The following is a 119,495-nucleotide window of genomic DNA, read 5'->3' on the forward strand; positions in this document are numbered from 1 at the left end:
CGTAGAAGAGTTTCTTCTTGATAATTCTAAACTACAGGTTATCAGAAACCTTACGAGCTCCCGTATTTACAGCAAACGCAGCAGGGGCCTATGGAAACCAGGAAAGAAAATCGAGATCACAGTAAAGAATTAGGCGGCGAAAGAAGCAGGTATCTTTCAGTTAGGAATACGTCCTCTTGGAAGTACAGTCACAGAACTTACGCCATTGTGTAAACATCTACAACTGTAAATCTAGTTTGCTGTGCGAGGGAGAATTGTTTGAAACAGGGTTGTGGCGGCTGTTCCAGAGAGTGAGGACCCGATGCTCGATGGCCTCCAACCACTTTGGAGGAGGCGGGTGTGCGACGCATTCGGTGAGTGAACTTCGTTTGATTATCTAACGTCTGTCTCGTGTAGGTCATCACGAAATACCCGCCCTATTTTGTCTTTGTGCTACAAGTACCCATGGGGCGAAAGTCTCTACACCATGTACACTATGTGATCAAAAGTATCCGGGCACCTGGCTGAAAATGACTTACAAGTACGTGGCACCCTCCATCAGTAATGCTGGAATTCAGTAGGGTGTTGGCCCACCCTTAGCCGTGATGACAGCTTCCACTCTCGCAGGCACACGTTCAATCAGGTGCTGGAAGGTTTCTTGGGGAATGGCAGCCCATTCTTCACGGAGTGCTGTACTGAGGAGAGGTATCGATGTCATTTGGAAAGACCTGACACGAAGTCGGCGTTCCAAAACATCCCAAAGGTGTTCTGTAGGATTCAGGTCAGGACTCTACGCAGGCCAGTCCATTACAGGGACGTTATTGTCCTGTAACCACTCCGCCACATGGCGTGCATTATGAACAGATGTTCGATTGCGTTGAAAGCTACAGTCACCATCCCCAAATTTCTCTTGAACAGTGGGAAGCAAGAAGGTGCTTAAAACATCAATGTAGGCCTGTGCTCTGATAGTGCCACGCGTAATAACAAGGCGTGTAAGCCCCCTCCGTGAAAAACACGACACACCACAACACCACTGCCTCCGAATTTTACTGTTGGCACTAAACACGCTGGCAGATGTCATTCACCGGGCATTCTCCATACCCACACCCTGCCATCAGATCGCCACATTGTGTACCGACACTCCACACAAAGTTTTTCCACTGTTTCATCCATCAGTGTTGACACTCCTTACACCAAGCGAGGCTTTGTTTAGTATTTACCGGCATGAAGTGTGGCTTACAAGCAGCTGGTCGACCATGAAATCCAAGTTTTCTCACCTCCCACCTAACTGCCATAGCGCTTGCAGTGGATCCTGATGGAGTTTGGAATTCCTGTGTGATGGTCTGAATAGATGGCTGCCTATTACACATTATGACACTGTTCGACTGTCGGCAGTGTCTGTCAGTCAACAGATGAGGTCGGCCTGTACGCTTTTATGCTGTACGTGTGCCTTCGCATTTCCACTTCACTATCACATCGGAAACAGTGGACCTAGGGATGTTTAGGAGTGTGGTGATCTCGCATACAGACGTACGACACAAAAGACACCCAATCACCTGACCACGTTCAAAGTCAGTGAGTTCCACGGAGCACCCCTTTCTGGTCTCTCACGATGTCTAATGACTACTGAGGTCGCTGACATGGAGTACCTGGAAGTAGGTGGCAGCACAATGCACCTAATATGAAAAACGTATGTTTTGGGTATGTCCGTATATTTTTGATGACATAGCGTATATGCGTGCATTCCAAGTCCCAAAATTGCTGAATTCGTGCACAAACATCATATACTTGTTTTCTCCTCGACTAACGCAACGCAGAAGTCTGAGTGCCAGAATTCACGCAGATTTTGGGCAGTCTGTCAGGATCATTTAATACGAGTAACGTCAGCATCACCAACTATGATCGTCGTTCTACTGAGAAAGGGAAAATTTATGACTGGGACTAGTGAACCTTAAACGACAGCATTTCAGACGAAAGTGAGACGTATTTATCAATTTAATCCACTAATATTATTCAGTAATAATATTGCAACAGAGTTTCTGTGTTTATCACACCCACATCAAATAATGTCATAGACCATCTTTTTCTTTTCTGTGCAGCAACTGCGCTTTACTTAATATCTGCGTAATCAATGAATACGTGATCGAAATTACACGGTTACGATATCAAAAACTTCAACTCACTAAATACACTGACGGAAAAATATCGCACTACATCTCAAAAATGGTTGTTGTTGTGGTCTTCAGTCCAGAGACTGGTTTGATGCAGCTCTCTATGCTACTCTATCCTGTGCAAGCTTCTTCATCTCCCAGCTGCAACCTACATCCTTCTGAATCTGTTTAGTGTATTCATCTCTTGCTCTCGCTCTACGATTTTTACCCTCCACGCTGCCCTCCAATACTAAATTGGTGATCCCTTGATGCCTCAGAATATGTCCTACCAACTGATCCCTTCTTCTAATCAAGTTGTGCCACAAACTCCTCTTCTCCACAATTCTATTCAATACCTCGTCATTAGTTATGTGATATACCCACCTAATCTTCAGCATTCTTCTGTAGCACCACATCTCGAAAGCTTCTATTCTCTTCTCGTCCAAACTATTTATCGTCCACGTTTCACTTCCATACCTGGCTACACTCCATACAAATACTTCCAGAAACGACTTCCTGATACTTAAATCTATACTCGATGTTAACAAATTTCTCTTCTTCAGAAACGCTTTCCTTGCCATTGCCAGTCTACATTTTATTTCCTCTCTACTTCGACCATCATCAGTTATTTTGCTCCCCAAATACCAAAACTTCTTTACTACTTTAAGTGTCTCATTTCCTAATCTAATACCCTCAGCATCACCCGACTTAATTCAACTACATTCCATTATCCTCGTTTTGCTTTAGTTGATGTTCATCTTATATCCTCCTTTCAAGACACTGTCCATTCTGTTCAACTGCTCTTCCAGGTCCTTTGCTGTCTCTGACATAATTACAATGTCATTGGCGAACCTCAAAGTTTTATTTCTTGTCCATGGATTTTAATTCCTACTCCAAATTTTTCTTTTGTTTCCTTTACTGCTTGCTCAATACACTAAATAAAATCGGGGACAGGCTTCAACCCTGTCTCACTCCCTTCCCGACGACTGCTTCCCTTTCATTTCCCTCAACTCTTATAACTGCCATCTGGATGCTGTACTGATAGTTCGGTAATTTTCACATCTGTCAACACCTGCTTTCTTTGGGACTGGAATTATTACATTCTTCTTGAAGGCTGAGGGTATTTCGCCTGTCTCATACATCTGAAAAATGATGTATGTTCCAATTTCTTGCCAGTCGCATGGGAGTGGCGATAGCTGCGCCACTACGAGACAGCAAATCAGGTTTGCTCTAAATACGCGCTGTAACGGTCGTGAGCCTTAGTTACCTTTGAGACTGGACACGACTAGTTGATGTTAGTCGAGAGTGCCTTTAAGGCGAGAACGACGCCGTTACCAACTGGTGACGGCTATCCAGGAGACCCTCCATACTCTTGTCCATTGCTGCCACTGTGTGGTCTCTGTGTGGACCCCGGGTCCTGTCGGCATCCCGGGAAACGGACGTGTCGGCGCGCCCGCCAAACGGTCTGTCGGTGCACCGGCCTCGGAGGTCGGCCTTTCGGAGAGTGACCTCGGGTCAGTTTTGCGGCAGAGGGTACTTCGCAGCTGGGGTGAAGAATGGCGCGCCCTTCCTTCACCCAACAAACTTCCGGCCACCGAGGAGGCTACCGGTGCGTGGTGCTTCTCCTCGCGGGTCTCTAGTGAGGTCTCTGCTGTCCTCTGCCGGCTGTGCATGGGCCACACCAGGAGGACGCACAGCTATTTACTGAGCCGCGAGGATCCGCCTTTATGTCTCTGCGGGTCAGCTTCGGCGGTGGTCCACATCTTGTCGGACTGCCCGCTTTTAACTCCGCTCGGGCTGACGTGTGCTCTGCCGGGTGCGCTTCCTGCACTTTTATCGGACGATGTTGCAATGGCAGATTTAGTTTTGAGTTTTATTCGTGCAGGGTTTTTTTATCGCTCGATCTAAGCGTTTGCCCCTTTTTCTGTGTGGAGTCTGGCCTTTGGCCTACGGTTTTAGACTGGGTTTTTTTAGTGCGTTACTTGGTGGTTGGCTTTTTCTTTCCGTCCAATGTTACACTCGGTGTGGTTTTACACTACTGGCTATTAGAATTGCTACACCAAGAAGAAATGCAGATGATAAACGGCTATTCATTGGACAAATATATTATAGTACAACTGACAGGTGATTACATTTTCACGCAATTTGGTTGCATAGATCCTGTGAAACCAGTACCCAGAACAACCACCTCCGGCCGTAATAAGCGGCCCTGGTATGCCTGGGCATTGAGTCAAACAGTGTTTGGATGGCGTGTACAGGTACAGCTGCCCATGCAGCTTCAACACGATACCACAGTTCATCGAGAGTAGTGACTGGAATATTGTGACGAACCAGTTGCTCGGCCACCATTGACCAGATGTTTTCAGTTGGTGAGAGATCTGGAGAATGTGCTGGCCAGGGCAGCAGTCGAACATTTTCTGTATCCAGAAAGGCCTGTACAGGACCTCCAACATGCGGTCGTGCATTATCCTGCTGAAAAGTAGGATTTCGCAGGGGTCGAATGAAGGGTAGAGCCACCGCTCGTGTCTGAAATGTAACGTTCACTGTTCAAAGTGCCGTCAATGCGAAAAAGAGGTGACTGAGACGTGTAACCAATGGCACCCCATACCATTACGCCAGGTGATACGCCAGTATGGCGATGACGAATACACGCTTCCAATGTGCGTTCACCGCGATGTCGCCAAACACGATGTGACCATGCTGTAAACAGAACCTGGATTCATCCGAAAAAATGACGTTTTGCCATTCGTGCACCCAAGTTCGTCGTCGAGAACACCGGCACTGTGATGCAGCGTCAAGGGTAACCGCAGCCACGGTCTCCGAGCTGATAGTCCGGGCTGCTGCAAACGTCGTCGAAGTGTTCGTGCAGATGGTTGTTGTCTTGCAAACGTCCCCATCTGTTGACTTAGGGATCGAGGCGTGGCTGCACGATCCGTTACAGCCATGCGGATAAGATGCCTGTCATCTCGACTGCTAGTGATACGAGGCCGTTGGGATCCTGCACGGCGTTCCCTATTACCATCCTGAACCCACCGATTCCATATTGTGCCAACAGTCATTGGATCTCGACCAACGCGAGCAGCAATGTCGCGATACGATAAAGTGCAATCTCGATAGGCTGCAATCCGACCTTTATCAAAGTCCTCCTTACATGAGGCACAACAACGTTTCACCAGGCAACGCCGGTCAACTGCTGTTTGTTTATGAGAAATCGGTTGGAAACTTTCCTCATGTCAGCTCGTTGTAGGTGTCGCCACCGGCACCAACCTTGTGTGAATGCTCTGAAAAGCTAATCATTTGCATATCACAGCATCTTCTTCCTGTCGGTTAAATTTCGCGTCTGTAGCACGTCATCTTCGTGGTGTAGCAATTTTAATGGCCAGTAGTGTAATTCCTTTTTTCTGGTCTCTGTGTCTTTCTTGTCCTGTGTCGTCTCTTTTCATCTCCATTGTTTGTTCTTATTCTTTGTGGGTGTTTCAAGTTCAGCTTGGTAAGCCGTACGTAAGTAACCAGTATCTGGCATGTGCCTATCATTCCACCTGAAGGAACGCTCGCCATTATCTTAATACTACTCCGATGAAGAGAAGGAATAAAATCCTTTGGTAAGTTTCCATTCCAGTGGCTCAGTGTTAAAAATACGATGGTTACTGGAATTCCACCAAAATTCCAAAAGAATTGGCAATCTATTTATGTGTTAATTGTAAACCTTTTCTCATTCGAAGAAGCATTACCGTTTGTGAGTAACGGCCACATTTCTCTTGGTGACTGGTTTAATTGTACGTCCTTTGTCACAGTGTAATTTGCCAAACTCATCTCACAGCAGTTATTGCGACAGAATTCCAAAACGGAGTGCCTCATTAATCAAGTAATTGGCAATCACAGAGCAACAATAGCTTACGAAAACCTCATAGTGTCGGTTTGCAGTAACATACAAGAAGAAATTTCATGTTTATTTTCATACTAGGAAGCTCTTGTGTCGCTAGCTGTCAATAACTCTTAAAAAATTACAGTCACTGGAGTGAAATAAATAGAAAGGGAAGTATAAGTACTGATATATCGGCATAGATAAGAAAGTTCCGCGTGCTTAAGAGTTGGCAAAACACTCTCCTCCTTGTGTGCTGTCATTCGCCAAACTTTCGTTTCGATGTCGAGAGCTGTTTAGGAAATATGAGAGATGTTGCGAGTATTTCATTCTCGCGGGCGTGAGATCGGAAGTGAGCGCTCTACATGGGATTCATTGTCTCGAGATCGGAGGCATATAGGGACCCCCTACCAAGTGGAAAGAAAAATTCAGCATGTTAGCTAAATTTCATACGCAGCAACATATGGTATAATACGTACCAAACGCAAAATCACAGCGACCCCTAATTTTCGTTGCAAACTTTTTGAGTTTTGCGTAGTGTCTTACTAAAATTGTGTAAATCTCAATAAGAATGGTCATTAGCGAGATGATGGGCACTTCGCCACGAAGCTGATACATAACGATACAAGTAAGGCAAAAATCAAATATTTTCAGTGAATAGTTTCTGTAAAATCGTTTGAGGAAGATAACAGGTTGGCCCGCATCTCGTGGTCGTGCGGTAGCGTTCTCGCTTCCCACGCCCGGATTCCCGGGTTCGATTCCCGGCGGGGTCAAGGATTTTCTCTGCCTCGTGATGGCTGGGTGTTGTGTGATGTCCTTAGGTTAGTTAGGTTTAAGTAGTTCTAAGTTCTAGGGGACTGATGACCGTAGATGTTAAGTCGCATAGAGCTCAGAGCCATTTGAACCATTTTTAGATAACAGGTTGCGCGCGCTTCGGTTCTGTCAGCGCAGAGCGTCGCCAGCCGGCGCGTGCGAGGTGTGGCGTACGCGTCGCAGTACGCTCTGGACAGCCGCGCCACTCGTGCGTGTCGCGCTGTAGTGTCGTGTCGTGTCACGTGACACGCGCTGTACGCGTCTCACTTTGCCTAACGCTGCCACTCACGGCGCATTTATTGCTGCGCCGTCACGTATGCGACTTAAGTAGTCGACTCCCATGGGCCATGCATTGCTCTACTTACTGTAACAATACATTCTGTGCAACCGCTGTCTACGTGTCTGAGGAGACTGTGCAACCCTGATTCGTGCCCAAGTAATGATGAATTAACGTAGAGTACAAAAACAAAAAGATACAGGAAACAGGGTGACAGCCTTCAAAAATTCCTCAACTTTGGAATCGGACGTGAATGTGTGTGTTTATAAGCCACATCTGATTGTAACTACTGTGTTCAAAATGTATAAAGGAACATGGCTGAAAGGGTTCCTGTACTCATAACTGCTGTGGCTGTTCTTATAGCGTTCTGCTCACGTTTTCCAACAATACGTTTTTGTTTCTTTCTTTATTTCTTTCTTGGTACTGTCACTACTCTCCAACACAATACTTTGAGTCGTTTTACGTTTCACAACGCTTCTTCAGAAATAGCAACGGTTCAACTACGGAAAGAGAAACGTAAAGATATAGTGCATTAAGTATTCGGTAGACGGCATGCTAGTATGATCACCATTGAAAGGGCGCTGTTCCAGGAGTAAAGCCCTTTCATAAATGATGCCGCTGTAACGAGTCGCAGTAACACATTTGAGGTATCGACAATAAAGCTCTTCTCATACAAAAAAAAAAAAATTCTATGTGTGTAGGATCCGTTACCGCTCTTAACTCATTTTGTCAAAATTTGGACTAAGGCCCTTTAAAAAACGATTGTTCAATCAACTGTACCCTCTTAGAGTAAACAAGACAAATGAAGACGTGACGCAGTTGTCAACAATACACGGCTCTTGTCATCGGCCCACGCCGTATCCCAGCAACGGTTTGAGTCGAGTCTAAAGGCGAGCAAGGCGGCTGTTGCTGTCCCCGTTGCCAGCAGTCTCTCAAGAAACAGAGAAATGCGGCAACAGCGCGGAGCAGCGGCAGCGGTCTGTACCGAGTCACCGACCAGCGTCTGATGTCTGCCAAAGCACGGCCACCGAAATGACTGCACCTTCCTGCGCATGCGTAACATTAATTCTACACTCGTGCATGTTTCATAAATATGGAGATCTTAGACACAGCACTTATATTAAGAATAATATAATTTTACAAATCAGTCGAGCGGATTATTCGTACGAATCTATCTAAGGCAGTCTCTGTAGGAGAAAGATTAATTTTATATATCTTTTAATTACAGGAAGATCGGGCGTCTGCAGATTATAAATATTCCTACAAAGCTACCATGCCAAGTGCTTTCTTCGTTCGATCTTTTGGATAATGTTCGACAACGTTAGCACACCGCCATGGTTTCTTGAAACACGCGTCCTCCATGGACCTATCGTAAGGCATAATTTATTTTTACAAGATTTTCCACCAGCCTAGATACGAATTTCGGGCATTAAGTACTACTTTGGTTTAATTCTAGTGTCCTATCCCACCCGTCAACTTTGACTAGCGACGTCGTGACATCAGCGGTCTACGATGCGAAAGATGAAAGTGTCCCTTCATTAAATGTTATCTGCGGTTGTCTCAGTGCCTGACGTAAGCAATTTCCGAGAGTATGGTTAGGCAGCACCGCAACCTAAGCGCGCACCTTAAACTGATGCCAGTGAATGAAGCAGCAATCGTATTTTTCATACTTGGTTCTCATAAAATATTTAGCTATTTATTTCCCAATAAGATATGATTTCCGAATGCGAGGTCGGGCAGGAATCAAAAGAACAGCATAATTGGTGCGAATGGAACGGTTAGCTCGCATATTTATAATCTTGATTCCCACGAATATTTGGCTGTATTTTTCCGCAAACTGCACGATTTGTGAGGGTGAGGGTAGGCAGGAGACTATAAGAGGACAGATAGGCCTATGCAGGTAAATTGTAGTTCTCTACTGCACGGTGCGTTATTTTTGCTGACATTTCATTAAGTATCTACTGTTATTACATTTTAGGATTTTTTTTTTTTTTGGTTTTTGTCTTTGTACTTGAGTCGTCTAGATCAAGTTTAGTTATGGATTCCAGAATTTCTTATTTGTCGGAGTACTACAGAATGCGACAGTAACAACAGAAATACAGTGACACAGAACAGCACCAACCAATTGCAAAAACGCTGAAAATAATGAAACTTGGACTCGATATGTTGAACTGAAATATCTAACTCAATTCTCGTGCCCGGTTCGAACATTTGTCAGTTTTTGTGAAATTTCCTTACCTCTGCAGTGCTTCTTTTTGGAATTCTGTGTTTATTTCTCCTTATTTCCTGCTTATGACCTCTTTAAGTTTTCTTTTTTTATAATTGAATTTGATCAACTATAGATAGCTTAGAACCTAAGACAATGGTAGTTGTTTTCCTTCTTCCCAGAATCTCTTTATGCATTGGCTGACGGCCTGGCTCTGTTCATTTGACATCAGCCTCCTAGGTTGTGTTTTGTTGTCGGACAAGAAATTTTGCACTACTGACCTGTAGCCTGAAATTTTCCCTGTCTTGTCTGGTGTCTTCTGTGACGTCCGGTTTTGTCATATCCTTTCTTGGCTGTTCCAGCCACCTCGTGATGTTTTTTAATTTGGAAATACGAGATTAAAATTTTTATCCAATAGCCAGTAGTCATTCGTACAACGACCGTAAAACGTTCATCTCCTCTTTCTTATTGAGTCTACGATTGTTCCTATATTTCCCTTTAGCTCTTCATTTATCCTCTTCGTCAAGCTATTTATTAGTTTAGTTCTTTTGTGGCCCTGAAGTCTTTCTGCATTTCCAGTTCTTCTCCTTCACCTCTTGTACTCGGTGTTAGGCATTTAGATCTGCATGGTGCATCCGGTGTAGTTACTGTTGCGTGGTGTTAAATTTTTGCCTGGAATGATACTGATTTTTTATTAGATCGGTTTTGGGTGAGTTTGTTTGCTAATTCAATTTTCTTCGATCTTTCTTTGCTTGTAGTGCTATCTAACCCATTTGATTGTATCCATTCTCTTCGATACTTAAACTTATCAACTCTTTGGACGTTTCCATCTTGTGTTTGTATATATTTTTCTCTATTGTGTTTATGTTCAATGCATTCTGTTTTCGTTTTCGGTATTTGCAGTCAGGTTGGAGATGCAATTTTGTACAGTGTTCCTATCATTATCTTTGCATCTGTTTTATCCTTAGAAACCATAGCAATGACATTCCACGTCAGTTCTTGCCCTTTCTACTGGATGGACTCGGTCGATGTTTTTCTCTTGTAGTTCTTCATTCCTCTCTCTCGTGACATTGTCTGAGATCATACTGAAGAGGATCTGTGAGACGCCGTCGCCCTGCCGAACTCCTGTGCTACTTCTGAAGGCTTCAGAAATTTCCTTAGAAATTTAACTTATGAAGTTGTGTCTGTAAGTGTCTGTTTGACTGACTGTCTGCTGATTTTGTCAGCACCTGCTTCTTCCAGTGTTAAGGGTACTCTGTCTATTTACAGAACTGTAAGTTTTTTTGAAATCAGTGAATGTAACGACTGTGTTGAGGTTCTTCGTTGTTCTGATCCTGATAATTGTTTTCAAGTTAAGAATTTGCACCGGGGAAAAACTATTTTTCCTCAACCCCGCTTGGTACTCGCCAGTTGTGCGTTCTGCTTGGTCTTCTGTCTTACTCAGTAGGGAGCTCGGTAGATGTGGGTGCCGCGCGGGATTAGCCGAGCGGTCTCAGGCGCTACAGTCATGGACTGTGCGGCTGGTCGCGGCGGAGGTTCGAGTCCTCCCTCGGGCACGGGTGTGTGTGTTTGTCCTTAGGATAATTTAGGTTAAGTAGTGTGCAAGCTTCGGGACTGATGACCTTAGCAGTTAAGTCCCATAAGATTTCACACACATTTGAACAACATATGTGTGTGCCTGTCCTGTCTCCCTTCTTACGTAGCGGATGGATTGTGGCTTGCTTCCAGTGGTCCGGTACTCCTCCTTTCTCCCAGCAGTATTTCGTAACCTCGTAAAAGGTTTCAGCTGCCCGCTCCCTCCTAGTTTTCACATCTCAGCCAATACCCCGTCTTCTCCTGGCGCCCTGTTGTTTTTCGGCTGGCCACTGTATTGTTGAGTGTAATGCAGTTATATGGCTCTCAAGGCGGGATTTCCTTTTGAGGCTGTCTGAAAGATTGTCTTTGTGTTGGTTCATCGCAGTTTAGAAGGTTGTTGAAGCATTTTGCTAGTAATACAGAGTTGTGTTTGTTGTTGGTAGTCAGTTTGCCTTTTGAATCTTTGAAGTACAACTGCTTGTACCCTGTTATTTCTGCTTTGAAAACTTTTTAGAATTCCCTTGCGTTGTTCTGTCTGAAGTCTGTATCTATCCGTTTCCCATATGTTACTAATTATGTCATTTTGCCATTGTTGTGTTTGATTTTAAATTGTCCCTGCCAGAAACACCCACTTTCCCATAACGAGTACCAAAACATATACTGAGATCAGTGAACACAGGATTGTCGTAGCGAAACTGAGTGTTGAAACTCCCTGACGAAAGATTCGTAACCCAAAGACTGGAAACTTGTACAGGTCACACCAAGACTTAAGAAACGCAATAGGAGTGATCCATCAGTTTACAGGGCCGTATTACCAACGTCTATTTGCAGCAGGATTTTGGAACATATATTGTGTTCGAACATTATGAATTATCTCGAAGAGAAGGGTCTATTAACACACAGTCGACACAACTAGCTTTTATTCACACGAAGTATTGAATGGTATTGACAAGTGTTTTCCGATTGATTTCGTCTTTGTAGAGTTCCAGAAGACATCTGACACTGTACCTCACAAGCGGCTTGTAGTCAAATTGCGTGGTTATGGAATATCGTCACAGGCTGGCCAGTGACTTGATTCGTGATTTCCTGTCACAGAGGCCACAGTTCGTAGTAATTGGCAATTGATCCTAAATAATGAAAAGTGTGAGGTCATCCACATGAGTGCTAAAGACGATAAATCTGTCAAATCTAAAGGCCGGAAATTGAACTAAATACCTAGGAATCACCGTTAGGAACAACATAAATTGGAAAGAACGCATAGGAAATATTGTGGGGGAGGAGAACCAAAGACTGCATTTTATTGGCTGAAGATGCAACAGATCTACTAGAGAGACTGCCTACACTACGGTTGTCCGTCCTCTTCTAGAATACTGCTGTGCAGTGTGGGATCATTACCAGTTAGAATTAACGGACTTCATGGAGGATGTTCAGGGAAAAGCAGCACATTTTGTACTATCGAGAAATAGGGGAGAGAGTGTCACTGACATGATACAGAATTTGGGGTAGCCATATTTAAAACAAAGGCATGTTTCGTTGCGGCAGAACCTCACCACGAAATTTCGATTACTAACTTTCTCCTCCGAATGCAAAAGCATTTCTTTTTTCGCCGACATCCACAGGGAGAAACGATCATCATCATAAAATAAGGAAATCAGGTCTCGCTCGGAAAGATACATCTGTTCGTTTCTTCCGCATTCTGTTTCAGACTGGAATAATAGAGGATTATTGTGAAAAATGGTTCGATGAACGCTTTGCCAAGCACGCAAGTGTGATTTGCAAACTGTCCATGTAGATGTAAATTATGAGTTTACTACGAGTGATATTGTAGTGGACTTTAAAGGACATGCATGGTCCTTTTACTTGCACGCGTGAACTGTGATAATTTGTTTCATGCATGTATGTTTTTTTATGTTGTTACTTTCTTTTTTGTTACCTCAATTTATTTGCAATATAGCTTATAGCTATGTAATTAATCGCATGAGCTGCAGTCGAATTTTATTGTTTGTATGTATATTATCTGTCTTTTATGTGATACATTCTTTGGTTTAGGATTGAACCTCATTGCCTTTAGATGTCGCCTCTAAGTAGCATCTGTGAGTCAGATATGACGTCGATCAAAGCCATAGAGTAGAAAAATCTCTGGTGTGAGCATTGCGTGATGTGCATGTTGTCAACACTAAGCTGAAACTGTCGCATGATCTCGGGATGCCGTCAAGTCTCGTCGTGTGTAAACATCCCACAATACATTTCAAATGGCGGCATTCAGACAAGTCGTCAACAGACCGTCACGTCACGTCACGTCACGGCAGGTCACGGTTTCCAGGGAATGAAGTGTCGACGGTATCATCATCTGCTATCAGCGTAAGTTAACTCGTTGTATAGTAGTGGATATTGTGCTTTTGCATCTTCTTACTGTTCATTTTCTTATTGTGCTTTGATTTCGTGGCAAATTGTAAATGTTCGATGCCGACTTGGAGGTTTTTTGCACTGGATGTTCTCACACAAGCAATGTGAGATATCTGAAAACGAAAAATAATCTATGTTTGGCAATAACAGAAGAGACGCCCACTCACCCATAACATAGAAATGTCGATGTTTTGAGGTGTTGCTTCACGCCTCAGCACTTCAGCAAACAAGACTGATCAAGAACACAAGTTATGAGGTTTGCTTTGGCCATTAATAACCTTAGTTCCTCAATTGAAATACTATACTCTGACACGGACTAAGCGAATTGACGTTACATGACGTGACAGACAGAGTGAATACACGCTGACGTGGCGGTGCTGAGACGTGATGTCTGCTCATTTTGCTCGTCAAAGCTGAGAGAACAATTTATTCCAGGTATCAAATGCAAGTTGTTATGGTGTCTGCAAAACGCCTGTCCCTAATACACAGCACATACGATTAGAATCTATCTGAACTAACAATTTGGCGACATTCAAAATTTATAGGACGTTTTACGCACAAACCTATGCCAACCCAAGGATACACAACCACTGTGGCAATGTGTGTCGACAACAGAAAATAAATTCTGTGCGTGTGAATCCTCACTCTATGGTCAAAGCGGAGGGTGGAATCGGGCACTAGAATATGTTCACTGTTTTTTTTCTGTTTATCATTAAATGAGGCGTCCTTATCATCCTTGTGCCAATGTAATTCGCATCCTTAACACCAGTGCAGTACTCCCACGTTACCTTGGCTTCTCATCTCCCTAGAACTGAATTATAGACACTGCGCGAATTTGAGCTGCCGGTATGTTGATTCATGTCGCTGTCAACTTTGGCATTCAGGCCATAGGCACATAGATCTGCCACATATCGCTTACAACGCAAACTATTTTTATGGCAACTTTCGCAATTTTCTGTACCATGGTATGTATGAAACATGGACATTTTTCTCATTTAAACCAGTAAAGACGTGGGTATTTCTTTCGGCATGATGTCATATTTTTGTGCTACAAACATACTTTTTACACCTTGTGCTCACAGATAACACTCCCCTTCCACAGATGTATTTATAAATGTATTCACAGATAACATAGTTCTTCCAAAGATGTTTGATTTTATGTGCCTATGATCTTCCTGTGGACTTGGATTGTCCAACATAGATATGTTATTCATCTTTGGCCATGTCAACCAGTATCTTCCATAGTATAATTTCAGATCAGATTCATTACACATGTAACTACTGTACTGATGTTCATTCTGTGGCTCGACTGTTTAATGACTGGAAACCATATTTGCTACCTGTCTGTCGTTGACTTAGGCCATTAAGCACTTTCTTGATGCTGGAACATCCATTTTAGATCTTGAGGATGCCTTCACATACACTGTGTGGTCAAAAGTATCGGGACACCTGGCGGAAAATGACTTACAAGTTCGTGGCGCCCCCCATCAGCAATGCTGGAATGCAATGTGGTGTTCGATTTGTTATCATCCACAACTCCAAATGGATTACACGCTTTCTCTTTAAAGTACTTTAATCACCACATGGGGTCGCAGTAACCTTGAAAATTAAATTTCAAATGGTCTTGGGAAATCGTAAATTAAAAAAAAAAACAGGAGAAAAGTTGTGCATAATTCGGGCTAAGCTTGGCAGCACTTACTCAGTCGTATTCCACGCTAAACTCCAGCCGTGACAGAGATCTCGTTCAGACGCCGACTTCAGTTCTCCAGGCTGGAGTGAGGGCGGCACTGTTGCAGGGACGTCGCTGATGAGGAAAACGGGAGAGGAAAAGGGGTTCATCTCGGAATCCCAAAGTGGGAGGAGGGAAGATTAAAGAGAAAGGAAACAGAAATGAACACGGAAACACTATCTAATACAACGTTTCTGGCGATTGACAATCCAGTGTTGGACCCCATTAATTGGAAAGGACCTAAATAACTCTTTGGCCCGACCCGATTCTGCCGAAAACCCGCAGAAATTGACAGGTATGAGGTATTAACGTCGTAGAAAAACAGTACATTGCCTCCTGTGGGGTAAACGTTCGTCACAAGTAGTATTGCTGTGTTTGGGACAGAATTGTACATTTCGATTTGCAGCTTCAGATTGAATAATGTAACAGTTTCTGAAACAGCCTGCTGGACGCCCAGTACTTGCCGCCGTCCAGAGCGAAAACTTTCTGAGTCGAATTACCTCTCAAAGTGTGCGTCATCATGGTTTCGTGCAACTTACAGAATCGCGACCTTCGGTCATATGAATAAAACGGAGAATGTACTTTATACTCGAAATTGTGGAGAACATTCCCAGGTTCGCACGAATAAAGCGAGTCGGAGAATATGCTTCAGCCGAGAAATTTCTCAGCTTGAGTAAATGAGTGGGGGGAGTCGGTAAAAGCAAACATCATCCTCCGATTTCGTATGAATAAAACTGGAGGACCGAATCACGAACCGAGAACATTCTCCGTTTCTTGAAGTGTGCTCTGTAGCATAACATCGAGCTGAGTAAGTTCTGTTGACGTTAGCTTTTACAGACTTTTTGGTAGTAAAGGCAAAGTTTATATTGCCTGTAAGGCAAGACGGTATAGGTACCCGAAGAAATACAGAAGAGAGAAACCGTAGAAACTTCTACGAGCCTTACAATAAAAACAGTATTTGCATGGCAAATTTCCTTCCAAAAAATCATGAAAGAAGAGATGAGCGACCTTTCAAAAGAAGTGAAAATTAAAATGTTTTTGTTGCTATTTAGTAGACTCAAGTTTTCACACTGATGTACGAGAAGACTTTGGTATACACACAACACATGTGCCGCTGACGTTTCCGGATATTCATGTCTTCTCACACCGTAAATCTTACACTTCGTTAATTTCGAAATATAGACGAATCAGAAAAATTAACAGCTGGTTGATTACAAAGCTAGCGATCGGTTTCTCGTAACGAACCCCACGGGCGATCGCTTGCGTCCTTGACACGCGAGCACGCCATTCTGTGTCGTATTTGAACAAAATTATCTCTTCTTAGAAAACCCGGCCATAGTTCCGGTTTGGAGTCGATGAAAAATGATGTAATTTTAAGATTTCATTCACATAATGTGTTCCCCTAACTTCAGTAACAGAAAAGGTTCGTACGAGTCGTATACTCAATACGATCGCAGAAAATGCGTTTTTCAAATTGTCTTTAATCGTCTTAACTATTTGTTGCCGCACATAAAAGTGAAATCTAAACGTAGTGCAACTCTTTGCAGAACACACTGACGCCAGTTCCATCTTTGTACACTGAACGGTTAGCCTGTTTGAGCGAGCAGCATGAAGTCTGGCGTTACGCGTGCGTTCTGTGCGTGACACGGCAGACGACACAGACATGTAACCTTCTCAGGGAGGTGGGGAGGCAGTGGGAAGGAAACTCTCTCGCCACAGAATACGCTTGCGATTTTTCATTCATGAGAAACTGAAAACTTTCTGAGAGAATATTGTTTTGCTCTGATAATCTTCTCCGGAGAAAGATGTCTTTTTATGTATACGACTCCTTATCCTCTCGATTTCTCCCCATGAACGCGAAATCGAAGGGCGTACCCACGACGTAAACTAGAGCAATTGTGGCGGGAGGGGGCAGTCATGCTATTCGCAAAGATCTGGGAGTAGGCAAACCAGGCATCATTTCTCGATAGAGAAAACAGAAAACTGGTGACAAACTGCTTTCAATAAACATTTTAAGTATAAGAATGCATTCACGTAACAATACAATAAAGTACATTCTTGGATCGGAATCAGATTTTTCTGATACGTCCTGTTTTAAAGTCTCGCCGTATTCTTTCAAATGGTTCAAATGGCTCTGCTCACTATGGGACTTAACATCTGAGGTCATCAGTCCCCTAGAACTTAGAGCTACTGAAACCTAACTAACCTAAGGACATCACACACATCCATGCCCGAGGCAGGATTCGAACCTGCGACCGTAGCGGTCCCGCAGTTCCAGACTGAAGCGGCTAGAACCGCACGGCCACAGCGGCCGGCCGTATTCTTTCACGCAGTTTCGGTGTTCGCTCAGCAGGAACAACGCAGCCAGTCTCCCTCCTCTGTCTCGATTCGGTTCTGAACCAATTCTTTGCTGTTCGTAGAGTATTGAAGGATCGTTCCATAGCCACCGTTCCCGTGGAATAGTACTTAAAATATTTTGTGCATCTATAATGCTAGAGAAAAGATTCTTGCCCTAGTGAAACAGAGCAGCGACCTATAAACCACTTAATTTAGAGTCAGAGACACACTTTCTCCTCGATCAGTTGTACTGCGCGTGCAGCTGAATGGCAATGGCCTTAAAACCGTGAAGCTTTTAAAACAACTCTGTGTTTTTATGGAAGTTCAGTGCGCTACTTTTGCACATATTCACGGGATGTAGCTTGTTCAGAGCAAGCGCTGGAACACTTTCAGGGGAAAGTGAATACTTAACGGAGACGGGAGTGATTCGATATACGGTAATACGACCGAACGTCATCAGCACTTCGTCTCAATTTATGTCAAACATTTTCTTTCGAATTTTTACTTACGAGCCAAAAGTCAAAATTTAATTTCTACCTCCGGTCCCCCTGCAGGACACACTCATCGTGTCTCGTTCACTTAGGTCTGCACTCAGATGCTCCAGAACCCATGCCGTGTGTTCACCCACCGACTTGCATTGCAGGACATCCACAACGGGTACCACAACTCTAGAGACCTCGCTACTACTGTTCTGCGAAGAGAAGATAAACTACACCTACGTTGTCTTTAACATGTGGACAACTGAAAACCACTTTCTGTTACTTGGTAAGTAATTATATCTGATTAACTTTTTACAAATTAATTTCCGTCATCTCACACACTCATTACAGATTCATACACGTCATGTAGTAATACGCTTATTCTCCTGTTGTTCATCAGCAGCATGACGAGTACCGCCTGCCTGCCACCATTAACTCTGCAGTCGACTGCCTTTCATCTGCAAACAGAACATGCCCTGCTCGAAAGATGCCTTTGAGATGTAGGGATGTGTCTTTCTTTCTTTAATTTGATAAAAATGATATCTACAAATTCCTATACGAAATGTAGTACATCTACCCAGATGGGTTACTGCTGCTACGATGGCAGCTTATCAACATTTAAGTGAGTCTGAACGCGGTGTTATAGTCGGCGCACCAGCGATGGGACACAGCAACTCCGAGGTAGCGATGAAGTGGGGATTTTCCAGGACGACCATTTCAGTGGTGTACCTACAATATCAGGATACAGGAAAACATCAAATCTCCGACGTCGCTGCGGTCTAAAAAACATCCTGCAAGAGCAGGAGCATCAACGACTGAAGAGAATCGTTCGACGTGACAGAAGCGCAACCCTTCCGCAAATTTCTGCAGATTGCAGTGCTGGGCCATCGACAAGTGTCGGCATGCCAACCACTCATCGAAAAATCATCGAAAAGGGGTTTCGGATGCGAAGGCCCACTCGTCTACCCTTGATGACTGCACGACACAAAGCTTTACGACCGTCAACACCATCACTGGACTGTTGATGATTGGAAACACGTTGCCTGGTCGGACGAATCTCCTTCCACATTGTACCGAGTGGATGGACGCATACGGGTGTGGATAAAACCTCATGAATCTGTGGACCATGCATTTCAGCAGGGGACTGTTCAAGCTGGTGGAGGCGCTGTAATGGTGTAGCTGGAGTGATACGGGACCCGTGACACGTCTAGATACGATCCTGACAGGTGACAAGTACGTAACCATACTGTCTGATCACCTGCGTCCATTCACGTCCGTTGTGCACAACAACAGACTTGGGCAATTCCAGCAGGACGATGCGACATTCCGCATGTCCAGAGATGCTACAGAGTGGCTCCAGGAACACTCTTCTGATTTTAAACACTTCCGCCGGCTGTCAAACTTGCAGCATACTGTTCAGAGGAGATCTCCAGCCCCTCGTACTCTTACGGATTTACGGACAGCCCTGCAGGATTCATGGTGTCAGTTCCCTCCAGCACTACTTCAGATATTAGGCAAGTCCATACCACGCCGTGTTGCGGCACTTCTGCATAAAATATGTCGAGTTGAACAGCAGACTATAGGTGTGTGTCTTTAGGTTTACATCTACTCCTTTTCCTGAAACTGCTCCTCTATCTTTAGTCTTTTCTAGTGGGACTGTAGGGCAAGAATTATTGGGACTGCGTTTATTACATGCGGCATAAGTAGTCAATGTAACTCGAAATCCATAGTCAATTACCGCGGTGAAATTATGTGAGTCAATTGATGTCTTTATAATTCCATGATACACCTCTTGTGGCTGTTTTTTCCCTGCAATAACGTGTCTCTTATGTCTTCCAACGTGATAATATGTTCTGTTACTGTGTTCATGTGGTAAAAGTGTGCAAATTGATTAAATCCGGAAGTTTAGTATTAATCTGTTTAATAAAAACAAAGTAGTCGCCGTGTGTTAATGCTCTGGAAAAAATGCTGTTCGTGAAATGCTCCCCGTCCGTTGACGATTTTCGTAGCAAACAAATCCTGGAACGGAAATATCTCACCTCGTAATGTAATTGTTTTGTAAGTACTGGCGCCTAGTCGCTCATAAATTATTTTGCAGAAAGCTTCGTCCATTTTGTGCTCAGGTGAACGCCAAGTCGAGTTACAAATGTTGTTTACATTGGTGCTCAGGTGTACTCAATACGTTACATTTCGTTTGAAAGAATTGTGCACAAGTTAAGAAAATGGTCCACTCTAGTATTGTGCTATAAAGTCATCAATTGAGGCAAAAAAAGTACATTCATGAGTTTATTTTTTATCGTTATTCTGCACAAAATCTCGTGAGACTGGCTGTGATTACATCGTCTTTTAGTCGCAGCAAGTGTGTATCGAAGCAACGTCTTTTCGTGGTTTTCACACACGCAGCTGTTGGCCTGAGAGTACCCAGCACGCTATGCAGCACATGTTGAAGGGTCTTCCAGCACTCGTGACGTTGTGACGCCTCACCAGGTGAAAGCGTCGTACCGTGATTGTGTGGGGGGCGGCTGAGAGCAGACTTAGCGCACAGTCAGTACGTGTCAGTGGCAAACCCAGTGGCAACTCAGAGCCAGACCGCTCACAAAAGGTACCTCCATGTCACTTTTAACAAAATGTCTGTGAAGTCACGTAAAATCACGATAATCGATGCGGCATGTCGTGGTGTGGAAAACGTTAATAATGCCTCCAACTTTCTCACAGTCCAGAGAATAACTATAGTCGAGTCCATGAATGTGCTGCTTTCACAAAGTACGTATATTCTGTTACAATACAGTGAAAGAAAGTAAAGCTAAGACTTTATCTAAAACTACGTATGGTAGATTCTCGGATTAAATGACAAAGACTAACAAACATGTCTCACGAATATCGACATTACAATTTACACAGATGTGTCGGTAGTAACACGTCAAACTGAAAAATCATAATCGAAATTTGTTTTACTGTGCTAGAAAAGAAACATTAAAATACAGTAATCATTACATGTATAATGCATTATCAAAATATCAATAGGTAAACATTGTGTTGTTATGCAAGAGTACAATAGTGATTTCTGCAGAGTGTGTGTTTTTATGTACTCGAGTAAATGCGCATAAGTATACAGGCTAAAGGAAAGGAATGGAATGCGAACAATATTTTGCATTTCTCTGCTGTCTGTCAGTCACAAAAAAAAAGATAAAGCAAACGAAAATGTGTCCACAAAACCTTAACCTATGCACGTGCCAGTTACTTATAATTACCCCAAATGCAAAATTTAAGTGTTATCAAGAAGAGTACTTAATATCTATGAACAACTAAAGTCAACGTGCAGAATGAAAATAATTAAGAAATGATCTCTTTCCGATGAAGTCGATTAAATGTGGGCGAAAAAGAATGATAAAAGATATTATTCTGTGAATGAGAAGAAAATCGATTAGTGGAAGCAAAGTCACAAATTTCATCAAAGCAAGTAAATCGTAATAGGCGTCTTCAAACCTTCAGGTTGTTATTCCCAAAGAAAAAAAGGCATATGTTTGAGAGAAAGTGTTTATCTTTAAGTAAATTCATAGTTTTGTCTTACCGCTTTGTAACACCTTATCGCAAACCATTAGAAGTTCCAGAATGAGAGTTTCACTCTTCAGCGGTGTGTGCGCCGATATCAAACTTCCTGGCAGAGTAAAACTGTGTACCTGACTGAGACTCCAACTCGGGACCTTTGCTTTTCGCGTGCAAGTGCTCTACCAACTGAGCTACCCAAGCACGACTCACGCCCCGTCCTCACAGCTTCATTTCTGCCAGTGCCTCGTCTCCTACCTTCCAAACTTCACAAAAGCTCTCCTGCCAAAGGCAAAGGTCCCGAGTTCGAGTCTCGGTCAGGTACACAGTTTTTATCTACTGGGGAGTTTCATTAGAAATTCTATTCATCAGAGAAACACACCAAAACACAATCAACAAAACATGCTCCAAAGGTTAAATCATCACGTAATACCTAACACTCCCAAACATCAGTGTGCCACACTTTGTATTATAAATCATAAACGTCTGCATAATAATAATGAAAAGTTCGCTATCCTCACTTCCTGTTGTCTCGCCATATCTTTGTTGTAAAAATCCGTAAGTCATTGCTGCATATGCTCCATCTATAATTAATCCTTAAGTCTTCACGTACGACACAGAGTAAAATTCTTACAGTCAATGAAGAAACCCTGGTTATAGCTCAGGATTAGAGTATCCCAGTGGAAGACGAAGAAATTAAATATCTTCTCCGATAGTTGACAGTACGTGTCGAACCTGTGCAAATATTCATACTCTACCTGTTTTATCCGTACTATCTGGAATCCGTTATTGCTTACTTCTGTACCTTAACCTGTAAGAGAAAATGTATTAGCTGGGGCGGAATTCTATGTTATTGTTTCACACGTTGCTTTTATCTTTTGTGATGCGTTTGTCTTTGGCGAAGGAGTCGTTACTGTCTTCTTTTACGTAACTTTTGCTTTTATAAGGGTTCAAATGGCTCTGAGCACTATGGGACTCAACATCTTAGGTCATAAGTCCCCTAGAACTTAGAACTACTTAAACCTAACTAACCTAAGGACATCACACACACCCATGCCCGAGGCAGGATTCGAACCTGCGACCGTAGCAGCTTTTATAATGGTGTATTGTAAAGATCGGGGTCAGTTATGTTAGAACACGGAATGGTATATACTCTGTAACAATCATGACACAGTGAAAATAAACATCCGAAATGGCTTGTGCTGTATGAGATAAAAATGTTATTGTCATGTACACATACATATCAATGAAAGAAAATTTGTAGAAAAAAATTGAACTACTACGTACAAACGGTTGGCGTTATAAGGAAACAAAGTGTAGTATATCGGTATGGTTTTGTCTTCATGAGGAGTACAAAATCAAACAATTGCACAGTGAACGGTTTTGTATTGGTGATGTGATGAAGACCTGTCGAAGCTTTCGTTCTGAGTGTTTCAAGATGTCCTACCATCCGAAGTGGGTTTCGTCGATTCCGAAATGGTCCGTTATAAGGCAATGCAAATTTCTGACACCTGTTCTTTGCTTTACTAAGACAATGGGCGTGTTTGAACTAAAACTTTTTGTCCAACTTCGAATTTTCTAATGTGACTTAGCTTCTGATGTAGGGTTTTCCTCTTCTCAGATGACTATTTTGTATTAACTGTTGCAGTGTCTGTCAGTTTACGATGACGTAGACGCTGTGACTTGGGGAAAGAAACAAGTTCTTTTACTTTGTCTGGCTGATTTTTATCCTTCAAAATTAAATGTAGCGAGAGCGAAGTTCTATAAGTAGGTACAGAATTAATGGTGATCTGAAAAATCTGTCCAATGGAGTGTGTTGTTTGGTTCGTCTGTTGCTGCTTCACAACTGTCTCCCTTGGCTGTGACTGTCTGCGAAACGTCGAAATTTAATTCTTCGTCTGCATTGACTGTGGCAAAATACGTGTCAGTTCAAATGATGTGTACTATCTGAAATTGGTTATTTTTTGTGTATGAAAAAAGCTCTAAACTGTTAATTTCCTATTCGTGTATTGAAATGCTCTGCTGAAAGTGTAATGCATCTTCATAGTCCGAAATGGCATCATGTTCTGTTAAAAAACCCATACGCAGCTTAGCGTCAGTTTTTAAAAGTTGGACGATCCAAAATTCTGCATAAATTGTGTGGCTGTGAACAGCAAATTTTAAGTGTGTGTGAGTGGTTTTTACATCTATTGTTTTTCCTGACACTGCTCCTCTAACTTTAGTCCTTTGTAATGGGATTGTAGAGCAAGAATTATTCGCATTGTGTTTATTGCCCGCTGCATCACTAATCGATGTAACTGGAGATCCGTATTCGGTCAGTGCGGTGAAATTATGTAAGTCAGTTGGTGTGCTTCTAATCGCATGATGCACATTCTTTTGTGGCTGTCCTTTTTCCTGCAATAACGTGACTCTTATGTCTTCCGACGTGATGATATGTTGTCTTACTGTACTGATACCGTAAAAAGTGTAAAATGATTAAATCCTGAACTTTACTATTAATCTCTTTAATAAAAGCAAAGTGGTCCCCGTGTGTTAATGGTCTGCAAGTAATGCTGTTCGTGACGTGTTCCCTGTCCGTTGATAATTTTCGTAGCAAACAGATCCTGAAATTGAAACATCTCACCTCGTAATGTAATTGCTTGGAAACGCAGTGCTTGGCTGCTCTCTGCGCTCCAGTCGCAAATTTCTGACTCCAGTTGCTGAGGGCCCAGTGCAATGCTCCAGACAGCGAGCAAACTGTTTTACACACACCACTGAGTGAGACACTGCTTTGAATGAAAGTGGCTTGGACCGAGGATGTGGTGAAATATGCCTTTAGCAAAATGTTTTTACATTATCTGATATATTATTACCCGTATGCAGTTCATATTACAACATTAATATTGTCCAAGGAAGACACCGATACCAAAATCTTACTCTCACAAACGTCAGTGAAATAATTGACAGACATGAAAAAACCCTCACAGTGAAAATTAAACAATCTTTAATCAAAAATCTCAATTTCCTTGATATGGCTGTCTAATTCAACAATGAAACTAATATAACTAGCGCGACTGCAGTGCCACTAAATAAAAAAATGTTACCTTCATTCCTCTTCATACTCTTTTCTGAGATCCTTACACCTCATTTCATTCTGAACCGTTAATCGTATCTCTCTCCTCTGTTTCACAGCATTCAAACACAAAGCACTTTACTTAAACGCAGGCGCTCTTAACTTCACGCCTGCACTGCCCAGAGCCCCCTGCTCGGCGTCTCAACTCACAACTACCCCCCTGACGCTGGAACTCCAGCGCCCCTCTCTCTCCCCGGCAGCGACGACAAACACGTGGACACCCTCCAGCGACGCAGCTGCTCCTCCCTTCTTCCGCTTGGTAGGTAAACAGACCTGGTTAGACACTGTTCATATGGGACCCTGCTGCCTCAAATGCTGTCTCCTGTTCCTTACCAGCAGGTTAATGAGCGCCACGTCGCTGCCGCCATTTATTCTGATATCGACTGCATTTTTTATTTATTTTTTGCCATGGAAAGATGCCCTGCCCTGCTCGACAGGAGGCTTTTAAAAGAAGAGAAATTAGTACTTCCTTCTAGCACTGGGTAAGTAATTACATGTGGTTAACATTTTTTAATATTAGTCTCTGCAACGTCAAAGGCTATTATCTACAGCTTCCTATTTGGAATGTGGTAACAGGGGCGTATTCTCCTATTCTTTATCAGCATTTAACGGACGCCTTTCAGTCTACTCTGCCGATGACTGCATTTTATCTGCAAATGGAAGATGCCCTACTCGAACACTCTTTTTGAGAAGTAGGGATCATGAGTACTTCTTACTTCCATTTTATAACAAATAACATCTGGTTAACGTTTTAAACATTACATTCTGCTGCCTCAAATGTTTTCTACAGAGTCCCACATGAATTGTAGTAATGGCACTGTTCTTTTCCAGCATGTCATGAACGTCTTTCGGCTGCCACCATTTCCTCTGTCAACAACTGTTTTATTTGCGAAGTGGAGATGCCCTGCCCAAAAGCACGCTATGAAACGTACAGAAATCAGTACCTCCTTCTTTCATTTGGTAAGTGATTACATCTGCTTTAGACTTTCAATATAACGTTCCACATATTGAAAATGTTACAATAATTGTGACGATAATGGAAAAGAAAAACTTTGTTGTTTTGTGTCGCGTCACCAAGACCTCAGTGAGTGTCCGTGCAGTTTCTCTGCCTCAGTCTGCCATCAACTGCAGGACGCGGCAGGCGCCTCTTGCTGACACACCGTGGTGACGTCACAACACCACCGCCCACACACGCTGGCCCCGTCATCGAGTGAGCCTGGCCTTGTTGCCTCTCACCGGAACAACAAGTCAACACCTTGAAGTCTGGGACTCAGTATGACACACTAGCACGCCAGACTGGAGTTTTCTGTCGTTTTCGAAAAAAATCACAGTCCACGAACGGTTACAGATAAGTCGTTGCACTTTTCCGTTTCACCCCTGAACATCAAACTTTAAAACGAAGTAACACATTATAGTTACCAACTCCACTTAAATTTACACTGTTATCGCAAGTTTGTAGCTGAAACAAAGAAAATAAAGCTTTTACAGTAGGGTTTATTATAGGTAGAATGAATATTGCACTTGTTTATGTTTTATGAAAACAAACTGAAACGCATTTATTAAAAAATATCGCAATACACAACTAAATTACAATTTTTTATAAATAATTTGTATACGTAAATGGCTTTCGTGTTGTAATGGTTCTTTATTTAACTGACCATTACGGCACTCCAATTCCAGTTGTCGATACCAGTAATGTCGTACTATTTTTCTGCCAAGTAACAGACATATTTTTGTGGCAATATTCACATTTTGTTTTATTAATGTATAGCTACTCCGATGTATCGATATATGACAGTGATATGGTTCTTGTGTGTATTCTTTTCTGTGAGACTGCCATAATCTTTGACTTAATTGTAACCATTTTGGCGCGAATGCGCACAGAGCAGTCTTTCTTTCACTTTGGCAGAAGTTGTTATTTCGGTTTATAAAAAAACAGTCAAGTCTTGTATTTCGTTAAAGTGGAAATGAAGTATACGAAGATTGATACAAAACTGTTTTCTTGATTTGACAATTAAGAAGACGTATATGTGAATTTACAAGAAGTTTAATAAAAATGTGGATCGTGCACACCAAGTCAAAAATTACTTCTACCATAACATTGTTCTGATCTGGGATTGTTTGATCATTAAGAATTTCCGCAAAAATGCATTTGTTAGGTCTTCAAATATTGCTAAAATACAGATCTGGACCTTCTAGAAGTCAAAGTGGAATCACCCTAGAATCAACAAGATGAGCAATAACGACTTGGACGAAATCTGCGTGGGAATCCATTCACGGTAAGTGCCAAATTAATGACCCTTTTTACAGTGACCTCATTATTTCCATTCTGACGATACCATCCACAGTCAATAACTTTGATGTTGCCCGATAAAGCGAACATATGGTGCGTGGGAAACATTATTAATCTGATTTCTAACCTACTTTGCAAGTGCTGGTATTGTTAAGAGTGTGAAACGATTCAAAGCATTGAGCCTTGCACAGCGCAACATCACACACTGAACAACAGTGTATTTATTCTTCCCTTTTCCACTCTCCTGTTTCTTTTTTAACTTTGTCACCACACGCTTTACACCATCTCCACGGCCTCGCTTTGCTCTGAGTTGGAGGAATTTTTCTTATGAAATGTCGCCCAATAAGGTTGTCGCCTGCAGTCGAACGCTTCGCCGCTACTTGATCCTTTCCAGCCATCGTGGCTAGTGTTTCTCCAGTTAACACACATGAGTTTATCTGGAGGACATGGTTGCCTGTGTAGCATTTTATACATAACTGTTTACTATTCCGCAAATGAAAATTCTGTAGATAAGTAAGTCATATGTAGGATTTGCCAACATGTCTTGTATTATTTACAGTCTGTTATGTCATGTGAACGAATTATCTTATTGTTTTGAATTATGTAGTGCCAATTACTAATTATTCTTAGAAGTATCAAATAATTCAAAATGAAATTCACGCTTTACTTCAATCCTGTAGGCGACATTTGTAAATAATTTCCGAACACCGGATTTTGCAAGATTCAGCCGCCACTCGCGTTACGGAAGAAACGTTTGCGGTTAACCCACGATTTGTACCGAGCAATGAAATGTATATTCACCCATGTTATGTGGAGGAGGTTACAATTTAATTTCCAGTATCCTCTGCGAATTATTTTGGGACTGTGTAGACATTTTGCAGTAACAATTACAGGGTAGTGGTCGGAGAAGCTGACAGGGGCTGCGTCGTAACCCTGCACAGTTACTCACAGCCCGCTGTGGTGTGGAGTCTGTCAGGCCTCGAAGCCGACACTGGCGAGGCGTGCGTGCAGTGAGTGCGTGTGGCGGCCCGCAGCTCAGCTGCGGCTCCCGTGTCCAGACCTGCAGTCAGATTTTGCAGGGCGCCACAGGAGGGTGTCGCGCCTTCTGAGTCTGTCTCCCTTAAAATACAATTAAAATGTCCTGCGCTGACGAAGTCGCATTTTGCCTGTCTCAGAAAATACGGGACTCGATCGCTGAAAAACCTTTCCCTTGGAGCTCTCTTGTCTGATGTGGAGGGAGTGCAGAGGTTTAGAGAGGTGACCACATTCGCAACGCCTTTGACAATGCGTCCTCCCGGCTCTTTTTCTACATCCTCTAGTTACTGTGTTCGTGAAGAGTTACTCACTGAAAAAGACGCAAAATCTGCATTACGAAACTCTGCACTTGGCCGCTGACCACCCGAGCGAGAAGCAGAAGGCGTACTTCTGCGCATGCGCGGGAGTATCGAATCCGTCTGCTGGTTCTGTGATGCTGGCACCGTTTAAGCCTCCAGACGGCTGTCGCGCTGGACCTGTACCGTACGTTTTTGACAGTTCCGTCACTCTCTTAACAGTAACTGGTTCCAGAACGGAGGAGCGTTCCCTTCGCACAGCTAGGCCAACTGTAAGGTACAGTGATTGTCACAATGTATCTGTGACAATATATCATTTTAGATGTTTTAAACAGGTAAACGAAGTCTAAACATGAAGATGAACAATATTCAGGGCCAACATTTTAATCAGAGTCATTTGTTTTGCCGACAAATGACATATACAAATTACACTGAAATCGGCCAGCTCTCTCGCAGGCGAATTGTTCGATGTACTGACTAGCCTTTAATTCGCATCGTGTAGTGTGTGCTTCGCATACACACATTTACCAAAAGACATGGGACATTCTGATTAAAAAATAGTCCGATCGTACATGTGTAACGTCAGTCCTGGATGGCGCGTAAATATTTAAGCGGAATATCTCAGCGACAGAACATGCAATTGGACGTCTGCTGGGATAAAATTAGACGTTTTCAGGTGTAAACCCACCCCTTAAAAGAACTGCCGTTGCGCTGTTTATTTCTGCATCGATAGTAATGACAGCTTGAGAGCCAGCTGATGTCCCTACAGCTGCCGTTGAGACTTGCTGCAAAAATAATACATCACACGTGACATCTTGTATTAAATCATCTAGCGCACTAATTGTAACAGACGTTGTTATCGAAATAATGTTTAGTGTTAGTACATGCGCGGGCAGTCTGACGACGGGAATTCTGAAGCGCGAATGACGCCACCTGTTGCTGTTTTCCACGTGAATAACAGTGTTGTAAGCGTTTTCGCCCAAGAGACAAGACCGAATGTTTACACAGGCTTTCGTTACGTAGAGAGTAATGCAATATCTTACAGATATGGTGCTCTTTCCAGAAACAACTGTTTCTTTGGCGTCATTTTCATCGATGAAATTCGGATCTCGGAAATTTCTTTGTTGTCTCGTGATCTGGCGTGCGCAGACGCGTACTTAAACGAAAACAAGTGCCGTAAACTCGTCGCTGCGAAACCGGGCTTGAAACGCATTTGCTCGGTACACGCCTGTCTGAAGCGCATTTCACAATTCTCTTCAATTCCTTCCACTGACACCCGCGCTGTTGGTGCTGCAGAGGAAAGGAAAGCTGAAGCCTGTTTCTCGTCGCTCTTGCTAAGCACAATAATATTCCCAACTTATTTTCTATTTCTCTTTACGGTCGTATTCAGTGACACTGTAACGCTCTTGTCATAACTGATTCCCCGTTCTACCCTAACAGATTCGAAAAGTTCGGCTCTATTTGTCACTTGCAAGCCTAAGATGCTGTCTTCACGACGCGTTTCTCAGATTAATGGCCCGAGGTGGTTTTCGAGTAAAGCACTTGGATCAGTTTGTTATGGTTCTCTGGCCCTGCCACCAGCCCCGGCTACCCGAGTCTCCCACTGCAGAGGTGGCAGGTTAAAGGTTCCATCTGAAACTATGAATAACCAGGAAGTGCACGCCAGATGTTCTCCGGGTTTCTTACTTTCCATTCAGAGCTCTCAATAGACGAGTAGTTCAAAGATATTTCTAGCATCGCGACTGCAACAGGAAAAGGCCGGAACAGCTGTGGTACTCAAACTATCCTCCGCCACACACCAGAATGTATCTGAGAAATTATCATTTCAGGCTTTCCGAATCGGTCAATTATTTCAGAAAGGCGTTATCTTGTGAATTTTGGAGCAGTTTTGACACAAAGCGGGATGCGTTACATTTTATCTTCATTTGCACAATAGACACGACAGCAGATCTGGTGCAGTTATTGTTTACAAGTCTGAAGATAAAGATTTACAATATTCAGGACCAATATTTTAAATTGACTTATCTGTTTTGCAGATAAATGGTATGCATAAATTACATTGAAAACGACCTCCTCTCTCGCAGGCGAATTGTTTGATGTACCGGCTAGCGTGGATTTCGCATCGTGTAGCATGTGCTTCGCATACTTCCGTACGAAATTTAATTTTTACAATTTTCTGTCGCACCGGACTGAGATTTACGTATTTCGTTATCAAAATAAATTTTAGCCATTTCTCAGATATCAACCACACACTTAGAGGCACTAGTTTAAATAAATGCGAACGTTTCAAAATATATGACGTCCGTTTCGACAGCGGATGTCTGCCGTGAGTGCTATTGTGTTTGACGATGCGAAGAACACAGATGGAGTTCTGGGCTGTTTTCCGTCTGCTGACGCGTGCCCTACCGTTCCAAAGTTCCGTAATAGCAGAGTGCAGCAGGTGAATGGCGTTAGGCGCGATCCGAATTTTGGGGAGTCACCGTTTTTTTAGGACGCTCTAGCGCGGTCACCACTCGTTGTCAGAAAATCACTGCTGCTTGCTGCATGTTGTATGTTGTAGAAGAGTTTGTCCAATTTAATTTTGTGTTGGGTTGTCAACTTTGAGAAACACGTAGTCTTTGTGAAATAAATGAAAATCTGAGAAAAGACTGAAAATTTTGAGGCTTTCGTTGTTAAGCCTACATACTACAGGGCAGGAAGCACGACATTTGGATTTAGGAGCCCAAAACATATGATTGTGGAATCGCTGAGGAAAGATCTGCCGCAGTTTGTTACCAGTTGGTATTTTTGGTCATTCCACGTAGTGTCGCTCTGGATAGTTACTGCTAGATATTTTACGGTAGGTGACTTACTGTTTCGAGCAATTTGTGATCAGCAGTGTAGTTGTGCAGTAGTGGATTTCTTTTCCTGTGTATGCAGAGTGTATTACATTTATTTATGTTGAGGATCAACTGGCAGAGCCTGAAGTATTCATCAATGCCGTGGAGGTCACTCACCAAGTCAATACTTTCTTCTGCCGTCGCTGCTTCCTCGTAGATAATGTTAAGGACCTTCCGTCTGTAACGCCGCCACATGAGGGCCACAGAAGCTCTTGTTCAGAATGCAGTCTGCCACTTTGGTCACACATGCACGCATGGGGATGCCGAGTCTAATTGTATCACAGCAGACGGGGGAATGAATGTTCGAAGTGTGGTCTGCTTCGAAAGCGTGTACAGAGACGCAAAAGTGTACTTTGGGAAACTGCCGAATAATTCCAGTGATGGCTGCATGTCTCACGCGATTGAGTATAATTCCTTGAGAGATGGTAGTTTGTTCTGTAAGAGCAGCAAGGGAGGTGTTTGGGAGTCTAATGATTTTAGGTGGTTCTTCAATTCTCTTTATTTGAAGGTGAGCTGGCAAGACAGCTGCAGATGGTGTGAGCGTGATGTGGTGTGAGCACTGCTACCAATGTGACATTACAGTTAAACACGAAAAGTACTTGTGCAGTGCACGCACATAAGTGAATTCAGTGTGAGGTCGCAAGTGAAGATACATTCTAACTGAACAGCTTATATGGCAGTAATATGAGAATGGTGCAGTTCGCAGTGATGTGATGCAGCACCATAGACACTGCTAGCAAATGGTTTGCAGTAATTAGGTAATGTAGGAGACTGGTGCAAAGAACTAACATTAACGCACAACAACCGGTATTCTCGCATTTGTGTCTTGGAAGAGATTGGGTGTTTACATTTCGAAATACAGGCGGTTGTGAGAGACGTCGGCTGTATTCTTGTAAGCTGTTTCAATACTGTATATGGGACGGGAAACACAAGACAGAGAGGGAGAGAGAAGTGGAGTTTATAAATGATGGAGTATTTTGCAATTGTTGCTGAGCTTTTGCAGAAATTGCTTGTGAAATGTTTCACATAGTGAATTCTCAAAAGGAAGGTTTGTCACGTTGGTTTACAGATATCTCCTGTTGTTGCAGTAGTTGTGGTGTTACAGCAGAAATTGTGTGGACTGCTAAAGGTAGAAATGAATAGAGAAAGCGGTCTTTTTTTTTCAATTTTTTATTTTAATATGATGTAGACTGAAGTACATGATGTCATTTCCTCTAGTGGCACGTATTAATGCTCTGTTAGCATCTCGACGAGCTGCTGCCGGTTGCACAGCGTGGCGAGGTGCAGGGGGGTCCTCCCACTATTACTCGTCACCCCCCTGTCGGCTCCGGCCTGCAGCAACGCAGCCGCCGCTTCTGCGTGGCCATAGTATGCTGCCAAGTGCAGCGGCGTCTGCCCCCCCCCCCCCCCCCGAGTCCTGGCGCTGGGGTCGGACGCCGCAGAGAGCAGCAGCCGCACCACAGCCGCGTCGCCCCTCCGTGCAGCCCAGTGCAGGGCGGTCCACCCGACCCCGTCCCTCTCCCGCACGTCCGCCCCAGCCGCCAGCAACGCCCGCACCTCCTCCACCGCCCCCTCCACAGCCGCCTCTATCAGCCTCCTGCCTCGCTCCTCCTCAGAAAGGCTCGTGCACAAAACATCGACACACACACTCTCTACTATCGAGACACACACACCAAATGAAAGAAACTGTAACAGCCACAAAACTGCAAACAATTCTGAATACACTTCTTCCGAGCGACAAGTCACAAATCTAGAAATCTCGCTTCTGCGATACGGGTTAGCCAGCGTATTACAGACAGATCCACAGCACTAGCCCATAATCAAAAACTTCAGCCATCTCCCATTAAAAATAGGTGCACTCGATCTCCGAACAAATTCATTTGGGTTCATTCCCTCATAGTTCACTCCACAGATCCGCCTCCTTTCACCTCGGCATGCAGTTGCTACCCAATCTTCATCTACATTCAAACACACCCCAAAACTACCTTCTCTGGGTACCAATTCCTTCAGTCACTTAGGAAAAAAACAATAGAAACTAAACGCATCTGTAAGCACTGAAATACTACTTCCTCACCAGACAGTTAAGTGATTCAGACCAGTAACATGGAAATTTCCTGACGTACTGACAAAAAATATAAAAGTCACTGCTTCGTACAAGTCGGTCGACTTATTTCAAATACAACAAGGGCACCAGGTCGGCTCTCCCTGACACACACACACACACACACACACACACACACACACACACACACACACACACACACACTACCTGCTGCATAATAATCGTCCCATGTGCTCATATAATCATGCATGCAACAAGAGATACATCCACTGCAACATTCATTTCCATCTACTTACCCACTTTGCAACCCACCATATGGTGTGTGGCAGAGGGTATCCTGCACAACTACTGTACTCAGTCATGTTAACTTTGTGCAACTTTTTTCATTTTCTGAAAATTCTGCACACAAAATAAGTTACACACCACTACAGAAAGCGTAAAACTTTACATTTATACTTAAAAAGGTCTTAGTAAACTCAAAATGTACACCAACTACACTGCTTTCGAGTAAAATTTCTGTTTCAGTAGTAGTAGTACAAAGTTACACTGTCACTAACCGTAACAAAAGTGTACAATTTTTCTTATATCTGATGCTGTGCATAAATTTAGATCATGCCAGAAAGGAATCAGGTGTTTGTAAGAAATAGAAACACACAGTGTTAATTGATTATTGCATGTTCACTTACAAATATCAAATTATTGTATAGATCTGGCATTGCTGAACTTTAACCAATGTCGCTGGAACCTCTCCCCACAGCTGATGCAAGTTAAAGGCTAATCCCAAGCGAGAGAGCCAGTAAGAAGCTCCAAAGACAAGTGAAATACTAACTAGAAACTACAGAGGTAATAAAACTGCTGCATTTAGTACAAAACAATCAATGTGGGTGGAGCAGCAACACTATGAAACAATAGTAGTAACTGGTACACATAAAAAGTTCTCAACTGACTGCAGTCATCTGCTTTTTCCGTTCCGCTCCCTAGTAGAGCGAGGGAGAAACGACTGCCTGTATGACTCTGTACGAGCAACAGTGCCTCTCACGCTATCTTCACACGCCTTGTCTCAAGTGTACATTGCCAGAACTAGAACTGTTCTGCAGTCAGCCTCGAAAGACGGTTCTCTAAATTTTCTCAACAGAGTTCCTCGAAAAGAACGTCGCCTCCCCTCCAGTGATTCCGATTTCAGTTCCTGAAGCTTCCGCACAATACCTCTGAGTCACTCGAAACTGCCGGTAGCAAATCTAGCAGCTCATCTCTCAGTCCTTTAGCTGTCGTCCTTTAATTCTACCTGTTGCCGATACAAAACACTCGAGCAGTACTCGAGAATAGGTCGTACCAGCGGCCTACGTGCAGCCTCATCTACAGGCCAACCACACTTTCCTAAAATTCTCCCAGCAAACTAAAGTCGACGTCCCGCCTTCCCTACCACAGGCCTCTCAACCTCGTTGCATTTCACTCAGACATTTAAACGACGCCTCTGTGTCTAGCGGAACACCTCTACTGCTGTACCTCAACACTACGTGTCTGTTTTTCCTACTCACCTGCATCAACTTACGTTTCTCCACATTTACAGCTGGCTGCCATTCGTCACACGAACTAGAAATTTTGTCCAACTCGCCTTGTGTCGTCCTACACTCAATGACGACATCTTACTGTACACTAGGGGACAATCAGCAAACAGCTGCAGATACCTGTCCACCAGATCATTTATGTATACAGACAGTAACAGCGGCCCCACCACCCTTTTCTGGAGAACTCCTGCCTCTGGCGAACACTCGCCACTGAGGACAACATACTGGGTTCTGTCACGTAAGAGCTGAGGTCCACTCACATACATGGGAACCTATTCCATACGTTTCTATCCCTTTCAACAGTCGACAGTAATCCACCGTGTGAAAAACTCTGTAGACATGTAGGTGATGGATAAGCACACCACATCACAGGAAAATCTGCACAATGCAAAGAATTCCGATCTTTGGGGTAAAAATGGCTCAGTCACCTCTATTGCAATCACGGATTGTATTAAAGAGACGCAACACAAAGAACTGGGGGTAATGCTGCCCGTCTCAAAGAAAAGGATTGTAGTTTACATAAAAGTCAGCCTTGCCGCTATTGGACGCATCAAAAGGCGACCGAAGTTAAACCACGCGGTTTGCCAGAACCACCAAGAAAGTGCACTACGAAATTTGGAGTATAAATCCATCATTGCAAGCAGCTTCTCAAAATCGGTAATTCGATCAACCATAGGGACTTTTGTATGGCTAAAAAGAGTGCTGACATTACACAAATTAGTTGTTGCCGTAAAAACAAAAAAAATTATTTTCCTTTTAAGAAAGCTGTTTAGCGTAAGACACTGCGATTTACTTGCAACAGACCTCTAAGCAAAGGAAAGGTCTCTCTAGAGAGAAGTCATTACTGACTGGCGATGCAAATACTTGAGACAAGTCAGGAAATTAACACAACTCTTTTATGTCGACGGAACTTGGATGGTGAACCAACGACATCCCTCTTAGAAGACGATGACAGGGTCATGACATTGGCACCAAAATGGACAATATGATAGTGCAAGCAACAGCGGTGAATGTTGAATCCAATACTTGGTTTATTTATTAGTCTACACCAATACCGTCTTCACCAAAATATTTCCTATTACATATTATACATTTATTCCAGTGGTTCTTCCAATGCTTAGAACTATTCTGGAACAATCCTTACAGTAGTGTTTAGTTCTCTCAGATGTGCAATTTGAATCTCATCTCTTATGTAAAAGACATCTCTTTAAGGTTTGACTTTATTTTTGGGAACAAAATGTCACGTGGGGCGAAGCACATCACTACAGTATTGTTTCTAGCCAAACGTGCCCAAGCACACAATGAACTGTGAGCAGGTGCGTTATCGCAGTGCAGAAACGGTGAACTGTTGCTGCCACAAAACCGGACACCTTTCCACGTTGCTTCAAACCATCGGGGTTGAGCTGGTGAGAAGATCTGCCCACTGGCCGTTTCATCTTGGGACGAGGAGTCTTGGTGCACTGTACTGTCAAAACCAAAGATTACTGTCAGAAACGTAACATTCACATTTCAGTGGTCTTGGCCATCTGTCACCGAGACGATTGAGTGTTGGTTTACGCATCGTTTGGTTTAACTCTCAGTTCGTCTTCTATTATGACCTTCTCATCATCCTCATCTTCTTCGAAACTTTTATACCAGCCGTCAACACCTATTTCACTCTTGGTATACTCACCAAAAGTAGTATATAATATTTCTAAAAGCACAATGCATTTTAATCTGTTCTCATAGCAAATTTTAATACTAATGCAGTAATCCGTTTTTACAGTAAACAAATAATCGCCGATACTCTTAAAATACCAGTAACCTTTCTAACACCTGACAAAACACTAAATAACCGATACGCAGAACGTTGTACACACAACGACAAAAAGGAAGTAGGAATCTGAGTAATAAAACGCGTGAAATGACGAGTTTCCCGTATGACAAGAATGGTTGAGTTTCAATCCACCGAATCAAGGGGAACTTTTACCTCTTAGAGGAAACACAATGGAACAGCAAGTCTTCAGTTGTCCGGTATAATTACACCACATTTCGTTTATAATCGCTTTGGAATATATCCATCCATTTGGGAGGGAATTTTAGATGAAAATGCCCTCAGATGAACAGCCATTCGGTTCTGACGTATATTTGTAATAGATGTAGCAACCCTGGCTTTTGATTTCTGTTCCTGTGTTGATGTAATTTACTCCACAGTGTTGTGTTCCGAAAGAGGGCTATCGTCTGCTGTCTCGCAGTGGTGCCAACTCTTTCACCTAAAAATGAACGCCGCCCGGATGGGCCTGCACAGTGCGTCGCCACCGATTTAAGGCGCGCGCCGCGGAAACGCCGGCACGGCATTTCGGAACCGAGGCGTATAGGAAAAGCAGGCAGGCCATTCCGGCCCCCAGCGAGTAAAAAAACTCGCAGACGCCCTCGCGTGCCTTGACGTCACGGAGAGGAGGCTGCAGCACCGTGCATACAGTTTTGAGACAGCCATAAGCAAGGCTCGCTGTAAGTGTGCCGTGGCCACATTGCATCAATAGTGCTCGAACGACGACGGACGTTACGTATCACGTTTTTCCCAAGGATGAGCACTTGCGACGTGAACGGATGGTTCGATGCAAATGCAAGGACAAAGTGAATGTGAAACCTGCACGTGTGTGGTCAGCTCATTACCGGCCAGAAGATTATGAACGGGATTTGAGAAATGAGCTTCTAGGGTTACCTTCATGCAAGAAGTTATCACCAGCAGCAATCCCCTGCATAAACATTCCGAACTGGCGTGGACAAGAAAGGGTAAGACGTCTGCACATACATAACACTTACATTAATTGAAACTGAAAAATTACCACAATACAAACGAATTCACATAAATGCAACGCTTTTTGACGCATTACTATATTGCTTTACAGGAGTGAATGACTCGCTATATTGTACAGGAAATAAATAATGTTGCTCAAGTGTATTTGCTTTTCCTCCTGGATATAATAGCTACATTTGTCTAAGAAATAGCCATTTTTTTTTAAGTATTCTCGATATGTTAACTATTTTAAAGCTAGTATATAGTTCAAATGACAAAATCAGCATATTTCGCGTAATTTGTTTACATTTACTTGTGTAACAATAGCTGATGCTGACCAGTTGACTTTGCAGCGTAGTGGTGTGGATTCTGACTCCCATGTTCGAGGTTATGGGTTCGTATACCTGTATTTCCTCTTACACTGTATTTTTACATTTTATCAAACTAGGCTATTGTAGCCGCTTATGCCACTGATATTTAATCGCTTTTGTCAATTGATCTGATTTTTAGTGAAAAATTAATGCAGTTGCATAGTACTTGGTCAAAAATTTTAGGAATAGTAGGCCTACTCGGTAAATAATTTTAGGAATAATAAAATTAAAATCAAATTCATTTCTTAGGCATCTGGAAGTCGTGGACAACGCTGTGGAGCAAGAAGTTTGCAAAAGCGAGGTTTGACGGCTTTAGAAACTGTGTCACCGAAAAAAAAAAAAAAAAAAGAACAGAAAAAAAAGTCGACCGAACCACATGTACAGATTGCGTTCATGAACCCACTGGAGTAGTGAATAAGGATTTGGAAATTAAGGAACTGAGGGCCGAGATTGAACTTAACGAACGATCTGACGTGTTCTTTAGCTGAAGCGGGCAGAAGAGTCATCTGATACGAAAGAAAAAGTCAAATTCCACAAAAGTGTAAATAGTGTATTGTCAAATTGTTTTACACCGGCGCAAATAAGATGCCTATTAAACAAAAATAAAAGAGTAAAGTGGAATTCAGAGGACATGGCCCATGCATGAACTTTAAGAGCACTGTCACCTAAAGCATACACTTATTTGCGAAAGCAAAATAATTCCTTTGCCGTGCAGGGCAACCCTTCACAAATGGACGAAGGAATTTGAAAGCAGACCGAGTATTCTTGAAGATATCCTGTGTTTATTGAAAGCCAAGTCACACACTTTTACTACTCGAGAGAGAGAGAGACAAGCTGTTCTGACTTTTCACGGAATCAATGTTGATGGCCAGATATATTACGATTCATCTGAAGACGTAGTAGTCTGACAACATTCCAATGTGCAAGTTTGCACGATACGTGGGTTGTGTAAGCAGTGGAAACCACCAGTTTACTATGATTTCGACACTGTGATGACCAGTAATTTGCTTCAGAGCATCATTAAGGCAGTTGAGGAATCAGGAATCGGTGTTGTTGCTGTGACGTGTGACATGGGCGGAAAAAATATAAAAGTTTGGAAGGAACTGTGTCGATACACAGAGAACTTATTTCACAAATCAAGCAGACGACACCATGAATGTATGGGACACCACATTACTGAAGCGCACTTAAACGTAACTCGACAAGCAAGGCAGAATGTACAGATGGCAGCGCGACTATTTTCACGACAAACAGCTCAGGCTTTGAAGTATGTCCTTGATAAAGACGTTGAAAGCAATTTTATTGAACTCGTTAACGACGTCTTTGATGTTTTGAACTCTAGAGTTCCAAAATATGAATGCTGATCCCTCCGTAGTGGGTTTGGAATCTATCTCTCAATTGGAGAAAATACTTTGAACAGATTCTTAGGTATCTGTCCAGCAATGCGCGTTGGTGACAAAGAATGTTGCCTTTCCAAAAAGGTTTTATAGCTTCAATAAAATCTCCCTTTGGTCTTTTTGGAAGTCTTAAAAGTATGAATGTTAGCTATATATTAACTTGTAGGCTGAATCAAGATTGTCTGGGAAGCTTTTTTTCTAGGGTACAAGGATTAGGTATACTTCATAACAATCCTACACCTTTTGAAGGAACAGGATACGTATCCTTATACTGACGGGTAATGCAAGTGATATCTCTCTCTCTCTCTCTGGGAACACGCCAGTTACTAAAGAATTAAACACGGAGTCTTCCCAGTGTGGCGTCGACTCGGATCCTGCATCCCTAAGTTTCATTACCAGTGAGCTCTGTGTGTATGTTGCTGACGAAGCGCCACTATGAGAAATCCCAGAAACTGTGGATGTGGAAGAAAATTTAGTGACATCTAGTAACAATGGGGGACGACTCTGTAACCTCAAATGTTCTTCCAGATGCGGTAAAATACATTGCAGGCTATATTGCATTTAAGTGCCACAACACTGATAAATCACTAGGCTTTCGAGGAGCAAAAAGTGAAGGAGATCATGCTGCGGACTGGATATCAATTACATCTCGTGGTGGTCTTTACACTCCAACGCCAGCATGGGAAAACAACAGTGTTGCTGTTTGAAGAAGAATTTGCTGCTTTTCACGGAAATGGACTGTGTAAACAAAAAAATGTCGTAAAGTCTCTGGTCTATTACAAAACAAAAGTTTCCTGAGGTTCATGAAGCAGTTATTACTCCTTACATAAAAACGAGAATATTTGTAAGGATTAGGCATCTCAATCAAGAAGCAAAGTTGGAAGCAATGAAGAAATGTGCCGCAAGGACGAAGCAGTTATGGATTGCATCGTTGTCTGATAAACGGCAGTAGAAACAGACTACATTCATATCTGCTTCTTCATCAAACGAGCGAGTTATTTGAGTTATTTTTCAACTTATCATTTATTTACTGTTAATGTGTACAAAACCTGTCGTGCCCCTTGTTTTCACTTGTACAGATGCGTATGGAACGAAAGCAAAAGTAAAATGAACGAGTAACATGGCACCGAGTCTGTGATGCGGCGCATTTGCCGTGTACGCATACGGCTGCTCCAAGCCAGGGTCCTCGTCGTGACGTCACGGCGCTCCACCCAATAGCAAGCGTTTTCGCCTGAGTGCCCCCCCCCCCCCCTGTTTCGGAACACCGCGTAGAAGCACCTCGTGACGTGGCCGGGTAGGCAGGACGGGCACACTCTAGCTCGCTCGCTCACGAGGTTTCAGACACACGGTACTCCGCTGTAAACAAAACACGGCCAGGCTAGGCTACGCCACTGTACCAGACCCCTCCACTGTTTACTTGTCTGCACTGCAGAACTACCAAGCAACTGTGTCGTCTATATGCAGGTCATTTCTGGTACAATTTACGTTGCATGCAGACGTGTACACTAATGAGGCAAAGTTAGACTACTACTTTTATATGGCGAATGTCAAATTCTGAAGAAACTGGAATGTCTGTCCTTTCCGTCGTCGTCCATCGCGCCGGACCCTTGGACACATTATTAGGTCAGCAGTGCGAAGAGGCAGCTTCGACGTCACACAGAGGACAGGGCGAAGGCTGCAACCGACAGGGCACTGGAGGAAGCTGCTCTGGCTGCGACGCCTGTGAGTTGGCACAGTGGCACCAGACGTACAGCCGAGGAATGAGGGCTCAGCAGACGAGTGTCACTCCCACCTCGCATTTACATTGATGCCACCCTTACCATCTGACACTCCACAGGGAACTCCTGAGAACGTGGTTTCGAACGTGACTTAAAATATTGTCTTTCTGCGCTGCAGTGCATGGCAGACGATTCTGAAAATCATCAGAAGTACCAGGCTCTTATTATAAATGTATCAATTGGCACGATACGAAATTGCATTGTGGGACCTCACTTTATCCACGGGGTGATTAAATGGAAATACATCTGCACATATTGTAACTAACATCCAGCCTGTCCTTCTAGAGGTAGTTCCGTGGACAAGCGACAGTGTATGTGGATCGAACACGGCCGCTGCCCAGACCCTCCCCTGCTCCAAAGTGACCAATGAATGGAAAGTTTCCCCAGCCGTTGTATGGGATGGAATGCTGCAGTACAAAGGCCAGCCAGGTACCCTGATCTGACTCAAATGGATTTCTTTCTACGGGGAGCATTGAAAGATAGAGTCTGACATCAACCCCAGGTGTGACAGATGATGCGCGCCAGACCACACAACGACGTATCATCCAATGTAGCTTGTCCAGTTCATCTCTCTCTCTCTCTCTCTCTCTCTCTCTCTCTCAAACAGCTATTCCAAATGTGTCTAGCAGTCGATGGTGTGGAATTTGACCGTATTGTTCATTAAAATGTGAAACCACACTTCACCAAGGAAAGTATTTAGTTTGTGGATGACAAGGCATCAGTTGTTTTGAATAAATGTTTAGCTTATTTAAAATCTATTCCGTCTACATACAATTTCGAGCAGTTTCTAATTTCTAACTGACAGCAGGTCTTTTGCGCTGTAGAACCACCCTGGTGCTTCCAGGTAGAGACAGGCTGAGCTGACAGAAGGTCATGGGATAGCGATACAGATACAGATGGCAGCAGTATCGCGTATGCAAGGTATAAAAGGGCAGCGTGTTGGCGCCCCTGTCACCTGTACTGAGGTGACTCCTGGCAAAGGGTTTCAGACGTCTTGATGGCCGCACAACGGGAATTAACAGACTTCGATTGCGGGATTATAGAACTTGTTTATGACTGTTCAGATTTTTAAAATGTAGTTTCCGATGTATCGAAATTTAATAAAATGCCGTTGTGGCCTTTTGTAAGTGCTCTGCAAACAAAGTGCAGTCTTTGTTTCACCTTCGCTACAATATTATCTGTGTGGTCATTCCAATTTAAGTTGCTCGTAATTTTAATTCCTAGGTATTTAGTCGAATTGACAGCCATTAGATTTGTGCGATTCATCGTATGCCCAAAATGTATCGGATTTCTTTTAGTACCCGTGTGGATGACGTTGCACTTTTCTTTGCTTAGTGCCAATTGCCACTTGTCGCACCACACAGAAGTCTCTCTAGTTCATTTTGTAATTGGAATTGATCATCCGATGATTTTAGTAGACTGTAAATTACAGTGTCATCTGCAAACAATCGAAGAGGGCTGCTCAGATTATCTCATAGATCATTTATTTAAATCAGGAACAGTAGAGGGCCTTTGACACTACCTGGCGGAACGCCTGACATCACTTCAGTTCTACTCAATGTTTTGCCGTCTATCTGAGCTGTGACCTCTGTGAGAGGAAATCACGAATCCATTCACACAACTGAGGCGATACTTCACACGCACCCAATTTGATTAATGCAGGGTGTCTACACACAGAAGGAAAAAAATTCCCGGATTTTTCCCAGATCTTCTGATTAAAAATACACACTCCTCCGGGTGAAAAAGACTTTCTCCCAGGTGAAAATACACTTTTTCTGTGTTAAGTGAGAGTATACTTTCCCTCGGAACTGTAAAATTTATCAATCATTTGAATGGTTATGGTTTTATACAGCACATTAGAATTTCCTGGTACTTCAGAAAAGGGAACACAGGGCGAAAAAAAACACGTTTCACAAAACACTGCATGTTACGTTCCGAAGCATTGAAATGAACATTGTTATGTGCTTTTGTAAGCAGTCACAGCTAATGTCACGTGATCTCGCCAGCTGATGACAGCGGGTATTCAGAACATAGGACACGTGATATAGTCAGCGAATAGCAACATCACTCAATTAGGGCAAAAACACAAACTGGACAAGTTAATGGTTTAAACTAATTACATAGTGTTGGTACAGGAAAAGCAAAGCTTTCAAATATAATATTTGTCACGAAGATTAATAAGCTACAAGAGAAGCTAAGCTTTCACATATAATGTCGATCTTTCTTGCGCGTTTGCACTTTAAGATACATCACACAATGTGCCAGTAAAATGTTTAACACCGACATAAATCTCTGATGTTCTGGGTTCGAAATTTTTCTAAATGGCTTGTCATCAAAGAGTTGGTCTTTAAATTAGAGCCAAACGCTCTGCGATTTAAGAAATTCGTCCTAAATTTTTGCACATAGTTCATCGTAGAGGGGGACCGAGAGATGAATACAGTAAGCAGTTCAGAAGGATGTAGGCTGCAGTAGGTACTGGGAGATGAAGGAGCTTGCACAGGATAGAGTAGCATGGAGAGCTGTATCAAACCAGTCTCAGGACTGAAGACCACAAGAACAACAGTTCATCTTGCGTAAAAGGAAATTTACTTTGAAGGTAATGCTTTTCAAACCACAATTCGTAATATTTCCCCTCAATCTGTCAGAATAGATTTGTTCCAGCAGCTGCCAGAGAGCTTCAGGTAAGAGGCGTCCCCGCGCTTGCGCAGCTATGACGACGTAGGAAGCCCGTATGTTCTTATGAGTAAAACATTAAAACATCTTACATTGTGTCATAAAAGGAACAAGGGATCAGAGGATACTACAAGAGACCCGGAATTTCTTGAACCATACTGAAATGAATAATTTGTGTTGAAGTGCACATGCGTATGTCCAGATTCCCAACGAAGTAGGCTTCGATCTGATATTAAGCTTTTCAGTGTGCTTTTCGGGGTGTAAATTTTCTTGGAGTACCAGCAATGTATTGTCACATGTTTGGTTCTTTATTATGGCGTAATGCCATACGTGCTAAAAAATGAAAACTTGCACTTGAAATGGAGCGAACAGTTTAATCTAGCCGATAGTGTGGAATTAAACACATCGTTTCAAACAAACTGGCTGACTCAGTGGAAAAGATAAATAAAAGCCGAATTTCATTAGCAAAGTGACAAAAATAACTTTGTTGTTATGCAAGGCGATTAATGCTTGACAGTCAGAAAGGTGGATATTATATTAAAATCTGGAATTAGTAACATATTTTAGCCTTCCGTAATTATGTGAATGTATTTTAATTCACTTGGTAGTTCCCAACGACAGAAATCATTTTTTTCCATTCGCGTGAGAACAGTAAACGAAGAGGAAACAGCAAAATCACTAAATGTAAACACACATCACGTGGAGCTCTCCCCCCCCCCCCCAAACCACTGTAAGCTCTGCGCATCAGCCCCAGATCTATGATATTTCGTACCAGGGCAATACTGGACGGTTAGATGGTGGCGCCACCCTAGCCGCTTTGTGAAACAAGGTTATTTTTCCTTAAGAATACGAATCCCCCCCGCCACCGAAATTGCCGCCCGGTTCAGATACTCCGGTTTGCTGCGTGCAGAACCAACAGCGACATTTCTGTTTCCAGAAGTGGGAGAAGGTACTACTCAGACGCGACTCAACTGTGCATGCACGTGATTCCGCTCGTAACTGCTTAAATGAATCTGATGTAAACAGTTGTGACTTAACGCTCATCGGAGGTAATTTGTTGTTAGGAAGCATTGCATTGTCTTCCTACAGCCTTTCACACATTTTGCTGTTGGCAGACGCTTGTATGAGCACTGTGTTTTATTATATATATATATATATATATATATATATATATAACGCATTTCCTTTGCCATTTAAGTTTCATTCTCTCGTTCATATTTTGTAGATGCAGTATTATTCTGCAGTAGCGGGATACAGTAATACCCTTTATTAGAGTATCGGTTAACAGTAAAAATGACAAAACATTAACTGAAAACAAAAGCAATGAAAAACTCCCAGATTTCTAAAAAATTCCCAGGTTTTTCCCAGTTTTCTTCCGGATGAAAAAATTCCCGAGTCTTTCCCAGATGTCCCGAGGCGTATACACCCTGTAACAGTCTCTTTTGATACCATTCCTCACAAGCCTTCTGGAAATTTAGGAATATGGAATCGGTCTGAGACCCCTTGTCGACAGCACTCATTATTTCATGGGAATAAAGAGCTAGCTGTGTTGCACAAGAACAATAGTTCCTGAATCTGTGTTGGTTATGTATCAGTAAGTCATTTTCTTGAAGATGACTCATAATGTTAGAGTACAGTATATTCTCCAAAATCCTATTGCAAATTGATGTCAGTAATATGCGTCTGTAATTCAATAGGTTACTCCTATTTCCTTTCTTGGGTATTGGTGTGACCTGTGCTACTTTCCATTCTTTAGGAACAGACCTTTTGTCAAGTGAACGGTTGTATATGATTGCTAAGAAAGGCACTATTGTGTCTGCATACTCTGAAAGGAACCTGATTCGTATTCCATCTGGACCAGAAGACTTGCCTTTCTTAAGTGATTTGAGTTGCTTCACAACACCTAAAATATGTACTTTTATGTCACTCATACTAACAGCTGTTCTGGTTTCGAATTCTTGAATAGTTACTTTGTCTTTTTTCGTGAAGGAATTAAGGAAAACTGTATTTAGTAACTCCGCTGCAGTGGCACCACCATCGGGAACATTTCCATTGCTATCACACAGTGACGGTGTTGACTGTTTTCTGCCACTGGTGTACTTTACATACGACCAGCATGTCTTTGGGCTTTCTACCACATTTTGAGACAATGTTTCATTGTGGAAACTATTAAAAGGGAATAAGTCGAGTCCATTCAAAAGACTCCTGCCACATTATCCACATTAAATTACTTGTTTGGCTCCCACGTTTCCCTTTGTATAGGGGAGAAAATTTCTGTATTATACAATAGCTTATTGCATTCTGCTCTGGTTAATTTCAAAAGGCATGTCGAAGAGTCTCACTGCTGTTGGTCCCAGGTGTGTGTGTGTGTGTGTGTGTGTGTGTGTGTGTGTGTGTGTGTGTGTGTTACTGAAGCATAAATTGTTCCATACTTTATTTTGAAATCCACCAGCTATTGAGTCATCTTGCAAACATGTCAGTTCACTTTGAGATGGCAGTATATTTTCAGTAGGACCAACTATCTTTGCCCACGTCGGTTGCCCTTTTCTAAAAATAATAGTTAACTATACCATGGAATTATGCAAAACTTCTCCTCAGTGAATCAAATCCACTACTCATCACACCTGGTGACCTCCATCGAATACAGGAGTTTGTTTGCGAGTGACGAGCCATACAGTGCTGTACGCATCTCCACTCAGCCACACCCACTGCATTTCTCCCTTCTCGAGAGCAGATACCTCAACCATTAGACCAGCTGGGTGCGTTTGCTGGCGTAGATGGAATTACCATTGTGGATGATGTTTTTTACCCATGATTTGCTAACACTACCACCAGAGATTCTGATGTACATCCTCTGAAGTAGGGTAACATCCACCGATTCAATTTCCCTCTTGCTACTCTTCCCAAAAGTGGATAAACTCTAGTGCAAGTGTCGATGAGGTGTGCTCAGGCAGCCTACTGCTCAAGGAGACTGCCTGCAATAAGCAGCTAATCTGGGTTCCTGTTACAGTGTGGCACAGATTTCCAATAGTCACTACAGATGTAACTGACCAGGGAACCATTTAAGGAAAATTCGAATTACATTTTAAGACATGTCCAAAACAAGCTGTATCCTCATTACTGTACTAAATATTAACTTTGTCATTCTTACTTGTATTTCTGTTTACCTTTCTTTCGCCATTTCTTCCCGAGTGTCTTCAATAACTTATATCTACAACCATTCACATAGGTTTTGTTGAGTGGAATTGTGTGAAAAATCCCGTTTCCACACCCATTTACTTCAGAATCAATTTGTAAGACACACAGTCATCACTAAAAACAAAATCTAGATTCAACACATCAATATATAAAGAATCTTTGGAAATGGGTATGATTTGTATGGGACACTTCCTACGTAACTACAGTTGAGTGACTCTGAACGTAATTCTCACGGCAAATACAGAGAACGAGAAATCTTCTGTGCTCAATCTTCAAAATATCATAGCCAAAAAAGTGAGAAAGGAGTAATGTTTAATGGCAACTGTAACCTCTATCCAAAAACTGAAGGAATCTGTATTTTATTTTATTTACTATATCGGCTGGTTAATACCAAAATAAGCAGTACTGTTAGGGTAAGACTTGGGCACGTGTGGCAACACAACTCACCGGAAGCGAGAGACGGCTGCGTCATCAGGTGGAGGGGTGTGTCGGGCAGACGTGGGAGGCGCAGCTGCAGCAGGAGTCCGGCTGTGGCCGCTGTGGGGTTGACGGTCAGAGTTGGGGGAGGACCCGCCCCCTGTGGCGGTCGGCGAGCTGCACAGAGAAACACTGTGTGGGTGGGCGTGTTCACACAGGGGCTCACTGCAGGCGGTACAGCTGAGGGACTGTCCACCGGGGCAACAGAACACACAGTGCCAACAACACCAGCCCGTCACTTAACGTGACTGTGCCCCCAATTAACTGGTCTTTTTCTGCACTACTTCTGCTATATTCCCCACTGGCGTAGCTTAAGATGCAAAACAACAAATTGTTCAAAATGAAGCACAAACCAAATCCCAAACATAAGGACCAACAATTTTGCTGCCCTGACAGAACAACTATCAGACAGAATTTAGAAGCAGTTAAAGTCAACTGGCTGCTACTTTTGGTTGTGCGGTAATTTGAAAATTGATGTATGCATGCTGAATTATATCACTGGAGGGATGTATGGATGCTGAATTATATCACTGGAAGCAGAGAGAGAGAGAGGCAGAGAGAGAGAGAGAGGCAGAGAGAGAGAGAGAGGCAGAGAGAGAGAGAGAGAGAGAGAGGCAGAGAGAGAGAGAGAGAGAGAGGCAGAGAGAGAGAGAGAGAGAGAGGCAGAGAGAGAGAGAGAGAGAGAGGCAGAGAGAGAGAGGCAGAGAGAGAGAGAGAGGCAGAGAGAGAGAGAGAGGCAGAGAGAGAGAGAGAGGCAGAGAGAGAGAGAGAGGCAGAGAGAGAGAGAGAGGCAGAGAGAGAGAGAGAGGCAGAGAGAGAGAGAGAGGCAGAGAGAGAGAGAGAGAGAGGCAGAGAGAGAGAGAGAGGCAGAGAGAGAGAGAGAGGCAGAGAGAGAGAGAGAGGCAGAGAGAGAGAGAGAGGCAGAGAGAGGCAGAGAGAGAGAGAGGCAGAGAGAGAGAGAGGCAGAGAGAGAGAGAGAGAGAGAGAGAGAGAGAGAGGCAGAGAGAGATGCAGAGAGAGAGAGAGAGAGGCAGAGAGAGAGAGAGGCAGAGAGAGAGAGAGGCAGAGAGAGATGCAGAGAGAGATGCAGAGAGAGAGAGAGAGAGAGAGAGAGAGAGAGAGAGAGGCAGAGAGAGAGGCAGAGAGAGAGAGAGAGAGAGAGAGAGAGAGAGAGAGACAGGCAGAGAGAGAGAGAGAGAGAGAGAGAGAGAGAGAGGCAGAGAGAGAGAGAGAGAGAGGCAGAGAGAGAGGCAGAGATCCAGCGATAGAGAAAAACTGGTAAGTTGGGGTATCAACTTACTGTTGAAACTATATGGTCATGGATATGCAAGGACTGTTTGATGTGAAGCCCAAGGGAAAGAAGAAGATGGACAAGAATTACAAGAGCTATGCTATAAAAGTTATGAAGAGTATATTCAAAATTTGCATTTGAGTAAAGCAAATAGAACTACACTCCTGGAAATTGAAATAAGAACACCGTGAATTCATTGGCCCAGGAAGGGGAAACTTTATTGACACATTCCTGGGGTCAGATACATCACATGATCACACTGACAGAACCACAGGCACATAGACACAGGCAACAGAGCATGCACAATGTCGGCACTAGTACAGTGTATATCCACCTTTCGCAGCAATTCAGGCTGCTATTCTCCCATGGAGACGATCGTAGAGATGCTGGATGTAGTCCTGTGGAACGGCTTGCCATGCCATTTCCACCTGGCGCCTCAGTTGGACCAGCGTTCGTGCTGGACGTGCAGACCGCGTGAGACGACGCTTCATCCAGTCCCAAACATGCTCAATGGGGGACAGATCCGGAGATCTTGCTGGCCAGGGTAGTTGACTTACACCTTCTAGAGCACGTTGGGTGGCACGGGATACATGCGGACGTGCATTGTCCTGTTGGAACAGCAAGTTCCCTTGCTGGTCTAGGAATGGTAAAACGATGGATTCGATGACGGTTTGGATGTACCGTGCACTATTCAGTGTCCCCTTGACGATCACCAGTGGTGTACGGCCAGTGTAGGAGATCGCTCCCCACACCATGATGCCGGGTGTTGGCCCTGTATGCCTCCGTCGTATACAGTCCTGATTGTGGCGCTCACCTGCACGGCGCCAAACACGCATACGACCATCATTGGCACCAAGGCAGAAGCGACTCTCATCGCTGAAGACGACACGTCTCCATTCGTCCCTCCATTCACGCCTGTCGCAACACCACTGGAGGCGGGCTGCACGATGTTGGGGCGTGAGCGGAAGACGGCCTAACGGTGTGCGGGACCGTAGCCCAGCTTCATGGAGACGGTTGCGAATGGTCCTCGCCGATATCCCAGGAGCAACAGTGTCCCTAATTTGCTGGGAAGTGGCAGTGTGGTCCCCTACGGCACTGCGTAGGATCCTACGGTCTTGGCGTGCATCCGTGCGTCGCTGCGGTCCGGTCCCAGGTCGACGGGCACGTGCACCTTCCGCCGACCACTGGCGACAACATCGATGTACTGTGGAGACCTCACGCCCCACGTGTTGAGCAATTCGGCGGTACGTCCACCCGGCCTCCCGCATGCCCACTATACGCCCTCGCTCAAAGTCCGTCAACTGCACATACGGTTCACGTCCACGCTGTCGTGGCATGCTACCAGTGTTAAAGACTGCGATGGAGCTCCGTATGGCACGGCAAACTGGCTGACACTGACGGCGGCGGTGCACAAATGCTGCGCAGCTAGCGCCATTCGACGGCCAACATTGCGGTTCCTGGTGTGTCCGCTGTGCCGTGCGTGTGATCATTGCTTGTACAGCCCTCTCGCAGTGTCCGGAGCAAGTATGGTGGGTCTGACACACCGGTGTCAATGTGTTCTTATTTCCATTTCCAGGAGTGTATATATATGCATGTAATGTCTCCACAATTCGATTCATTGAAAAGACAGCAGTGGTGATGTGTTTCTTAAACAACGGTTTTCGTGTTGAGCAGTTTGCAGTAGAGTCCACCATTAAAAGAAAAAATGGATTACGCAGTGTATGCAATTTTATCTGATGGACAATGTTTACAACTTGTGAAGTAACCTGTAGTTTATTGAATATGGATTTTTTTTAATTGAAAAGGAAACAATAGAGACTTGTATGGAGCATATGTATCCGAGAGACAGAGGCAACAAATGATAGCTGGATGAAAACGTCACATCAATACTGACATTGTGAAAGATATGTCGTACACCTGTAGGTGGACAGCGAATATAATCTGCTGTATCCCAGTAGCAGGAAACCTGATAGGATTCCCTGGACGACCTCTGGTAACACCCCAGGGAACTTCAAACAAGAAAGGGGGGGGGGGCAGAGATTTCCTGTCTGTTTAGTGAAAGGGAATGCACGGAAAATATTCAGGGTGATAGCTGAACAGAGACTAGAAGGAAATGTGATTGTAAGACACAGCATTGAGTGTGACAATGATATTGTGCTGCCTGGAGCATTCTCTTCTTGTTTGCCCCCAGTGTGCATGAGTAGCCCCAGTGCTCATAGCTCCTGCTTTACTGGACATCTCATCTCAGGGAGTCATACCCTACTCTTTGGGGCCAGTCACTTAGGGGTAGCGTCCTTTTTAGTGATCAGGAAAGTCTTCAGTCCCAGGTTTGAACCTCACCATCACTTTAATTTTGAATACGAATAATCAGCATTGGTGTCTGAAGACTTCCAGCATCAGGTGTCACCCTCTTTCAGCCAACAGCCTTTCCGAAGAGGGCGGAGGGGCCGACAGAGGTCCAGGGCACTCTCTTTCCCTTGAGGACGGAAACTGCTCCTAAATGAGGAAGAATTGGCAATGATCAACAACGTGAGGATACAGAAGGCAATGTAAACCACTGCATAAAGATACAGAACGTGCATCAACATGACATGTGGCATGTGATTCAATAAGAGCCATAACGGTCTCTGCATTAGCAAAAGACTAGTCCCCCATTCAAACCTCCAGGCGAGGAGGCCCAAGAGGGAGGTGACCACGAGAAAAAGGTTGAGTAACCAACGAAAGGATAACATTCTATGATTCGGCAGCTGGAAAGTGAGGAGTTCGAATGTGGTTGGGAAGCCAGAAAATAAGAAACGGATTTCTGGTCACATGAGAATAGGGTAGTAGCAACAGCAGTAGGATTCAGTATCAATAGAAAGGCAGGACAGAAAGTGAGTATAGATATGTTCTCTTGAGAATCAAAAGCAAACCAACAACACGCATAGTTCAGGTATACATGATGACGTCGCAAGTTGAAGGTGAAAGAGAAAAAGTGAGGATATTGAACAGGTAATTCAGTACTATGTAATAGTCATGGAGGGACTGAAACGCGATCGTAGGGGAAGGAGTAGAAGAAAGGGTTACACGAGAATATGTACTTGATAATAGGAATAGGAGAGAAGAAAGGCTAGTTAAGCTCTACAGTAAATTTATCCTAGTAATAGCTGGTATAGTATATTCAAGAATCACTAGACGAAGGGGTATACTTGGAAAATGACCGAAATATGGGAGGTTTAAAGTCACACTATATTATTGTCAGGCAAACATTTTGAAATCAGATACTGGACTGTAAAGCATACCCAGGAGTAGATATAGAGTCATAACAATTTAGCAGTGATGAAGAGTAGGCTGAATTTTATGAGACTCGTCAGGAGCAATCGATGTACAAAGCAGTGGAATACAGTAGTACTAAGGAAAGAAGAGATGAGATTTATGTTCTCTGAGGCTACAGATACTGCAATAATAAGCAGCTCAATAGGTAGTTCAGTTGAAGAGGAATGGATATCTTTAACAACGACAGTAACAGAAGCTGGAAAGAAAAACGTAGGTACAAAGAAGCTAACTGCGAAGAAACAATGGAAAACATAAGAAATCCTTCAGTTGATCAATCAAAGAAAGAAAGAAGTTCAAAAATATTCAGGAAAATTCAGTAATAGAGAAATATGTCACTTAAGGATGAAATGAATAGGAAGTGCACAGAAGCTAAGTTGAATTGGCTGCACGAAAAATGTGAAAAAATCAAAGAAGAAATTTTTCTTGGGACGACTGACACAGCATATAGAAAAGTCAAAGCAATGTTCCACGCAATTAGAGGCAAGCGTGGTAACATTAAGAGCACAATGGGAATTCGAGTGTTAAATACAGAGGCGAGATCGGATAGTTGGAAAGAGTACACTGAAGGCCTCTCTGATTGGAACAACTTGTCCGATGGCGTGACAGAAGAACAAGCAGGAGTCAGTATGGAAAATATTGGTGATTAGAATCAGATTTTAAAAGCGCTTTGGAAAATTTAAAATCAAAGAAGGCATAAGGTATAGACAACATTCAATCAGAAGTTCTAAAATCACTGGGGGAGGTGGCAAAAGGTCTATTCTCACTGATGTATAGAATGTATGAGTCTGGCAATATACAATCTGACAGAGAGAAATATAATCACGATTTGGGAGACTGCAAGAGCAGAGAAGCGTGAGAATTATCGCACAATCAGCTTAACAGCTGAAGCATCCACGTTTCTGACAAGGATAATACACAGGAGAATGGAAAAGAAAATTGAAGTTCCGTGACGTTCATAGGATTTGTGGTCCTGGAGAAAGTGTTCGGCAATATCAAGTGGTGCAAGATGTTAGAAATTCTGACAAAAATACATGTAAGCTATAGGAAAAGACGAGTAATTTGCAATATGTACAAGAGGCAAGAAGGTAAAATAAGAGTGGAAGACCAAGAATGAAGTATTCGGATTAAAAAGGGTGTCAGACAGGGATGTAATCCTTCGCCCCTACTGTTCAATCTATACATCGAAGAAGCGATGACGGAAATAATGGAAAGATTGTAGAGTCGAATTAAAATTCGGGGTGAAATGACATAAGATTTGCTGATGACTGGTTCCCTCAGTGACAGTGAAGAACAATTAAAGGGTTTGCTGAATGGAATGAACAGTCTAATTAGTACAGAATATGGAATCAGAGTAAATCAGAGATAGGCGAAATTGATAAGAAGCAGAAGAAGTGAAACCAGCGAGAGACTTAGCATCGTGACCGACGATCAGTAAGTAGGTGACATTAAGGTGTTATGCTATGTAGGCAGCGGACAAAGCAAGGGCGGACAAAGCAAGGGCGGACAAAGCAAGGGCGGACAAAGCAAGGGCGGACAAAGCAAGGGCGGACAAAGCAAGGGCGGACAAAGCAAGGGCGGACAAAGCAAGGGCGGACAAAGCAAGGGCGGACAAAGCAAGGGCGGACAAAGCAAGGGCGGACAAAGCAAGGGCGGACAAAGCAAGGGCGGACAAAGCAAGGGCGGACAAAGCAAGGGCGGACAAAGCAAGGGCGGACAAAGCAAGGGCGGACAAAGCAAGGGCGAACAAAGCAAGGGCGAACAAAGCAAGGGCGAACAAAGCAAGGGCGACGTCAAATTCACACTAGCACTGCCAAAAAGGGAATCATGCTTACCTGGCTTCTGCTGGTGGCTCACCGAGCATACTGCAGACTTCAATGACTTCTTGCGGGTACTCAAGCACAGCGTCCGCAAAGCCCCGCGTGGCCATCACCTGCAGGTGGTCCTTTATGAAGGAGACGGCAGCCCTCGTGGCGTCCGGGCACGAGTGCCTCACTGCCCTGACGGCCGTCGCCGCTGCGGTCTCCACGGCCAACTGCGCGATCAGCTGCCGCTCGCAGGCAGCCTTCAGGGCCGACAAGCCGTACTTGTCGGCTGCTGAGAGCAGCTGGGGGGCCGTGTCGGGCAGCTGGGGGGCCTGCAGGGTATACGCGTAGGCCACCAGGAGCCTGAGCACCGGGCCCTCCACGTCGTCGATGCTCACCTGGCCGCAGCTGGCCTCCAGCATGTCGTGCGCGAACATCGCTGCGAACACGGGGCTCGCGGCTGCCAACACGGCCCTGTGAGCCGCCACCCTCGTCTCGCCCGCCACCAGCGTCACCAGGGCGCCTTCACCCCCGTCTAGCAGGGCGGCCAGGGCCTCGGTTGTGGTGTTCTGAACCTCCGTAACTGCCGACATGGTGGGTGGTCCTGAAACACAGTGCCACTGAGCAGCCCTCACACTGCACCCTCAACACTTGTACGAGGCGCATGCAGACCTGTATGAAATGAAACAACAGCTGGTGAGTGTTGTCCACCCTAAACCAATTGCAACGTCACCAGTTTCCTTAAAATGACAAGGGTCCGTACTGCTTCGTGATCACCTAAGGTTTGTAACTACCAGTGTAGTGCTATGATAGACTGCTTTCACCTTCTACAAATGTTATCGTTCTCAGTCAAAAGATGGTTTATTTATGTCTCAGCAAAAAAATTGGGAAAGCAACAAACTTCTTTCAGCCCTAAAGTTACACGACATATTTAAATCCAAGCTCATGGCACCTCTGAGAAAAATTTTCTTCCTCCTTATCTCAGGTTCCTCAGATCCGTGACACCTCATCAGAAGCAATGCACATGTAATGCAGAAATCAGTTTCGTCGGTGAATTTCTCAGGGTAGGCACAATTAAACTTGACCTGCCATGGTGGCCAAGCGGTTCTAGTCGCTTCAATCCGGAACCGCGCGCCTGATACGGTCGAAGGTTAGAATCCAGCCTCGGGCATCGATGTGTGTGATGTCCTTAGGTTAGTTAGGTTTAAGTATTTCTAGGTTCTATTGGACTGATGACCTCCAATGTTAAGTCCCATAGTGCTCAGAGCCATTTGAACCGTTTTGAACCACTGTAACAGTCTAAATTCATTGGTATGTTTAAATCTCCTTTTAACAGATTGATATCTGCGTCTTATTTCTGAAGAAAAAGATGCTGCGTCCACCTCCGTGGTAAAGAATGCTGCATAATACAATCATAAATCCTGTCGCCATTTTATCCGATTGTTGCGAGCTATGGTGTACCAAGGTATTTCCAGGTTGAGCAGTTTAGAAATGAAACTCGTTGCTTCCATTTCCAGAACGTGTGTTGTGGAACTTTCGCACAAATATATATTTGTATCTCGTTTTGGCGTGGACGTGTTTGTATAGCATCTTTGCCCCACAGAACGTTCGGACTTATTAGATGACAGATACGTCATGGCTAAACCAAAGTAAGCTCTATCACAGCTCCGACATCACTCTTGACTCTCCTGGTCGTATGAGGGGGCAAACGACGGAGTCAGTGAAATAGTTCCACACCCTACAGTGTAAACTGGTTTCCGAAATTCAGACAAGGGAGTTTCACGAGCACGGCGTCCACTTTTTTCGAAACGTGCCGACTTAGCATCTCCATTACCCCAGCGTAAGAGGTCTGCCGGATTGTTACGGTGCTAGCAGAGCGCCTAAGAATTCGTCCCAAGGCTTCTGTCACGCCAGCTCGACGTGGATGGAGACGCCGAGGCAGTGCTGTACAGAGCGTAGCGCCGGAGGTCAGCGCAGGGTCGCAGGCCAACACGTGCACTGCAGGCTTCTGGAAGCCACCCGACCAACCCGAGTCTTCCTTCCCCATCCCTCATTAGTTAGTTGGACACTTGTTTCCGTTTTATATAGCTTTGTCGTTTTTTATGCACTCAATGTTACAGGCTCAAAACTCTTGACACAGGCGTTGTAATCGCATAATGAACGAGTTTTTACTGTTGTTTACAGGTATTGTTACCGTATTTTCCTACATCCAAGTGCTGCAGCATGTCAATAAACGAAGTGGTAAAAGCTGTAAAGCCGTTTACATTTCCATACAGTCTTCGAGCATCGACATGTTCCTCGTCTAAGAAACAGACCTTCAGCATATTTTGGAGACACAATCTTCGTGCGTGTCGGCGCCATGTAACCGACAGAGAAACGTGTGTGAAATTCAAGTAGTGGACTGGATATGCAGGGCGCGGCGGTGAGACACTCTGGACTCACATTCGGGAGGACAGTGGTTCGACCACACACCGTGCAGTGGTCTGCAGCAGGTCTTCAGACAGAGGGCGAATGCGTGGATGTGGCTGCTTGTCATTTGTGTCTTCTGCACCGGTTTTCTGTTTGCTGTCCACCCACACAGGTTTTTCTTCATAGAGTCTCTCAATAGGAGTGCCGTGATGGTGCCCTAGAAGAGGCATGACCTTTAAGGTCTTCATTACCGAATGTTCCACAAATTGCAACAGGTATTTAGCTGTCTGTGTGTCGTTTCCCAGGAAATCCGTGAGGAAGTGGTCTCATTTCGTCCATCATTAAAGTTGTTTACAAGCTTTCCAATGAGTACGACGTGCAAAAAAAATGGTTCAAATGGCTATGAGCACTATGGGACTCAACTTCTGAGGTCATTAGTCCCCTAGAACTTAGAACTACTTAAACCTAACTGCTTAAAAACTGCTCGTGTCTCAAAGTCAGATGCCTTATGAGTGAAGAGCTGTCAAATGAGTAATCACTTGAGTGGAAAATGCTAGTCAAGAGGTATCTATAACATTTATCTAATCACCCACCAAATGTCTGAAGTATGGCAAGCTTGAGTGTTCTACATGTGAGAAACAGATTTCCTCTGGAAAAATTAACAGCAGCTACTGCATCTTACAAACATTTTCTTTTGCCAACTTGCAGCATGCTGCAGTACCTTAGGGCAACAACTACTATTCAGCAGTAGCATAAAAAACCAGTCCAAGTTGCAAATTTTTACTTTAAGGAAACAAAAGAAAAATTCGGAGTAGGCATTGAAATCCATGGAGAAAAAGTAAAAACATTAAGGTTTGTCGATGACATTGTAATTCTGTCAGAGACAGCAAAGGACTTCGAAGAGCAGTTGAACGGAATGCACAGTGTCTTGAAAGGAGGGTATAAGATGAACATCAACAAAAGCGAAACAAGGATAATGGAATGGAGTTTTGCTATTTGGGGAGCAAAATAACTGATGATGTTCGAAGTATAGAGGATATAAAATGTAGACTAGCAATGGCAAGGAAAGCGTTTCTGAAGAGAAATATGTTAACATCGAGTATAGATTTAAGTGTCAGGAAGTCGTTTCCGAAAGTATTTGTATGGAGTGTGGCCATGTATGGAAGTGAAAGATGGACGATAAATAATTTAGACAAGAAGAGAATAGAAGCTTTCGAAATGTGGTGCTACAGAAGAATGCTGAAGATTAGATGGGTATATCACATAACTAATGAGGTGTTGAATCTAATTCGGGAGAAGAGGAGTTTGTGGCACAACTTGACTAGAAGGAGCGATCGGTTGGTAGGACATGTTGTGAAGAATCATAGGATCACCGGTTTAGTACTGGAGGGCAGCGTGGAGGGTAAAAATCGTAGAGGGAGACCAAGAGATGAATACACTAAGCAGATTCAGAAGGATGTAGGCTGCAGTAGGTACTGCGAAATAATGAAGCTTGCACAAGATCGGGTAGCATGGAGAGCTGCATCAAACCAGTCTCAGGACTGAAGACTACTACTACAACAACAACAACAACAACAACAGCAGCCCGAGTTATTCCACATTATGGATTAAAATGGGCCACCCTGTATATAGGAATAAACGGAGGGAGTGACTTAAGCAATAACTAGACCAGATGAGTCCTCTGTTCCACTCGCGGATAGCACGAGGGAAAAACGACTGGAATGCCGGACATTTGCCACGCTTGCCCATCGGCCAGGTAGCGATCCCTCAGGTTAGGGACGCCCTTCCTCGTACTACTTCTGTCCGCTTTCAAACCGCCGTCTCCCCATCTTACTCAATACAACCAGTATTTAAGGGACCTCCTTCGACATCTTGGCGGAATACAGAGCTTCTTTTCCGAAATCGACATATTTATATCTTTTGGGAAACGAAAGCAATTCCGGCGATTATGTCAGTATGTAATTAGTTCTGCCTAGTATAAATATAGATCCTCTGTCTGTACGGTAGCTTCCTTTTCACGCTTACTGATCGCGGTAGAAACAGTCCATCGCCATGGGAGCAACAAGAAAGGAACGCTGTAAAGAGAATGCGAATGTACGCTAATCATTTCTTTTCGATCGCTGCATTTGTGCCTACTTTAATTACTACAGCTGGATGCCCAAAAGACAATAAGGAAAGAAGAAATGGATATGTGAATGTTTGAAAAGAAGAACGACATACTACATATTAATTTACTCTCTAAAATCCGATATCCCTTTCGGCGAAATATTAGTTAATGAAGTGTAGTGGGACAATGTTCAAAACATGACAAAGTACGTTCATAAGCAGAAATAAGAACGTCTGTGATTGACACGTCATCTAAAGTTGACGTACAATTTTAAAATGTTAGAAATAAGGAAATTTAGTAATACAGAATGGTATGCTTGTAACGTATGTTGTTGTCCTACATTGTTTAGCTCTGGTATTTACAGGGTCAAAGAGAAAGCATCCTAGGTTTTGGAGGGAGAAGCAGTAATTTTAATGATCTCCACTACAACATAAACAAGAAGCACAACTTAAGGAAAAATAATGTAATGTGCGTTCCAGCTCACAAGCGACATTGAAGCAGATAGTTCCTGTGACTTAGTATGGACAGAGGTTATATTCGGCAACCGGAATAAATTAATAACTGACTCATTTCACCGTCCCCCGGTCTCAGATGAAACAGTTGTTGAACATTTCAAAGACTCAAATAGGTACCCTACTCCTACAATTATAGTTCGCAGTGACTTCAATCTACTTTCCGTATGTTGACAAAAATATATTTTCAGACCCTTCTGTAGAAAGAAATCAACTTCCATAATTGTTCTAAATGCTTTTTATAAAATTATTTTGAACAATAAGTTCGCGCCTCAAATTGTAAATGGTTACGAAAACACACTTGACCTCTTAGCCACAAATAATCCTGAGCATCACGACGGATACAGGGATTAGTGAACACACAGTCGTAGCGAGGCTCAATTCCGTAACAAAGAAATTCAGCAAAACTAAACGAGAAATATATATATTTATAAAATCAACTAAAAATTCCGTTGACGTCTTTCTAAGAGACAGTCTCCAATCCTTCCAAACTATGTAAGTGAAAAACATATGTGGCTTGAGTTCAAAGAAATAGTATGAACAGCATTCAAGAGATTCATAAGAAATTAATAACAGAGGAGGGAACTGATCCCCCCAGGGTACACACAACACGAAAAAGCTGCTGCAGGAGCACCGAAAAGACACGTATAATTCAGACGAGCGCAAAATGTCCAAGACTGGCGAAGTTTTACTGTGGCTCGAAATTTGGCGCGGATTTCAATGCGAGATGCATTTAATAGTTTCCTCAACGAAACTGTCTAGAAATGTGGCGAAAAATCCGAAGAGATTCTGGTCCTAAAGAAAAAAATGGTTCAAATGGCTCTGAGCACTATGGGACTTAACATCTGAGGTTATCAGTCCCCTAACTAGCCTAAGGACATCACACACATCCATTCCCGAGGCAGGACTCGAACCTGCGACCGTAGCGGTCGCGCGGTTCCAGAGTGAAGAGCCTAGAACCGCTCGGCCACACCGGCTGGCTTAAGAAAACCAGCGGAAGGGTCAGTAAGTGCCTTTACTGCGGGTCGGCGGCGGATGAGGAGGGGGAGGGGGAGACAAGGGACCCAACCCTGTGCAACACGTAAAATCGCGGCAAATGGCCGGCGTGGCAAATGTCCGCACACCAAACGACTGTCTGAACGCCTCAGTGCGAGCTCTAATTTCCCGTACCTTCGAGTCGTGATCATTGCTCGGTTTGAAAGTTGGTGGTAATAATATATGCTCTACATCCTCGGCGAACATCTGATTTTGGGATTTAGTGAGCAGCCCCTTCCGTTTAGCGCGTCGTCATATCTGCAAGTGTGTTGCACTTCAAACTTTCTATAGGATTTGTAACGCTCTCGGGATGGCTAAACGTACCAGTCACGAATCTTGCCACTCTTCTTTGGACCTTCTCTGTCTCTTCAGTAAGACCCAACTGGTAAGGCTCCCATACAGACCAAAAATACTAGACTGGACTAACTAAAGTATTGTAAGCGATTTCCTTTGTGAAGGACTGCATCGCTTTAGGAGTCTACCAATAAACCGCAATCTAGAGTTCGCCTTACCTGTTACTTGTGTAATCTGATGCATTTGAGATCATTTCGAGTAGTCACACCCAGGTGCTTGACGGATGTTACAGCATCCAAAGATTGGTCATTTATCTTGCACTGTTATATTAATGGGGATTTTCGCTTTGTTATACGCAGTAAGTTACACTTACTGATATTGAGAGATAACTGCCGTTGATTACACCGCACGTTTATTTACTGTAAATCTTCATTGATTTGTTCACAACTTTCGTGTGATACCACTTTCCTGTACACTACAGAATCACCGGCAAACAGTCGAATGCCGCTGTCAATACAATCAGCCAGATCGTAATTCAGTTGAGTCATCTCTTGGTCTCCCTCTACGATTTTTACCCTCCACGCTGCCCTCCAATGCTAAATTTGTGATCCCTTACTGTAACAGAAAACTAGTATTTCTGAACACTTTCATTTCTAAAATCAGTAGCACTTATTACAGTAGCACCGTTTTGTAAAAGGTTGACTTCTACACGCCTGTGTTCAGTACGAGCTGTTCCCCTGGATTTCTGACTGACTTTGTATCGCGGCAGTAATCATGTTCTGATACCTGAGCCAGGATCGGTGCTTCTGGCTCCGTTCTCGCCCGACTGCACTCCGATGATCGGTCCGCGGCTGCAGTCCAGAAACAACTGGCCGAGCGACCGCCGCTTCGATCGCGCGGACTGTGTGGCCTGGAGAAACTTGTTTGCTCTTATTTAATAGAATTTTCATGTTCTTCACCAACTGAAACACCATCTTAGCTTTTCACGAGAATTAAGGCCATGTAAGCATGGTCTTTTCACAATGTATTTCTGACCAAAAAGCTATTCTGGAAGCTGGAGTGCCGAGTTTTTCTAAATCACACCTTTTGCGTTGTGTAGATATTTCCACACCAATTTTCATCCTCTAACAAATATTTCTTTACATCTAACAGGGGAGCAAAATAGCAGTTTTCATAAATTTAGCTTTACAACTTTTTAATGTACCGAAATATTTGCTAAAAGATTTTCATGCGCTATTGGACTCTTCGGGGCTGCATTTTCAGCAACACTGAAACACGTATTTTATTACTTTCTGACAGAGAAACTAGATTCCACTTTTCGCATTTCTACCCTCAACACTGCCTTAATAGCGACATTTTTCGAAACATTCTTCATCCTCGTTTCACCCCCTTTAGGGTTGAAATTTCGGGCAATACCTTCCTAGACGACGCGTACAGTGTAAGGTCCGCACCTCCTGCAGATTCCGAGTTGCTCCCCTGATCTGACCTGACGCCGTCTAGCAGGGAGGAGGCCAGGACAGCCCCACACAGCACGCGACACAGCGCGCCCTACAGCGACTCGTGTTCACGGTCTCTGCAGCAGTGTCCGCAGTCTGTGGTTACCGTCCCAGGTTCGATTCCCGACAGAGTCGCTAATTTCCTTCTCTCGGGGTCTGGGTGTTTGCGCCGCACCCATAACTTTAGCTCATCTCCACCGCCGAGCAGATCGGCCGAGTCTCGTGAAACGGGACGGCTTTCTCCTACCGGCCGAGCAAGCCCGGGTGCAAATCCCCCTGCCAACACCGAAACGCCGCCACCTCAGTCCGTTTCCATGGCTCCGCAGCTCAGTCGGTAGAAACTAAACCCTTGTAGGACCACTCTAATGTGTGTGTGTGTGTGTGTGTGTGTGTGTGTGTGTCCGCGCCAATCGACAATCAACTTTTACTGTATCTAAACCGGAACGAAAAATTTATACAATTACTGCTGTCAAATTATGCCAACATGTACACTTCTGTATGATTTATACAAGCTGAAGGAAACGTTCTTCTGCCTGAAAACTTCCTGTGGCGTACACATTTTACGCCCCAGTGTTTTCCGTATCAGCGTGAAACATCTTTCAAACGATATGAACCACACAAAATGCACCGCCATGAATGTACCTGTATACCCTCATGTGCATAACCATAATACGTTACAGTGCTCTTTTCCAACAGGTCTCGAGTATCAACCAAATCTAAACATAAGCACCACAAAATTAATATCGTGATGGAGCATGCAGTAAAACTAAGTAACCACATACAGATCCAAACCTGAGACGACTTTGCGGAATGTGGTGGTGGGTACTTTGTTCACCCAAGCCGTTCTTCGCTGCGACGTGACGTCAGTCTCGCTGCTCTCTCCCCCCCCCCTTTCCACCAGCCTCGCCGCGTGACGTCACACGCTGACCCTGGACTGGCGACCCGCAGTTGTCTGCACTGCGCGGACGCCCGCTTCCTGCCCACAAACCGCTGTTCCGCAGAGCCAGCGCGTCTCCTCGAAGCTTCCAGGCTTGCAGCGAAATGACGACGACGACGAGAAAAATCGAGAAACTGCGGCCAATAAAGATGCCTTACCGAGGATCACCCTACCCACGCGCCATTCGCGAGCGTAACAGGAGTGAAAAGATAATATCAAGAGAAATCTTGTCGAGATCAGTATTTTAGTTGGCACTAATGCCCGCTGTGGTACTATCCGAAACCGACAGGGTCCCCTCTCCGTTGGTAATTACTGCAGTATTACATCGGCTGCATTCTAGGGCAGGACCAGAAATACGAGGGTATTTTACTCAGTCAGCACGTACTCCAAACTATGTTACCTATTTCATCGTCAACACTGTCATAGTTCGACTTCTTAACGTACAACAACATCTGTTTCGTAAAAAACCATTTCTGAGGGAACCCGTAATTCTCTCTCGTTTCTGTTCTGCCACTTAATAGCAACTTCAATCTATCCTACCTACATGACCTGTATAAAGGTCAAAGCTGCATGTCGCTGCATTGTGGTATCACCGAAACAACGAGAAAACTCGTTCGTTCTGAGATTAAACTGATCACATAGAATAGTCGCCCAGAACAAGGTTGCAACCCTCATTTTTACAGAAGTTGGGTTTTGCATGGAAAAAGGTTGCTAACAGTAATTGGCGCAAGGTAGTGATACTGGAACTGTCTACCAACTCTTTTGTTGGCGTCAGATTGCCAAGTTTGCGTTGCACAGAACGAGCGTGTATCAATACACAAGATGGCGGACACAACAAGTACCGGTACACTTATTACAGTCAGTGCTCAAAAACCGGTCACCTCTATACAACATGACTGTAGAGGTCTGGTCTCTTGAGTATGGAACTGTAGCGTGTCTGCCGATTCATGTGCTTTGCATCGTCCGCCATGTTGTAGTTTGGCAAACATATTTCCATCGGTCCGTACGTGATAAAGGACTGCAGACCCATTTCTTGTTTTGAACTTTATGTCAACATGTGATTTAATAGCCTGATGTGGAAGCCGACTCCGGAAATATTTTCTTTTCGTGTTCTACTGACATTTCCTAGCAGTCATGTTGCAGTTTGGCAAGAAACGAAATACGAGCACCTACGGCTGGCACGACCTGACAGCTGAAGTTCAACATGGAGGAAGAGGCAAACAGTGTAAACAACGTGTGAGTGGGTGGCGTTACGTGAAGCGTAAACGACTCACGGCTGCTGGAAAACAATACACTACTGGCCATTAAAATTGCTACACAAAGAAGAAATGCAGATGATAAACGGGTATTGATTGGACAAATATATTATACTAGAACTGACATGTGCTTATGTTTTCACGCAATTTGAGTGCATAGATCCTGAGGAATCAGTACCCAGAACAACCGCCTGTGGCCGTAATAAGGGCCTTGATACGCCTGGGCATTGAGTCAAACAGAGCTTGGATGGTGTGTACAGGTACAGCTGCCCATGCAGCTTCAATACCACAGTTCATCGAGGGTAGGTATTGTAACAGGCCAGTTGCTCGGCCACCAATGACCAGACGTTTTCAACTGGTGACAGATCTGGATAATGTGCTGGCCAGGGCAGCAGTGAACATTTTCTGTATCCAGAAAGGCCTGTACAGAACCTAGTAAGGGGTCCGTAGGCCCTTACTATGAATTTGCACTCGGCACAGGTCGATAGGGCGAACAATCGATTGTGTCGTGTTGCGAGAGCGAGTGTGGAGTTGAGCGAGTCCCATGTTGCGGGTAGAGAGGTGTGGAGGCCAGTTGTTGTAATGCAAGGCTTTAACGACAAAGGGAGTTGCCATCGCCGTGGTTTAACCCCTTTGTACTAGAATAATATCGGGAAGGTGAAGTATTATTACGAAAGTGATTAGTGACATTTCATTATTACAGCATTGAGAAGGACGAACTGGAAAGTAACAACTTCCGTAGCAGCCAATTCCGATTGCCAGCCCCATTAGGTACACGGTCACATTAATAATAATTATTGGGCTGCTATTCGATCAGATCAGGTCGGGTCGGGTCGAAATAAACGGAGGTGTTACAACCTGGAACATGGGGTCGTGCAGTATCCTGCTGAAATGTAGGGTTTCACATGGATCGAATGAAGGGAAGAGCCACGGGTCATAACACATCTGAAATGTAACGTCCACTGTACAAAGTGCCGGCAGTGCGAACAAGAGGTGACCGAGACGTGTAACAAATGCCACCCCAAACCATCACGCCGGGTGATACGACAGTACGGCGATGACCAATACACGCTTCCAATGTGCGTTCACCGCGATGTCGCCAAACATGGATGCGACCATCGTGATGCTGTAAACAGAACCTGGATTCATCCGAAAAAATGACGTTTTGCCATTCGTCCATCCAGGTTCGTCCTCGAGGCGCTCCTGTCTGTAAAGGGTAACCGCAGCCATGGTCTTCGAGCTGATAGTTCGTGCTGCTGCAAACGTCGTCGAACTGTTCGTGCAGATGGTTGTTGTCTTGCAAACGTCCCCATCTGTTGACTCAGGGATCGAGACGTGGCTGCACGACCCGTTACAGCCGTGCGGATAAGATGCCTGTCATCTCGACTGCTAGTGATACGAGGCCGTTGAGATCGAGCACGGCGTTCCGTATTGCCCTCCTGAACCCACCGATTCCATATTCTGATAAAAGTCATTGGATCTCGACGAAAGCGAGCAGCAATGTTGCGATACGATAAACCGCAATCGTGATAAACTACAATCCGACCTTTATCAACGTCGGAAACGTGATGGTACGCATTTCTCCTCCTTACACGAGGCATCACAACAACGTTTCAGCAGGCAACGCCGGTCAACTGCTGTTTGTGTATGAGATATCGGTTGGAAACTTTCCTCATGTCAGCACGTTGTAGGTGTCGCCACCGGCGCCAACCTTGTGTGAATGCTCTGGAAAGCTTATCACTTGCATATTACAGCATCTTCTTTTTGTCTATTAAATTTCGCGTCTGTAGCACGTCATCTTCGTGGTGTAGCAATTTTAATGGCCCGTAGTGTATAGAAGTATCAAAGAAGGGGTGTTAATAGTGGCAAAATCACCAGATGAGGTATGTAGAGCAAGATTGTTTTTCAAGTACTTGTTTTTTAATCTACATGTGACCCTTACAAGTGCTTGTTAGTCAAATAACGAGGTCAGTACACTTGTTTCATTGTAACTTTGTCTTTCGCAGTATAAACCTGTGTGCAACAGAATGTTTCCTTCTTCCTGAAAAAGGAAATTAGTTTTGTCTGTTACAACCTTGTTCTGGGCGGCTATTTAATTGTAATACCAGTCTCTACTTTGCCGCTCTTTATACTGAATTCAAGGTATTACTACCGGCAACAACTGCAAAATAAAGCTTACTCACTTCACAGAACAGTACGTATGTCACTGGATACGCAATGTTCTGTGGCTGCAGGTCCGAGCGCATTTAGACGAGCCTCGAAATAAAACACGACGCTGTCTTCAGCTTTAGGAATGACTTCGACAGCTCAGGGACATTACACAGCTGAGTGTACCTGGCGTGAACATGACAGCGACTACATTCTTAGACCCAAATCCTACGCATCAGATCGCATGCATTACGACAATTCCAAGCGTAGGAACTAGGAAAAACAAATAAAAGGTAATTGTCATCGTCAAACAGGAAAGCGGGACTATGACATAGGACATATTTCTTTTAACGATAGCTTACTCATGACCATTTAAGCTTCTGCAATCTCTCTCTCTCTCTCTCTCTCTCTCTCTCTCACACACACACACACACACACACACACACACACACACAGCATTAATAAACTAATTATACAACAGTTTACACAAATGAAGTAGTGGTCGGTATTATTTCGAAAGTACGAGTATCGTCAAAGTCTGTGGTGATTTGATGTATTTAACTTGTTGAACTGTATTGCCAATGAAGGCAGCTCTAATTACATGGCGATGTCTTTCGAACGACGTGATCCCTCCTCTCTTCCTCTCACAAAGCACACGCGGCCACCTGCCGTATTCCTGTCGCGCGCATTATTCTCAGCTCACTGAGCAATGTGTTGTGTCACCTATCAACTGTTTACTTTTCTCATTAACAACCGTTGCCAAATGTGGGAGAAAGTGTCACGGATATGATACGCGAGTTGGGATGGGAATAAGTAAACGAGCTGCCCTTCTTTGGACACTCTCGATGTCCTAAATCAGTCGCACCTGGTCAGCGTCCATCACCGCACAGCAAACACTCGCAGCGAGGCAGGGGACAAGCGTAGCTCAGGCAGTCCCTTTAGCAGACCTGTTGCACCTAACTGTTCTGCGAATAAACACAGTCTTCGGTTCGGCTTCGCCACAACATTTTCTTTGTGTTCTTTCCAATTTAAGTTGTTCGTAATGGTAATTTCAGTCGGTTCTCTATTTGGCCTCACACTTTTCATTACCTAGGAGCAGTTGCCACTTTTCACTAACAAGTTATCGTCTCCAAATCATTCTGCACTTGGTTTCAATGTTCTGCTGACCTTACCAGACGGTAAATGACAGCACCGTTTGTATACTATCTAAAATGGTTGCTCGGATTGTCTCCTAAAACATTTACGTAGATCAGTAACAGCAGAGGGCCTTGAACACTTGCTCGGAGCAAGATGGAGGTTCCTTCTGTATTACTGTATGACTTTCTGTCAATACGAACTGCGACCTTTCTGAGAGGAAACCACGAATCCAGTCGCACAAGTGAGAAGCTATCGCTTGACCGCGGTCAAGAGCCTTCTCGACATTTATAAATATGGAATCAATTTGAGATCCTCTGCCGAGAACGCTCATTACCTCGTGTGAATAAAGAGCTAGTTGTGCTTAACAACTAAATCATGGAGTAGCATTGCACATCCAAATCACGATTTTGGTGCTCCGTGTTCTACAATCAATGTTTCAGTAACCTGTCAGTGTTTTCAAATGTTATAATGCTTTAGAAATGGATTAAAAGACGATCATTCCAGACATTTAAATTTTGTTTGCGGAGAGACTTTTTGATGAAGGCCAATGGTGGGTTCGTCAGTGCACCTCAGACCAAAACGGATCAGCAACTATCCTTTCAGTCAGAAGAAAAAGTCTCAAACTTTTGCAGCTTTTAGTTCGGATTGCTGGTAACAGAATGACAACTTGAAGCATGAACTGATCTGAAATTACTCTTTGCCAAGTATTCCTTATTTTGTGAAACGATGAGATCTTCAGAAGAACAATACGAGAAGTCATAAAATTTGAATACAATTCTGATGGGGCGATTATCTTTTTCTTGAGTGAGATGGTTGAAAAAGGTTGAAAGTTACGGATTAAATACCACGTTTCATTTTCCATTGAAAGCACAGTGAATCCGTAGTCGAGGTCACTGTTGCCTTCCATCTAGCAGTGTGGTCTCCGAAAACAAAGCTCCGAAGTGGTTCGCATCTCCACAGAAAAACCGATCGCGCAGATTTGGTATTTTGCACAGAAACGAATATTCATTTAAATGGCGGTTAACGCAAGTACTGATCAGCTTGCAAAAGCACTTAACAATGGATTTTTGAAAATCTGAAACTGGTCACGGGTTTGTGTAATTAAACTGTGTGTGTCTTAACTGCGGTTGGCTCCTATATTTAAGTCATAATGTTTATAATTCTGCTACAGCCCCGTTTCTCTTAATGTTTATTTTCGAAAATCTAGCGATTAAAATAGGGTCTCATTGCGCTGTGGCTGTCTCAAATGAACTTGAAATATTAGCAGAAGGCCACTCCATCACTGACTACACAAAGTAGAAGCCATACTGGATGTTACCGAGAACTCGCGCCACAGGTATGTATGCACGATGATCTTCAGAGCCATTTTGTTTCTGTTTAGACCACTCGGCCAATGGGCTTGCGAAAATTTGAAAGGGCGCGAGACACAGGAACGTAACAGTGAGACGCAGTAAAAAAAAAAACAGACAAAAAAAAACGGTGGACGGCAGAGAGCGCGGTCTGCGCCCGTCCGGAGGAGAGTGGTGGCTGCCGCTGTCTGCCGCGCTCACGTGTCGGCTGGCCGGCCTGCCCCCACACCAGGGGCAAGCGGCGCCCAGCACTGAACCTGCCGATTCCAACTGTGCGTCACCAAAACGGACATAGGACACTCTTCGAAAGCTAACATGCGCGAAATACGTGCCACACAAAAATTGTTACTGTAGCATTCCATTTCTTTGGCTCCGCCGAGTGACAACCATACTGTAACCTGACAACCTGTACCAGAACTCTGGCCAAGCAACGGATCACTTTTCCACCACAACTCACTTTACAGAAAATAATACAGCAGCCACGCGTTCTGCTGTATCCGTGAGTGTGTGTGACGTCACGCAGCACACCATCACGCCACGGGTCAATGTCGACGGCCGCCATCAGCAGCTGCGAGCTGCTCCAGTTTAGGCAGCCGCCTGTACTGGAAATACGGGTACTTGCAGAGCCTTGATGCTTCGAGAAAAGTGAAACACACGACGGAAGTCTGAGAAAACTGCAGATTTTTTTAACTCATTAACTACTGAATGGCGTATCACCAAATGGACCACCAAGGCGACAACGAAATTTTCGCGAACCGTTTCTTTTTTCTTCATCTGAGACACTCAAGTACCGGGTGCTCATAAGTAAAATGCAGCTACTGACCCAAGTCCACTGTGGTCTGTGAGTATGCTAAGGCAGCGAAACACTGTAGACATGCTAATGCGTTAACGCGAAACCAGTTGGCGCCGGAGGAAATCAATTCCAATACCAGGTGCGAATCTGTCGCTGTGCAACACCTCGCGGGAGTCTCCGGTGCTCACACTGAACAAGTTCTGCAAGTGGCGGTTAGCAATATCGACATTCTGCCTTTCTCACTTGTCTGTCCCTTCCTGTCCACATTCCGTTCCCAATGCATTAGATATGGGAACATTTCTTTCCAGTGTAAATCGGTTCCGCAAGGGCGCATTAGCATACCAAGTTTCGCCGCCATACAGCAGTCACAGCCCACGATGGAGCTCTGCGAGTGGCTCAACTTGAGACTACAAGCAGCCAGTGGTACAGCGAATGACGGACATTTGCCACGCTGGACATATGCAACACTTGACTAGCTTGACGAGCGATCTCTCAGGTTAGGGACGCCCTTCCTCGTACTACTTCTGTCCGCTTTCGAACCGCTGTCTCCACATCTTACTCAATACAACCAGTACATAAGGGACCTCCTTCATCGACATCTTGGGGAAATACAGAGCTTCTCCGAAATCGAAACATTTATAACTTTTGGGAAACGAAAGCAATACCGACGATTAAGTGAGATAGTGAGATAGAAACAGTCCATCGCCAAGGGAACAACAAGAACGGAAAGATGTAAAAGAGTGCGAATGTACGCTAATTATTTCTTTTTGATAGCTGCATTTGTGCCTGCTTTAATTACTGAAACTGCATGCGCAAAAGACTATAAGGAAAGAAGAAATGGGTATGTGAACGTTTGAAAAGAAGAACGACATACCCCATATTAATTTACTCTCTAAAATCCGATCTCTCTTGCGGCGAAACATTAGTTAATAAAATGTAGCGGGACAATGTTCAAAACATGACTGAAAATACGCTACTAAATAGAGATAAGAACTTCTATGACTGACATGTCATCTAAAGTCTACGTACATTTTTAAAATGTTAGAGATAAGGAACTGTGGTAATACAGAATGCTATGCTTGTAACGTACGTTGTTCTACATTCTTTAGCTCTGGTATTTACAGTCAGAGACAAAACATCCTAGGTTTTGGAGGGAAAAACCGTAATTGTAATGATCTGCACTACAACAGAAACAAGAAGCACAGCGTAAGGAAAAATAATGTAATGCCTGTTCCAACTGACAAGCGACATTGAAGCAGGTAGTTCCTGTGACAGTGTGGGCAGCGGTTACATTCGACTACCTGAATAAAGTAATAACTGGCTCCTTTTGCCGACCCCCGGTCTCATATGGAACAGTTGCTGGACAGTTCAAAGACAACTTGAGCCTCATCACAAATAGGTACGCTACTCATACAATTATAGTTGGTAGCGACTTCAATCTACCTTCCATATGTCGTCAAAAGTTCATTTTCAGACCCTATACAAAACAACTTCTGTAATTGTTCTAAATAGTCTCTTTAAATTATTTTGAACAATTAGTTCACGAGACCATTCACATTGCAAATGGTTACGAAAACACACTTGACCTCTTAGCCACAAATAATCCTGAGCATCACGACGGATACGGGGATTAGTGAACACACAGTCGTAGCGAGGCTCAATTCCGTAACAAAGAAATTCACCAAAACTAAACGCGAAATATATCTATTTATAGAAGCTGCTAAAAATTCGGTTGACTTCTTTCTAAGAGACAATCCCCAATCCTTCCAAACTATGTAAGTGAAGACCATATGAGGCTTAAAGTTCAAAGAAATGTTATCAACAGCACTCTAGAAATTCGTACCAAATAAATTAATAAGAGACGGAACTGATACCCCATGGTACACATAACGACAGAAAGCTGCCGCCGGAGCACCGAAAAAGGCAAGAACGCAAAATCTCCGAGATTGGCGAAGATTTACTGAGGCCTGAAATTTGGTGCGAATTTCAATGCGAGATACATTTAATAGTTTCCACAACGAAAGTCTCTCAATAGTTTCCACAACGAAAGTCTCTCAATAGTTTCCACAACGAAAGTCTCTCAATAGTTTCCACAACGAAAGTCTCTCAATAGTTTCCACAACGAAAGTCTCTCAATAGTTTCCACAACGAAAGTCTCTCAATAGTTTCCACAACGAAAGTCTCTCAATAGTTTCCACAACGAAAGTCTCTCAATAGTTTCCACAGCGAAAGTCTCTCAATAGTTTCCACAGCGAAAGTCTCTCAATAGTTTCCACAACGAAAGTCTCTCTAGAAATGTGGCGGAAAATCCAAAGAGATTCTGGTCCTATTTTTAGTAAATCAGCGGAAAGGCTCAGTAAGTAGCTTTACTACGCGGCGGGTGAGGAGGAGGAGGGGGAGGGGGAGACAAGGGACCCAACCCTTCGGAGCAGCTAAAATCGTGGCGAATGTCCGCACACCGGTACAGCACGGTTACTCCTGCACGCAGGCTACCCTCAGCCACGTGTCAGGGCGACAGCTCGCCACCGTCTCCACGTTGAGTCTCGTTTACTGCCAGCCCAAGTATCCTGTGAGACACCGCAGTGTGAAATTTTATGCAGCTATCACACATTTTACTGGTGGACAGAACACCTAATGAACTGAAAGCACCCGGAAACACTGTGCACATTCCCAAGTCACGAGTGACCTCACTCCCTTATTATTGGATATCTGTGTGCGAGCTAAAGAGCTGATTCCACACAATCGCGATTAAGTGGAGGCCTCCTCAGGAAACTGTTTTGGCTGCCGCTACTGTTCATCCGTGAATGCCACAGTTTTCTACAATTCAGAAAATCTTATCTCGCTACACACGATACGTTTTGAACAGCTCTTTAATACGGCGTGCATCAATTGCGTTGTATATTTTGTGATAGGCGAGTATAAATACGAAAACCACCACACATAGTTCCACGTCACGAAAGTGAAGGGCATTTACAGCACCGATTCCGGGTTACTTATTATACATAAAATTCGTGCAACTTTTATCAAATCATCCTGTCCGTCACGTGTGACGACAGTCACTTTTCCGTGACGTCACGCGTTCTTTGCTGGCAGTGGATGAGGGGAGCACACTCAACAGTCGTCGTGTTGAGTTTGCCAAGAAAATTGTCAATTTTATGGTTTTGGTATTCAAATTTGCGTTTTACGACGATGTGCAGTCTGACATGGCATTTTTGAACTCTTCAAGACGGGTCGTCTTCAGTACTTTGTCATGCCGAAGTGTCTGTAAATGCGACATCAGTGGCCACCGACGATTCCGAAACTGTGACTTACCATCAATAACGGGTAAGGCTTCTGTAACAGTATCTGGCTAAACGAAATAATGTTTACTGTAGGTTTCTGTCAAACATAAGTAGCAAATGCCCCCACAAATGTTATAATTTTGACGTGATTCAGCCTCTGACGGAAACTAACAACAAATCTACCTCGACTCTCGCAATTGTTGCACTGGAAATGGCACAAATTAAATCTAGATTCTGCCGCCGTTACAGGCTGCACGTAGAAATCTACACTGCACTTTAATCGTGTCATTTCAACGTCAAATAAAGAAGCTGGTAAGTGACGGCGTCAGAATCACCGACATTCACTCCTCCCTCACATAATATACGACTGAAGCGCAGGCCGCACAGAACACGGCGCGCCTCACAGGTCGCTGACGCGTTCCTTTGTCGACACACCGGGCTCTCTCATCAGACAAATAGTAACACGAGAACAGCCCAACAAAGCGATGCAGCGTTGTAGAGTGCTAAAAAAAAATTTCATCAACAAATCACAAACGAAGAGACGTGACAGGGCGATAAAAAATACAAAATGTTTATTTCGTGAAGCACAAACATTACGATAAATTCTCAAGAATTCGCCAACTACTACGCAAATGGTCGCCCGTGTGTAATGAGCGTGTTGGGGAAAGCTACAGATTGCTCGTCGACCATAACCTTAACTCCAGAACATTGTGAAAATACTGAAATGAACGCGACTGCTGCGTCTCATCGCCACAAGCGTGTCGGCGTCACGCCACGAGTTGTGATTCGCGAACGGATTTCAGGATCCGCTACGCCCGCGCACGAGACAGCTTCCTACGTCTGATTACTTTGCAGACGAGTTTACGTGTGTAACATCTGACGTTAAGCATGTAAGCGAGATAAAGTTTAGAAACGGTTTGAAATTGTTCTTAACGTGTGTTCGAAAGCAAGTGCTCATTCTGAAATACTGGGTAAACACAGTCTGCTTAATTTGCGCTCCTTTTTAAAGAAAAGCCCGTTTATCGCGCGTCTAAATTTTTGACACGTCATGTCTGCTGATGTGTGGGCCGTACGACGACGTAATTGTTGCAGATACCCTACGGGGTGTGGTGATACTGTCTGCAAACTGCGTCGCGAATAGGTAGGTACCGATAAACTACAACGATACGTCTGATGTCTAAGTTGACTCCATGAACAGCGACAACGTGGCCGGGGAGGGGGGGGGGGGGCAGGGGGGGGAGGTAGCGGAAAAATCTCTCCAGTTCCCGTAGTCTTCCGTGCAGTTTCTTGGAAGTCGGTAACTGCCCTCATTCTGAAATACTGGCTGAATAACGCCCGCGTATTTCAGCGCCCTTAGTCACGTTACCTCGCGACGCGCAATGTTTCCAACTGCGGTACTTCTCTTACTGTGTGACAACCGCAATTTAAGATTATACCTCTGAATGAGTACATCTTGACAACATTTTAGATGTCTGAATTCGGCCACATTACGCGAAACATTAAAAAATAAATTTCTCCCACGCCTGCAAGCCGCTACACGCCTTGTCGCACTAAAACTCGCTTACTGCAAAGTTCTGCGTTTGATGGTTTTCGTAAACTTGCGTCCTACGAACATAATCAAGAACGCGAGGTTTTCATTTTAAATGCCTGTTCTACGTGAATTCCGTGGAAATCTACACTGGCACATCGAAACACTAGCCGACTGAATGTGGCGTTATTTTCCATTCGTTCCACGTTATTCTCGCTCAAGTTTTCATAGACTGGAGCAAGGCCACAAGTAACGACCAATAAATCACTGAACACTCAAGACGGTAATTTAACACACTGTTAGCCACCCCCTTTGTTCGTAGCGGTCGTAATTTTTCAAAGTAAGACAAAGTATTAGACAAGAGCAGTAAGTGAGTTACGCGACAAAAACCACACAAAAGCGTGCAGAACATCCGCCGCTCCCATAAATTCCTGCCTTACCTTTCTGAGCCCCCCCCCATGAACCATGGACCTTGCCGTTGGTGGGGAGGCTTGCGTGCCTCAGCGATACAGATAGCCGTACCGTAGGTGCAACCACAACGGAGGGGTATCTATTGAGAGGCCAGATAAACGTGTGGTTCCTGAAGAGGGGCAGCAGCCTTTTCAGTAGTTGCAAGGGCAACAGTCTGGATGATTGACTGATCTGGCCTTGTAACAATAACCAAAACGGCCTTGCTGTGCTGGTACTGCGAACGGCTGAAAGCAAGGGGAAACTACAGCCGTAATTTTTCCCGAGGGCATGCAGCTTTACTGTATGATTACATGATGATGGCGTCCTCTTGGGTAAAATATTCCGGAGGTAAAATAGTCCCCCATTCGGATCTCCGGGCGGGGACTACTCAAGAGGATGTCGTTATCAGGAAAAAGAAAACTGGCGTTCTACGGATCGGAGCGTGGAATGTCAGATCCCTTAATCGGGCAGGTAGGTTAGAAAATTTAAAAAGGGAAATGGATAGGTTGAAGTTAGATATAGTGGGAATTAGTGAAGTTCGGTGGCAGGAGGAACAAGACTTCTGGTCAGGTGACTACAGGGTTATAAACACAAAATCAAATAGGGGTAATGCAGGAGTAGGTTTAATAATGAATAGGAAAATAGGAATGCGGGTAAGCTACTACAAACAGCATAGTGAACGCATTATTGTGGCCAAGATAGATACGAAGCCCACGCCTACTACAGTAGTACAAGTTTATATACCAACTAGCTCTGCAGATGACGAAGAAATTGAAGAAATGTATGATGAAATAAAAGAAATTATTCAGATTGTGAAGGGAGACGAAAATTTAATAGTCATGGGTGACTGGAATTCGAGTGTAGGAAATGGGAGAGAAGGAAACATAGTAGGTGAATATGGATTGGGGGACAGAAATGAAAGAGGAAGCCGCCTGGTCGAATTTTGCACAGAGCACAACATAATCATAACTAACACTTGGTTTAAGAATCATGAAAGAAGGTTGTATACATGCAAGAACCCTGGAGATACTAAAAGGTATCAGATAGATTATATAATGGTAAGACAGAGATTTAGGAACCAGGTTTTAAATTGTAAGACATTTCCAGGGGCAGATGTGGACTCTGACCACAATCTATTGGTTATGACCTGTAGATTAAAACTGAAGAAACTGCAAAAAGGTGGGAATTTAAGGAGATGGGACCTGGATAAACTAAAAGAACCAGAGGTTGTACAGAGATTCAGGGAGAGCATAAGGGAGCAATTGACAGGGATGGGGGAAATAAATACAGTAGAAGAAGAATGGGTAGCTTTGAGGGATGAAGTAGTGAAGGCAGCAGAGGATCAAGTAGGTAAAAAGACGAGGGCTAGTAGAAATCCTTGGGTAACAGAAGAAATATTGAATTTACTTGATGAAAGGAGAAAATATAAAAATGCAGTAAGTGAAACAGGCGAAAAGGAATACAAACGTCTCAAAAATGAGATCGACAGGAAGTGCAAAATGGCTAAGCAGGGATGGCTAGAGGACAAATGTAAGGATGTAGAGGCCTATCTCACTAGGGGTAAGATAGATACCGCCTATAGGAAAATTAAAGAGACCTTTGGAGATAAGAGAACGACTTGTATGAATATCAAGAGCTCAGATGGAAACCCAGTTCTAAGCAAAGAAGGGAAAGCAGAAAGGTGGAAGGAGTATATAGATGGTCTATACAAGGGCGATGTACTTGTGGACAATATTATGGAAATGGAAGAGGATGTAGATGAAGATGAAATGGGAGATATGATACTGCGTGAAGAGTTTGACAGAGCACTGAAAGACCTGAGTCGAAACAAGGCCCCCGGAGTAGACAATATTCCATTGGAACTACTGACGGTCGTGGGGGAGACAGTCCTGACAAAACTCTACCATCTGGTGAGCAAGATGTATGAAACAGGCGAAATACCCTCAGACTTCAAGAAGAATATAATAATTCCAATCCCAAAGAAAGCAGGTGTTGACAGATGTGAAAATTACCGAACTATCAGTTTAATAAGTCACAGCTGCAAAATACTAACACGAATTCTTTACAGACGAATGGAAAAACTAGTAGAAGCCAACCTCGGGGAAGATCAGTTTGGATTCCGTAGAAACACTGGAACACGTGAGGCAATACTGACCTTACGACTTATCTTAGAAGAAAGATTAAGGAAAGGCAAACCTACGTTTCTAGCATTTGTAGACTTAGAGAAAGCTTTTGACAATGTTGACTGGAATACTCTCTTTCAAATTCTAAAGGTGGCAGGGGTAAAATACAGGGAGCGAAAGGCTATTTACAATTTGTACAGAAACCAGATGGCAGTTATAAGAGTCGAGGGACATGAAAGGGAAGCAGTGGTTGGGAAGGGAGTAAGACAGGGTTGTAGCCTCTCCCCGATGTTGTTCAATCTGTATATTGAGCAAGCAGTAAAGGAAACAAAAGAAAAATTCGGAGTAGGTATTAAAATTCATGGAGAAGAAATAAAAACTTTGAGGTTTGCCGATGACATTGTAATTCTGTCAGAGACAGCAAAGGACTTGGAAGAGCAGTTGAATGGAATGGACAGCGTCTTGAAAGGAGGATATAAGATGAACATCAACAAAAGCAAAACAAGGATAATGGAATGTAGTCTAATTAAGTCGGGTGATGCTGAGGGAATTAGATTAGGAAATGAGGCACTTAAAGTAGTAAAGGAGTTTTGCTATTTGGGGAGCAAAATAACTGATGATGGTCGAAGTAGAGAGGATATAAAATGTAGGCTGGCAATGGCAAGGAAAGCGTTTCTGAAGAAGAGAAATTTGTTAACATCCAGTATAGATTTAAGTGTCAGGAAGTCATTTCTGAAAGTATTCGTATGGAGTGTAGCCATGTATGGAAGTGAAACATGGACGATAAATAGTTTGGACAAGAAGAGAATAGAAGCTTTCGAAATGTGGTGCTACAGAAGAATGCTGAAGATTAGATGGGTAGATCACATAACTAATGAGGAAGTATTGAATAGGATTGGGGAGAAGAGAAGTTTGTGGCACAACTTGACCAGAAGAAGGGATCGGTTGGTAGGACATGTTCTGAGGCATCAAGGGATCACCAATTTAGTATTGGAGGGCAGCGTGGAGGGTAAAAATCGTAGAGGGAGACCAAGAGATGAATACGCTAAGCAGATTCAGAAGGATGTAGGTTGCAGTAGGTACTGGGAGATGAAAAAGCTTGCACAGGATAGAGTAGCATGGAGAGCTGCATCAAACCAGTCTCAGGACTGAAGACCACAACAACAACAACCTTTCTGAGGTATTCCCGCGCTGACACAAGATACACGAGCTCTGTCTGGGCAGGCAGGACAACGTGGCACGCTGCTTCCCTCCAGGCTGCTGCGTCACAACTGGACCGCACAGACAGCCGGCTGCCCCCCCCCCCCCCTCAGCGCTGACGTCACGGGGCGGCGTTGCCAGCTCGCGCGGCAGGCGAGGGAACGGCTGCAGCAGGGCGTCTACGTCCGTGTCGGCATTGCCGGACCGCCTGCGTCCCATCCACGCCACAGTCAGTTATCTCGAACCGCGCTATACAGCTGGCAACAGACACACCCTTCGCCTGGCGCCCCAAAAAACCGGATTTCGTCAACCGATTTCCCAGTACCGCTTTTGGTCAACGCAAAGATGGAACAAAGACGCTGCATTTTGGTCACGGGATGAGGAGAGGTGTGAACACAACATCTTCCGTCATCGTGCTGAGTGCCAGTGACTTACGCGCGAGCTTCGCGATTTGTGTCGATCATTTGCTACTCCAGAAACGACGGACGAGTGTGACAAGTTTTCGTTAAAGAACGTTACAGGGATATCAATGCTGAGATCATCGGTGCCTGGGCTCACGTACTACTTTAACTTAAAATAAGTTACACTGAGGACGACACACAATTACCCTCAACGTGTGGACCAACTGAAATCATTCTGTGATTTCGTTGATACTGGGTACGGCAAAGTTCTAGGTAGTATTAAAACTAGATGGTTGTCATTGTTGCCAGGAGTTACAAAAGTTATTGATACGTATGAACCTTTGAAATCTTGTTTTCTATCTCAGAATAGGTGTCCCACGTTGCTGAAACAAATTTTCGAGAACCCACAGTCACTTCTTTGGCTTCATTTCACACAATGCCCATTGAAAATGTTTTTAAATTCAATCCAAAAGTTGGAAATAACCACGGTTTCCGCTTGCTTCAAGAAATAATCAATACCATTTCAAGTAACTTGGGAAAGGAAGGTACTTAGTCAAAATACGAGCCTTTTACGAATTCTAAGGCACTTTTCTGACTTGTTTGGAAAAGTAGAGTTCTCCACTTCAACCACTGAAATAATTTCATTGGATAACACAAAAAATACTGTTTCTTGGGCTTAACTTTTAAATTTTCTGATAATTCTTAAGACAGTAGACTGATGTGCAACGTTTCAGACGAGATAGGATGCGTGAACAACATTGTATCCCAGAAACTTGAGGAATTGGAAAAAGCTAATTTGGAAACATAAGAAACTGTGTGATATATTCCATACACTTAAAAGTACATGTACTTCATGTAAAAATATAGACTCACTTGTGAGTTTTGCTCCTGCTGTACCAGACATAAATAATGTTGTGGAAAGATTATTTTCAACTGTGAGCTCCCTTTGGAGTGTGGAATGTGTGGTGCTAGATCCACTTCCTTCCCCACAGGTGTTTTGTGTCTCATATTAGAGGCCAAAACCGAACATAAAATTCTTTGTCAAGTACAGAGTAGAGGTGCTCTTATTCGGTAATTGTACTGTCTAATTATTGGGTTTATAGTGAATTCTTGCAACGGGCCTTTGTCCTCAGAAGTTGACTGTCGAAGGTAGTTGCTCTCTGTCACAGTGTACTTAAAAACAGAATAAGCAAGCATTCTTCAAAACTATATAATCTATGGATATGGTCAGTGTCTGTATCAAGTAAATCCTACCCCATATTTGGCAGATTGGGTTCCGCATTTGGGGGCTGCATTCAGTTCTTATCCTCCCGTAATAGCGATCAATCAATAAAATTGTAATATGTTGTCTTGTGTATCCAGTACGAGGATATTTCATTCCTTAGCTCATACAACAGCCTGACAGGTGGTGGTTTTCTCGGCTATTTTTCCAGTACTTGAACGAATTTCAGCCACAAACTAAGTTTGTGTGTCTGGTGCGTGCTCAATGAAACGAAAATAACCTCTGTTTGCCTGGTGGCTGTTGGTATTTGAAGTCAGGAACAGGTTTCATTCGGAACACCGACTTTGCCATTAAATCTGAATTTTGCGGAGAACAGGTAGCCTTCATAATGGCGAGACCCTTTTGCACAGGATTTCGGTCACCCCAGGGATCTCATGTTGATGCTGTGACATTGTTAGGGTGTACTAACACGTAAATTTTATTTTCTACAGATCTCTCACAATTTCTTCATTGTGGGTGATTTATGAAACAGTGTCGTCTTTGATGTCTGTTTTGAATTTTGTGTGAAGTGTGTTTATGGTACTTTGGGAGCTTTTCGTCGTAATCCTTTTCATTGGGGAGTTTTTTTTAAATGTAATTAATGCTCGTGTGACGATTTTGAGCTGGGAATTGCGTGTGAAGCTCATTTTCATTCTATTAGGTTTCTTGTGATGAATCCCTTGTTTAGCCAGTGTGATGAACTTAGTAAAAATTTAGCATGTTATTTAAGTGAATGTTTCAGATAGTGTTTTTTCTGTATAAGATTTTCATTTGCGTTATTCGAAAGTGTAGTCGCTCCAAAAGCAGTACGAGGAGAAAAGAAAAAAGGTGGTGAGTAGACGAAATGCCTAGAAAATAGACTTCGAAGGTACAGAGACGTGTGGGAGATGGATTCTCCCCACTTTTAGCGACGAAAATGTGCAAAATGAAACAGTAGGTTCCTCCGATGCGAGGCAAATGAGTGAGCCAGACTTCAGTGGTGCAGCGGAGATGTTTAGATTTAGGACGTGCACAGCCTGTTCCACTCACAGCTAGCAGTGTTTGGGGTCGAGTGCACAACTTACTAAGCGTGAGTGCGGGCGAGGCTGAAGCAACGATAAGTGAACAGAGGGCAGCAGTGCATGTAGCTCTGAGCAGAACATGAGTGGCCAATTTGGCCACGCTGATAAAAAGAATAAGCACATAGCGAAGAGTTAAAGGCAGACTGCAGAATTGCTGGCGTCAAAGGAGGAGCTAAACTGAGATTTAGTTGCCGAATATGGCACCTTAACGACTACAGTAGAATCACTGAGCTCAGAAATTGATGATGATACGGAAGAAACGTTCAGAACTTAGCAATCAAAATCAAGGACGATATCGCTGTAGAAGTTACTGCGAAATTTGAAGTGGTGTGTGTGTGTGTGTGTGTGTGTGTGTGTGAATCGTAAGAGACGAAACTACTAAGGTCATCGGTCTCTAGACTTACACACTACTTCAACTAATGTAAACTAACTTATGCTAACAACATCACACACGCATGCCCGTGGGAGGACTCGAACCTCCGGCGGGAGGGGCCGCGCAATCCGTGACACGGCGCCTCAAACCTCGCGGCACTTTGAGAGGTAGGAAACCGATTAAGTGGGATAGAAGGAGAACAGAAAAGAGTGAGCGGGAAAGGCTGGTTGCCAGGAGGCTAGCACAGGAGCATGGGGGATGTGACTGACTGTGATCATAGGGAATTCTTTAATCTACTAAAACAAATGCCCATGTTCACTGGCAACATACAGGGTGGCGCAAGAAATGTGTTACCATTTTGTTTTTGAAATATGAACTTTACTGTCAATACGATCTGACAGGAACATATACTACAATGAAGAGCCGCCCATGGAGATTTGTTCTAACTCAGCGCATACTCAAAATGGCCACCATTTCGTTTCCGACCTTCCTTCAAACGAATACTGAAGTTAGTGATTACCCTACGGCACATGTCGTCCGTAATTTCACTGCAAGCTTGTTGAATAAGTCTTCTGAGCTCCATTAAATCTTGTGGACGTTTCGGGGAAATTTTTTCCTTTAGGAACCCCCAAAGAAGAAAGTCACATGGATTGAGGTCTGGACTATTGGAGTTTTTACACGAGCATTTCGACATGCGGACCATTTCACTCAGGTTTCCAGCTCGCTTCAATCACGGACAAAATTGGCTCCCCAATGGCGGACATATTGACCATGTGCTCAGAACAAATCTCCATGGACGGTTCCTCATTGTAGTATATGTTCTTTTCAGACTGTATTGACACAGTTTATATTCAAAAACAAAATGGTAAAACAATTCGTGCGCCACCCTGTATGTAAGCGAAGTACGGATATTATCGAGACACTTGGGAGCGAACAAACAGCAGGAAATTTGGAACTGGAAAGTACAGGTAAGGAAACGCTCGATGGTGCAGATACAGTACATGCACAGAAGCCTTAGGAAATCATAACAAATACCTACAGGCAGTCCACTTAAACTGGAATCTAACATTTTATAGGAATCCACAGTATTTGCGAACTGAAATGAGAAACATTAGGTAATTTTGAAAGAGAAAATGGGAGCTCAACTTGGAATCGACCGAAGTACAAGTAGGAACCACTGTGGATGAATAGGCTGACTCGAGAAAGTGCAGAAGAAATTGAGAGCAGAATTCCTGCGTCTGTGATGAAACGAAAATTAAGATGCACTGCGATGAAAAAAGAAAAGAAAATGAGAACGAGAATTGCCCAAAACTACGGAAGACTCTGTGATAATACGATGCTAAACAGCATCTTCTACATTTGCATCTGCATCTACATCTATATGCTCTGCAAAAGACCGTGGCAGAGAGTACGTCCCACAGTACCAGTTATGAGGGTTTCTTCCTGTTCCATTCACGTATGGAGCGCGGGAAGAATGAATGCCTTTGTAAGCTTAGTACTTATTGTAATCTTATCCTCGCTATCCCTATCTGAGCGGTACGTAGAGGGTTGTAAGTATATTCCTAGCATCACCATCTAAAGGCGGTTCTTGAAACTTTGTTAATAGACTTTCTCGGGATAGTTTGAGTCTGTCTTTAAAGAGTCTGGAAGTTCAGTTCCTCGCGTACTTCTGTTACACTCCCACGGGTCAAACAAATCCATGACAATTCGTGCTGCCCTTCTCTGTATACGTTCAGTATCCCTTGTTAGTCTTATTTGGTGCGGGTCCCACATACTTGAGCAACATTCTAGAACCGGTGGTACGAGTTGTTTGTAAGCAAAGTCCTTTGTAGGCTGACTTATCTCCCCGAGTATTATTCCAGTAAACGGAAGTCTGTCACCAGCTTTACCCACAACTAAGCGTATGTCGTCATTCCATTTCATACCATACCATTTTTTTCGTTTTGTGGAGGCACAGTCTTACATTTATGAACATTTAAATCAAGTTGCCGTTTTTCCACCGCTTTGAATTCTTATCAAGATCTGACTGAATATTTATGCAGCTTCTTGCAGACAATACATTACAGATAACTGGATCATCTGAAAAACTCTGAGGTTACTATTATTATTAATACACTACTGGCCATTAAAATTGCTACACCACGAAGATGACGTGCTACAGATGCGAAATTTAACCAACAGGAAGATGATGTGATATGCAAACAATTAGCTTTTCAGAGCATTCACACAAGGTTGGCGCCGGTGGCGACACCTGCAACGTGCTGACATGAGGGAAGCTTCCAACCGATTTCTCATACATAAAAAGCAGTTGACCGGCGTTGCCTGGTGAAACGTCGTTGTGATGCCTCGTGTAAGGAGGAGAAATGCGTACCATCACGTTTCCGACTTTGATAAAGGTCGGATTGTAGCCTATCACGATTGCGGTTTATCCTATCGCGACATTGCTGCTCGCGTTGGTCGAGATCCAATGACTGTTAGCAGAAAATGGAATCGGTGGGTTCAGGAAGGTAATACGGCCGCCGTGCTGGATCCCAACGGCCTCGTATCACTAGCAGTCGAGATGACAGGCATATTATCCGCATGGCTGTAACGGATCGTGCAGCCACGTCTCGATCCCTGAGTCAACAGATGGGGACGTTTGCAAGACAACAACCGTCTGCAGGAACAGTTCGACGACGTTTGCAGCAGCACGGACTATCAGCTCGAAGACAATGGCTGCTGTTACCCCTGATGCTGCATCACAGACAGGAGCGCCTGCGATGGTGTACTCGACGACGAACCTGGATGCACAAATGGCAGAACATTTTTTCGGATGAATCCAGGTTCTGTTTACAGCATCCGTGTTTGGCGACATAGCGGTGAACGCACATTGGAAGCGTGTATTCGTCACAGCCATACTGTCGCATCACCCGGCGTGATGGTATGGGGTGCCATCGGTTACACGTCTGTCACCCCGTGTTCGCATTGACGGCACTTTGAACAGTGGACGTTACATTTCAGATGTGTTATGACCCGTGGCTCTACCCTTCATTCGATCCCTGTGAAACCCTACATTTCAGCATGATACTGCACGACCGCATGTTGCAGGTCCTGTACGGGCCTTTCTGCATACAGAAGATGTTCGACTGCTGCACTGGCCAGCACATTCTCCAGATCTGTCACCAATTGAAAACGTCTGGTCAACGGTGGCCGAGCAACTGGCTCGTCACAATACGCCAGTCACTACTCTTGATGAACTGTGGTATCGTGTTGAAGCTGCATGGGCAGCTGTACCTGTACACGCCATCCAAGCTCTGTTTGACTCAATGCCCAGGCGTATCAAGGCCGTTATTACGGCCACAGGTGGTTGTTCTGGGTACTGATTTCTCAGAATCTATGCACCCAAATTGCGTGAAAAGGTAATCACATGTCAGTTCTAGTATAATATATTTGTCCAATGAATAACCGTTTATCATCTGCATTTCTTCTTGGTGTAGCAATTTTAGTGGCCAGTAGTGTATTTCGTCTTCTGTAGAGTGTGATTTTGCAGCAGTGTTACGGGCAACCTACAGTTCACAGGAGTTTCTGCAAACGTAACGTTATTTTGACGTCATAAGTTTTGCATTCATGTGGACCGGGCTGTGGATAAGGGAGAGATTATAATGTTGGCAAGAATTAGCTCCGAAACTTACTGAAAAAGTTGTGCCAACTGCATTTGCTAATACGCCTTCATCAACACCAACAGTGAGACCAATAACTGATTTACAAGCAAAAAGAATCTTAAGCCAGCCTGCACAGATTCCAATATTCTGCTCATTCAAGTTTTTCAAGAAAATGAAATTTTTAAATCATCTGAAAACTGATGTGTGGAGTTGGTCCGTAGTCAGAAAAAAAGGGGGGGGCCAGCCATTCTAACAAGTGAGGTAAACCATCAGCTCACTTACCTTGTGTCCAGTAAGTAAAGCCGTTTCGAAACAACACAGCTAGCATCTCTCGAAAACACGTCACTATCTGTAACGTTTTGTGTAAGTGGTTGAAGAGGTACTTTAATGGGAGATTTTTGTCTGGGAAAGAAGTGGCCTAGAAAAACTAGCCCGTAAATTGTCTTTTGTACACTTCACATATGGCGACATTTTATATATAGCTGAGACTACGCCACCTTTTTATTCTGTTGCAAATGTGTCAGTTCTATGCTTTTTATTTTGAACGGTAATTTGCTCTGCCATATGATCAACGTGTGAATATTTATTCGCATTTGCGAGTTTCACACTTAATATGTAGATTTGAAAATTATTGACAATGACAATCCAGACCTGCTACGCACATCTCCAGGGAGAGAGAACTACTATATGTACACATTATCGAATATTTAAGAACTAACTGCAATTAACTTAATAAAGAAGTCCCAGAACCTTTGCAAACGTGAAGGTGATATGGTAGGACGCGAGTCACCTCCGTAGCCACCCTCTGCTCTGTAACTCAACGCTTACAACCGCTGCCTCACAATCAACCGCTGGAAGATCAGCCCCCGCACCGTAAACTGAATGTAATGAAGGATTTAGCAGCCGATACTTCCTTACATGACGTCTGATTATAAAACATCCGAAAGAAAGTGTGGTGTTTTAAAAAATCTTCCATGTACAGTTGCGTTGAAACGGTGCTGTTTCATAATACGGAATTTAGGACCTCATATCCAGTAGCAGCCATGACAAATGACAATTTTTTTCATGCATAAATAATTATAACAGTCACGTGCAAATGTCGTCAACTCACGGAGTAAGAGTGTGATAAGTTTCTTTTTTTAACCATTTTTGACAGCCCACATAAAGTCTGGTCTTCCGCCATTTCCTTTGTTTGACTTCACAGGAAGACAGCAGACCAAGCTAGCAACACCGTTGTTCCAGCTCCAAGTACTGGAGACGCTGTCCAATGCTCGTACTGCATGCCTGGACTGCACAATTGCGAAGGGCGTTTCACTTTTCCAATACCTATGTACCCTAAAATGTATCACAGAGTTTCGTGGTGTGCAATTTAATAAATAATGACTCCGAAATGCACCACTTACGCTTCGCGGTTAACTGAATATAACCTGGCGTCTACTACGACTGCTGTTTCCCACCAAACACAAAACGACACAACTGAAGTCATGAGAAAAGTTACTAACGTCTAACTTTAAATGACGGGAAAATTCTCCGTACAACTTCGTTTGCATGACGTAGCTAAAAATGATATTTCCATCCAGATGACAAATTTATTACTGTCTGTTCATTTGAATGCTGATGAGTGAACCATCATTTGAATTCTGGGTTCCATATAACACTAAGAATGTATACTTGCAATAAAAACGAGAAATTTTCGTGTGATATGTAATTGTAAACTGCAAGATGTGCATTTTTCTCAAAATTGGTGACGTATGAGTTAATTGCCATATATGGCTCAAAACCGTATCAACCAAAACCATTAAAAATAAACGCAAAATATATCTATTTAAAACAGCAGATGAAAATTCGCTTGATGCTTTCCTAAGAGTGTCTCCATTCCTCCCAAGCTAATTGTGTAAGTGTAGAGGAGATATGGCTCAATTTCACAGATACAGTATCGACAGCAATAGATTCATACCGCCTAAGTTCAGAGACGGGACTGATCCACCATGGTACACAAAACACGTCAGATCACTGTTGCATAAGCAACGAAAAACGCATGCCAAATTCAGAGGAACGCAAAATCTCGAGGACTGGCTAAGATTCACGGAAGTTCGAAATAGTACGGACGTCAATGCTAGATGCTTTTAATAGTTTCCACAATGAAACATTGTCTCAAAATATGGTAGAAAACCCAAAGAGATTCTGGTCGTATGTAAAGTAAACCAGTGGCAGAAAACAGTAAACACCGTCACTGCGCGATAGCGATGGAGAAGTTACCGATGGTGGCGCCACTGAAGCGGAGTTACTAAACTCAGCTTTCCGTAATTCCTTCACGAAAGAAGACGACGTACATATTCCAGAATTCGAAACCAGAACAGTTGTTAGCGTGAGTGACAAAAGTAGATTTGTGTTGCGAAACAACTCAAATCACTTTAGTAAGGCAAGTCTTCAGCTCCAGATGATGTAGCAATCAGGTTCCTTTCAGAGTATGCAGACAACACCGCCTTTCTTATGAATCATATACAACCGCTCACTTGAAGGGTCTGTTCCTGAAGACTGGAAAGTAGCACAGGTCACACCAATACTCAATAAAGGAAATAGGAGTAATCCATTTAATTACAGACCCAAATCAATGACCTCAATTTGCAGGAGGATTTTGGAGCACATTAACATTATGAATCTCACTGATGAAAATGACTTATTGATACATAACCAACACGGCTTCAGAAAATATCGTTCTTTATTCCCATCAAGTATTGAGTGCTGTCGACAAGGGATCTCATATCGATTCGATATTCCTAGATTTCCAGAAGGCTTTTGATATCGTTCCTCACAAGCGACTATTAATCAAATTGCGTGCATATGGAGTATCGTCTCAGTTGTGTGATTGGATTCGTGATTTCCTCTCCGAGAGAGGTCACAGTTCGTGGCGATAGACGGTAAATCATCGACTAGAACAGAAGTGATATAAGGCGTTCGCAAGGTAGTGTCACAGGCCCTCTATTGTTCCTGATTTACATACATGATCTAGGAGATATATGAGCAGCCCCCTTGGATTGTTTGCAGATGACGCTGTAATTTACAGTCTAGTAAAGTCATCAGTCGATCAATTCCCACTACAAAATGACCTAGAGAGAATTTCTGTATGGTAAGAAAAGTGGCAATTGGCACTAAGCAAAGAAAAGTGCGAGGTCATCCACATGGGTACTAAAAGAAATCCGAGTAATTTTGGGTATACGATAAATCGCACAAATCTTAGGGCTGTCAATTCGACTAAATACAGAGGAATTACAATTACGAGCAACTTAAATTGGAATGACCTCATAGATAATATTGTGGGGAAGGCGAAACAGACTGCGCTTTGTTGGCAGGACACTAAAGAGACAGCTTACATCACACTTGTCCGTCCTCTGTTGGAATATTGCTGCGCGGTATGGGTTCCTTACCAGGTAGGATTGACGGAGGACATCGAAAAAGTTCAAGGGACGGTAGCTCATTTCGTGTTATCGCGAAATAGGGGTGAGAGTGTAACTGGTATGAGACGCGAATTGGGCTGAGAGTCACTGAATCAATGGCAGTCTAGATTGAGGAGAGATCTATTTACGAAATTTCAATCTCCAACTTTCTCTCCCGAATGTGTAAATATTTTGTCGACACCCAACTACGTAGGAAGAAATGATCATGATATTAAAATAAGAGAAATCAGAGCTCGAACGGAAAGATATAGGTGTTCCTTTTTCCCACGCGCCATTCGAGAGTGGAATGGTAGAGAAGTAGTATGAAAATGGTTCGATGAACCCTCTGCCCAGCACTTGAGCGTGAATTGCAGAGTAACCATATAGATGTATATGTAGATGTGATGAGTTTCATATTTGAATGCTTTAGGTATTCAAACCAAACAAAGAAAATTACGCACCACGTGGAGCGTAGAACCACCGCCCGCCGGCACACACGATGGTCAGTCTACGACCCTGTCTATCACGCCACGCATGTAGTTAACACCTCCCTTATTTCTGATACATAGTCCTACTCGAAAAAAGTTAAAAGCTGATTTTTGTCTGTAATCTTGTGAAGAACATTAACTACTTGTTTCTCGCCATTAACGGTGTTCCACGCGCGTGTTTCACTACGAAGCAGGAAGCAGTGTCGTCCATTTTCGCGGTACGTATGAACAGCGAGACAATCAGAGCACAAGTACTGGTTACAGAGACACTGTGACTGTACACAATTTAAGATAAAAGTTACGTAGGTAAAGTACGATTAAGATAGACGTTGATGGCTGTTAATACGTCAGAATGTCTGAAAGGTTCTTCCACACTGACACAGTAATAAGCTACCGAACACTTAAGTTGGACCTACTTCCGAGAGCGGAGCACCACCAGTGGTAAGATAGCTACGGCTGCTGACCAATCATACCGCTTGCGTTTGTTTACATCTGGTTTGCTCTTGTGATGAAGTACATGCTACATACGAACCCCGTAGCCCCACCCTTTATTTCGCATTCACGTTCATTGTCTTACCCGTCTCACAGCCATACCACCTTACTCCACACCAACCTAGACCTCTCGCTGTGCTACGGAGTACTGAAAGCTTGTTCCCAACAAATAAGTAGGAGTCTCAGCCAGATATGTATTTTTCCTCATAGACTGAAATACGCTGTTGTTCAAAAACTGCGTAAAAATGAGGGGTCGACAGAAGCGTCCGATCCCACGCGTCGGCTTTGACCCGTGACCCGTGACGTAAGGGTGTCGTGTGTGACGTCACGACGGCGCAGAGTTTGGTTTGTGAGTGTGGCGTGTTTGTAGATGTCGTCGTGTTGTGGTTTGTTGTGCTCTCTGGTGGTGTGTTCAGAGTTTTCGTTCGCGTGGTGTAATGGGCTCAGTTTGCTTTTGATCATTATCCAGAATTGTTCGAGTGTCGGCTGTGTTTGTGGTGGAATTCGTTTCAGTGAATTAACGATTCTGTGTGAAAGTTAATTTAGTGTTCGCTGTACATCGTGTGGTAATTTTAGTAAAATTAATCGGTTGTTGTTTTTCTTCAGGAATGGATATGACGGATAAAATTAAGAGTGCACAGGTCAAGGGAAGTGTTCGATCCCAATGTGTGGCTGCGTATGTTGGTATTGGTATCGGAAGATGTTTTTCGAGCTATATAGGCCAAGGAAAGTGTTTGATCCTAATTTATGGGATCGGGAGGTGCTGTTGAGCTATATAGGTCACGGGAAGTGTCCGATTCCAGATGATATTGTGTTTAGTGGTATTTGGAGAGTTTTGTGTTGTTTTGTATTGGGGTGGGTGTCTAAATTAGTTTATATTTAGTTTGCCCCTACGCAAAAACACCCCATTTCCCGCGCTTGTCCCGTTAGTCTCATTAGGCTTTTTGTGGAAAGTGTGTGTGTGTATTTTCGTCCTCATAATGTGTACGTAATGACTTTATATGCCCCATATTGGAATCGTGGTTTATGGTCGTTTCCGCCATATTTGTGACGTCAAAGCAGACGGGCGGGATCGGACGCTTGCGTATTTCCAAAATGGGGATAGGTCTGACGCTAACAACTACCAGCCAGTCTCACTTCTGATAGCTTTATTCAAAAGTCTTGAAAAAGTAATGTATTCAGGAGTAGCATCACGTACCTGTAAAAATGAAGTACTAACAAAACGTCAATTTGGTTTTCAGAAAGGCTTTTCAAGAGAAAATGCTATAAATATGTTTTCACTGATCAAATATTAAATGCACTGAATAACCAAACATCACCAATTAGGTTATTTTGTCACCTCTCAAAGGCTTTTGATGGTGTGAATCATGAATTTCTTCTACACAAGCTTAAGTATTGTGGCATGAATGGGACAGTGCACAAATGGTTTAATTCATATTTAACTGGAAGAATGCAGAAGGCTGAAATTAGCACTACAGATTGTCTGCAAAAATCAGCAGAGGTATCAAGAATGGTGTCCCACAGAGTTCAGTCTTGGGTCCCTTACTGTTCTCAGTATATATTAATGCATGCAAAGCTAGTTCTTTTTGCTAATGATACAAGTACAGTAATCACACTCAAGGAAATTGTAAATAATATCTTTCACAAAATTAATAAGTGGTTCTCTGCAAATGAACTCTCATTAAATTTTGAGAAAAAAGTGTATGCAATTCTGTGCAGTAAATGGCGTAACACCATTGATAAATATAGGGTATGAAAGCAAGTCTATTGCTAAGGCAGAGTATTCAAAATTTCTGGATGTGTACACTGATGAGAAATTGAATTTGAAGAAACATCAATGATCTGCTGAAATGATTAGGTTGAGCTACTTATGCTACTGGGATTATTGCAAAATATTGATGATGAACATCATTAAATTAGCCTGCTATGCCTATTTTCATTCACTGCTTACACATGGTATCGTATTTGGGGGCAATTCGTGACTAAGAGGAAAAGTATTCATAGCATCAGGCTAACAGCTGGGGCCCACCGAAGATGACCTTGTGGACATTTATGTAATGAACTTGAGATATTCACAGTACCTTCGCAGTACATATATTCATTTATGACATTTGTCAATGACTCACCCCAATTCAAAAATAACAGCAAAGTGCATAGCTACAACACTAGAAGAAACGAAGATCTTCACTACTCTGGATTAAATCTCACTTTGTCACAAAAAGGTGTGAATTATGCTGCCACAAAAATATTTGGTCATTTGCCAAATAGCATTAAAAATCCGGCAGATATCTAAACAACATTTAAAAGAAAATAAAAGTATTCCTGAATGACAGCTCCTACTGAATAGATGAATCTTTAGTCATGAAGTATTAACTATAAAAATATTTACTATTTTGTATAAAGAAAACTGTGACACATCCCACATCATTACGAAATGTATTAATGCTCTATGCAACAAGGATCAATGTATGTATGTATGTATGTATGTATGTATGTAGACCAATTTGTCAACACAACCCATATTTCAGGGAGGTGAGGAGGTGGCTATCGTATCAGCCCTTCTTTGTGGAAGTTTGTCTACAATGACCTGCATTGCTATATTTCATTTACTTCCACAAAAGACGATGAAATTACTCTTAACGTATTAATGTCAAGAGATCCGCTTGCTGTGATGTTGTTGTTGTTGTGGTCTTCAGTCCTGAGACTGGTTTGATGCAGCTCTCCATGGTATTCTATCCTGTGCAAGCTGCTTCATCTCCCAGTACCTACTGCAACCTACATCCTTCTGAATCTGCTTGTGTATTCATCTCTTGGTCTCCCCCTACGATTTTTACTCTCCACGCTGCCCTCCAATACTAAATTGGTGATCTCTCGATGTCTCAGAACATGTCCTACCAACCGATCCCTTCTTCTGGTCAAGTTGTGCCACAAACTTCTCTTCTCCCCAATCCTATTCAATACTTCCTCATTAGTTATGTGATCTACCCATCTAATCTTCAGCATTCTTCTGCTCTGATATAAACTGTGTATTCCTTTCTCTACGCAACAGCAACACACTTTATACTGTAGGCAACTACAGATGTAACAATGCGCTCTTCTTAAAGCCACAACAGTTTAATAATTCTTTATTTGTCATAATAAAGTATTACTCAGGAGCACACGTTTGGTTTGACAAGCACATGTATGTGAATCTTCAGTTTCTCCCAGCTTATTTTTTGATGGAACAGTCCACAGGTGAACTGCCTGTTCGTAGTGTCCAACGGGCACGCTATGAACCGAAAGTACAGCTGTGGACTGTTCCATCAAGAATATGTATAATAGTTGAGTTCTGCAGTGAGATTTGTAACTGATCTGTATTTTGATATCGTTCTGAGCACTGACAAACACTTGTCAGAAAGGATTCTGAGGATGGCTGGTTTTACTGCAAAACTGTTTCAGTACTGGTCCTTTACGTGGGGCACTGCTTCACTCGTCCAGATACGCCCTTATCAGAAAACGGACTACTTTTTTGGTAAGTGTACGGCACAGTCACTGCCTGGAGATGCACGATTATTAACAGGAGTGAAGACTAAGCCCCTAACGCCGGGAATTTTGACAACTTTTCTAGCAAGAGGATCAATTTTAGGTCAACGTAAGAATTCATTCATTTCTGCACATACACGTATAGAACAAAGACGAAATGGAGGGTAACATTATCTGTCTTACTGACTACCCAACAGACTACCTTGTCACCAAAAACATCACTCTAGAAAAGTGAAGATATCGAAATTAAATGGAACAGCGTTCTGTACTAAAGCACATTTGCTGACTTAACGTGCTGACGATTGCTAATGCAGGACTGGGGGAAAGACGCTAACAGATTAGTTGTACTAAATTCGGCAGTTTTCGTGGAGCCGACTGCTTCGGGAAATATCTGATTCAATGATCCACTATGGAACTGTCAAAATGCGTCTCGCTTGGTTTGATTTCATGCCATTAGGAGTAGGATCAGACTGTCCCCACGTCTACGCAGTATCCTGACGGAAAATAATTGTTTAATTCCTCTATAGTCAAAGTTGCCATAGCACCTTATCTACTTGCACAAGCAGTGTTCCATCATTCTGTTCTGTTATTCCTAACAAGCAGAATAATCCTTTTATGGATCACATGTGTACAAATACGAACCTACATTTCGGGAAAAAAAATTCAACGAAATGGCGCGAATACGAGTACAACTCTCGTCCGAGCCTATGCTTTTCACTCATGCCTAAAGTCCGTAGAACAGCAGAATTAATAGGAATGTCGGTAGGACTTTAAAATATCAAGATTTGTAATACGAAATTTGTTAGTATTTTGAGAGCGTAATAAACGAACGCGGTTTGCTTTATAAGCGATAGTCTCCATAGAGATGAAGAAGCTTGCACAGGATAGAGTAGCATGGAGAGCTGCATCAAACCAGTCTCGGGACTGAAGACCACAACAACAACAACAACAGTCTCCATAGTGAACCTAAATGAAACCTTACAGCTACCGTGACTTTGCAAAAACAAACCAAAAGAAAACAAAGAAAATAATTCAACACTGCGGGAACGCATGAAAACAGTCGTCCTTACCTTATTAAGGGTGTGGGTGTAGCAGAAGAAATTCTCGGCGCAGAAACAGCAGCACGAAATCCCTAGGCGGGACGTCACACTGTACACGACTCGCTACAAATGCGACAGACGCCTGGGCTGTGGCACGCAGTCAGTGCTGCCAACGGCTGCGAGGCCGGCAGGTACCAACTGCAGTCTGCTACGGGGGCCCCACACAGCGGGCAGCGCTTCCAGGGACCCCGCGCAGAACATGCGAATGTAATACGAAGACTGTCGTGCTAATTTTGTTACTGCGGACAAGCTGAAAAAAATAAAGTAATTAAATTTCATCATTTTTTCACTTGCTATTGGCTTTTCTTCATAGGTAAGACAGACTCTTCGGTTGATTTGGCGCAGCGTACAAACCATGCTTACAGGTGTATGAAAATCTAGAATTTTCCAAATCTATAAAAACTCTGGTAAAAACTGAGATAATTGACAATAAAATTAGATTTTTTATCTAAACATAAAGTTTAAAATGTAACAGCTTACTCATTTTTTTCATAAATTAAGTAAACTGTAGAGCTTCATACAGCTGTAAGTGTGGTTTGTATGCTGTGCCAAATTCATAGTAGAATCTCTCTTACTTATGAAGAAAAGTATACCTATAGCAACAAATGCAGCCAATAGTGGGTGAAAAATGTTGAAATTCCACATGTAAAAAGAAAATTATTTTGTTATGTTTTTGAACTTCCACTGCTATGAGTGTGATTTCTGAATAAAATGTCCTGTGGTGCCTCTCCTGCTACAAGTCGGGCCGTTTGACGTCCTATCCCCTTAAAGGCAGCACAGCTGTTCATGTGCCCAGTATGTGCGGCGTTCCTTGTAAATGTGGCAGCATTTACATGGGTAAGACAGTTCACAGTTGCAGAGCGTTGTACCGAGCATAAGATATTAAACAAAAGGAGCTTGTCAAGTTGACCATAACTGACCTTTACTTGGAAAACGGACGTGAACTACAGTTCGAAAACACGAGAGCCCTAGCTCACGCGTCAACATACTGGGATTCCGTTATAAAAGAGATGAATGAGATGAGCCGGACGGTGGCCGAGCGGTTCTAGGCGCTTCAGTCTGGAGCCGCGCGACCGCTACAGTCGCAGGTTCGAATCCTGCCTCCGGCATGGATGTGTGTCATGTCCTTAGGTTAGTTAGGTTTAAGTAGTTCTAAATTCTAGGGGACTGATGACCTCAGAAGTTTAGTCCCATAGTGCTCAGTGCCATTTGAACCATTTTTTGAATGAGATTAGAGTGGACAGCAACAGTTGTAAAAGAGACGAGGGGAACACAATTGTCAGGGCGTGGGGGCGGGCACAGTATGTTGAAAGGAAACAACGGTGGACGCTCGACGTTTTCAGAGAGACGGGAGCGGCAGCTTCAAACGTGGCGGCGGCCGCTCGTTCCAGCTGACGTCACTCGGTCCAGCGGCGGGCCAGCGCTGCTGCACCATGTGACCAAAAGTACCCGGACACCCCCAAAAACATACGTTTCTCATATTAGGTGCAGTGTGCTGCTACCTACTGCCAGCTACTCCATGTCAGCGGAACTCACGAACTTCGAATATGGACAGGTCATAGATGTCACATCTACATCTACATCCATACTCCGCAAGCCACCTGACGGTGTGTGGCAGAGGGTACCCCGAGTACCTCTATCGGTTCTCCCTTCTATTCCAGTCTCGTATTGTTCGTGGAAAGAAGGATTGTCGGTATGCTTCTGTGTGGGCTCTAATCTCTCTGATTATATCCTCATGGTCTCTTCGCGAGATATACGTAGGAGGGAGCAATATACTGCTTGCCTCTTCGGTGAAGGTATGTTCTCGAAACTTCAATAAAAGCCCGTACCGAGCTACTGAGCGTCTCTCCTGCAGAGTCTTCCACTGGAGTTTATCATCTCCGTAACGCTTTCGCGATTACTAAATGTTCCTGTAACGAAGCGCGCTGCTCTCCGTTGTATCTTCTCTATCTCTTCTATCAACCCTATCTGGTACGGATCCCACACTGCTGAGCAGTATTCTAGCAGTGGGCGAACAAGCGTACTGTAACCTACTTCCTTTGTTTTCGGATTGCATTTCCTTAGGATTCTTCCAATGAATCTCAGTCTAGCATCTGCTTTACCGACGATCAACTTTATATGTTCATTCCATTTTAAATCACTCCTAATGCGTACTCCCAGATAATTTATGGAATTAACTGCTTCCAGTTGCTGACCTGCTATTTTGTAGCTAAATGATAAGGGATCTTTCTTTCTATGTATTCGCAGCACATTACACTTGTCTACATTGAGATTCAATTGCCATTCCCTGCACCATGCGTCAATTCGCTGCAGATCCTCCTGCATTTCAGTACAATTTTCCATTGTTACAACCTCTCGATACACCACAGCATCATCTGCAAAAAGCCTCAGTGAACTTCCGATGTCATTCACAAGTTCATTTATGTATATTGTGAACAGCAACGGTCCTACGACACTCCCCTGCGGCACACCTGAAATCACTCTTACTTCGGAAGACTTCTCTCCATTGAGAACGACATGCTGCGTTCTGTTATCTAGGAAGTCTTTAATCTAGTTACACAATTGGTCTGATAGTCCATATGCTCTTACTTTGTTCATTAAACGACTGTGGGGAACTGTATCGAACGCCTTTCGGAAGTCAAGAAACACGGCATCTACCTGTGAACCCGTGTCTATGGCCCTCTGAGTCTCGTGGACGAATAGCGCGAACTGGGTTTCACACGACCGTCTTTTTCGAAACCCGTGCTGATTCCTACAGAGTAGATTTCTAGTCTCCAGAAAAGTCATTATACTCGAACATAATACGTGTTCCAAAATTCTACAACTGATCGACGTTAGAGATATAGGTCTATAGTTCTGCACATGTTCGACGTCCCTTCTTGAAACGGAGATGACCTGTGCCCTTTTCCAATCCTTTGGAACGCTACGCCCTTCTGGAGACCTACGGTACACCGCTGCAAGAAGGGGGGCAAGTTCCTTCTCGTACTCTGTGTAAAATCGAACTGGTATCCCATCAGGTCCAGCGGCCTTTCCTCTTTTGAGCGATTTTAATTGTTTCTCTATCCCTCTGTCGTCTATTTCGATATCTACCATTTTGTAATCTGTGCGACAATCTAGAGAAGGAACTACAGTGTAGTCTTCCTATGTGAAACAACTTTGGAAAAAGACATTTTGTGTCATACGTCTGCACGCGAGATTTCCACTCTCCTAAACATCCCTAAGTCCAATGTTTTCGAACGCAAAGGGACGCGTCCAGGACAAAAGCGTACAGGTCGACCTCGTCTGTTGACTGACAGAGACCACGGACAGTTGAAGAGGGTCGTGATGTGTAATAGGCAGACATCTGTGCAGACAATCACACAGGAATTCCAAACTGCACCGGGATCCACTGCAAGTACTATGACAGTTAGGTCAGTGGTGGGAAAACTTGGGAGTTCATGGTCGAGCGGCTGCTCACAAGCCACACATCACGCCGATAAATGCCAAACGACGCCTCGCTTGGTGTGAGGAGCGTAAACATATGACGATTGATCAGTGGAAAAACGTTGTGTGGAGTAACGAATCACAGTACGTAATCTGGCAATCTGATGGCAGGGAGTGGGTATGGCGAATGCCCGGTGAACATCATCTGTCAGAGTGTGCAGTGCCAACAGTAAAATTCGGAGGCGGTGGTGTTATGGTGTGATCGGGCTTTTCATGGCGGGAGGGGAGGCTTGCACCCCTTGTTGCTTTGCGTGGTACTCTCACAGCAAAGGCCTGCACTGATGACTTAAGCACCTCTTTGCTTCTCACTGTTGAAGAGCGATTCGGGGATGGAGATTGCACCTTTCACCGCCATCGAGCACCTGTTCATAATGCACGGCCTGTGGCGGAGTGGTTCACGACGGTAACATCCGTGCAACGGTCTAGCCTACACGGAGTCCTGACCTGAATCCTATACAACACCTTTGGGATGTTGTCGATCGCTGACGTCGTTCCAGGCCTCACCGACCGACGTCGCTACCTTTCCTCAGCGCAGAACTCCGTGAAGAATGGGCTGCATTCCGCAAGAAACCTGATTGAACGCATGCCTGCGAGACTGGAAGCTGTCATCAAGGCTAAGGGTGGGCCAACACCATTTTGAATTCCATGATTAACTGTGGATAGTGCCAAGAACTTGTACATCATTTTCAGCCAGGTATCTTGATACTTTTGATCACATAATCTAGTTAACCGCCTCTTAACAGCCAATCACACAGAGGTGCGGAATTACCAATAGAAATGTCCATCACAGAAAAGTAACTCAGCGACTCAGAAACTATTGGATTAGAGCAGGCGGTTTCTTGCACTGGAAACGATGAGACAACTAGCTGTTAATTAAAGTACTGGTGAAACAAAATGTAGAATGATAATGAGACTGCATGGTAGGCTAAAAATGACTGATGAAAACCAGTTAGCAGTTCATTACCATAGCACCAGCACTGGTGGTAGACATCCAAACAGTTGTCTGTACGTTGTCAGTTTGGATGCTCCATACTCAAGGGGCTGATTTCATGTATCAGGGTTTGACTTGCAATTGCAGACAAGTATATGTGATTTTGACCACTACCAGTATCCCCTGTTTTTCTGTTTCTTTTTTTTTAATGAAGCACTACCTGTATTATTATTGAGCTTATAGAAATCAGGAGATTATACAAAAATGCAACTGATGAACAAAGAAAAGCTGAATACAGAAGACTAAGGAATTTAGTTAATAGAGAATCTAGGAAAGCAAAAGAAAATTTGAAACTTCCTGGCAGATTAAAACTGTGTGCCGCACCGAGACTCGAACTCGGGACCTTTGCCTTTCACGGGCAAGTGCTCTACCATCTGAGCTGCCCAAGCACGGCTCACGATCCGTCCTCACAGCTTTACTTCTGGGTGTACCTCGTCTCCTACCTTCTAAACTTTACAGAAGCTCTCCTGCGAACCTTGCAGAACTAGCACTCCTGAAAGAAAGGATATTGCGGAGACATGGCTTAGCCACAGCCTGGGGGACGTTTCTGGAATTAAATTTTCACTCTACAGAAATGTGCAGGGAAGTGGAAGAAAATATGCAAAACGGAAGAAACTGATTTAGCCTACAGAAAGGCAAATCAGTTTTTTAACAAACGTAAAACAACACTCTTAGGCACAATAGAAAATAAAGAGGGGAAATTGCTGTTTGGTGAAGACTTAGTGAAGAGATGGAAAGAATACATAGAGGAGCTGTACGCCGGAACACCTCTTTCCGAGGAAGTAATAGGAAGAGAAGAGCAAGAAAATGAAGGTGACAAGGGAGAAGCCATTCTGCAAGAAGAATTTTACAGAGCTCTAAAAGAACTACGAGACAACAAAGCAATGGGTATTGACGACATCCCTGCAGAACTAATAAAGAACGTTGGTGACAGCACGAAAATGATGCTGCTTAAACTTATTAGGTCCATCTATAACACAGGAGAGATACCGACAGACTTCCGGAAATGTATCATTGTTCCTATTGAAACGGAACTTGTTGTACCGTTCCAATGTTTTATTAAATTGCTAGCACGCAGAAATTATTTGCAAGAGTTTCTTCTCTTGCAGGTAATAGCTGGTGTCCAAAAGGAGAGAATGGACTAAACAGTGTTATTTACTGAATTTTTTTGTGTTGTGTCCCATGTTTCCCAGTTTCCTTTCATTTGTGCGACCTGGACGGTGTAAGTGAGTGAATGTGAGAACTACCAGAAAGCTTTAGGCACAGATTGAAACACTGCATGAATGGTCGTTCTGGGGTAGGGTAGTACCAACCCCCCAAGTGTGAACAAGTTTAGCAGAGACCAAGTTTGCAGGTCAGGGCACAGATGGCACGCAGGCGCGCGTATTGGCTCTGTCAGGTTGGCGCGCCACCCCCACCACGTTTGTGAGCGGAACTGTTAGGCGAATTCGGTTGGAGGAGCACTTGTTCCTGGGTAGTGGTGCGGGACAGACATGGAGACGCAGCTCCCGTTTTGGTAATGTTAACATAGGTATTAGATTGTCTCAAATCTGCTCTGTAATGAAGTCCAGATGTTGAAATCAGGTGCGAGATTACCACTGAACACCATAAGGGAATTGATTTTCTTAATTTACTCGAATTTCAGTAGACCTTGCGTGAGTGCCTTGTTCAGGCAATGCACCATGTGCCTTAAGCTCACGGTCACGTTGCTGCTCTGTGATTAACGGAAATTCACTCATTCAATGTATTTTAATCTGCTCTTCCATTTACAGTAATGGTGATGTTTTGGGGATTTTTATTTATTTTCCATATGTTTTCTTTGTGCATTTGCTTTCGCGCCACGTGGTCGGTTGGAGCAACCGCCGCATTGATAAATTGTAGTTTCGGTCTGAAAATATATTTTACACGATGAATAATCATACGATAGTGAGCGAGTGTAAAATAGAGAAGGGATAATCATGTGTGTCCATATTTTTCTGGGTTTGTGTTGGCTACTGAAACTTGGCCATGTGGGTTGAACTGCGTTGCAGTGATGTTTCTTGTGCACCCCCATAACGATCTGATGTTGTGCGTTAAGTAAAATACTCGTGCCACTAGGAAAAGTATCGGATTTTAATGCCCACTGATTTGATAAAAATTTGCGAAATACTCTTCCACCCTGACCTAGTTTTGCTTGTATTGTCTTTGCGGAACTTGTTCTGAGTAATCTATAGCAACTGAATGTAATAACCGAGGGTTTAGGTGTAATTGTGCGGTTGTATAAAATTACATTGAAGCCAGGTCTGCGCTCATCTGTCCCATTTCATAATTACGTGGTGAAACTGAAGCATGTTAACTAGAGACCGATTTTGATGATGTACATATCGAGAGAAACACGACTAGTTGTTGAAATACCATCGGTATTGCATAAATATCAATTAATCTCTACCCTCGACTGATTATTTACTCCGTCCATCATAAAGAATAGGTGGAAGTCAGTACCACAGTCGAATTGTGGGTCATGAAAGCAAATAAAAGCTATATACTGCCTGAGCCCTGTATAAGTGCCTTCTGTAGTGGTTAAAAAAAATTGCGTTATCCGTTGCGTTCCAGTTTTTACCGGTTCATTAAAACCTTCCGCTAGAAATTATTAATACCCAGCAATAACTCGCAGGGGCCAGTAATTTCGTGGTCCACACGAATTTAAGAAACCATTTACTGCAGACGGTAGCTTGCAGGAGCGGTTGGACAGGTCAAAGCGACGGTAACCTACCTACTTAGGTAGACTTTTACCACCACCAGTACTGAATGGTTACGTTGTACTATACCAAAGAAGACAGTAGCTACAAAATGTGAACAGTACCGAACTCTAAGTCTACTATCACATGCATCAAAAATTCTCATGAAATGTGTACTGAAGAGAATTGAAGAGAAGATGGAGGATATGCTGAGTGAAGATCAGTTTGGTTTCAGAAGGGGATTGGGAACAAGAGAGGCGATTCTGGCACTAAGACTCGTTATCGAAAGGCGACAGAAAAATAAACCAACTTGTATTGCCTCTGTAGACCTGGAAAAGGCGTTTGTTAACGTTATCTGGCAAGAGATGTTCAGAGTGCTGAGGAAAAGTGGAATAAAGTACAAAGACATCCGTGTGATACTCAGTTTCTATAAGAATGAGGTGGCAGAGATTAGGGACTGTCACCAGAAACAAGAAGCAAATATTAGAAAAGGGGTGAGACAAGGACGTGCTCTCTCTCCTCTTATATTCAATGCTTGCATCCAGGAAACTATAGACCATGTTCGAGAAACTACTAAGGTGGGTATCAAAATTAGTGGGCTGAAGATAGACATGGTACGTTATGCAAATGATATTGCTATAGTCACGGAGACAAAAGAAGGTCTATGGGAAGTCCTCAGAACGATGGAAAAAATTCTATGCAATCAGTGTGGGATGAGAATAAACAAGAAAAAGACTAAAGAGATGGTATGCAGTACAGGAGCAGAATATGAACGTCTGAGAATGAGAATTGGAAGGGAGGCGCTGGAAGTCATAGAGAGATTTACTTACCTGGGAAGCAAAATCACAAGGGATGGTAGAAGCTGGAAAGAAATTGCGACCAGAATACAAAAGGCCAAAATTGCATTTAACTGGCGGAGGAACTTACTCACCAGCAACAACATCAGTCTGAAAATGAGGAAACGTATCATGAAAGCTTTCGTTTGGAGTGTGGCCCTATAAGGGTGTGAAACTTCCACTAATGGAAGAGAAGACGGCTAGAGGCCCTGGAGATGTGGTGCTATAGAAGGACGATGAAGATCAGCTGGAGAGACAAAAAGTAACAAATGAAGAGGTGCTTGGAAGAGTACAGGAAACCAGATGTCTGTGGAGGCACATCTAAACAAGAAGAGACAAACTTGTAGGGCACGTCCCACGACACAACAAAATGATTGGAACAATAGCAGAAGGAGCTACTGAGGGAAGCAATCGGCGGGGGTGACCAAGGATATCACACATGCAACACATCATGAATGACGTTGGATGTGACACATACGTGGAAATGAAGACAAAGGCAGACAGAAGAGAGGAATGGCGCTCTGCTGCAAACCAACCTCAGGGTTGAACACTGAAAGAAAAGAAGACCAGTGTTAGAAGTCCGGGTGGGACAGTGGGTCCGCGTGATCCTGTGCACACTACAGGTGAGGGCAAAGCTGCACCGACTCCACCAGGGCCACACCTATGAAAGAAGTGTTGTTGCGAAAAGCACTACTTGGCTATTGGCCACTGCACAGTCCCTAACAATTCTCTTCGTCTACATCTCCATTCCATACTAAAGATGAAAATGCGTTTGACGTAATTGTCAGAACATAGTTACACTTTGAGTATGCAAGCTGGATGGAAACACAGTAAGTTAGTTTGGCTGTACAGACTCACTTCCAAGTGATACAGTGCCATTAACATCTGCAGGAGCATATAATATTTAGAGAAAAAGAAACTGTTTGGCTGGTGGATATTGTGTTTACTAGCTGGAACATCTTTCTTTCCATAATAAAGAAAGGAGTTTGTTATTAATTGCCTTTGTTTAGTAAAGAATTTACAGAATTTTTACTCCTCACCGTATGATGAAGCCGTAGTATATGCGGAAATGTTCTCCTTGTGTGACTGTAGAGTTATACAGTGTGAGTTAGACAGAATTTCTGTTTTGTCTGGATGAATGGCCGTATTGTCTAAACGTAAAAAAGTGTAAAGTAATGCAGATAAGTAGGAAGAAAAATCCTGTAATGTTTGAGCACAGTGACAGTGCTTGACAAATTCACATCGGTTAAATATCTACACATAACATTGCAAAGTGATATGCAATGTAATCAGCACATTAAAACAGCAGTAAGGAAGGTGGATTTTCAGCTACAGATTACTGGAAAAGTTTTAGGAACGTGTAGCTCACCTACAAAAGGAGACCACATATACAACACTAAGGCAACCCTATTCTTGAGTACTCTTAGAGTATTTGGCATCCTCAGAAAGTAATATTAAAGAAAGACATTGAAGCAATATAGAAGCATTCTGCTAGATTTGTTGCCAGTAGATTTGACCATCGTGAGACTGCTACTGAGACGCTTCATAAACAAAAATGGAATCCCTAAAGGGAAGACGACACACTTCCCATGAAATAGCTACACCTGCCTGCAGAAAATTCTACAGTGAGCAACATATATTTTGCATAAATATCACAAACACCAGATAAATTAGAGCTCTTGCGGAGGCACGTAAGCAATCTTTTTTTCCCTCGCTGCGAGTGGAATATAAAAGGAAATCGCTGGTAGTGGTACATGGTATCCTCCACAATACAACATACAGTGGATTGCTGACTTATGTACATAGATGTAGATGTAACACAGAGTTTTCGGAACAGTATCAGAATGAACGTACTGTCTTGTTGGGTCACTGTAGTGAAGTTGTCACGTGCCAATGGTGAACTGCCATGTTTCATTATTTACATCAGTGCAATGAGGAATAAATACAAAATCAAATAGGGGTAATGCAGGAGTAGGTTTAATAATGAATAAAAAAATAGGAGTTCGGGGAAGCTACTACAAACAACATAGTGAACGCATTATTGTGGCCAAGATAGACACGAAGCCCACGACTACGACAGTGGTACATGTCTATATGCCAACAAGCTCTGCAGATGACGAAGAAACTGAAGAAATGTATGATGAGATAAAAGAAATTATTCAGAAAGTGAAGGGAGAAGTAAATTTAATTGTCATGGGTGACTGGAATTCGATACTAGGAAAAGGAAGAGAAGGAAACGTAGTAGGTGAATATGGACTGGGGGTAAGAAGGGAAAGAGGAACCCCCCTGGTAGAATTTTGCACAGAGCACAACTCAATTATAGCTAACATTGGTTCAAGAATCATAAAAGAAGGTTGTATACATGGAAGAATTCTGGGGATACTAAAAGGTATCAGATAGATTATATAATGGTAAGACAGAGAGTTAGGAACCAGGTTTTAAATTGTAAGACATTTGCAGGGTCAGATGTGGACTCTGACCACAATCTATTAGTTATGAACTGTAGATTAAAACTGAAGAAACTGCAAAAAGGTGGGAATTTAAGGGGATGGGACCTGGATAAACTGAAAGAACCAGAGGTTGTATAGAGTTTCAGGGAGAGCATAAGGGAACAATTGACAGGAATTGGGGAAAGAAATACACTAGAAGATGAATGGGTAGCTTTGAGGGATGAAGTAGTGAAGTAGGCAGAGGATCAAGTAGGTAAAGAGACGACGGCTAGTAGAAATGCTTGGGTAACAGAAGAAATACTGAATTTAGTTGATGAAAGGAGAAAAATATAAAAATGCAGTAAATGAAGCAGCCAAAAAGGAATATAAACGTCTCAAAAATGAGATCGGCAGGAAGTGCAAAATGGCTAAGCAGGGATGGCTAGAGGACAAATGTAAGGATGTAGAGGCTTACCTCACTAGGGGTAAGATAGATACTGCCTACAGGAAAATTAAGAGACCTTTGGAGATAAGAGAACCACTTGTGAGAACATCAAGAGCTCAGATGGAAACCCAGTTCTAAGCAAGAAGGGAAAGCAGAAAGGTGGAAGGAGTATATAGAGGGTTTATACAAGGGCGATGTACTTGAGAATATTATGGAAATGGAAGAGATGAAGATGAAATGGGAGATACGATACTGCGTGAAGAGTTTGACAGAGCACTGAAAGACCTGAGTCGAAACAAGGCCCCTGGAGTAGATAACTTTCCATTGGAACTACTGACGGCCTTGGGAGAGCCAGTCCTGACAAAACTCTACCATCTGGTGAGCAAGATGTATGAAACAGGCGAAATACCCTCAGACTTCAAGAAGAATATAATAATTCCAATCCCAAAGGAAGCAGGTGTTGACAGATGTGAAAATTACCGAACTATCAGTTTAATAAATCACAGTTACAAAATACTAACGCGAATTCTTTACAGACGAATGGAAAAACTGGTAGAAGCCGACCTTGGCGAAGATCAGTTTGGATTCCGCAGAAATGTTGGAACATGGGAGGCAGTACTGACCCTACGACTTATCTTAGAAGCTAGATTAAGGAAGGGCAAACTTACGTTTCTAGCATTTGTAGACCTAGAGAAAGCTTTTGACAATGTTGACTGGAATACTCTCTTTCAAATTCTGAAGGTGGCAGGGGTAAAATACAGGGAGCAAAAGGCTATTTACAATTTGTACAGAAACCAGATGGCAGTTATAAGAGTCGAGGGGTATGAAAGGGAAGCAGTGGTTGGGAAGGGAGTGAGACAGGGTTGTAGCCTGTCCCCAATGTTATTCAATCTGTATATTGAGCAAGCAGTAAAGGAAACAAAAGAAAAATTCGGAGTAGGTATTAAAATCTATGGAGAAGAAATAAAAACTTTGAGGTTAGCCGATGACATTGTAATTCTATCAGAGACAGCAAAAGACTTGGAAGAGCAGTTGAACGGAATGGACAGTGTTTGAATGGAGGATATAAGATGAACATCAACAAAATCAAAACGAGGATAATGGAATGTAGTCGAATTAAGTCGAGTGATGCTGAGGGAATTAGAATAGGAAATGAGACACTTAAAGTAGTAAAGGAGTTTTGCTATTTAGGGAGCAAAATAACTGATGATGGTCGAAGTAGGGAGAATATATAGACTGGCAATGGCAAGGAAAGCGTTTCTGAAGAAGAGAACTTTGTTAGCATCGAGTATAGATTTAAGTGTCAGGAAGTCATTTCTGAAAGTATTTGTATGGAGTGTAGCCATGTACGGAAGTGAAACATGGACGATAAATAGTTTGGACAAGAAGACAATAGAAGCTTTCGAAATGTGGTGCTACAGATGAATGCTGAAGATTAGATCACATAACTAATGAGGAAATATTGAATAGTATTGGGGAGAAAAGAAGTTTGTGGCACGACTTGACCAGAAGAAGGGATCGGTTGGTAGGACATGTTCTGAGGCATCAAGGGATCACAAATTTAGCATTGGAGGGCAGTGTGCAGGGTAAAAATCGTAGAGGGAGACCAAGATATGAATACACTAAGCAGATTCAGAAGGATGTAGGTTGCAGTATGTACTGGGAGATGTAGAAGCTTGCACAGGATAGAGTAGCATGGAGAGCTGCATCAAACCAGTCTCAGGACTGCAGACTACAACAACATCGGTCATAGGATGGCATTCATTTATCAAACAACCTTTACAGCGGCTTTGATGACCACCAGTGCAGTATGTCGGCCACATACAATGTCACCCCAAAACAGCAAAGAACCTCCACTTCGCTGCAATCGCTGGACAGTGTGTCTGAGGCGTTCAGCCTGACTGGGTTGCCTACAGACTCGTCTCTGACGATTGTCTGGTTGAAGGCATATGCGACACTCATTGGTGTGGTCCATTCGGAATGTTGTTTGCCCCATCTGTACCGCACTGCATGGTGTTGTGGTTGCAAAGATGGACCTCATCATGGACATCAGGAGTGAAGTTGCGCATCATGCAGCCTATTGTGCACAGTTTGAGTCGTAACACGACGTCCTGTGGTTGTACGAGAAGCATTATTCAACATGGTGGCGTTGCTGTCAGGGTCAATAAATAACAACAATGAAATTTACATGCACAATTATCCCAAGTGGAAAAAGAATGCTGGGAAGAAAAAGTGAGAGCAATTGAAAGAGTGAACATTCTAAATAAAATGACGTTAGAAAGGAATAGAAAAATAAATAGTTTCATTTAAAAGAATTATTTGAACAAAAATAACGATCAAAATGAATTCAATAAAGATTAAAAAATAAAAGAATTCGAAGTCTGTAATGAGATACGAACTTATTCAAAGCTGTAGTAGAGCTACTCGCGAAATTCAGAATTTCTTTTCATCGATCACTCAGAGACGAGGTCCCACCTGTGTGAACGACTGCAGGGTGTGATACCTTGGACCATCACTGTATAATGGTTTCAAAAAGTCGAGCCCACTTTTGGAGACATCTTCTAGTTAGTGACTCTTCAGAAGTGTGACCACACGTTGTATCATAGCGGCCACTCCTACCGATTTGCGCACACAACAGAAGCGATACAAAGTGTGCAGACGCGACTGTCGATGATATGTGCCACTCGGTTGTGTAGAAAGAACACCGGAAGATCTGTCGGCGTGGAGGCGTGACAGAGAGAAAGCAGCTGTAGTGTTTTGACGTGCCCGCTGCCACACAGTGAATGAAGTTGCCTGATCTGTTGGCGTATCAATGCGTATTTTACAACATGTCTGCAACGAATGATTTCCATCTCGCAAACATGTAATACAGCACAAAATTGCTACAAATCCGACAGAAATGTCAGCTGTTAGTGGATGCTTGTCCATCTCAGTGAGTTTTTGAGCCATGATTGTGAAGGGAATTCTGCACAATGGAAAACTGGAGTAGGACACTTCGCGGAAGTCTGTCCCTCACAGCTGCACCTAAAGCTACACGTCATCCATTGGCCACACAACGGCGCAACTGGACATTAGATGACTGGAGAGTGTAGGACGTTCTGACGAGTTCTTTTCAAACAATGCAGACCGTTGATTGGACCGACGGCTCTATGAGGCGTGTAAGCTGCTGCCTGTGGACGGTACAGTTGAGACCAGAGGTGGTTCCGTGAAATTTTATGGGTGTTTCTCGAAGCGTGGATTGCGGCCGTTCAGTTACATTACCTCGAACGCGAACAGTGATCTTTATTTCAACATTATCGATACCAAGTGCTTCGCATTCTCCTACACCTTATGATGTGCACATGGTGCACCCTTGCATATTCGAATACAACACCTGTTTTCCCAGGGCAGGTCAAGTGCATTCCTGGGTACTTGAACGCTCCGGCAGTGTGTCGTACCTCGAATGGTCTGCTACTGTTATATCCTAGCCCGCTGCCAAAAGGTTGGCAGCATCAGTCCGGACGCCGTCCGCACGAGCAGCGCCAGCGATTAAGGAAATCGCCGCAAGCCTGCGCGCGCCACGACTGGCTTCTTAAGCACTGCCGTCGCGAGCGCTAGTGCAGTTCTGGATTCTGCCGCTGAGTTGTATACTAGCCGCCGCAGTGTGTACTTGTTAGTCAGTGTGGGTACTTCGCAGCCGAGTTGTTATTTGTCGTCAGCCGACGCTGACCTAGCTGCCTGACTCGAACCAGACCGATTGCTGTAGAGACAATGTTCACCACTGTGTTTCTGTATCTACGTATTAAAGATAAGTACTGACTTTCATTCAATCCGAGTGTTTGTGTTTTCATTTCTTTGTTCACTGTTCCAGCGGACCGGTCGGCCCGCTACTAAAAGTGTGGCGGTGCTCGTGCTACGAAGACCGCCACAAAAACTGGCGACGAGGACTTCCGAACTCGTGTGCAGGGCTGGTTCAACTTGTTTCTTGTTATACTAATTATAGAGATAAAATTTTGGGGGCTGGTTTAATTTGTGTTCACTATGTCTGCCGAATTACAACAGTTGATCTTGTTACAGAGTCAGCAAATACAAAGTCTGGTGGAAGCAATTGCCAAACAAGCGGCTAATCCACCATCACAAAAGGAACAAGCACAGGCAGCACCACCGTTCCGCGCTTTTGACGCAGCGCGCGAAGAATGGCAAGAATATTTCGCGCAGTTGCAGGCGCACATGACAGTCTACAAAATCACAGGTACTGAGCGGCAGCTTTATTTAATTTCCACTGCAGGCGTGGAAGTCTATAGACTACTTTGTAAGTTGTTTCCGGAATCCAAGCCAGAAGCTTTAGAGTATGACGTTGTTGTTAACAAGCTTGCTGAGTATTTCGAGTCGCGAGTTCATGTGGCAGCAGCCAGATTCAAGTTCTTCCGATTAAAGAAACTGCCACATCAATCTCATAAACAGTGGTTAACAGATTTACGGGGCCTCACCCGTCAGTGCCGATTTAATTGTGTGTGTGGAGCTTCCTACAGTGATGTCATGTTACGAGACGCTATTACTCAAAACATTGCAGATTCTCGTATTCGTGCTGCTATCTTAAAGTTGCCTGACCCGTCATTAGAGACGGTGATGAACATCATTGAAGCCCAAGATACTTTTGACTATGCTGAGTGTGAGTTAGATCAGCCATGTATTTCTCAAATTGCCTGTGCTAAGCAAGTTATGTCACGCCCGCGGCCCCACCGGCAGAGTCAGACTGTAAACACTAGCCGGCCGCGTCATGTTAAAAACATTCGTCAGCCGCGTGTGCAAAATGATAGGGTTAAGTCTTGCCCTAAGTGTGTTCTCGCTCATCCTCGAGAACGTTGCCCGTTACGAAACGCGGTTTGTCACTTTTGTCAAAGGAAAGGACACATCCAGACTGTTTGTTTGCGTAAACGCAAGAACAATTCTAGTGCTGCCCAGCCCATGGATATTCATGTTATTCAAAGCCAGCCCGCCCAGAAGGTCGCGTTTACAGACTCTTCCACGGTTCGTGTGGGTGCTAAGCTTGTTCGCAATAAGCCACCCACCCAGCCCTCTGCTATGCGACCCCAGCGTAATTCAAACGCTGTTAAAAGTGATCTACAGACTGCAAGTGAAGCGGGAGTTGTTGTTCCACCCGCCCAACCCACGAGTTGTCGTAAGCAGCGAACGCGCGCTAAACGCGCTGATTTTGTGTCTTCCGCCTCCACTGCACCGATCCAGCGACAGTGTAATAAACTATTTGTGAAGCTACGCATCCAGGATAAGACCTTCGATTTTCAATTAGACACTGGTGCGTCTGTGACTCTCATAAATAGTGCTACGTATGCGGCTATCGGCCGCCCTAAACTTTCAGCGGCAAAACATTCTTTGGCTACGTATAGTGGAGAACAAATTCCTGTGTTAGGTGTATGTAGCGTGCCAGCCACATTCCGTGGCAATACAAAAACAGTTTCATTCACAGTGCTCCGCGCTACAGACAGTGTAAACATTTTCGGATTAGACTGTTTTGACTTGTTTGGCCTGTCTATCCACGACAATGTGTTGCAAATTAATTCTGTGGTTGTTCCTCAAGACAGCATAACCGATTTGTGTAAACGATACAGTGACATATTTAAAGACGACCTAGGTTGTGCTGCGAACTTTGCAGCTCATATTACGTTAAAAGATAATGCCCAGCCTCGATTTTTTCGTGCTCGTCCAGTGCCTCACGCCCTCCGGGAACCTGTAGAAGAGGAACTTCGTCGTTGGCAAAACAACGGTGTTATTCAACCCGTTTCAGCGAGCCAGTGGGCTTCTCCCTTAGTTATTATAAAGAAACCGTCTGGCAAGTTACGTTTGTGTGCTGATTTTAAGTCGACAGTTAATCCTCAGACTGTCATTGATTCTTTTCCTTTGCCTCGACCAGACGAGCTGATGGATAAGTTAGGGGAAGCTCGTTTCTTTTCCAAAATTGATCTCCGTGAAGCATATTTGCAATTGCCCCTCGACGAGCAATCACAACAGTATTTTGTCATCAACACGTCGTTGGGGTTGTTCCGTTTTCTGCGTTTGCCTTTTGGTTGTGCGTCAGCTCCAGCTGTTTTTCAGCGTTTTTTGTCACAACTTCTGGCTAATGTGCCATCGTGTTGCCACTATTTAGACGATATTGTTGTGTCCGGTCGGACGCCTGCTGAACATTTACGTAATTTGGAGTGTTTGTTTACAGTGTTGTCTCAGGCAGGCCTACGTTGCAACATCGATAAATGTTCATTTTTCCTTACGGAGATGGAGTATCTGGGACATGTTATTAATGCTCAAGGCATTCATCCCTCCCAGTCACATTTAGCAGCTATTCGTGATTTGCCCGCCCCTCGCAATCTGCATGAATTGCAAGCAGTTCTTGGCAAATTGACATATTATATTAGGTTTATACCTAATGCTTCCCAGATTGCTGCACCGTTGCATCGTCTCCGCCGTAAGAATGTTCCGTTTGTGTGGTCAGCTGATTGCCAATCAGCCTTTCAGAAGCTTAAAGAGGCTTTATTGAATGATCGTTGTCTGGTCCATTACGACCCAAACAAGCCTCTAGTGTTAGCTTGTGATGCCTCTTCCTTCGGCCTCGGTGCTGTGTTGTCTCACCGCGTCGGTAACACCGAACGTCCTATTGCGTTCGCATCTAAATTGCTAAACAAAGCTCAGTGTAATTATAGCCAATTGGACAAGGAAGCGTTGGCTATTGTGTTCGGTGTCACAAAATTCCATCACTACCTCTATGGTAGACCGTTCTATTTAGTAACAGATCACAAGCCCCTGACGTCACTGTTTCATCCGTCTAAACCAGTTCCTCAGCGGACTACACAGAGACTACAACGTTGGGCTCTTTTGTTATCACAATACCAGTATGAGATACTGTATCGCCCCACAGCTCAGCATGCAAACGCTGACGCGCTTTCTAGATTGCCGATTGCTGCGGATGATGTCTTCGATTCCTCTGAAGACTCTTGCCATCAGATTGATGCCGATGAGCATCAATCCCTCCGGGATTTTCCGATTGATTATCGTCGGGTGGCACGTGAGACAGCTACGGATCCTCATCTGAGTTTACTATTACGTTTTGTTCAACGTGGTTGGCCGTCCAAGGCAAAGGACATATCGGATCCTGTGGTTCGTCGGTATTATCCGCAACGTCATCTGTTGTCTGCTTCGCACGGAGTTTTACTGTTACGCACCGAGAATGACCAGCTTCGTGTAGTGGTTCCCCAAGTGCTCCAATCCAAGGTCCTCGACTTGTTGCATCAAGGTCATTGGGGAGTGGTCCGCACCAAGCAGCTTGCCCGCCGTCATTGTACGTGGATCGGCATTGATAAGCAGATTACGCAGATGTCTACAGATTGTTCGACGTGTGCCGAACACCAAGCTGCTCCGCCTCAACGCTATTTTGAGTGGGCACGACCTGCCGGTCCCTGGCAGCGAGTACATATTGATTTCGCTGGTCCATATTGGAATTCTCGTTGGCTCATCGTGATAGATGCATTTAGTCATTTTCCGTTTGTTGTGCCCATGCAGTCTACAACGTCTGCACAAACTATAAAGGCGTTGACTTCCATTTTTTGTATTGAGGGTCTTCCAGAGGTTTTAGTGTCTGACAATGGTCCACAATTTACCTCTGCTGAATTTGAAAGTTTTTGTTCTGCCAATGGCATTCGCCATGTTCTTACTCCGCCGTTCCACCCTCAATCGAATGGTGCAGCGGAACGTTTTGTCCGCACATTCAAGGATCATATGGACCGCCTTCGTGCTACGCACTCTCGTCAGCAGGCCCTCATCACGTTCCTGTCGTCGTACCGGACCACGCCACGCGACGGCCCTTCGCCTGCGGAGCTTCTCCACGGCCGTCGTCATCGCACCCTACTCCGGTTGTTGCACCCCCCGGATCGACCCGCCGCTTCTGAGCATCGCACGCGTTTTCAGCGCAACGACGCCGTTTTTTTCAGAGTTTATCACGGTCGCCGTCGTTGGGAACGAGGCACCGTGATAAGTGTCCAGGGTCACGGTTTTTATACTGTTCAAGGTGCTACTGGGGTGCACAGGAGGCATCAGAACCAGTTGCGCCGCGCTGGCCGCCCGGATTCTGCCGCTCGTTCTTTGTCCACAGATTTGGTCCGCGGCGGGTTCCAGCCGCGCCTTCCGACTCCGCTGCCGCCACCAGGGCAGCAGCAGCAGCAGCCGTCGCCGCTACCACGCCGACAGCCCGTCCCGTTGATGCCTCCCGCGCAGCTTCATCCGGGAGCGCCCCAGGTGGTCGCTCCGGCGCCTGCGGTCCCTCTTCAGTCGCCACCGCCTTCGGAGCAGATGGACGTCGACCCCTCAGCCGGGCCGCCATCCCAAGCGGTGGCTGTGCCGCCTGTCCTGCAGCCGTTTTCCTTGGGCACCCCCAAGGAGTATGACACCGCAGCGCCTTGTCCGGCGCCCACTAAGCAGCCGTCGACGCAGCGTCAGGAGACGCTGCCTCTCTTCGTGGGTCCCGACGCCCCGTCGCGTCCAGTACCAGACGTTGCGCCCGTGGTCCCAGGCGTGCACCCTGACCTCGGTTTTCAGTCGGTGTTTCCCGAGGCCCCGCGCAGCCAATGCTGGGGTGCGGACCGGGGACTGCCGCCGACAACAGTCTCCGCCCCGGTCTCTTCTGCTACGCCTGCGGCCAGACCCCTCCCCCGCCGTCGACGCTCGCCACGTCATTATTCAACGACGGTGCGGCGATTTGGGGGGGAGGAGTGTTATATCCTAGCCCGCTGCCAAAAGGTTGGCAGCATCAGTCCGGACGCCGTCCGCACGAGCAGCGCCAGCGATTAAGGAAATCGCCGCAAGCCTGCGCGCGCCACGACTGGCTTCTTAAGCACTGCCGTCGCGAGCGCTAGTGCAGTTCTGGATTCTGCCGCTGAGTTGTATACTAGCCGCCGCAGTGTGTACTTGTTAGTCAGTGTGGGTACTTCGCAGCCGAGTTGTTATTTGTCGTCAGCCGACGCTGACCTAGCTGCCTGACTCGAACCAGACCGATTGCTGTAGAGACAATGTTCACCACTGTGTTTCTGTATCTACGTATTAAAGATAAGTACCGACTTTCATTCAATCCGAGTGTTTGTGTTTTCATTTCTTTGTTCACTGTTCCAGCGGACCGGTCGGCCCGCTACTTAAAGTGTGGCGGTGCTCGTGCTACGAAGACCGCCACAAAAGCTACATTACCCGGTAGCTGTACCAGAATACACGTCTGTAGCTGTTTGTGCAATCATCATTCCCGCAGTCTGACAGCTTTTTGGCTCCCAAACATCAATGGGTGTCTCTAGTTCGATCTACTATACTCGAGGACACTCTTGGAATCTATCCCTTGACGAAATGTGGTGCCACACAGTATTGCTACGTTTTTACTGGGGGTCACTAACTTTTTGTTCGGTGCCATTGAAAGTCTATCAACTTCCTACATTTTTGTTACTGAAGAATAATTACTTGTGTTAGTGGAGGGAACGAAGGTCTCTGGAAGATCGACACAGTTTGTACAATGAAGAGCCAAAAGGCTGCTGTACCTGCCTAACATCGTGTAGGGCCCCCGCGAGCATGCAGAAGGGCCACAGCATGACATGTCATGGACTCGATTAACGTCTGAAATAGTGCTGCAACAAATTGACACCATTAAACCTGCAGGGCTGGCATGGACTCGACTGATGTCTGAAGTTGTGGATTCTGTAGGACTGTAAATAAATCTGTTAGAGTACCAGGGGATTGAGATCTCTTAGGAACAGCACATAGCAAGGCATCCCAGATATGCTCAATAATGTTCGTGTCTCGGAAGTTTGGTGGCCATCGGAAATGTTTAAACTCGGAAGAGTGTTCCTGTAGCCACTCTGTAGCAATTCTGGACGTGTGGGGTGTCGCATTGTCCTGCTCTAATTGCCCAAGTCCGTCGGAATGCACAGTGGATATGAATGGATGCAGGTGATCAGGCAGGACACTTACGTACGTGTCACCTGCCAGAGAAGTATCTAGACGTGTCAGGGGTCCCACATCACCCCAACTACACACGCCCCATACAGTTACAAAGCCTGCGCCAGCTTAAACAGTCTGTAGCGTTGCTCTTGGGGAACGAAAATAAAAAGAACTGTTACTTTTTTTTTTTAATGTCGAAAAAGTGAATATTTTGGTGGGCCACTTGGCAACAGAATCAGGGATTGATTAGACTATTATAATAACATACGTTGAGCATTAAATACCTGAATAAGAGCAGCATATTGATATATATATATATATTTGAGATCGTTCGGAAGAAACATTATCATTTCTATACATTTTTATAGTCGCGATGTAGTCATACCCAGATCAACACTAAGGGACCAGAAGATTTATAGACTTTAAAAGAAATGCAACACTACACAATTAAAAAAAAAGGAGTTGGTTCAGAAATAATAGGAAAACGATAATGTTCCTTCTGCTTCATGCTGCATTCAGCCCATCAGCGTGATCGTATTTCTGATGATGAAGTAACACAAAAATAATTAACACACAGGTAAATAAGGAGATGGAATCATCAAGGTTAATTTACGAAAATAAGCACACTTATCTTTAACACAGGTTTTTTTAATGCTACGTACCTTTTTATATTAAATTACAATAGATGACCATTGTGGTTAGATACTTTATACATAACAGTCAAAAATGTCCTCTTGACTCTGTCTGTTCGATATCAGTTACAAGAAACTACATGTTTTCTGATTGAAAAAAAAATAACAATTAGCATATTCACTCAATACTTTCACTTAGAATATAAAATACAGTTGCGGAACGCAGCAAGTCCGCGTCCGCCTCTCATGGAATACAAACAGTAAAAAAGGTGAGGCGCCCAAAGCCTCATTTGTCTTGAAACAACAGAATTCTTTTTTACACCCTTAATCGATACATGTACATAGAGATTTACTGGCACCGCGCAAGAACGGCAAAGATAAATAATAATAGATTCTGTCGCTGCTATGCGATGGTTCATTTCTTTTACTTTACAATTGTTCGATAACTTTAGGCCATCAGGCGTTTACTATTGAGCGTATATTAATGTTTGTGAGGCGAAAATTACTAATATTAAAAGTCTCCCGCTGACATGCAGGTCTATGGATTCGTGAGCTTGTCTCCATATCTGGACACGTTCATCCACTCGATACAATTTGAAACGAGACTCGTCGGACCAGGCAACACGTTTCCAGTCCTCAACAGTCCAGGGACGGTGTTGATGGGCCCAGGCTAGGCGTGAAGCTCGCTGTCGTGCAGTCACCAGGTGCGGAAGAGTGGGCATTCGGCTCCGAAAGCCCGTATCGATGATGTTTCAAAAATTCAAATGTGTGTGAGATCTTATGAGACTTAACTGCTAAGGTCATCAGTCCCTAAGCTTACACACTACTCAACCTAAATTATCCTAAGGACAAACACACACACCCATGCCCGAGGGAGGACTAGAACCTCCGCCGGGACCAGCCACACAGGATGATGTTTCGTTGAATGGTTCACACACTGATACTTGTTGATGCCCCAGCATTGAAATCGGCAGCAATTTTCGGAAGGGTTGCACTTGTGTCGCGTTGAACGATTCTCTTCAGTCGTCGTTGGTCCCGTTCTTGCAGGATCTTTTTCCGGGTGCAGTGATGTCGGAGATTTGATGTTTTACCGGATTCCTGATATTCACGGTACACGTGTAAAATGGTCGTACGGGAAAATCGCCACATCGTCGCTGCCTTGGAGATGCTGTGCCCCTAAGTCCGTGCGCCGACTATAACACCACGTTCAGCAGTAAGCTATCTAATAACTGCACCTGACACCTGTCTTATATAGACGTTGCTGACCGCAGTGCCATATTTTGCCTGTTTACATCTCTCTGTATTCGATTACGCATGGCTATACCAGTTTCTTTTGCGCTTCAGTGTATTACGGACAGCCAATTACTTATTCATATGTTCTATTGTCTTCATTCACAAAGAAATGAATAAGATAAAAAGTTATTTCCGCAGCTGTTACAAGAACTTATTGAACGAATTGTGTGTAGTTCTTGTAGCGCAGACATTTATTTTTGTTATGATTTATCTGTCGTATAGAAATCGGTGAAGTGAAGCATCAGTTACCTGTTACAAGCATTTCTGCTGCCTGCCAGATAGTTTTGTGGGTTGAGAAAATGTTATTGCTACATATTTTACTTTGTCCTATAATGTTGGAAGTGAAGAATGTGATACTGTTAGCGTACAGGACACATAACGTCATACCCCTGGTGAGACAGGTAACACTGTCAGGTTCCGGAAACTGCATTCAACCGGACTGTAGGCTATGGTACCCTCAAAAGCTTACCAGGCTCCTGTTTCTTTCTACGTCTCTCCAGTAGAATGTAGATCGATTTGAATTAATTGTGCGATCCTGCCGTCATGAATATGAAATGTGAGGACAATATTTTATATGCATGTGAATTATTTTGGTATTGTTGTTAAGGAATTCCGTTTGAATTCCATCTGAAATGATTTCAATTTGATAAGAATTTTTACAAGACAGGAGAGTAAAGTAATCATCGAAACATAGGTAGAGCTAAATATGTAAGCAAGTCTAGAGGAAATAAGGAATAAACTCCAGAGATCATCAGTTGAGACAGAACGAAAGACTAATAAAAAGTAATTACGCTCAGGAATCGATATCCACCGCGAGGTGATTTCAGAATACCGGTACACGGAATGTACACCATGTGATCAAAAGTATCCGGACACCTGGCTGAAAATGACTTAAAAATTCGTGGCGCCCTCCATCGGTAATGCTGGAATTCGATATGGTGTTGGTCCATCCTTAGACTTGCTGACAGCTTCCACTCTCGCGGGCATACGTTCAGTCAGGTGCTGGGAGGTTTCTTGGGGGATGGCAGCCCATTCTTCATGGAGTGCTGCACTGAAGTATCGATGTCTGTCGGTGAGGCTTGGCGTGAAGTCGGCGTTCCAAAACATCGTAAAGGTGTTCTTTTGGATTCAGGTCTGGACTCCGTGCAGGGCAGTCCATTACAGGGGCGTTATTGTCGTGTAACCACTCCACCACAGGCCGTGCATTATGAACAGGTTGTAACGCCGGAAATGCATAGCCTCCTATTTCCATCTATTGTACTATTTTTTTTCCTTGCTTTGTTACCTCAAGATATGACATTTCTGTCTCTTTGTATATTGTAATTGTTTTACTGTTTGTATATATATATTTATACATTTATGTCGATGTATAATTGGTTTTTTTCGTAAATATTATTTGTATTTTTACGCTGGGTCTTGCCTAGGGAAGACTGCTATCGAACGATTACGTCGATAGGTCGTGTGAAGAATCAAAGTGTTTAGGATCTTTGGTAGTGTGAACTCTGCCGCGTGGAGCGCGGGCTGAGCAGAGGGAGTCTGGCTGGAGTAGCGAGTGGAGCAGGTGTGTTGTGTGACGCTCCCGCGAGTTGCCGCGCTTTCGGGGTTTGGCAGCATGTAATTGCGCTCGACTTGCGATGATAGTTTCTGACATGGTGTCGCGGACGGGAAGCATTAGCTGGCGCACATCAAGAGCCCGTTTCGTCTGGTGACCGTGTCGAGAAGAAGGCGCGCCAACATCCAGCTTCTGCAACAGCGACGGCCGACAATGAGTGACTGTCGCCACCTCCTCGATCGACGGCTTCAAACCTTCAATCAACCAACAAGGAAGACTGGACGCATGTAAAGTTCTAGAACTGTATGGCAGACCTCAGCATTTCAAACTGTTCAAATCACAAAATTACAGCAACGTAGCATGAACCTTTGTTGCTCATTGTCCCAATTGCATTACCAAGCAGGGTCCCTTCCTTTTCCGGAATGAACCCGAGTGTCATTGAAATTCAAACGCCAGCATTAAAGTAATATTCTATTTCACTGCTTTAATTTCAAATTTCAATTAAGGTATCCATAGCTGGCTACAATATTTAGATTACACTGGCACAAATTAAGAGTGCGAGTTTTGTTACCATATTTTAGCTTACCTGTGACTGCAGCTCAGCTTGGTACGTACTAAATTTTACTACTGTTAATTGTTCGGAATCATTTAATTCAAGTTCAAAGTTAAATCTCTTATTTCTAAATTGCGTAGATTCAAGTAGTTTTTGAAATGATTGTTGAGGTAGTCCAAGACTAATCGTATTTTACTGAATTTCGATGTGCTTCAGAAAGAAAGCTCACTATTAACTTCAGTCACTAAATTAACTTTCGATTTTCCGGTTTTATTAATTCTTTTGCTAAATTAAGTCAGGGTGTAGCGAAATTTATTACTTCTGACAAACTTTCAGTTTTTACACTACACGTGTCAACCTTCAGTTGCCACGCTTCTAGTGCTAATTATATGTGTAATAACCTTTCTTTTTCAGTTACTATAGCAATTGTCCTTAGGACTGGCGACTGTGATTTCCCCCAAATCTCAAATACCTAATTACCGCTAGTTAACTGTTAACGTAACGGCTGCACATTTACTTTCTTTATTAACTTTACCCCTTTTCAAAATTAATTTCCACCAGTTTCATTAGCACATTTCCTTTCATTTAGATGTAACCCTTTCCTCCCTCTTTACCGACAGGTTAACTTCAGTGACGATTGCTTTTCCAAAACTCCCATTAGGTACACGCGGTTTCATTTTTCACTGTCATTAAGGTCGGTAAGTGAGGGGGAGGTTACAAGGTGCTCGATCGTATTGAAAAATGCAATCGCCATTCCCGAATTGGTCTTCAACAGTGGGAAGCAAGAAGCTGCTTAAAACATCAATGTAGGCCTGTGCTGTGATAGTGCCACGCAAAACAACAAGGGGTGCAAGCCCCCTCCATGAAAAACACGACCACACCATAACAGCACCGCCTCCGAATTTTACTGTTATTACTACACACCCTCCACCGCCTCCGAATTTTACTGTTATTACTACACACCCTGGCAGATGACGTTCACCAGGCATTCGCCATAACCGCACCCTGCCATCCGATCGCCACATTGTGTACCGTGATTCGTCACTCCACACAACGTTTTTCCACTGTTTAATCGTTCAATGTTT

At 43.8% G+C, this 119,495-nt stretch overlaps 2 protein-coding genes across 2 annotated transcripts; one reads left to right on the forward strand and one right to left on the reverse strand.

Moving 5' to 3' along the window:
* Positions 1–47,243: 47,243 nt before the first annotated feature.
* On the reverse strand, positions 47,244–77,780 carry LOC126159964 (speckle-type POZ protein-like). Its single transcript, XM_049916770.1, has 3 exons — positions 77,712–77,780; positions 53,716–54,289; positions 47,244–47,394 (listed from the first exon to the last, which is right to left on the reverse strand). The coding sequence occupies exons 2-3, from the start codon at positions 54,276–54,278 to the stop codon at positions 47,244–47,246; spliced, it is 714 nt and encodes a 237-aa protein (XP_049772727.1). The 5' UTR covers positions 54,279–54,289; positions 77,712–77,780.
* Positions 77,781–107,983: 30,203 nt separating this feature from the next.
* Positions 107,984–113,529, forward strand: LOC126159975 (uncharacterized). Its single transcript, XM_049916783.1, has 2 exons — positions 107,984–108,648; positions 112,558–113,529. Exons 1-2 carry the CDS (start codon positions 108,438–108,440, stop codon positions 113,250–113,252), a joined length of 906 nt encoding a protein of 301 aa, XP_049772740.1. The 5' UTR covers positions 107,984–108,437; the 3' UTR covers positions 113,253–113,529.
* Positions 113,530–119,495: the final 5,966 nt, after the last annotated feature.

This window comes from Schistocerca cancellata, unplaced genomic scaffold (genome assembly GCF_023864275.1).
Source record: "Schistocerca cancellata isolate TAMUIC-IGC-003103 unplaced genomic scaffold, iqSchCanc2.1 HiC_scaffold_1150, whole genome shotgun sequence".
Lineage (NCBI taxonomy): Eukaryota > Metazoa > Arthropoda > Insecta > Orthoptera > Acrididae > Schistocerca > Schistocerca cancellata.

Coding starts and splice junctions, on each gene's coding strand:
- LOC126159975 (XM_049916783.1), top strand. CDS start 108,438: ATGTCTGCCGAATTACAACAGTTGATCTTGTTACAGAGTCAGCAAATA. Junction 108,649..112,557: donor GACAGTCTACAAAATCACAG/GTACTGAGCGGC, acceptor CTTTGTCCACAG/ATTTGGTCCGCGGCGGGTTC.
- LOC126159964 (XM_049916770.1), bottom strand. CDS start 54,278: ATGTCGGCAGTTACGGAGGTTCAGAACACCACAACCGAGGCCCTGGCC. Junction 47,395..53,715: donor GAGCCACCAGCAGAAGCCAG/GTAAGCATGATT, acceptor TTCTCTGTGCAG/CTCGCCGACCGCCACAGGGG.